The sequence below is a fragment of the Ipomoea triloba genome, chromosome 8, assembly GCF_003576645.1.
Source record: "Ipomoea triloba cultivar NCNSP0323 chromosome 8, ASM357664v1".
Taxonomy (NCBI): Eukaryota; Viridiplantae; Streptophyta; class Magnoliopsida; order Solanales; family Convolvulaceae; genus Ipomoea; species Ipomoea triloba.
Window position 1 is genome coordinate 5,785,180 of NC_044923.1, and position 122,790 is coordinate 5,907,969.

General features: G+C 35.7%; 15 protein-coding genes, 2 long non-coding RNA genes and 1 pseudogene across 31 annotated transcripts in view; 6 read left to right on the top strand and 12 right to left on the bottom strand.

The window, feature by feature from the left end:
• The first annotated feature begins 2,033 nt into the window (after positions 1-2,033).
• Positions 2,034-7,219, top strand: LOC116026824 (casein kinase 1-like protein 3). The gene is made up of 15 exons (XM_031268232.1): positions 2,034-2,410; positions 2,538-2,578; positions 3,356-3,425; positions 3,554-3,702; positions 3,837-3,932; positions 4,071-4,141; positions 4,433-4,494; positions 4,660-4,723; positions 4,844-4,928; positions 5,017-5,143; positions 5,376-5,452; positions 5,629-5,683; positions 6,051-6,184; positions 6,387-6,566; positions 6,672-7,219. Exons 1-14 carry the CDS (start codon positions 2,335-2,337, stop codon positions 6,561-6,563), a joined length of 1,284 nt encoding a protein of 427 aa, XP_031124092.1. The 5' UTR covers positions 2,034-2,334; the 3' UTR covers positions 6,564-6,566; positions 6,672-7,219.
• Positions 7,220-9,420: 2,201 nt separating this feature from the next.
• LOC116026825 (ADP-ribosylation factor GTPase-activating protein AGD12-like) lies at positions 9,421-14,389 on the bottom strand. Of its 4 annotated transcripts, none has more exons than XM_031268233.1 (9): positions 14,286-14,389; positions 13,811-13,900; positions 12,849-12,930; positions 12,520-12,595; positions 11,679-11,842; positions 11,246-11,372; positions 10,879-10,995; positions 10,528-10,623; positions 9,421-9,857 (listed from the first exon to the last, which is right to left on the bottom strand). In XM_031268233.1, the coding sequence occupies exons 2-9, from the start codon at positions 13,827-13,829 to the stop codon at positions 9,582-9,584; spliced, it is 957 nt and encodes a 318-aa protein (XP_031124093.1). In that variant the 5' UTR covers positions 13,830-13,900; positions 14,286-14,389; the 3' UTR covers positions 9,421-9,581. The 4 variants fall into 4 exon arrangements, with proteins under 4 accessions (XP_031124093.1, XP_031124097.1, XP_031124096.1 ...); XM_031268237.1 differs by having other exon boundaries at positions 13,811-13,873; positions 14,286-14,353; XM_031268236.1 differs by lacking the exon at positions 14,286-14,389 and adding an exon at positions 13,999-14,263 and having other exon boundaries at positions 13,811-13,873.
• Positions 14,390-14,877: 488 nt separating this feature from the next.
• On the top strand, positions 14,878-17,704 carry LOC116027636. The gene is made up of 3 exons (XM_031269340.1): positions 14,878-16,368; positions 16,655-16,834; positions 16,901-17,704. Exons 1-3 carry the CDS (start codon positions 14,878-14,880, stop codon positions 17,702-17,704), a joined length of 2,475 nt encoding a protein of 824 aa, XP_031125200.1.
• A 3,831-nt stretch (positions 17,705-21,535) lies between these two features.
• On the bottom strand, positions 21,536-26,288 carry LOC116027392 (ferredoxin--NADP reductase, root-type isozyme, chloroplastic-like). 2 transcript variants are annotated; one of them, XM_031268982.1, is made up of 5 exons: positions 26,071-26,288; positions 24,484-24,549; positions 22,926-23,258; positions 22,369-22,588; positions 21,536-22,221 (listed from the first exon to the last, which is right to left on the bottom strand). In XM_031268982.1, exons 1-5 carry the CDS (start codon positions 26,086-26,088, stop codon positions 21,722-21,724), a joined length of 1,137 nt encoding a protein of 378 aa, XP_031124842.1. In that variant the 5' UTR covers positions 26,089-26,288; the 3' UTR covers positions 21,536-21,721. The 2 variants fall into 2 exon arrangements, with proteins under 2 accessions (XP_031124842.1, XP_031124841.1); XM_031268981.1 differs by lacking the exon at positions 26,071-26,288 and adding an exon at positions 24,620-24,837.
• On the top strand, positions 26,140-27,693 carry LOC116027638. Its single transcript, XM_031269344.1, has 3 exons — positions 26,140-26,329; positions 27,262-27,326; positions 27,403-27,693. Exons 1-3 carry the CDS (start codon positions 26,140-26,142, stop codon positions 27,691-27,693), a joined length of 546 nt encoding a protein of 181 aa, XP_031125204.1.
• Positions 27,694-31,553: 3,860 nt separating this feature from the next.
• On the top strand, positions 31,554-36,228 carry LOC116026843 (LRR receptor-like serine/threonine-protein kinase GHR1). The gene is made up of 3 exons (XM_031268257.1): positions 31,554-33,264; positions 33,490-35,034; positions 35,365-36,228. The coding sequence occupies exons 1-3, from the start codon at positions 32,217-32,219 to the stop codon at positions 35,943-35,945; spliced, it is 3,174 nt and encodes a 1,057-aa protein (XP_031124117.1). The 5' UTR covers positions 31,554-32,216; the 3' UTR covers positions 35,946-36,228.
• Positions 36,229-37,691: 1,463 nt separating this feature from the next.
• On the bottom strand, positions 37,692-39,176 carry LOC116028029. Its single transcript, XR_004100048.1, has 2 exons — positions 38,501-39,176; positions 37,692-38,122 (listed from the first exon to the last, which is right to left on the bottom strand). It is a non-coding gene; the product is annotated as an uncharacterized LOC116028029 (long non-coding RNA).
• Positions 39,177-40,253: 1,077 nt separating this feature from the next.
• Positions 40,254-43,913, bottom strand: LOC116027673 (CRM-domain containing factor CFM3, chloroplastic/mitochondrial-like). Its single transcript, XM_031269385.1, has 9 exons — positions 43,859-43,913; positions 43,173-43,629; positions 42,938-43,068; positions 42,310-42,660; positions 42,033-42,189; positions 41,660-41,952; positions 41,499-41,558; positions 41,315-41,401; positions 40,254-40,577 (listed from the first exon to the last, which is right to left on the bottom strand). Exons 1-9 carry the CDS (start codon positions 43,883-43,885, stop codon positions 40,554-40,556), a joined length of 1,587 nt encoding a protein of 528 aa, XP_031125245.1. The 5' UTR covers positions 43,886-43,913; the 3' UTR covers positions 40,254-40,553.
• Positions 43,914-45,620: 1,707 nt separating this feature from the next.
• On the bottom strand, positions 45,621-47,105 carry LOC116028024. Its single transcript, XR_004100047.1, has 2 exons — positions 46,430-47,105; positions 45,621-46,051 (listed from the first exon to the last, which is right to left on the bottom strand). It is a non-coding gene; the product is annotated as an uncharacterized LOC116028024 (long non-coding RNA).
• A 1,077-nt stretch (positions 47,106-48,182) lies between these two features.
• On the bottom strand, positions 48,183-56,373 carry LOC116026652 (CRM-domain containing factor CFM3, chloroplastic/mitochondrial-like). 6 transcript variants are annotated; one of them, XR_004099868.1, is made up of 11 exons: positions 56,124-56,373; positions 55,684-55,735; positions 51,790-53,016; positions 51,104-51,560; positions 50,827-50,999; positions 50,199-50,549; positions 49,964-50,120; positions 49,591-49,883; positions 49,430-49,489; positions 49,071-49,332; positions 48,183-48,506 (listed from the first exon to the last, which is right to left on the bottom strand). XR_004099868.1 is itself a non-coding variant. In XM_031267998.1 (11 exons), the coding sequence occupies exons 3-11, from the start codon at positions 52,918-52,920 to the stop codon at positions 48,483-48,485; spliced, it is 2,733 nt and encodes a 910-aa protein (XP_031123858.1). In that variant the 5' UTR covers positions 52,921-53,016; positions 55,684-55,735; positions 56,124-56,373; the 3' UTR covers positions 48,183-48,482. The 6 variants fall into 6 exon arrangements, 4 of the variants coding, with proteins under 4 accessions (XP_031123858.1, XP_031123859.1, XP_031123857.1 ...); XR_004099869.1 differs by having other exon boundaries at positions 49,058-49,332; XM_031267998.1 differs by having other exon boundaries at positions 49,246-49,332.
• A 1,991-nt stretch (positions 56,374-58,364) lies between these two features.
• LOC116026653 (CRM-domain containing factor CFM3, chloroplastic/mitochondrial-like) lies at positions 58,365-69,331 on the bottom strand. Of its 3 annotated transcripts, none has more exons than XM_031268002.1 (11): positions 66,263-66,512; positions 65,823-65,874; positions 61,929-63,155; positions 61,243-61,699; positions 61,008-61,138; positions 60,380-60,730; positions 60,145-60,301; positions 59,772-60,064; positions 59,611-59,670; positions 59,427-59,513; positions 58,365-58,688 (listed from the first exon to the last, which is right to left on the bottom strand). In XM_031268002.1, exons 3-11 carry the CDS (start codon positions 63,057-63,059, stop codon positions 58,665-58,667), a joined length of 2,691 nt encoding a protein of 896 aa, XP_031123862.1. In that variant the 5' UTR covers positions 63,060-63,155; positions 65,823-65,874; positions 66,263-66,512; the 3' UTR covers positions 58,365-58,664. The 3 variants fall into 3 exon arrangements, with proteins under 3 accessions (XP_031123862.1, XP_031123861.1, XP_031123860.1); XM_031268001.1 differs by lacking the exon at positions 58,365-58,688 and adding an exon at positions 69,205-69,331 and having other exon boundaries at positions 59,130-59,513; positions 66,263-66,431; XM_031268000.1 differs by lacking the exon at positions 58,365-58,688 and adding an exon at positions 64,581-64,618 and having other exon boundaries at positions 59,130-59,513.
• Positions 69,332-70,901: 1,570 nt separating this feature from the next.
• LOC116026654 (alpha N-terminal protein methyltransferase 1) lies at positions 70,902-77,279 on the bottom strand. Its single transcript, XM_031268003.1, has 8 exons — positions 76,948-77,279; positions 76,502-76,667; positions 76,147-76,205; positions 74,963-75,082; positions 74,262-74,363; positions 73,398-73,452; positions 71,849-71,946; positions 70,902-71,343 (listed from the first exon to the last, which is right to left on the bottom strand). The coding sequence occupies exons 1-8, from the start codon at positions 77,071-77,073 to the stop codon at positions 71,215-71,217; spliced, it is 855 nt and encodes a 284-aa protein (XP_031123863.1). The 5' UTR covers positions 77,074-77,279; the 3' UTR covers positions 70,902-71,214.
• Positions 77,280-78,346: 1,067 nt separating this feature from the next.
• On the bottom strand, positions 78,347-85,675 carry LOC116028068 (small RNA 2'-O-methyltransferase). Of its 2 annotated transcripts, none has more exons than XM_031269862.1 (10): positions 85,449-85,675; positions 84,583-84,869; positions 83,992-84,081; positions 83,045-83,502; positions 82,601-82,843; positions 81,504-82,411; positions 81,095-81,246; positions 80,899-81,015; positions 80,049-80,186; positions 78,347-78,992 (listed from the first exon to the last, which is right to left on the bottom strand). In XM_031269862.1, exons 2-10 carry the CDS (start codon positions 84,853-84,855, stop codon positions 78,576-78,578), a joined length of 2,796 nt encoding a protein of 931 aa, XP_031125722.1. In that variant the 5' UTR covers positions 84,856-84,869; positions 85,449-85,675; the 3' UTR covers positions 78,347-78,575. The 2 variants fall into 2 exon arrangements, with proteins under 2 accessions (XP_031125722.1, XP_031125721.1); XM_031269861.1 differs by having other exon boundaries at positions 84,583-84,927; positions 85,449-85,674.
• A 4,370-nt stretch (positions 85,676-90,045) lies between these two features.
• On the top strand, positions 90,046-96,370 carry LOC116026546 (riboflavin biosynthesis protein PYRR, chloroplastic). The gene is made up of 9 exons (XM_031267864.1): positions 90,046-90,536; positions 90,863-90,997; positions 92,369-92,468; positions 92,621-92,746; positions 92,889-93,202; positions 93,604-93,723; positions 94,703-94,948; positions 95,033-95,158; positions 95,844-96,370. The coding sequence occupies exons 1-9, from the start codon at positions 90,159-90,161 to the stop codon at positions 96,126-96,128; spliced, it is 1,830 nt and encodes a 609-aa protein (XP_031123724.1). The 5' UTR covers positions 90,046-90,158; the 3' UTR covers positions 96,129-96,370.
• A 194-nt stretch (positions 96,371-96,564) lies between these two features.
• Positions 96,565-98,895, bottom strand: LOC116026547 (dihydroceramide fatty acyl 2-hydroxylase FAH2-like). The gene is made up of 7 exons (XM_031267865.1): positions 98,793-98,895; positions 98,218-98,276; positions 98,043-98,135; positions 97,571-97,767; positions 97,218-97,323; positions 96,967-97,113; positions 96,565-96,883 (listed from the first exon to the last, which is right to left on the bottom strand). The coding sequence occupies exons 2-7, from the start codon at positions 98,266-98,268 to the stop codon at positions 96,764-96,766; spliced, it is 714 nt and encodes a 237-aa protein (XP_031123725.1). The 5' UTR covers positions 98,269-98,276; positions 98,793-98,895; the 3' UTR covers positions 96,565-96,763.
• Positions 98,896-105,050: 6,155 nt separating this feature from the next.
• On the bottom strand, positions 105,051-107,059 carry LOC116027907 (berberine bridge enzyme-like 21). Its single transcript, XM_031269677.1, has one exon. It carries the CDS (start codon positions 106,926-106,928, stop codon positions 105,243-105,245), a length of 1,686 nt encoding a protein of 561 aa, XP_031125537.1. The 5' UTR covers positions 106,929-107,059; the 3' UTR covers positions 105,051-105,242.
• A 3,395-nt stretch (positions 107,060-110,454) lies between these two features.
• LOC116027639 lies at positions 110,455-112,752 on the bottom strand (annotated as a pseudogene).
• Positions 112,753-117,065: 4,313 nt separating this feature from the next.
• LOC116027386 (twinkle homolog protein, chloroplastic/mitochondrial) overlaps positions 117,066-122,790 on the top strand; it is a 15,405-nt gene continuing 9,680 nt past the window's right edge. The window contains exons 1-9 of one of the 3 annotated variants that reach the window (XR_004099966.1): positions 117,066-117,497; positions 117,580-117,707; positions 119,237-119,292; positions 119,378-119,435; positions 119,528-119,641; positions 120,171-120,254; positions 121,759-121,839; positions 122,212-122,277; positions 122,362-122,478. Coding sequence is in view for 2 of the 3 variants with exons in the window: in XM_031268973.1 (XP_031124833.1) it covers positions 117,221-117,497; positions 117,580-117,707; positions 119,237-119,292; positions 119,378-119,435; positions 119,528-119,641; positions 120,171-120,254; positions 121,759-121,839; positions 122,212-122,277; positions 122,362-122,478 (981 nt within the window). In the remaining variant the exon portion in view is untranslated. Of the gene's footprint in view, positions 117,498-117,579; positions 117,708-119,236; positions 119,293-119,377; positions 119,436-119,527; positions 119,642-120,170; positions 120,255-121,758; positions 121,840-122,211; positions 122,278-122,361; positions 122,479-122,790 lie in introns of those variants that run through there. The other 2 variants (XM_031268973.1, XM_031268974.1) reach the window with 2 other exon arrangements.

The window sequence follows — 122,790 nt, forward strand, 5'->3', positions numbered from 1 at the left end:
AAAATATTGAGTAAACTCTACGCACACCATGAATAGGCTATTTCTTGTGTTTTATCTTATCTCTATTTCTGTCAAGAAAAAATAGACTTTTATCAATGACGGTAATAATGTTATCGGAGATATCTTGAGTATTATTGAGTGATGTTGAGTACAATATTTGAGTACAGTACAGTGCTCAGTTCAGTGTGTGTTTTTTGTCTGGTCAAAGTGTCGTCCCTCTACAAGTGCTTGTGAGTCCTTTTTATCTTCCTCCGTGCAGTAACGGAGCATCAATGCTAAGGATCTGAACCGTTTGAGCATTAGCCGTTGAGTATTAATGCTGAGGAGCTGAACCGTTGAGTATTAATGCTGAGTAGCTGAATAGTGAAGTGCTGAACAGTGTTGAACGGCTAGTTCTTGCCTGCCTTTGGGTCCTGAACGTGGTTCCGGGTCGGGTATCCAATTATTTTGTCACCAGTCCCCCACTGCCTAGCCAACGACATTTCTAAAATTGGTTTTTTTTGGCGTCCTGAGCGCGAGATTGGCCGAGGACTGACCTCGGCCAATTTATTTTTTTTATTTTTTTTAAAATTTTGGACGAGGACTGACCTCGGCCAAACTTGGCCGAGGACTGACCTTTTTTTTTTTTTTTTTTTTTTGCTCCGAGCACGAGATTGGCCGAGGACTGACCTCGGCCAAAATAGAGAGTTTTTGACAGACCATCAGCAAATTACATGTTTTTTGCGTTGCACGGACTTTTCCTCCAGCTCACTGTTTCTTGCTTCCTCGCCTAGGTCGCACCTTTTCTTCTTGGTGTTGGAAGCTGAAGGCTCAGGATCTTCTTCCTTTCGCCACACATTTTCGTGTAGGCTTTGTTGATGCTGGTACTGTCCCGGATACTCAACGAATTGGGTAAAATATCCGCTCTGCACCAGTTCCTCTATTTGTCCTTTTAAAGTATGACACTCGTCAGTATCATGTCCAACCTGCCGGTGGAACCGACAGTACTTGGTTTGGTTCTCGCACGTAGAAACTGCCACACACTCTGAGGGAAAATGCACCATTCCCATTTCCTCAGCGTGACTTAGAATCACGCTAACCGGGTGAGTAAGCAGTGTTAAGTATTATTGAGTGATGTTGAGTACAATATTTGAGTACAGTACAATACTCAGTTTAGTGTGTGTTTTTTGTCTTGTCAAAGTGTCGTCACTCTACAAGTGCTTGTGAGTCCTTTTTATCTTCATCCGTGCAGTAACGGAGCATCAATGCTAAGGAGCTGAACCGCTTGAGCATTAGCCGTTGAGTATTAATGCTGAGGAATTGAACCGTTGAGCATTAATGCTGAGAAGTTAAAGAGTGAAGTGCTAAACAGTGTTGAACGGCTAGTTCTTGCCTGCCTTTGGGTCCTGAACGTGGTTTCGGATCGGGTATCCAATTATCCTGTCAATCACTTTTATGTAAAATTATCGATCCTACATTGAATAAAATTAACTCGTCTTGAAAGAAATAAAATTAAGAAATACATCTAAATTTAAAGATGATCACAATTTGATTTGAACCGAATGAAATACTATAGAATCAAAATTGGACAATCGGTTTCAGTTCCAAATTTAATAATAATAATAATAATAATATTATTATTATTATTATTTTAAATTAAGTTAAAGCCCTAAATTTATTATTTTTTAACTTAAATTCCTAAATTTTTTATATTAAAATTGTTTTAGAAATAAGACTTAAATAATTTCAAAAATAAAGTTTTAAAAGGAAAAAAAAAAAAAAAAAGAGGGTTCGAACGGCAATTCAAATAGGAACTGCTAGACTGCTAGTTCAAAGGATTTATATTATTTCCACAACGTTTAGGTTTCGACTCTCTTACGGAGTATATATAAAACCAAGTTAAAAAAAAAATAAAAATAAAACCGAGAACCAATTGTTCAGAACCGGAAACGAATAGCGGGCATCCTACTCCGTAATTCCTCTCCATTAAATTACAGTCAACAAGTCAACAGAACGTGATCTAGCAAAAGCCCAAAACTATCCTCCAGTCTCAGTCTACGTGGCACCTTTATCCTCTCACACTCGTTTCTCCCTCTCCCTCTCTCTCTCGCTCGCAACGGCGGACGGGCTGTTCTCCCAAGTCTTCAACAGCACAGTTCATTCTTCTGACACTCTCTTCTCCCCCTGAAATCCTCGTGTTCTACTTTTTCCCACCTGATTTTCTGGAGAATTTTCTGGGGATACTTTTTTCCGTCTTTCCAAAAGCTCGGATTCGGCAGTTCAGAACGTCAAAACCTCCGCTTTTTGTTTTTGCGTGATCTGAACTAAAGTCCGTCTGATCCGTCGATCTGAAGCATGGAGAGGATAGTTGGAGGTAAATTCAAGCTCGGCCGTAAGATCGGAAGTGGATCGTTTGGCGAAATTTTCCTTGGTAAGCTATACGTATATACACACGTGTTTATACCAGTATCTGTTATGTTTCTTTTCTTTTTCGTTTTTTATGAGTTCGATTAATTTTCGCTTTGTGTTGAACTTGGTTGATTCTGTGTATTCTGCAGCAAAGCATATCGATACGTTCGAGGTTGTAGCCGTCAAAATTGTAAGTTAAATTTCAATTTAGCTCTGTGTATTATGCGAATCAATTGAATTTAGGTATATTGTATGATAACACAATTATATTTTTATTTTTTCTGCATTATTCATGAATATGTAGTTGTGTAATTCATAAATTTTGCTCCTGTCAAACTCAAAGAGGCACAAAACCCTTGTATGAGCAGTTTCCATCTGTTATTGCCTATAGGTTTAGGAAAAGTTGCCTAGTATGGCTTACAACAGGATGTTGGTGATAAGTGATGATCTCCTTAATACAATTTTGTACTATTCCAACTTAAGTAAATAGATTAATTCCAGTAAGCTACTTTAAACATTCAAACAGTGTGTGGTTATGTGCAATTATAAGTCAGTAGCTACTGTTATTGGTTGTAAAAGGCACTGCTTTCATCTACTAGAATTTCTCGCATCTATATTACAAAATGAATTCCTTTTAGCACAAGTAGGACAAATGATGTCCTGGAAAAAAACAAAGAGTAATGGTAATGGAGAATATGCTAGCAATTATTAGACATGCTGTTTCTGCAACAGCAAAGGGTATTCAGGTCTTGATACTGAATTAAGCTAATTAAAGCTAAGATGAGAATGCTGTTAAGGATCATGAATTAATTCAGATATGTTTCAACTAATATTCATCATCACTGCTCGTCAATTAATTTTAGAGCACCATTATGTAGTATTTGTGTTTCCTTTTCATCAGTGTCAAACCCCCACCTCTTCTTCCCACAAAATCACATTCTGATGGTTATATAAATCGTTTTGACAGGAGAATAACAAGACTAAGCATCCTCAACTTCTTTATGAGGCCAAGTTATACAATATTCTCCAGGGAGGAAGTATGTGCCAGTTGAACAATAAGTCTTTATAATAGGGAGTATATGTCTAGTTACATTTTATGAGGCAAAGGGCCACAGATTAAAGTAGCTAAAGTTCTTTAATGATTTGATTTATTTTTTCTTTCTAGGTGGTATTCCCCATATAAAATGGTCTGGAGTGGATGGAGAAGACAACGCTCTTGTCCTTGATTTGCTGGGTCCAAGTCTAGAGGATCTCTTTGTATATTGTGGTAGAAAGTTTTCATTGAAGACTGTCTTAATGTTGGCTGATCAGATGGTATATTCAAAGCTCAGATACAGCTATATTTCCAATGTTTTGCACTTGAGAATATATGATACTCATAAGTTGTCCTTTATTAGGGTCCTTTACTCTTCTCTAATAACTGTTCTATTTCTTTTCCTGTTAAGCAGATGACTAGGATTGAATACGTCCACTCTAAAGGGTTTTTACATAGAGATATTAAACCGGATAATTTTCTTATGGGCCTTGGTCGAAAAGCAAATCAGGTAATAAATACCCTGTGGACTTCATTCTACTATTTCTACTCTATTGTGCTTTGTTTTTATCATTTTGCTATTCTTTTGATAACCCAGCCTTCATACCATCTCTCTGAGTGATTCTCATTAAAATTTTCAACTTTTTAGGTTTACATCATTGATTTTGGTCTTGCTAAAAGGTATAGGGATGCAACTACAAATCGCCACATTCCGTACAGGTACTGAGATCCTTACATGCATAATCCTGATTCTGTATTGCCAAGTTATCTACTTAATCTATCTTATTTTCTTTTCTGTCTGTTACTATCATCTTGTCCACTCTGTCAGTGTATTCATATGGAAGTAACAACTAGCTCATATAAGTTGCGGCTTTCTGCAATGGTGTGACTTGAGTCCATTTCTAAAAGCAATTGTAATGTTGCTTTTTAGTTTCCTGACTATGCAAAATATTTAGTTATTGCTGCTGTTGATGAGCTTCTTCTCTTTTTTTTTTTTCTTCATTTGTACAGAGAGAACAAGAATTTAACAGGAACTGCACGATATGCAAGCTGCAATACTCATCTTGGGATTGGTGAGCATTCTTACACCACTTCCCTCTAATAAAGAGAATGGCAGGGAAAGAAATGTAAAATCCCTTGACCAAGCATGGGATTTTAGTTCGAGTCAATCGAGTGTTTGACAGTGCTTGGATGATACTAGCCATTTGATTGACATTGGCTTTTTCTATGTTTGACAGAGCAAAGCAGGCGGGATGACCTCGAATCTTTGGGATATGTACTTCTTTATTTCTTAAGAGGAAGGTAACTATCTTTTTTTCTTTTCTTTTCTTTTCTTTTCTTCTCAATCTTTGGCTTTATTTATCTTGTTATTCTATATGCATGTAAAGTTTGACTTCAACCTACTTCTGAATTCTTGAACAGCCTACCATGGCAGGGTCTCAAAGCTGCCACCAAGAAGCAAAAATATGACAAAATATGTGAGAAGAAGTTATCAACCCCTATTGAGGTGTGTTTAAATTTTCATTTACTTTTTCCTTCAAGGTTTTGAAGTTATTCTTAAATTTCTTATTTTGCTTTTGCTGTCTTACCTGAAGGTCTTGTGCAAGTCTCATCCTGTTGAGTTTGCCTCATATTTCCATTACTGTCATTCATTGACATTTGATCAGCGGCCTGACTATGGTTTTTTGAAACGTCTCTTCAGAGAACTCTTCACTCGTGAAGGTTAGTGTAAATTCGTGCTGCAACAGGTTTTGTCAATGCTGTACCATGGAGATAGTGAAATGCTACTTTGGCATGTGCTTGTCGTCCTCATTATATGTGTCATAATTCTTAGTTTGTACGGAGTATATTGATGACCCATTTCCTCTTGATGTAATGCAGTGTTTCATCATGTCTCTAGTTTCTGCACATTTATTGTACTAAAGGTCAGCTGGCTATTTTTTGTATCATGCAGGATATGAATTTGATTACATATTTGATTGGACTATCCTAAAATACCAGCAGGCACAAAGTAGTAGAACACAGCAACGGGTATGTTGTTTTAGCCAATAGATAGTACTCATCAGTCTCACTTTTCTTCCCTTGTACATCATAGACCCAGAGTTTGATGGTTATAATGTCTTTTAGTTTGATGTCGCTGATTTCTTTCTGCCTAGTTTCACTCTTCTTCTCCTAGATACTAATTTGATTTAGTTGAAATGTAACAGCCACTACATGGAGAGAGCAGCCGAAGAGTTCCATTGGATTCAGAAAAGCATCAAGGTTAGGTGAACTGGTTCCACTTCTTTGCTCTAAATGTACTTCTGAATCTCATAAACACATTGCATTTTAAGATAATAGTACCTCGGAGAATTTCAAGTGAAAATTCTTGTTGATATGGCTTGGCAGCTAATCTGGAATTACTGCAGGGAGAATTTAGTTGCTCTGGTTTTGGTTGATTGGTTCTATAATCCAAAATTAATATGTCAAATTCATAGATGTAGGAAACTAAGCTGATGACAAGACAATATTATTGTTTGTATTACATTGCAGAAATAGCATAATCTCGCTAAACCTCTGTGCTTCCATAGTCCATACTCATTTTACTGCAAGGGATTAATAAAGCTAGCTATTTCTTCTTCTATTTCAGTGGGAAACAATGCTCCTTATTCTGCTGAGTTGACAAAATCAAGCATTCCTACTAGTCCAGGTGCTCGTGCACAATTCAAGTTGTCAACAAATAGGAATTTGGCTTCTGGCAATCTTGAAACAGTTGAGAGAAATGTTAGTAATTTCATTTTGGTTGATAGAGTTAGGAATGAATAAATAAACTAATTTCCTTTTTTCTTTGTCATTATAAACTACAATTTCAACTATTATGTTATTGATGCAACTATTCCTGTTTGGTAAAATAAAAAATGTACTCATTTTTATTATTATATTTCTGATCACTTGGACAACCTAAAGTTATTAATTTGTCTCATAGATGCTGAGCAATGCATACATGGCATCTACATCATTGTCTCCCGCTGGTTTTGGAAGAGCAAGTGCAACTAAACCTACTTTACCTGCTGAAACGACCAATGCTGGTCATGTAAATGGTGATAATTCTGGTGCAGGCAGCTGGATTTCCTCTTTACGTCGCATTTCTTCTGCCAAGTGATAAGTATGGTCCTCTTCCCCTTCCAGCTCTGTTTCTCATATGGCCTGGGCTTTTTTTGGCAAGCTTTATTTCCTGGCTGGTGATAACAAGCTGATTTTGTCCTTGCAGGAGATGTTAAAGAATTGTTGCTTAAGTTGGGTGCAGACTTGGTATCAATTAGAATAGGACATGGAGCTATCAGAGGAAGGTTGATAATCCCATACTGGCTCATGGCTGCAGTCCCAACAACACGAGATGCATCAATTGGCAGCAAGCAAGGCCCGAGAGCACATTTTGCCACTCATCTTGTCAAGGCTCGGGTTAGACTTTTTCCTAGATGACTATAAACAAATTCACGTTTGCTTGCAGATCACAGAGCTTTGTTCCTGTGGTGTACGTTGAAAGAATCAATTTCTGAAATTTAGGCTGCTTAGTTTGGTGTAAAATCAATGATATGTTTTAAGTTTTGTTCTTTGTCAGCAGATCGTATGTTTCCTTTGTGCATATAGTGATGGTTGACTGGTTGTTTCTCTCACTCACATTTCTTCATCTGAGTTGCACATGTTGTAAGTGCTGTGTTGTTTTGTATTTTCTGCCATTCAAGCACCATTTGTATGAAAAGCACAATTACAATGCAGTTGGATTCCTTGCAATAATGGGAAGTTTGAACTTAATGATACCCCAGTGCATCCCTTTTTTTTCTTTTTTTTTTTTTTGTCTTCTTCCATGTGAATGCAGTTCCTTGTGCATAAGGTATCCCCCACCAGAGACATTGATGCAACTATTTCTCCAGAAATGGGATCCAGACACTTCTTGTTGAGAATCTTGGATGCCTCAGAAATGCGGGAACTTGTACAAAGACTAGGGTTATTGATTGTTATCACGATTATCCTTTAACTGCTTCTCAGTCATGAGTGATTGTTTTGCCATTTGCAGGTTTCGCTTTTCTTGATTGCCTACCAGCTGTCCCTGGTTGAACAATTCGAGTTTAAATCGAAGATGGTAACTGGAGGAGGGCCAACAGATAAAGATATTCAACTGCTCCATATTGATTCAACCGGAGAGTTGGAGCAATGGGTCCATACACACTAGCCTCTTGGTGTCCCTTTCAGCTCTGTGGTTGGAGTTTGTAAGTCTGCCAAATCCAACTCCTGTTTGAGTCATTTTCAACCTTAGGCTGGACTTGTTATTAGTGTTCATCATTATTGCTATAGGGTGGCCATTCAACATGCCTTTTATATTTACAAATTCTACCATACTGAATAGTAGGAGTGTCGATTATTGCCAATAAAAAGGGGTTAGTGATATTTTCTAAATAGTATAATTGTTTTACTTCCACTATTTATTACCCTTTTTTTACTACTCCGTAGTAGCCAATGTTCTGATTATTTGGTACTAATTTTTTTTTCGTCCAATAATTACCTATTACTGTTCTATTAATAAAAAAAAAAAAAGAAAAGCCTAAGCAACCCCAAGAAGGGATTTTTATGATTTTTTTTTTCTTTTCATAATTTTAGCTTAAGTGGCGTGAAATCAAGTTGGAGATGCTTTAACTGATGAAACATTCATCACTTCTTGCTACACACCATGGAGGTCCTTCTCTAACAAGAGAAGGGAAAAAAGGACAATTTTTATTGACTTACTCAGAGATCTAGATGAGGACCTTAGAGGCTCTCATCTAAAATTAAAAAATTCTAGATGAAGACTTCTGTGGTGATTTTTGTCAAATATTTGGGCCATCATTTCATTTGAGAAACAAAGACTCTAGACATCTAGTACAGCCTTTGTTGTTACTATAGCCGTTTTTATTAATCGTTGTACTCTTTCAATCATTATTGCATGGACCATGGTTCACATAGCTATGTGGACCAAACATAAAAAGTACATTATTTTTGTACTGTAGGTACATTATTTTAGGGTACATTATTTTTGTACTGAATGTACATTATTTGATATATACTATTAAATAATGTACCTACAGTACAAAAATAATGTACCTTCAGTACATCCATGCAATAATTTGCCGTACTCTTTTCAATAGAGTTAGAAAGATGGGCCATACAAAACAATTAAAGGGAATGGAAGTCAATCTATTATAGTGTTAAATAAGTGACAACTCTGAGTCTCTGACGTTGTTAACTTATACTATTCACCATGGTCCACATTACAATCTCCATGGTTAAATAATAATTTTAAGTACTAAAAAAATTCATTTTTAATGTATTGAAAATTTATTTTTAAATAATATATCAAATAATGAATTTTTAATATACAAATAATGAAGTTTAAAAAAAATAAATAACTTTAAAAAAATAAATATTCAATATATTAAAAATAAACTTTCAATATATTAAAAATGAACTTTAAATCAATGGTTCATGTAACTTGTAAGGTGAATTATGGTTTATGGTATAATGATTGGTTAACTTGCTAATAGGCTTGACCGCATATTTTGTCAATTTCAAGTGTTTCAATGAAGACTTTTTAAAATAGTTTGGAATCTCAATTGCATTATTCGACAATTATTTGACCATTACGTTTTAAATGAATGATGAAACGTGCAATGTTTTTACACTTGCTATTTTTGTTTGCCTTCTTCGTGGATTAGAAGAAGACGGCGGTGGTCAACAAGCAACCAATAAATTGAACTTATTTGACCGATTTTAATACGTTAGAGGGTTTAACTGCATCTTTTAAAAGTTCAAATGCCTAATTACTATACCATATAAAGTTCAAGGGCCTATTTCACCATTTTCTTTAAAGAACTTGGAAGAAGAAAAAATCTATAATTTTCTAAAATTTAAAAAACAACAAACTTATAAAAATATAACATTAAACTTTGAATTTAAATAAAAATTATTGCATTGAACATTACAAATTTACAAATATTACAACTATTTCAGGAAATAATATGAGATTTTATAAATTGTACAAAAGAATTTTAACGTAATATTTGACTCAAACAAATTTCTCGAGTCATTTATTATCACATGCAAATAAGAAATGAATAAAAGAAAATAATCTATATATTTATACACCCTACTCAGGAATCCACTCTATATCTAGATAAATTTCACCAGATTCTACGTTCTGCAGCTTCAGTGATACTTCTTGTTTCACCTTCCCATCAGTAATGTTTACAGCGCTATCCTCAATTAGCGCATTATTATCTGATTTCAACCATTTCCCTATTTGCATATCACTAAACATTGAGGTATCTCCAAATGCCATTGCAGAAGTAATCAACGGCTGAATGTCAATCTCAGCCTCCCCCATTATATCATCAGCAGAGAAGGTGTCGTAATCATAAACTTCCTACAAAGTAGTAATTCATGATGAATATAAATATGTTTAGCATAATACGGAGTATATATAACTAATAAAATGTGTAGGTCTCACTATTTAACTTAATACACTCAATATAGAAAGAATGATGAAAATGTTATTCCGTACGAGAGAAAAAAAGTGCTCACTCCGTCCCATTTTATGTGTCTGGTTCAGTTAACGAGGCTTGCTGAAGTTATCTTTAATCCAAATTTTCATAATATTAAATTTAGTATTAACATACAAAATTTATATATTTATAAATTACACTAAAAGTACTATTAAACACAAAAAATCAAATTTAAAAATAAATAAAAATACTAAAGAAAATAAACAAAGAAGAAAGAGTTAGTTTGACCAATGAATAGTAAGTATGACAGATAAAATGGGACAGAGGGAGTAATTATTTATCTCACAATCAACTTAACTTTTTAGTTTAGATGAGATACACAGTTCAATTTCGTATCAGAGCTGACATAGACAAAATTTCATTGACTCAAATAATATATAAAATATAGATTGTTTGTGCAGATGTTTAATCCAACCATTACTTAGAAATAACACATTCTTTAATTAAGCAGAATCTATATAGTTTACAAAATTTATGCATACCCAAGTTTTCACAAAGTATAAAAAGAATTATAAGAGAATGAAATATTACCAACTTAATTGAGCCATAATTTTGAGGAACAGAAAGCGTGAGTACTTCATTCCAAACTGGATTCAAATTGCTCCTCATTGAAGTTGTTTGCACTTTCTAAGAAATCATAGAATATGTTGAGATAGACTGGGCTATAAAGATCTTAAAGAAGTAATTTGAATAGTTTTGAGTCATCTTCAATTATATAGTCTTTCTCATTTTAAGTTTGTATATAAGTAGGAACAAAATATGAACAATTAATATGTATATCAACCCAGATATGAGGTTATGTAGTCTAGCTAACCCATAAAGTTGGCAAACACCCCATTATAGTTCATACAAGACATGCATCCTCATAAAAGATTCACTAACCTCATTGCCAAGGGTCAAGATAACATATGGATCACTTGAAAGCATGTCTCGAACCGCTAGGTTTGTCCCTTTGAGTACTATAACTTTCAACATTCCAATAAATTCTACGGTGCCTTCCTGTAACCAAGTTTTGTTTTAGCTGCCTACAAGTGATCCCAAATTAAATGATCATAGAATCACTTTGGAAAAATCATTTTACAGTTTCTCGGGCATCATACAACACGGATGCTAATAACAATAATTCAGAGGAAATACAATAGCACTCATAAGAAGAATTACATCTCTTTGAAATTTAATATGTACTACATAAATATGTGCTCATGGGAATAGTTAATGCTATCTTTCTTTAAAACAAATTATAACTTACCATATGTGAACTCGAACTTCGAAATGTATCCATAGCCTTCCTGGATAAACTTGTTTGAAGGGAGGACTTAGGAGCCGACTTAATACGCAAGCTAGGTTTCAAGAATTCTTGACGCTCATATTTAGCCCTACAAATAGAATGCATAGCATCATCAGAGCACCACCACCTACATCAGGTGCATCTGGTTTTGTGGTTAGCATACATGTTTTGTAATTGCCACCTCAGGTAAACATTTTGCATGGATTCAAAATTCAAAATACAATGGTTTCTAACTAGATATAAAGGGTATCTTTCTATTCAATTAACATAGATCACTTGTAGAATTGAAGCATGAACTGGTATTCTAGAAGGTCCGTAACCTAATGAAATATGTATTACAAGTGCACTGAAAGAGAGAATGGATCAATAACAGCATTTCCATATCAAATCTAACCTGATAAACTTAGCACGCTGATCATGGCTAGCATCTGGCCCAGGCTTAGAAATCCCATTAGGGAAATAAGCTTCATAGATTGAATTTGCCGAAGCATTTCCTCCTATGTCAATCATCCCATCAATTTCGTCATCTGTCCATTCATCCATCGTCACAGACAAAACCTGCAGGGTTAAAGAAGAAATCTTAGATAATGTTCAAAAGGGAAGCAACACAAAAACTGTATTCCATCCATGGATAGAAGGGGATGAAGCAGAGCCCTCTTAAGAGAATGCATTTATGCAAGTGTGTACACAAATTTTCTCATATGCCTTTTACTACAATGCCTGTTTCTAAAAATGAAAAATTTTAAGGTATTTTGGTCATATCAACTGAGTTGGAAAAAGAAAGAAAAATAGTGGCATGTGACAAAAACGCCTTCCTAATATTCTATTTCCTCTTTTGACAAAAAGACATTGTAGTAAAAGGTATTGGAGAAACTCCATGCATATACGCATGCACATGTGTGTCTATGTACACATGCATTAACATAAGTTACATATCTTGGAAAAGCTCATTACTATGATGTTCGGAGGCTACTGAACTGTAAACAAAATTCCTAGCCCTGTCTAAATTTATTGTTTATGAAGTCCCAAAAGGGATGAAAAAATAATTAAGAAAATTTTCAGAATGAATTTTGTCATTCTTTCAGAGTCCATAAATATTCAATTTACACCTTTTAAGGTCTAAAATATGACATGAAGAAATCAAATATATTAGCCACAAAATATAAGTTTGTACCACTCACACTAATCAAATAAAGTTGTGGACATGTTATTCAGTTCTTTGACATGTCATGTACCTTTGAGATATGAGCGCCAAGGCTTCTGTGCACGCCACAGCACTTTAAGCATATGAAAACCCCAATATTGGCTGATCTGAAATTGCAGAATACAATATAAGCATCCAAATAAGATTATAAGCTAAGAAAGAAAAAGAAAATAATTCCAAGAGTTCATAAAAAAAAAATAATAAAATAAAAAATCAAAACACCATCCATTTCCACATTGCAATATGTTTCAATCAAGCGATCTAAAATTTTGCAAGAAAAGAGATGCTTTCCTAATCCTCTGAAAAACACAGAATATCAGCATGAACAAAGTAAGTAGGAATCCAAATGCTGGAACTTACGCCCATTTTGGGTCGTGACCACCACAATCGGCACATACACGATTATCACTTTGTACCAAAAGGTCTCTCAATCTTCTTTTATCTGTTCAAAATGCAATTGAACAAAAAAAGAGACTTAATCATTATCAGAAACAGAGAGAGGTGGTAAAACTGCAGAACCATGGCGTAGATGGAGAAATGTGTGTGCAAACTTAAGAGCTGATCATCACGTGAAACTGAGTGTACAAAATGATGATAAGCTAAATTTTGCTCCTAATATGCACACCTTCAATGGCCACTCAAACAATGCTTGCTTACATTATTAGTCAACCACTTAACACTCTTTTGGGTGACAAGCCACTACTCGAATGTGTGCGTTAGGTAAACCTCGCCTTGCAACCCTACCCGGCTAAGGACCACTAGGAGGTAAACTAAACTAGGTTGCCCATGCCAAGCATCTTGTGCTCAGATGGCATGTAGTGATTCTCCCATATGGGAGGTCATGAGATTCTCACCTCAGTTGAGGCGATATTGACTCTTTGTACTTCAACATGTTGAGAAAGTATAGATGAACAGATACTACAATGTAATATGGTCAATTGCATTAAAAAAAACTAGGTTGCCCATGGCTGATAGTTTCAGACCAAGAAGGCCATAGGCTGATAGGCCACTCTCACCAAGAGTCGAAATTGAAACCTTGTGATTACCAAACCAACAGCTTGACCAATTTGGTTTCACTAAACACTCTTGTTTGAAAAAACATTGCAACATCCTATAAATGCAGCACTCTTAAAGTAAGACGTTGCATGTTTACCCAAGCTAAAGCTTTGTGCAGGAAAATTTGTGAGGATTGGCCTCAAACATTTCATCGAGCACAAGTGGCAATAAAGCAACAAACCACATGTAGTCAAATAGGCTAAGATTCAAACCAAACTGTATGATGATAAAAAATACAGATTATCAGAAAAGCACTAAAATCATACTTGAAGATGTTCCGCTCATGGCTCTGCCAATACGCTACAGTCATCCAACAAAGCTGCTTTTCACTTTGTACCCACAAAGGCACAAACAACCTATCAGCGACGCAACCCAGAAAGGAATTTATTTATTTTTCTCAGAAAAAAAAAAAAGAAAAAAGAAAAAAGAAAAAAGAGAAGGAAATGTTTCAAACAGGTTGTCTGCATCAAGAAACAGTGATGGGAGCGCGAATCAAATAATCCAATTGAGTTGTATCATTTTAGAAAATTGGTAATTCTAATTCCAGCGCAGGCCAATCCAAAAACACCACAGGTTAACAAAAATCGTCAGAAAAATAACACAAAATTGTCCCTGAATTGCATAAAAATTGGCATTGAGAAAGGCGAAAGGGATCGCTTAGGTTTCTGATTGAATTATGAACATTGTACAAAGACACAAAATATAATGAAAACATAGGATGAAGAATCGTGTCATCGTCACCTTATCGTTCCTCAGTTGAAATCTAGAGAGAGAAAGCCTGAAAGGAAGAGAGAGATCCGTTTTCTGACTTTTCTCTCCGACAGAAAGCGAAAGGTTTGATTTGTTTTCTTTTCTTTGATCAACAATCAACTGTCAACCATATCAACTGTCCGTGTCGAGTAGTTACTAAATTATGACATTTTTACGCTTTTAATTCTCAACTTAAAAATCAATTAAATATAAAATATGATCTAAAATTAGTATAAAAAAAAACTTATGTATATTTTCACTTATTTGAATTAATATAAAATAATTAAAAATGACATTTTTTATGGTTTAGTATCAAATCTAATATTAAATTCAATTCGAGCAAATTCGATATTTAGTTCTCTTTTACATTGTCACATTTAATCACTCTTTTAATTTTGTTACATTACATCATTAACTTTCATTTGATTTTCACAATTAGTCCACCTTGTAAAATTTTGTTATTTCATTATTTGATAAATATGGCTAATATATAATTTAATCATTCAATTAAAAAAATTTACAAGAGGGATCTAGTATATCTATTTGGATAGCTAGATCAACAATTGTGGAAGAAGCTCCAAGAATGGAAGAAGTAACGGAATCGCTATCTGAAGAAAACCCATCGGCGGCGACTCCCCGGTCACCAGAAGATGAGGATCTACTACAACGAAGCACAAAGAAGACGAAGAGGGGTAGAGCTCCGGCGGAGCATTCAAAGCCTGGGATGACGGACAGTGTCGTCCAAGAAACTCCGGCCACGGCAGGGTTCATGTCTCCAGAGTCAGCGAAGTGGAGAACTCCGGTCGAAACACCAAGTAACGCATGGGGCAGAAGAGACAACACAGCTCAGGCGGAAGGCGAAGCAGTATCGGACGAAGAACCGATGGATGACGGGGAAACGGACCCTAATTGCCCGGTAATAAGAGTAACAAAAGAGGAAAAAGAAAGGCTAAGACGCCCATGGGGAAGAACGCTCATCGTCAAAGTTCTTGGCCGCAAGGTAGACTACTCCTTTCTTTTACAAAGATTGCAGAAATTATGGAAACCTGAAGCCAATTTCGACCTAATTGCAATTGATCAAGACTATTTTCTGGCAAAATTCGACTCACTAAGCGATTATGAGTTCGCGAAGTATGAAGGGCCGTGGGTTATTTTGGGGCATTATTTGACGGTTCAAGAATGGCGACCAAATTTCTTTCCGCACAAGAACAAATTAGACAAGCTTTTGGTCTGGATACGGTTCCCGGCACTCCCAATTGAATATTTCGAAGATGAGTTCCTGAAGAAGATAGGCAAGAACATTGGCCGCCCAGTGAAGGTTGACACAACGACTAGTCTGGTATCGATTGGAAGGTTCGCAAGAGTGTGCGTAGAGCTTGACCTGGCCAGACCACTGCTGGCAAAATTTACATTGGAAGGGGAAATAGTACCCATCAAGTATGAAGGGATCCAAATGGTATGCTTCAAATGCGGCTTGTACGGGCACAAACAGGGGCAATGCGGGGCGCAGGGTCAAAAGGAAGGTGCGGAGATTAGGGAGGAGGATAGGGCACAAACTCAAAGAGGGAATCCCCAAATGAACGGGGAAAACCAGACAGAACAACAGGAAAGAAGACCAGCAAGAGATTTCAGACAAAATTTTGGTGACTGGATGCTGGTAGCAAGAAAGGAGAGAAGAAGCAATCGTGGGGGCGGCCCCCAGATACCACCCAGGAATAGAGGTAACCAAGCTCAAATGCAAACACAGAAGGGAGAAGGCCCAAGATCACAATCAAGGTATGCAGCTCTAGAAGGTCTGGATGATGAGGGAATAGAATTTCAGCCGGAGGAGGGACCAAGTTCAGCAATGCTGCAGAGTGTTCCAGAAACACTCCCAAGAATCCGCACCAACCAGGTTCCACATTCACCAATGGGGCAAAATTTACCCCAACAAAATAGTAGAAACCAAATGAACCCAGGTGGAAGAGGTACTAGAGGCGGACAAGTAAATTCATTTGGGCGAGGGACTACCAGAGGCAGAGGCACAAGAGGAGGGGCGCCGAGGAGGGCCGCGGCCGAATCTGAGCACATCGTGGTAAGAGGGTCCAACCGAGGGAAACATATTACTAGCTCTGTTGTTCACCATACGAATGACAGACCGGAGCCCTCTCGCCGTATGGACATTGACTTTGAACTACTTGGGGACCCCCTGATCTGCCTAGGTCTTATGAGAACAGACCAGAACAGCCTGCTAATGCAGAGGATGTTTATGATGGGCAGTTCGACCCCGGGGATGGGGGGTTGCTTGATCCTCAGTGCTAGTGCGCACTGCTGCTTTTTATTTATTTGTTTTTATGATTTGTCTAACTTGGAATTGTCAGGGTGCAGCATCGAAAGAGTTTCGACGCACCCTCAAACAATTTTGTCGTGACCATTCACCTGATGTTGTATGTTTAGTTGAACCGAAGGTTTCGGGCTCACAGGCGACCGCCATATGTAGCAAATTGAGTTTCGAGGAATGGATTCGAGTCGAGGCAGTGGGATTCTCTGGAGGGATCTGGGTACTATGGAAGAAAAGAGTCCAGTTGGAAATAATAAATACACATCCTCAATTCATTACTTTGCAGGTAAAAAAGGATAACTTACCGCCTTGGGAGCTAACAATGGTATACGGCAGCCCCAACTTGGCTCTTCGGAAAAGGCTTTTTGCAGATCTGTCTTCGAGCATGCTAAGACCACAATCTTGCTGGTTAGTCTGCGGAGATTTCAATTTGGTAACAAGCATGGAAGAGGTAAGCAATCCGGTTAAGTTCAACGCAGCCAGAACGACAGACTTCATTGAGTGGATCTTCCGAGAAGGCCTTATAGATTTAGGGTATGAGGGTTCGAAGTTTACATGGATGAGAGGAGTAGACACAACCAGTTTTAAAGAGGCAAGATTAGACCGAGCAATGGGTAATGAGGAATGGAAACTGAGATTCCCAAATACCAAGGTTGAACACTTACCAATCATCAACTCAGACCATGCCATCTTACTCATATCTAATAACCCCGAGAAGGGATTCAAGGGGGAAAGGAAGTTCAGATTTAATCATATGTGGACAACTCACAAAGATTTCATGAGGTGTGTGCAACAAACTTGGAGGAGAGGAGATAATCTAGAGGAGAATAAGGCAGCTATGGCAAATGCATTATCATCTTGGAATAAGGAGGTGTTTGGGAATGTCTTCCACAGAAAAAAAAGGTTGCTGGCAAGAATAAAAGGAGTCCAAAAAAGATTAGCACAGCAAGCAAGTCAGAACCTATTAAGATTGGACAGAGAACTGAAAAAAGAACTAGAGCTAACCCTACATCAAGAAGAACTGATTTGGTTCCGTCAAGAGAGGAGTGGATCAAGTCTGGAGATTGTAACACTAGATATTACCACCTAGCAACCTCAGTGAAAAGTAATAATTCAAGGATCAGGATTTTGGAAATAGATGACGGGCAGAGGATCACGGATGAGCTGCAAATAAGAAATCACATTCAAAGCTACTTCATCAACTTCTTTACAGAAGACACAATGGTAGATTCACAAGACATACTCCATGGGAGATACCCGATCCTAGGGACCGAAGAATGGCAGAAAGTGAACCGAGCAATTGAACCAACAGAGATAAAGCAGGCTTTGTTTGAGATGGATCCACATAAGGCGCCGGGACCAGATGGATTCACAGGGGGGTTCTACCAAAAAGCATGGGACTGGGTCGGCGAGAGTATAACAAAGTTTGTCCAGGACTTCTTTGCGGAAGGAAAGCTACCCATAGGATGCAATGATACGGTCATAACTCTAATCCCCAAAGTGCCCAGCCCAACCTCAGCGAAGCATCTAAGACTAATAGGATTGTGCAATGTATCATACAAAATAATTACCAAGGTAATGGCGTCCAGATTAAGAGAAGTTTCGAAAAAATTAGTTGGCCCAAATCAAGCAAGCTTCGTGCCTGGGAGACAGATAGTTGACAACATAATAGTATTCCAAGAAGTGCTCAATTCGATGAGGACAAGGAAAACAAAAGTAGGGTGGATGATCATGAAGATAGATTTGGAAAAAGCTTATGATAAGCTGGATTGGAGCTTCATACTAGACTCGCTGAAGGACATGGGTCTAAACGAAACTTGGAGAAGAAACATAATGGAGTGCATAACATCATCCAGATTGGCTATTAGTTGGGAAGGAAACAAATCAGAATGGTTCCACCGGAAGAAAGGAATTCGTCAGGGAGACCCTATCTCACCTTTGCTTTTTGTGTTATGCATGGAAAGGCTAAATCATTTAATCACTAAGTCTATAGAGATGGGGAAATGGAAGGGTATTAGATTAAGCAGGAATGGCCCTAATCTCTCTCATCTGTTTTTTGCAGACGATATGGTGTTGTTCGGGGAAGCCATAACGGAACAAGCGGAGGAGATGACCAAATGCCTGAGGATCTTTTGCAGCCAGTCAAGCCAGACAGTGAATGTGCATAAATCATCGCTATTTTTTTCCAAGAACACACCCACTGAATTACAAGAAAGCATATCAAATATAACAAGGATCCCCAAAGTAGAGGACATGGGGAGATATTTAGGAGTGCCTTCAATCCATGGACGACTGAAGAAGGACTCTTTTTCGAGCCTCATTGAAAGAATGCAGTAGAGACTTGCGGGGTGGAAATCAAAATCCTTATCGATAGCAGGCAGACTGACTCTAGCGCAATCAGCTCTCTCATCAATACCATACTATACTATACAGTCCACACTACTGCCAGTAGGGATAATATCAAAGATCGAAGGCCTAATTCGGAACTTCTTATGGGGCAGCATGCCGGAACAAAGGAAGTGTCATCTAGTGAACTGGGAGATAGTGACGAAAAGCAAGGAAGAAGGAGGACTAGGACTCCGAAGACTAGAGACGATGAATGAAGCATTTTTAGCAAAACTCGGGTGGCGGCTATTACAAGAAGAAGACAGTTTATGGACTCAAATACTACGGGCAAAATATAACATATCTACAATGGATTGTACATCTTGGAGCCCGAAACCAAGAATGTCAAATGTATGGAAGGGGATTCTAAAGGCCGTACCAATTCTGCAAAAAGGATTAGCTAAAGCAGTTACAAATGGAAGACAGACACAATTCTGGACAGAGAACTGGCTGGGTACTGTCCACTGATATCCAAGACTATAAGAGCAGTCCCTGATGCAGAGATCAACAAAACTGTAGACGAATATTGGAGGCCGGAGTGCGGCTGGGATTGGAACCTATTACAACAATACCTGCCTATGACCACACTTGATGAACTGCGGGCGGCATTGATTGATGAAGAGGCGGAATTAGACGATCAGATAAGTTGGAGAGAGGACAGTTCAGGCTCCTTCTCGGTCAGATCGGCATATAGTATAATGAGGCACGACACCAACGCCCCTGAGGCCGCAAAATGGAATGCTATCTGGAGATTAAAGATTACCATCCGAATCAAAGTGTTTCTCTGGTTAACCAGACACAAGAAACTCATGACGAACAGCATGTGGATGAGAAGAGGTATGACAACCTCGGATGAATGTTGGCTTTGTCACAACGCAAGAGAGGATATCGATCACGTACTCCGTAGATGCACAGCAGCAGATGAAGTATGGAGAATGATGTTACCAAAATGGCATTCGGAAACCAGAAATCTATCTTTCCAAGACTGGTTGGACCGAGGTCTGACAACCAAGGGTAATGGTTTTAGTCCACAGAATGACAACACCCTATTTGTAGTTTCACTATGGTGGATTTGGCGATGGAGGAATGAGGCAGTCTTCACCAACTCAATCCACACACTCCAATCCAAGAGAGACTGGATAAGCTTACAAGTAGAACAAATTGAAGCTGCATTCGCCAACGATAAAAGAATCTAGGAATCATCAATGGATCCAGGATGGGAAAATAGATGCTGGGAAAAGCCAGAAGGAGTTGTGAAGATTAACTATGATGGATCCTCCAACCATGCACTCAAGATGGCAGGATGCGGAGGAATATTAAGAAATCATGAAGGAAAATGGCTAGGGGGCTTCGTGAGCAATTTAGGGCACTGCCCCCCACTCCAAGCAGAGGCGTGGGGCTTGTTGAGAAGCATCTAGGTAGCAAATCATATGGGATTCAAGAACATTGTGCTAGAAGGAGATTCATCACAACTGGTAGACATATTGAGGAATGGCACAACAGAGAGGTCACCTATCCTGAACATAGTAAGAGCATGCAGACAAGAGCTCCGTAACACGGAGTCCTGGAGAGTAGTGGTCGTACCTCGAGAATTAAATTCAGTAGCAGATAAAATGGCGAAATCATCGAGATACTATCCAAACGGTTTTTTTAGCTTAGCGCAACCACCAGGTGATGTAATCAACCTATTAGAGCTGGATAGATTAGGCTGCCCATCTTGGCGATTCATGTATAGCCTCAGCTGAAACAAATATGTACATGGGTTTCCCCCTTCCTTTAAAATTAAAAAAAAAAATTTACAAGAGAGAGAGAAATACATGTTAGTGCAAGATGCTTGAATTGTAAAATTATATGTTAGTCATCTTTATGAAATGATAAAAATTTAAACAAATGACTAATTGTGACAACAAATAAAAGTCAATGATGTAATGTGACACAATTAAAATAATAGGACTAAATGTAGCAATGTCATAATAATTCGAAGGCTAAAAATGAAATTTATTCTTCTTAATACTCTAATATTTTAAATGCTCATTTATAAGAGCATCCCAATCGTAATATTGAGTGAGTTTTTTTGTGGATTTGTTGTGTGAGGGGGATTTTTTGTCCCACAGTATATATATACGAAGTATTTCTGCGAATATAATTTAATTTTACTACAGGTTCATTTGACAATATATGTTATTGTATAACATTGGATTTTAGTTTCATTTTCACACACTAGTTAAATTTTATTTAACAATATACGTTGAATGAACTCTATTTTTTAGTTTTATTTTTCCCACGCAACACTAAAACATCATTTTAATTCTACTACAGTTTCACAACCGTGACAATAACAATCATAGTCCACATAACACTATGTGGGGCCATGGTCCACTGTGTAACAATTGATGTATACATATTAAGAAAAAAAAATATATATATATATATATATATATATATATATTGAATTTATCCTATCCTTGCTTCTCGTTTTCCATTTTCCCATTTCTCATCTGTGCAACATAGATATGCAGCATTTCCCAAAAGAAAATTGAGTACAAAATGTTGAAGGCTTAGATAAAGCTAGAAGCATTTATTCCTAATAATATTTCTGTTTTCAAATACAGGAATACAATCTTGATTCCCTTGAGTTTCAAGAATTCTAAACAACAATTACTGTTTCAAACAGGAGAGAAGATAATCCATGATTCCTTTGAGTTTCAAGTTCCCAACATTCTCAGTACACTTCAACATGCCATTGTTTGTTCTTCTTAAGCTGCGAAAGCTTGGTCTCCCAGCTCAGCCCTCTCTCCTCTGCAACTCTCTTCAATGTATCCTGAATTCCAGGCATCATGCCCTTCAACCCACAGAAATAGATGTGTGCACCTTCATCCAGCAGTTTGAAGATCTCGTCGCTGTATTCTTCGATTTTGTCTTGGACGTACATCTTGCCTCCTTTCTTGTTCTTCTGTTCTCGGCTAAGAACACGATCGTACCTGAAATTATCTGGGTAGTCCTGGAGATACTTGGCGAACTCATCGTCGTACAGAAGACTGTCGGTGTTGGCCACCCCTAGGAAGAGCCAAGCGAGGCCGTTGAACTTGAATGTGGGGACGGATTCCATAAACATGCGACGAAGGTAGCCTCTGAAGGGAGCCACACCGGTACCAGTGGCAATCATAATGTGGGTGGCATTTGGGTTATCTTCGGGTAGAAGCATTATCTTTCCAGAAGGACCTACAAAGAATATGACAATATAGTTAAAGTAAAGACTTGGTCTTCCTCACAACAACAAAATTAATGATTGATGCTCTATAGTATTTTTCACAAATTCAGCAAATGAGAAATCTTCGTATGATGAACCTTGTTAGTGATCTCTCTTACCTGTGATCTGCACTTTGTCTCCAGGTTTTGAATCACATAGATAATTGCTGCAAACTCCGTTTTTGGAAGGATCTTCTTTTCCTGTCTCGGGATCATAATAAACAGCGCGTCTAACACACAAACTGGTTGTCTTCCCATCAAAAGAGTCTCCATATCTGGAGGATGCAATTGAATATAAACGAACATTATGGGGGCTACCTGGTTTCTTTGGGTTTTCTCCCTGGAATGAAATCACACCCAAGGTTTAGAAAGTTTCCCGCACAATGCTAGAATTCCAGAACCAAATGCACTTTGTTGAGACTTACCGAATTGAAATAAAATTATCAGTTTGCTTAAAATATATAAAAGTCATGTTTAACGTTCTGGACTTGATTCTTTCTGGCCAACAATGCCCTCAATAAAAGAGGACGATGGTTCATAGTCCCATATACAAATAAATCACCTTATAGATCTTATGTAAGGTAAAATGACTAGACTTTCGCATGAGCTCCGTGGTGAATTACTAGTTCAGTAAGTGTAATTAAAAACAACATAAAAACTTAGAAGCCATGACTTACAGGAGGAATTACACCATAGCTTTGTCCTTCCCAGTACGGAACATTACCACCATGATCAATCACAATATGGCAGGTCTCACCAGGAGCTTTTGGGCCTACAATCCTCTCAACAGAGACAATGGTTGCTGTGTATGGCCCCTTAGGCTTGTACAAGTTCAGTGGAGGTTCTTTTGCATCTTCAAGTGATAATGGTGAAACAGTAACTTTGGGTATGCTAGCTTGTTGCACTGACATGCAAACAACATATTGGCTCCGGGATTTTCCATTTCTGGTTTTCAAGTCAAAAGGTTGGAAAGATATCGGCGATCTGTTGTTGAATGTAATGCTGTTAGCCTGCATGAATTAAAAGCATATTTTGACATCATTAAGGCAAAATGCTTCTGTGATACATAATGTTATATACTTAGATTGGGTAAATTAGAAATACCGAATGAGAATACCAAATAATGCAAAGTTAACTGATACCATGCTTTCTCCCTTTAAATTATTTCAATAAGCTTCTTTTGAAAATATAGCTAATCAATTAAATATTTATGCAGCATAACAGAATTCGTGTCCATCACAACAAAATATGACATGCTAGAACCAGAAGTGGTTATTTGAATTGCATAAGCGTCCAACAGTAAGATGATTATAAGTCAATTTATATAGAATTTTCTTGATTCTTAAAGGACATTAAGTTATTAATGACAATTCTAGTGGTGAGATGTAGTAACTGCAAAAAATTTCTCTAACAATGTATGAGAATTCTAAGACTCGTGGTCTTAGGAATCAGAAGAAAAGAAATCTAGAAAAAAAACAAAAATAAAAACCACAAAAATTACAAATGAACAAGCATGTTGAGCATATATAAAATATATAAACATAAATGTGCAATCCAACTATCAGCTTAGGCTTTAGTTTGAGATGGAGCACATGCTCATCCCATGTCAAAGGTCATGGGTTCAAATCTCAGCATCATAGAGACTATGGTCCACATATAATATATAAACATAAATGATTAATCAAATTGTATCTTAAAGAGTCCGAGAACGAGATGGCAAAAATTTGCAAAGCCACAAGGTCCACAAGTATAGTAATACCAGAAGATGCAGAAAGTTGCAAGCATGTCAACAGAATTACTGCTCATTCATAAGGAATCCAAATCTGATTAAAAATTTAAAATCCTAATCCTCTGGCAGTGCCAAAGAAGAAGCTCATGAATATGTGTACTGACATGCTAAGTATGCAGAACTCTAGTAACTCACTCAAAACTTATAAATTTGCAAAAAACAAGGTGCTATAAACAATTAAACCAAGTTTCACACAATCTGAGGAATGAGACAACTTAATAACTAATGAACTTAAAGATTTGAAATGAAATCTAAATATTTGGGAAAAAAAAAAAAAAAAAGAGGGAATAAGTAAGACTTTTGATCAAGAACAATATCACTTGAAATTTTTCTTTCGGCATCCAACCAACGCACAAAGGAACTATCTAATAACAGTCTATAATTAGTATCGAAAGGTAATGGATTTCGTTAATTGAAAGAAAATAACGGAGCATATAATCGAGCACCTTGAGGGCGGATCTTTGTAGAGACGAATCTCCATTGAGAGCAACAGCAACTGAGACCTGCATAAACTGAAACCGAAGAAAACCCTTCAGCCAATAGAAACAGGGGATCCCAATCGGGTTGGTCAAGGTAGCTGACCTGAGAGACGGCTGCCATGATCGCACTCCACACAGCTCTTGTATCTCGCAATAGAATTAGAAGTCAACAATGGGGTGTAGGGAGATTTATGAAGGGGGAGGATGGGGTTTTGGGCAGGAAGATGGAAGGGGGTTTGATCCTTTGAGCAGTCCAAAGGGCATCTACGCATCCTATTTGGCTATTTGCCTCTTCATAGCTTTTCTTCTCCTTTCTATTTCTATTCGTTACAGTCCTAATGTCCTGGTTGGCTTAAAGAAATGTATCATGTTTTTCATTTAACATTTCGAGGTTTTTTTTTTNACAGAATTCGTGTCCATCACAACAAAATATGACATGCTAGAACCAGAAGTGGTTATTTGAATTGCATAAGCGTCCAACAGTAAGATGATTATAAGTCAATTTATATAGAATTTTCTTGATTCTTAAAGGACATTAAGTTATTAATGACAATTCTAGTGGTGAGATGTAGTAACTGCAAAAAATTTCTCTAACAATGTATGAGAATTCTAAGACTCGTGGTCTTAGGAATCAGAAGAAAAGAAATCTAGAAAAAAAACAAAAATAAAAACCACAAAAATTACAAATGAACAAGCATGTTGAGCATATATAAAATATATAAACATAAATGTGCAATCCAACTATCAGCTTAGGCTTTAGTTTGAGATGGAGCACATGCTCATCCCATGTCAAAGGTCATGGGTTCAAATCTCAGCATCATAGAGACTATGGTCCACATATAATATATAAACATAAATGATTAATCAAATTGTATCTTAAAGAGTCCGAGAACGAGATGGCAAAAATTTGCAAAGCCACAAGGTCCACAAGTATAGTAATACCAGAAGATGCAGAAAGTTGCAAGCATGTCAACAGAATTACTGCTCATTCATAAGGAATCCAAATCTGATTAAAAATTTAAAATCCTAATCCTCTGGCAGTGCCAAAGAAGAAGCTCATGAATATGTGTACTGACATGCTAAGTATGCAGAACTCTAGTAACTCACTCAAAACTTATAAATTTGCAAAAAACAAGGTGCTATAAACAATTAAACCAAGTTTCACACAATCTGAGGAATGAGACAACTTAATAACTAATGAACTTAAAGATTTGAAATGAAATCTAAATATTTGGGAAAAAAAAAAAAAAAAAGAGGGAATAAGTAAGACTTTTGATCAAGAACAATATCACTTGAAATTTTTCTTTCGGCATCCAACCAACGCACAAAGGAACTATCTAATAACAGTCTATAATTAGTATCGAAAGGTAATGGATTTCGTTAATTGAAAGAAAATAACGGAGCATATAATCGAGCACCTTGAGGGCGGATCTTTGTAGAGACGAATCTCCATTGAGAGCAACAGCAACTGAGACCTGCATAAACTGAAACCGAAGAAAACCCTTCAGCCAATAGAAACAGGGGATCCCAATCGGGTTGGTCAAGGTAGCTGACCTGAGAGACGGCTGCCATGATCGCACTCCACACAGCTCTTGTATCTCGCAATAGAATTAGAAGTCAACAATGGGGTGTAGGGAGATTTATGAAGGGGGAGGATGGGGTTTTGGGCAGGAAGATGGAAGGGGGTTTGATCCTTTGAGCAGTCCAAAGGGCATCTACGCATCCTATTTGGCTATTTGCCTCTTCATAGCTTTTCTTCTCCTTTCTATTTCTATTCGTTACAGTCCTAATGTCCTGGTTGGCTTAAAGAAATGTATCATGTTTTTCATTTAACATTTCGAGGTTTTTTTTTTTATCAATTTTATTCCACAAATTTTATGTCTTCAGGTTTTTTTTTTCTCAATCTTAGTTGTATAATATTAGGAGGAAATATCTAAAAACTTAATAAGTCTCAATCAAGGTTATATCCTTGATTTATGTCCATCTTTCTATATGCTAATAAATTTGTACATTTTACTTTAAATGTTGTACACTTCAATGTTAGTAGACAAAATTGTCCCTACTACATTGTTGTTATACAAAACTATCCTTACACCGTTATAACACTGTTAGTTTTTAACTCCATCATTATTATCATACACATATATCTATCATATCATTTTCTTATTCCTTAATTATCATTTTAGTAAAATCATTATATAATTAATTTAGTGGTTGATTATATTTTAATTAAATTTCTATGCATGGTTAATCATATGTGTGTATAAAATACCTATACTATATTTGTATATATAATTAGAAATAAAAATTTTAATTATTTATATTTATTATTATTTTAATATTGGGCATGAACTTTCGCGCATCGTGCGTACAAATACTAGTGTGTTAAATAAGCCCCAATTTGAATAAATAATGTAATTGAGCATATAATGAATAGAAGATTTATTGATACATTTTAAAATGATTAAACAAAAATTCAATTAAATAATAATCGTACTCATTCAATAAGTTACCACTGATTTAATGTTGACTAAACTTTTATCATACATTTATGTATATATGGCGGTAAATTTGACTATAAATTATAAATTTTGTACAATTATTTTTAAAAATTAAAAATTAAAGTCTAAAGTGTCATCTCGCACCATGAACGATTCCTGATTATTCATGTTGCACCCTAATCTTTCATAATGTATATTTTGATCCATAAACCATTATCTTTTTTGCACCTATAATTTTTTATAGGTTTTCCAGTAATTCTGATGACATGGCGCAGTAATAAGCTGATGTGGCCTTATTTCTCCGTCCATGTAAGCGTTTTTAATTATTAAAAAAAAACTAAATGGTTTCACTATTTCCTACCCCCAACTCTAATTAAGTCAACAGAAAAACAGTAAAGATGCACCTGGACCTATTATTGGATGGGCGATGTTGAGACCCCTGGGTTACCGTATTGCTAGCGGACCCCTCGGTGAGATCACCGACCCACTCTACCCCGGTGGCAGCTTTGACCCATTGGGCCTTGTTGACGACCTAGAGGCTTTCGCTGAGCTCAAGGTCAAGGAGATCAAGAATGGCAGACTTGTCATGCTCTCCATGTTTGGCTTCTTTGTTCATGTCATTGTTACGAGAAAGGGCCCAGTGGAGTTAGTGTGGGCAAGAGATTGCCAAGCCTAGGCTAGCCTCTCAATCCAATCACAATCTCCGCCATAGATCTGAGATGACAAGGTTCGGGAAGGAGTGTAGGCTATGTGTTTGATGAATTGCCTCAAACTTATGGACACTTGGGTGCCATATTAATCTATGAGATGCGTAGAGACCAAAAATTGGCTACATATTTACATGCCACTCCTCTAGGAATTGCAATCCTCACGCACACACCTCCTCACCTTGGACACTACGTCACATTGCAAAATAGGGGCACTCATAGACCACTTGTTAATATTGTGTTGTTGTTAATTGTACAAAACTCTCTCTCTCTCTCTCTCTCTCTCTCTCTCATTTTCTTTTTAAGAACTCGTGTACTATGCCATACTTAGAACCAAGCTTGATGCATCTGAAAACCTTACCAACACACTCCTTTAAAAGCTTCCAAGTGTACCATTCCTAGAGTACGACACTCAGAACTTCAACTCCCCGTTTTAATCCTACATTAATCCTCCAACTAATCACCACACGAAGAAAAAAAAAACATTTTTCATGTTGTCTGGCATAAGCTATCATGGTTGGATGATGCATAGAGATTGGATGATTATTGCTGTCAAATTAAATATTTATTCATTCTTGATAAAGCTAGTCTTTACTCTATGCCGATTTATTGCTTAAATATTTGTCATAAAATGTATCCATAATTGGCTCATGGGTGATAATATAATGTCATCATAGGTTTTAGCTAAATCACTTTCATTGTCGTCAACAACCTCAACTTCTCTTACTTCTTTTTCCCCTTCTTCCTCTAGGCATTGACTTCAAACAAGAACCCCGCAAAGCACAATAAAAAGTGATACTAAGAAGATATTAAAGGAGAAAGTATTTTTTTTAAAAGACAATTAATTAAGATATCACTGCCCATATATGTTGACTGGGTTCTCCGAGTTGTCATCACTAATGGTGACAATGGAGTTTAAAGAATCATTTTCTCCATTTTTAGTCTGCACAAAGTTTGCACGTAAAGGTTCCCCATTAGTTTCAACACTTTGCAAGTACGTTTTGTTAAGATGATGCTTGGTGTTTCAAGGTTTCCTATTAGTTCAACACTTTGCAAGTACATTTTGTTAAGATGATGCATGGTGTTTCAAGGTTCCCCAAATCCCCATTAGTTTCAGCACTTTGCAAGTACGTTTTGTTAAGATGATGCATGGTGCTTAGGCTGTCATTATCCCTGCAAATTTAGCATTGACAATGTGACATGGCAAGAGAGAAGAAATATTTTTTATTTTATTTTAAGCTGATGTGTATTGACAAGGGAAAGAGAATTGTGCAGGGATAAGGATAGCTTTATAGGCAAAGCATTGTGCAGGCTCCACGCATAGCATACCTTTGTAGTAAACCAGTCCACTTCCCACCCAAATAATCTGCAATCTTTGTCTTCCGGCGGGAAGGATGGCCAATCCTTGCTTTATTCACATTTAATTATAAATGAAAGAATGACATATTTGATTCATAATGTTTTATATCCCAAATATAAATTCATAATTATAATTTATATGTTCATCTTTGATCCATCAATTATGCTTGAAATTTATCATTAATGTCAAAGGACATCAAATACCATTAAGAAACAAAGTGCAGTATTTGCCATATTGGTATCCACAATGCTTGTAGGGTTGACCAACACAACCTTATCATTATTGGATGATTATATAGGTAAGATGACTATCGATGTCAACCTTATTTTGAGTTTATTACCAAAATGGTCGACTATTGCAAAATTATCAATTTGGTACTCAAAATTAATAGAAATTGAATAGTCAGGGTATGCAATTAACACTTGTGAAAGTCGTGGACTGCAATTAAAAGGACCCCAATAGTCAGTAGACTAAAATGACAATTTTCTTTTATTATTATTATTATTATTATTATTATTATTATTACTACTACTACATATTTGATAAGGGTATTATGTATTTTAAAACATATTTCATTTCTATTCCTTAAACCAACCAAACACTGTAATATAATTCCTAAAGTATATTCCTTCCGCGAACCAAACAATAGAATACAATTTCTATTATATTCCTAATTCCTTATATAATAACATTCCTATTAACTCAAAATTCATTACGTGAACCAAATGTGCTTTTAAGTGAAAGACTAAATTGACCACATACATGTGAACAATCTAAGAATGACATGTAGACACCTTTATAATTAAATGATTTTTTTTTTTGAAAAAACCCTTATAATTAAATGATTGAATTTACCATTATAATACAATTGAGAAAAAAAATACCTTTTATATTCTTTTTTACATGTTATCATTATTCTAGAGAAGTCAAATTGTTATTTTTGTTGAAAGAAAATTATTGCATATGATATGACATGAAAAGATTGAGGAAAACTTTTGCATTCATCTCACGACACAGCCGTCCCCACTTCAAGTCAGAGTGCAGATCTAAGAATCATCACCATTATTTGACTACTGTTTATAAAACCTAGTCAAAGGGAAATATGGGTTCCCCACCCCAAACTTGAGAGTTTTATGTGCCTTACTCTATAGTTTTGATAGATGAGTAAATTTTTATTTTTATTTTTGAGGGAAATAGATGATTAAATTATGATCCTCTCAAATATGTTAATACATTAGTGTCTGACAAAATCATAAAACTCTTCTTAGTAAGATTCGAACTGATATGCTACACCTACTTATTAAGTAACTTGTAATATATATTTTGATTTAAGGAAATGTTCACAATTACTACACAAAAGTATACAATGGGTGAAACAGGTTTTAAAATCCTAAAAAATATAATAGTTATTAATTCATATAAAAACATTATTTTTTTCACTAGAAAAAAATATTATATATTTAAATTTAGAAAGCAATCAACCCTCAAAGTAACTTAATTTTAGCTCAATAACATTTTTGTAACTCTTTCAAATGGGAGATTGGGAGGTCCTAGACTCCCAGGTGAGTTTGAACCCAAGTGAAGGAACAAAGTATGTATAGACAGACATACTCTATATTTAATCATTATTGTATGGAGTCTACATGTGTGGACTATACTATCAAATAATGTACTTTTAGTATATTAAAAATGTATATTATTTTAAGAAAAAAATATATTATTTAGTATAATGCACATTTAATACACGAATAATGTACTTTTAGTATATTAAAAATGTATATTATTTTCAAGAAAAATATATTATTTAGTATAATATACATTTAGTACACGAATAATGTATTTTTAATATATTAAAAATATTTTTTTTGTTATGATTCACATAGCATTGTGTGAACCATAATTTGTCATCTACCTTATAAAAGAATTAGTAGTAATTAAAAAAAAAAAAAAAAAAAACTAGTGAACCCGCCTTTTAATCTCTTCCCCATTTTGAGTTTTTCACTCAATAGAAGCAGGCGGGCATCACTGTTCCCACGAAATCTGAAAGCAGATTTAATAAATCCATTTCACGTCCACCATGGCATTGACAAGATTCCCTTGTCCTTTTGGCGGGTAGAAAAGCCTCTTTACTGACAAAATCACTCCTCTTTCCCGCTAATCTCCTTTCTCCCCTCGTTTGGCTGCACGCCTGCACACCATTTCATTTACCTTTTTTTTAATAATTAAAATCCAAAAGTTTTCTTGAAAGAATACACCATAAATCAAGATTCATGCTTTTTTGTTATCTTATTAACTTCTTTTTCTTTTTTTTTTTTCATCCCCATTTTAATCTAATGAATAAAGCCTAATTACTGTAATCAAGAATTTAAAGTAAAGAACGATACAGTACATTATTTAGTGCTCCGTGTTGGCCTTTCCCCACAAGCTGTCTCTTTTACAGAGAAATTTTTGTTTTTAAAAACAGTTGCATCAAGTGCTCAAAGCCTCTAGTTTCCTTGGGGGGTTTTTGGCCTTTTTCTCACTTCAATGCTGACAGAAAGACCATGGTTTACAACTTTAGTATACATTTAAAGGCCAAGGAGGTACCCATTCCATTCAATTTTATGGCATTTAATGCACAGCTTGAATGCAGATTTGGGGAGCCTCAGTTTTCACGGGAATGTATCTGTGTTTGAGGGGTGTTTAAAATTCAAAAGTTTTAGTTTCTGGGTTGCTGTAAAGATTGAATCTTTGAAAGGGACAGGTTTTAGTGAACCTCATTGTGTTTGAAGTACCAATGGGGTTTGCTGGGTGAAAAGATGCTCAGTGTTCTTTCCTTTTCTTGGTTAGATCTCTGAAACTCTGCTTGTCTGGTTGGTTTGCTTCTGTCATTTCCTGCATTGAGTTCAAGTTACAAAGTGTTCATTTGCTCAATATTTTCTTGCATTTCCTGATTCTTCAACTTCTTTTGAATCCTGAGCCCACAGGGTCTTGTTTTGTTGCCTTGAGATAATTTGTGTATTGAGTTTGGGTGATTTGTGTGTTCTCAGAATCTGCCCTTTGGATTTCTTTTTGATTCTACATTGAAAGATTAAGCATTTGATAGCTTATTTAGTGTTGTTTTTGAGTCTTAGTTACTGAGGGAGGGTTAGGATGAAGCTAATTAGGCTTTTAATATTTGCCCTTTATTTTGTGTATGCCCTGGGGCAACTTCCTTCCCAGGACATTTTGGCACTGCTTGAGTTCAAGAAAGGGATCAAGCATGACCCAACTGGATTTGTGCTTAGATCATGGAATGAGGAGTCCATTGACTTCAATGGCTGCCCTTCTTCTTGGAATGGCATTATGTGTAATGGTGGTAATGTTGCAGCTGTTGTCCTTGACAACCTAGGATTGTCTGCAGATGTGGATTTGAGTGTGTTTTCTAACCTCACAATGCTCGCGAAGCTTTCGCTGGCAAACAATTCGATTTCGGGGGAGTTACCTCACAACATAGCAGAGTTCAAGAGTCTCGAGTATTTGGATGTTTCTGATAATCTGTTTTCCTCACATTTGCCACCACAATTGGGGCAGTTGGGGAGTTTGAAGAACATGTCGATAGCCGGGAATAATTTCTCTGGCTCAATTCCTGATACACTTTCAGGGCTCACCTCAATCCAGTCATTGGATTTGAGTAGAAATTCCTTGTCTGGGCCGGTGCCATCGTCTTTGACCAAGCTGCCTAGTTTGGTATACCTCAACCTATCCATGAATGGGTTTTCGAGAAAAATTCCTAAGGGATTTGAGCTGATGGAAAGTCTCGAGGTACTTGACTTGCGTGGTAATGCGCTCGAAGGTGATTTAGATGCAACATTCTTGCTGTTTACTAAAGCAGCTCATGTTGATCTTAGCGGGAATCTGCTTGTGAGTTCTGGTTCTCTCCCGCGCATTTCTGAGAGTATCGAGTATTTAAATCTTAGCCATAATCAGCTTACGGGGTCACTTGTAAGCGGGGGCGAAGCCCAAACATTTGGGAACTTGAAGGTGCTTGATCTCAGCTACAATCAATTCTCAGGGGAATTACCTGGCTTCAATTTTGTTTATGATCTTCAGGTTCTTAAGCTCAGCAACAATAGATTCTCGGGATTCATCCCTAACGGTCTTCTAAAAGGGGATTCCATGGCTCTAACCCAGTTGGATTTAAGTGGCAATAACCTCACAGGTAAATTTTAAGTTCCAAGAAGTAAAATTTTGCTTTGGTTCTTAATTTTATTTCCCTAAGTGGCCATTTGTTACTTGTATTATTTTTTATTTTCTCGTTAGCATCTATGCCTTTTTTTGAATGAATGTTTGCATTGCTGATAACTAGAACTACTAGTATGGCTTTATGAGTGTACCAAAAATGTTCAGTTTCAATCTTTCTGAAAGCTATACTTTGCTTCTACAGGGACAATAAGGATGATAACAACAACATCATTGCTTGTCCTCAACCTATCCTCGAACGCACTTTCTGGTGAGCTTCCAATAGTAACGGGAAGTTGCGTGATACTTGACCTCTCAAACAACCGGTTTGAAGGGAACCTGACGAGAATGCAGAAATGGGGAGATATCGAATTTCTTGATCTCAGCCAAAATCGTTTGACTGGAACCATCCCTGAAGTCACTGCTCAGTTTTTGCGTCTAAATTTCCTCAACCTCTCTCAGAATACCCTGAGTGGTTCGATCCCGAAAGTTATCACACAGTTTCCTAAACTCACAGTCCTTGACCTTAGCTTCAACCAATTGGACGGGCCTTTTCTTACTGCTCTTCTAACATTACCTACCCTTGAAGAACTTCACCTGCAGAACAATATGTTCTCTGGAGGCATCGATTTCTCTCCTCTCTCCAACACTTCGAACCTTCACGTTCTTGTTCTATCACATAATCAGCTTTCTGGCTCGTTTCCTGATGGTTTCGGGACGTTGTCTGGGCTTCAAGTGGTTGATATAGCGGGGAATAATTTTTCTGGTTCTCTGCCAACTACTCTTGGTGATTTAAGCACTCTAAGTTCCTTTGATCTTTCCCGCAATCATTTCACAGGTCCATTGCCAGAAAATCTGCCCGATAGCCTCCAGGTCTTTAATGCGACGAACAATGATTTCTCTGGTGTTGTACCAGAAAATTTGAGAAAGTTTCCACTTTCGTCTTTCTACCCTGGCAATTCAAAGCTACAATACCCAAATGCTCCTCCGGGTTCGAGCAACAGTGAAGTGGCAGATTGCAGAAGGAAGCCGCTGAAAACTATTGTAAATGTGATAATAATAGTTTCTTGTGTCGTGGCGGTGGTTATCTTGATCTTGCTCAGCATTTTCGTTTACTACATGCAAAGATCGAGGTCTCAGCCACATGTTACAGACAAAGACATCCACCGCCAGGCTGCTTCGAATCCTTCTAGCTTTAGCAGAAGAGAGGGTGCTGGTAATTTAGTTGTTTCAGCCGAGGATCTTATTGCCTCGCGAAAGGGATCATTTCCCGAGACAATGAGTAGTCCCGATAAGAAAACAGCAGCGGCCATAGCAAGTTTCTCCCCGTCTAAAACTAGCCATCTCTCGTGGTCATCCGAGTCTGGGGATTCATACACTGCTGAAAACCTTGCAAGATTGGATGGCAGGTCTCCCGATCGTCTGCCTGGTGAGCTGTACTTTCTAGACGACACAGTCTCGTTTACGCCACAGGAACTATCAAAGGCCCCAGCCGAAGTGTTGGGCAGGAGCAGCCATGGAACGTCCTACAGGGCAACACTGGAAAGTGGCCTCGTTTTGACTGTTAAGTGGTTGAGGGAAGGAGTGGCTAAACAGAGAAAGGATTTCGCAAAGGAGGCTAAGAAATTCGTGAATATCAGACATCCGAACGTGGTAGGACTAAGAGGGTACTACTGGGGACCCACGCAGCACGAGAAGCTAATTCTTTCGGATTACATATCCCCTGGAAGCCTAGCGAGTTTTCTTTATGGTAACCTCTATGCCCCCGCTTTAAGTCTTGCTGCCCTTATTTTCCTACCTGCATATGATTTAATTTTTTTTTATTTGAGTACTATTGACTCTGTTGCAATGTAGTATCTGTTCATAAAACGTAAGAATCTCTGCATATGATTTAATTTTAGTACTTAATGACCGAAATCTTTTTGCTCTCCACCATTACGGCATTACCCTATTAGGTTAAATGTGAATGTGTATTTGATGCATTGCTGTTCTAACTTCTTCTAACACCATTATATTTCTTAGAAAACAGCTATTAGTTGTTCGTTTTATATCTTTTTGCTAAAATGTTACTTACACTCAGATCGACCTGGAAGAAAAGGGCCTTTAACCTGGCCCCAAAGACTAAAGATAGTTGTTGATGTTGCGCGAGGGCTGAACTATCTCCATTTTGACCGCGAGGTTCCCCATGGGAACCTTAAAGCGACCAATATACTGTTGGATGGTCCAGACCTCAATGCCCGGGTTGGTGACTACAGTCTTCATCGCCTCATGACTCAAGCGGGGACCACAGAACAGATTCTCGATGCTGCAGCCTTGGGATACCGGGCACCAGAGCTGGCTGCATCCAAGAAGCCAACGCCCTCGTTCAAATCGGACATATATGCCTTTGGGGTCATCATGCTGGAGCTCGTGACTGGAAAATGCGCGGGCGATGTGGTTTCCGGGGAAGGCGGGGGCGTGGATTTGACGGATTGGGTGAGGCTGAAGGCGGGAGAGGGTCACGGTTCGGACTGTTATGACGCGGTGGTGTTGCCCGAGATGGGAAATCCGGTGGCGGAGAAGCAAATTAAGGAGGTGACCAGAATAGCTTTGAGATGCATATGCTCAGTGTCTGAGAGGCCAGGTATCAAAACTATATATGAGGATCTGTCATCTATTTAGTTTGAAAGAATAGTTTGAAAGTTTGTTGATTATTTTGTTCAGTTTGGGATGAATACTTTAGGTAGGGAATCAAATAGCTCATTGAAGCCCTTTCGGTAGTACTGGAATTAGAACTGGTTTTTTTTTTTTTTTTTTTTTTTTTGGTGACGAGAGAAATCAGTAGCCAGAGGGTGTGCATTGGTTGTTTTAATTTAGTGCAGATGATCTAATTTTGTTAACCATTGTTGTATCTTTGAGCACACTGTGATTTATATAATCCTTTCTAATTTTTTTGTTGGGGGCATATCCTATTGGTACATTTTATGGTTTTTATGATTCTTGTCCTTTCTAATTTAACTTGACTAGCTTTGATGCTTTGAGTTTTGAGCATTTTGCAGTGTTAAGACTTAAGACAATGTGAACTTTCCAAAATATAAACTCTAGCAATATTAATGCATAACATTTCATTTTGCACAAGACTAGGAAGAAAAAAACTCAAACTTTTATTATGCTATGTGATAATTAAATCCAAATCATTCCTAATGTTGGGCCCATAAATTATGTGTCAAAGGTATTGGTGTCGTGGGTGGAGCCGTCCTAGCCTTCCAAGTTGATCAAACAAAAATAATTTATTTTTATTATTCATTGGGATGGAGTTTAGGCATCATTTTCGAAAAGTATCAAGACACAAGGAAAATGGAAGTCGATGGAAGCTAAGAGCATCCGTATCAATGGAGTTTTTTTTTTGCAGTTTTTAAGGAGTTTTTGTAAGTGATTAAGAAAGAGAAAATGGAAGGAGAGGGAAAAAAATATGATTAAAAAAAAAATAGATGTGTCAGGCGCACAGTAGGGATGGCAAATCTAATGGTGGTTACTGAGTTACTGTTTCAAAAACTACATTTTGCAGAGGAACCAATTTCAGTCTCTCCTTCCAATGGACTACATTTGCAGAGAAACCAATTTCAGTCTCCCGCATATGTGAATGCTCTAAGCAATGATATGAAATTGAGAAAAATAAGGGTCATGAGTAAATAATCAAATAACAAAGGTAGGACTTGGGTGAGGTGACATTCAATTGAAATGTCAAGTTTATAGATTAAAGGGGAGTCGAACTCAACATCATATTCCAAAATTGACAACACCAATTCAGAGGATTACCATGTCACTTTCGTAATCTAATGCTAGGCCGAATTGAAGGGCGAGAATTGTCTAATTTTTGTGATGCATCAACCCCTTCTACAAAGTCCAAGCAATTTGGATCTTGAAATTCCCTACTTTTGTAACTGAATCTAAGGGTCGTGAGATGAGATTAGGAGAATATCAATCCAACTTTTTTCGTGATTGAATTCCAACGGAGTGTTAACAATGTTGTGCACCACACCTTAATACATATATTCTTTAATTTAAAAGTAGATACATCGCTTTAGTAATTGTTTTTTCCAAATTGAACAATCTATTAATTCAATTCGAAATAAACCAAATGAACCCCCTAATTATATTATACTATACTAGTATTTTCGTCCGTGCGTTGCACGGAATGGATTTGTTATAATATTTAAAGAATATTTGGATCAATATACAATTATATATATTATAACATCAAATATTATATAGCGCAATTGATGAAATTGATTGGATCGATCATGTTTTCTGATGTTTTCCTTTGAATTAGAACAAATAATTGTCCTATTACCCGGGCATGAATAATTATTTTTATTATATATTGAGATAATTTTTTTATTTTGTTCGTAAATCAAAACTTGAATGTTCATCAAATAATAATCATTCACACAACTTGAATGTTCATATTCATAGAATAATAATAATTCACTACCATAAGGGTCAGTCTCATATTTAAAACAAGCCATGCTTCTAATCTTCAAGACTCTAACACATAAAAGAAATGTTATTTTCAGTAACAGACTACCCAATTAGTAACTCCCTTATATTAGAGAGATGGTCAAAGAGTAGTTTGAAACCACTCAAAATTGCCTCCAAAAGAAAAAAAACAGAATTTCAGAAGCCAAGACCATATTCTTCACTGGATGATGGCAAGTCTATTAGACAGCCGCTTAGATTTAGATTTACCGGTGGGTAGTCTTGGCATCTCAGTTGTCAATGCATACATCTTTACGGCCAATAATTCACAATGCATACATCTTTACGGCAAATAATTCATCAGGAAATCCCTTCTGATCCTACAATAGGACGGCGGGTTCATGTCAGATTAGTAATCAAATATCAATTTTAACAGACTATTATTATAACAATAACTTTAGGAATCAGTTTTAGCAGACCATTATTATCAAATTTTCGATGCAAAACTCAAAACATATCACAGGAACAATTTAGTTATTTGATTGCCATGTTGCCTAGAGAATTCTGCCTAACTGCTCATTCAAATGGAATATTATAGTAGAGTTTTAACAAGCATGTACTATATAGACTTAACAGGGCAGTGTAGAGCACAAGGTCAGCGTATCAGATTAATTTCAAGCTTTTTGTGTTTTTCATATCACACGTTGATGCAGTAGTGACTACCCAACACATGGAATGTCATAATGATCTGAGCATACCTTCACTGTATAAATGTATAGTCCACATTGATTGAAGAGATCCTTGAAATATATTGATCTGATCTGGTGACGCTCTTATCTTCATTTTTCCAATACAAATCCTTGAGGTGTGAAACCCAGTTAGTATAACGTAGTAAATTTACAATACTCTTCACAAGATCAATAGGTTTTAAAAATTAAAATTAAAAAATTATAAAGAATTAAAGTTTGGGTCCAAGACATAGTTCTTTGCATCCAAGAAGACATAATGCTTAGTACAGAAAAAAGGCAAAATGTCCAAAGCCACTTTCACATTAGTACACTCCGCACAAACAACAATAAGTCGAAGACACAAAATACAAAAGTTATTATGATGAAATCATACCTGTCTTGAAATATTAATATTTATCATCCTCACCAAAAAAAAATTAATATTTATCCTGAGAATGTCATAACTATTTTCCTCAAAGCAGCATAGACTTCGGAAAATGGGCCAATGGGTTAAGCTTTAATTTTTCAAAGAAACTCTGCATCGGCTCCTCAACACGCGCTAGTATTTGTATTTCATTTCGAAGCATTCGATTTTGTCAAATGACGCCAGCTTTATACATATACTCCCTCCGTCCAATTTTATGTGTCCGGTTCGGTTAACATGCTTGACTGAAATTATTTTTAATTCATTTTTTCATAATATTAAATTTAATATTAATATGCAAAATTTATATATTTAGAAAGTAGAAACTACACTAAAAGTACTATTAAACACAAAAAATCAAATTTAAAAATAAGTAAAAAATAATAAAGAAAATAAACAAAGAAGAAAGAGTTGGTTTGACCCATAAATAATAAGTAAGACTGATAAACTGGGACAGGAGGAGTATTTCTTAAGAATTTTGAGATTTCTGCTCTTGAGAGACTAAATTTATTTAGTGTTTAACATCTATTTTATTTTCGGGAATTGAATTCAAGTATCAAAACTTAAGCTAAAAGCTTGCTCAACTAGACCCAAAAACAGTGCAAGTAACAGTTTCTCACTTTCTCGATAGAATCCAACTCGTAAAAATACTACTCTTCTGAAACCATAACTCTTGAATCTAGATGACTAGTTTCCAGCAGTATCCCTACCTCTGTTTGTAAAGAACCTAATAGCCCAAAAGTCCAAAATTTGGTTTCACAACCTCCACCGTCAAAACCATCATCCACTTTTCATGCCCACTTAAAGCACTCCAGTAAATGAATGATCACTATGTCTGCTAAAAACCTTGCTAAGACACCAATTGTAACCTTGTTTTTTTTTTTTTTGAAAACAATTCTAACCTTGTTAAGGTACCCAATAGCAAATCCACGAAATAAGAGGGAATCCAATCCAATTTTTTTTGGATGACAAGGGAAACCCCACAACCCTTTCGAGTGTGAGTAAACCCCGCCATGTGGCCCTAGTCAGCAAAGGACCACAAGGAAATAAACCAGGTTACCTATAGCTGACCAGCTCAATCCAATCTCTATTTATTAGCCTACAAGTTATTGAATACGGCTCTATGTAAACAGTTATGGCACCACCCTGATAACAGCTGGTGTTAGGAACTGCATGCAGGTGGACACTGGACAGGATTATGCCAAAATTAGATAAAATATAGAGCTTTCTTTTACATGCAGGTGTTAGGAACTGCAACTCCATTCTATAGAGGCATATGTCATTTTATATTGCTACTTACCCTAGAGGAATGTAAAAATAAAATAAAATAAAATAAAATAAAATAAAAAATAAAAAAAATTCCCATGACAAAATTGTCTTAAATTAAGATTCTAAATGACATTAAGTTTCCACTTACTAAACATTTACCAGCATGACTGTCTCTCACTTAGTCACTTCCAACCTCAACCAAAGGATGTGTGAACCATTTCTTCCACTCCCCTATACCATCAATCAACCTCAACCAACCAAACAACTTCATAGTGGCCAGTCCCACAAACAATTGCATTTAAAATAAAGTTTAAATAAATGGAAGGAAGAAAAATGGATTTGGAATTCATATTCCCTCAAAAAACTGCATGATCAGACCATGATCACATCCTATCTTCCGGCTGGAGTGAAGTCCTAAATGAAGCAAAAAAAAAAAAAAAAAAAAAACAAATTGAGTAACAGATTACAAAACACTAGCAAGAAAAAATCATAATGTCCTTTCACATTCAATTATCCAAGAACAAAATGCTCAGTTCATAGTTCAGCAAACAGGATAAGTGTTGGCTTTGTCAGTTTGTCCTAGGAATAGATTAAAAAATCAACAAACAAGCAATAAAAAGTACATAGTACTCTATTTTTGCTTTTTAAGTGTTGTGTCTGGCTCTGGATATAGAAAACTAGAGATATTCCTATGGTCTGATCATTACCTGGAATTAAATGACTTATCGGATCATAAAATTAGTTCCCTAATAATATATGTATATGTATGTGTCTGCTTCCATGCAATTCCGCTTGTAGTAAAGTATCAGGATTAATATAATATATAGAATGGATCAATGTAGGCAAAGATTACATTTTCCTGTAGTATCAACACAACCATCCATTGATGAAATATGACAATGATAGAGATATAACCTATGTGATTAAAGTTGTCTAGTAGTGGTTTAAGACAATAAGCACAACCTTGGCACACTACCTGAAGTGGAACACAATAAAAGTTGGCAGCTCTGTGCATCTCAGGCACAGTTAAATTTTCAGGAGCCAAGTTCACACGAGCAGCTTCCAGAAAATGTGATACAGGCTCAAGAAGGTCAACCTGGATGAGAAGCTTTAAGTTAACTTTTAAGGGGAAATGGAAAAGGGGCACTCACCTCTTCCATGTCCTCGTCATCAGCAAATGCTTCTAACCGAGAGTACAAGGCCTCCTCATCAATCTCCTTCACAGTTTTCGTTTCATCCTATACATTTATCGGCAGAATTTATTATTATTTAGAGCAACAAATGACACTGATCCAAATGCTGTATCACTTGTCAAGAAAATACGAGGAAATGTACCAGATCGGATTTCATATTCTCGATCTTATCCTTCAACTCCAATATATGATGTTTTAATGCCTGGAATGCATAAATAAACAGATTTGTGATCAATTTATAGCGGCCAAATAATGAGACCTAACACAATAAATACTATAGAAAAATAACACAACATTAAGTACCTCCCTTCTTTGAAGTTCTATTGAACGTGCCAATGCCTGCCTCCTTGTTAGAAGATTTTTAGGTCTGAATTCACTGGGTCGCTGATAATTCTTGCCTCGATAGAGGATAATTGCATGGCCTCGAGTAGTTTTGTCAATAGATACTAGAACCCCGCCACTTTCAGCCTCAAGGCTAATTGCAAAATGTTTCACTTGTGGAAAGGTTTTTCGTTCTACATTGATCTTTACCAACTCCCGGTACTTCCAGTGTAAATGAATGTTTTGTATGGTGCCATCAAAAACCTCTCGCCTCCCTGAATACAAACAAAACAAAATTGAGTGACGTGTTCTACCCTTGAAAGCAAACTAGATGGTTGCAGCAGTACTCTGTTACCTAGAACCAAAAAAGGTTTCATGCTCAGACCCATTTTACGGAATAAAAACCTCTCTTCAGAAGTTAACGTTTCCAAATCAGTTGGCAGCTCAGCTGGTTCCAGATTCTTCTGCAACTTTTGTAAAGCCCTCTCCGCCTTTTTCACTTTCCTATTTGCCTGCAGACATCACCTCTCCGCCTTTTTCACTTTCCTATTTGCCTGCAGACATCAAAAAGTACTAAAAACAGTTCACTGGCATTCTAAGCTAACCTACACATTTAAGCAACAGCAACTTACAAGAGCCAGCTTGTATTCAAGAAATCTGATCAGAGTAGCATGCCTAGCTTCAGCTGCATCTTTCATCATTTTCTCTATCTCTTGATTACTGGGTGGGTTAGCCCAGCGTGAAGTTGCTGCTATGGTCTCAGCAAGGGTTCCTGCAACCAATGGCCTTTTAGCAGTCCTACGGTTTGAAACAATAGAGGTTGCTGCTGCCTGTCGTGCTTGTTCTTCATGTTCTTGTTGAAGAGTATTCCGTGTCTCTGCTTCTTTTAACGCTTCTGTAACAGCCGGTGCCAAGAAGTCATTACCCCTATAAAAGACTATATAGTCCTTATTACGAGATAAGAGTGTTCCTCCCGTCAACACCTGATGAACAAGTTAATCAATCATCAGCAAGAAATGGATCTTGAAGACATTTTTCCAGACTGATAAACCCTAGAAAAATAGATAACTTCAATTTTTTTTTTAAAACAAAAAGGAAAAAAGTTATTGCTTCATTTTAATTCTCACTCTCTCTTCCTCACCACTTCAATTTTATGGATTGTTTTCTTGCTAGGAGAGGGAGAGGGGGAGCCAATGCCACTTCATGATATCTGTATCTATGCAGGTCTTATTTGTTAGGGGAGTTGATTTTCAGATTAACCTTGAGTTCTTCTGCCATCCTTTCATTGCATGTATTATGCACACCACGTTTGATGGCAATCTTTGCAATAGCGTTTCTTTCCCATAGCTTCACCATTGCAGCAGCCAGACCTTGCAGCTCTCGGTTTCTTCCTGATGGATTATGCAAAATAAAATGTGTTAACAAGCTAAAAGGAGGATAATTCATGCCCTTAATGTTTGTTTCTTAGGTAAAGGGGAAAAAATTCTAGGCATACCTAGCGCAAAATGTGGGGGCATCCCTCGCGCTGTCCTACGAAAGTATGTCATTTCTCTGTCTCTTAAATTCTGTCTAACACCATAAGGGAGACGTCTGAAAGGAGGTTTATATCCAGGAATAACAGCAGGCAATAAATCTGCATCCACGGGAAGAGGATAACGACCATTCCAATCTTCAAAACGCGGGCCGAGCTCATCCAAAAGAAGATTGAGCTCACTTAAATCCATCTTTTCTTCTTCTGTTAGACTATTCGAATAAGACTTTGATGTTCCATGTACTCCATTCAAATATTTAATTCCACTGTTATCCACCGAATCTCGAGACAATTCTAATGTATCCAAATTAGCTTTATTTTGTTTAACAAATGATTTTACACAATCAAATGCATATGATAGTCCTTTGTATATCACTATTGAACTGCCTGATCTCCAAATCACCAATCCTCCTGTTTTAGCCTGACCAATTGGAAAGCATAACCAAAACATTCATATTATAATAAGAAACAAGGGAAAAAGAAAGTTCCAAACCAATAGAATCCTAGTGAGTTCTCAACAGCAAACAACAAAATAATCAATATTTGACTATGCAAGTCATAAGGAAGAAACAACAAAAATTTTTAACATTAATTTAAGTTATAAATTGCAAACTAAAACTGGAAACACTGCACTACAAATGAGCATTTACCTCAAGCATCTCATGTGTCCTCTTCATGTTATGTGACTGAGGACCTTCAAACTTCAATTTCNGTGCATTGGTTGTTTTAATTTAGTGCAGATGATCTAATTTTGTTAACCATTGTTGTATCTTTGAGCACACTGTGATTTATATAATCCTTTCTAATTTTTTTGTTGGGGGCATATCCTATTGGTACATTTTATGGTTTTTATGATTCTTGTCCTTTCTAATTTAACTTGACTAGCTTTGATGCTTTGAGTTTTGAGCATTTTGCAGTGTTAAGACTTAAGACAATGTGAACTTTCCAAAATATAAACTCTAGCAATATTAATGCATAACATTTCATTTTGCACAAGACTAGGAAGAAAAAAACTCAAACTTTTATTATGCTATGTGATAATTAAATCCAAATCATTCCTAATGTTGGGCCCATAAATTATGTGTCAAAGGTATTGGTGTCGTGGGTGGAGCCGTCCTAGCCTTCCAAGTTGATCAAACAAAAATAATTTATTTTTATTATTCATTGGGATGGAGTTTAGGCATCATTTTCGAAAAGTATCAAGACACAAGGAAAATGGAAGTCGATGGAAGCTAAGAGCATCCGTATCAATGGAGTTTTTTTTTTGCAGTTTTTAAGGAGTTTTTGTAAGTGATTAAGAAAGAGAAAATGGAAGGAGAGGGAAAAAAATATGATTAAAAAAAAAATAGATGTGTCAGGCGCACAGTAGGGATGGCAAATCTAATGGTGGTTACTGAGTTACTGTTTCAAAAACTACATTTTGCAGAGGAACCAATTTCAGTCTCTCCTTCCAATGGACTACATTTGCAGAGAAACCAATTTCAGTCTCCCGCATATGTGAATGCTCTAAGCAATGATATGAAATTGAGAAAAATAAGGGTCATGAGTAAATAATCAAATAACAAAGGTAGGACTTGGGTGAGGTGACATTCAATTGAAATGTCAAGTTTATAGATTAAAGGGGAGTCGAACTCAACATCATATTCCAAAATTGACAACACCAATTCAGAGGATTACCATGTCACTTTCGTAATCTAATGCTAGGCCGAATTGAAGGGCGAGAATTGTCTAATTTTTGTGATGCATCAACCCCTTCTACAAAGTCCAAGCAATTTGGATCTTGAAATTCCCTACTTTTGTAACTGAATCTAAGGGTCGTGAGATGAGATTAGGAGAATATCAATCCAACTTTTTTCGTGATTGAATTCCAACGGAGTGTTAACAATGTTGTGCACCACACCTTAATACATATATTCTTTAATTTAAAAGTAGATACATCGCTTTAGTAATTGTTTTTTCCAAATTGAACAATCTATTAATTCAATTCGAAATAAACCAAATGAACCCCCTAATTATATTATACTATACTAGTATTTTCGTCCGTGCGTTGCACGGAATGGATTTGTTATAATATTTAAAGAATATTTGGATCAATATACAATTATATATATTATAACATCAAATATTATATAGCGCAATACAATTATATATATTATAACATCAAATATTATATAGCGCAATTGATGAAATTGATTTATAACATCAAATATTATATAGCGCAATTGATGAAATTGATTGGATCGATCAAATATTATATAGCGCAATTGATGAAATTGATTGGATCGATCATGTTTTCTGATGTTTTCCTTTGAATTAGAACAAATAATTGTCCTATTACCCGGGCATGAATAATTATTTTTATTATATATTGAGATAATTTTTTTATTTTGTTCGTAAATCAAAACTTGAATGTTCATCAAATAATAATCATTCACACAACTTGAATGTTCATATTCATAGAATAATAATAATTCACTACCATAAGGGTCAGTCTCATATTTAAAACAAGCCATGCTTCTAATCTTCAAGACTCTAACACATAAAAGAAATGTTATTTTCAGTAACAGACTACCCAATTAGTAACTCCCTTATATTAGAGAGATGGTCAAAGAGTAGTTTGAAACCACTCAAAATTGCCTCCAAAAGAAAAAAAACAGAATTTCAGAAGCCAAGACCATATTCTTCACTGGATGATGGCAAGTCTATTAGACAGCCGCTTAGATTTAGATTTACCGGTGGGTAGTCTTGGCATCTCAGTTGTCAATGCATACATCTTTACGGCCAATAATTCACAATGCATACATCTTTACGGCAAATAATTCATCAGGAAATCCCTTCTGATCCTACAATAGGACGGCGGGTTCATGTCAGATTAGTAATCAAATATCAATTTTAACAGACTATTATTATAACAATAACTTTAGGAATCAGTTTTAGCAGACCATTATTATCAAATTTTCGATGCAAAACTCAAAACATATCACAGGAACAATTTAGTTATTTGATTGCCATGTTGCCTAGAGAATTCTGCCTAACTGCTCATTCAAATGGAATATTATAGTAGAGTTTTAACAAGCATGTACTATATAGACTTAACAGGGCAGTGTAGAGCACAAGGTCAGCGTATCAGATTAATTTCAAGCTTTTTGTGTTTTTCATATCACACGTTGATGCAGTAGTGACTACCCAACACATGGAATGTCATAATGATCTGAGCATACCTTCACTGTATAAATGTATAGTCCACATTGATTGAAGAGATCCTTGAAATATATTGATCTGATCTGGTGACGCTCTTATCTTCATTTTTCCAATACAAATCCTTGAGGTGTGAAACCCAGTTAGTATAACGTAGTAAATTTACAATACTCTTCACAAGATCAATAGGTTTTAAAAATTAAAATTAAAAAATTATAAAGAATTAAAGTTTGGGTCCAAGACATAGTTCTTTGCATCCAAGAAGACATAATGCTTAGTACAGAAAAAAGGCAAAATGTCCAAAGCCACTTTCACATTAGTACACTCCGCACAAACAACAATAAGTCGAAGACACAAAATACAAAAGTTATTATGATGAAATCATACCTGTCTTGAAATATTAATATTTATCATCCTCACCAAAAAAAAATTAATATTTATCCTGAGAATGTCATAACTATTTTCCTCAAAGCAGCATAGACTTCGGAAAATGGGCCAATGGGTTAAGCTTTAATTTTTCAAAGAAACTCTGCATCGGCTCCTCAACACGCGCTAGTATTTGTATTTCATTTCGAAGCATTCGATTTTGTCAAATGACGCCAGCTTTATACATATACTCCCTCCGTCCAATTTTATGTGTCCGGTTCGGTTAACATGCTTGACTGAAATTATTTTTAATTCATTTTTTCATAATATTAAATTTAATATTAATATGCAAAATTTATATATTTAGAAAGTAGAAACTACACTAAAAGTACTATTAAACACAAAAAATCAAATTTAAAAATAAGTAAAAAATAATAAAGAAAATAAACAAAGAAGAAAGAGTTGGTTTGACCCATAAATAATAAGTAAGACTGATAAACTGGGACAGGAGGAGTATTTCTTAAGAATTTTGAGATTTCTGCTCTTGAGAGACTAAATTTATTTAGTGTTTAACATCTATTTTATTTTCGGGAATTGAATTCAAGTATCAAAACTTAAGCTAAAAGCTTGCTCAACTAGACCCAAAAACAGTGCAAGTAACAGTTTCTCACTTTCTCGATAGAATCCAACTCGTAAAAATACTACTCTTCTGAAACCATAACTCTTGAATCTAGATGACTAGTTTCCAGCAGTATCCCTACCTCTGTTTGTAAAGAACCTAATAGCCCAAAAGTCCAAAATTTGGTTTCACAACCTCCACCGTCAAAACCATCATCCACTTTTCATGCCCACTTAAAGCACTCCAGTAAATGAATGATCACTATGTCTGCTAAAAACCTTGCTAAGACACCAATTGTAACCTTGTTTTTTTTTTTTTTGAAAACAATTCTAACCTTGTTAAGGTACCCAATAGCAAATCCACGAAATAAGAGGGAATCCAATCCAATTTTTTTTGGATGACAAGGGAAACCCCACAACCCTTTCGAGTGTGAGTAAACCCCGCCATGTGGCCCTAGTCAGCAAAGGACCACAAGGAAATAAACCAGGTTACCTATAGCTGACCAGCTCAATCCAATCTCTATTTATTAGCCTACAAGTTATTGAATACGGCTCTATGTAAACAGTTATGGCACCACCCTGATAACAGCTGGTGTTAGGAACTGCATGCAGGTGGACACTGGACAGGATTATGCCAAAATTAGATAAAATATAGAGCTTTCTTTTACATGCAGGTGTTAGGAACTGCAACTCCATTCTATAGAGGCATATGTCATTTTATATTGCTACTTACCCTAGAGGAATGTAAAAATAAAATAAAATAAAATAAAATAAAATAAAAAATAAAAAAAATTCCCATGACAAAATTGTCTTAAATTAAGATTCTAAATGACATTAAGTTTCCACTTACTAAACATTTACCAGCATGACTGTCTCTCACTTAGTCACTTCCAACCTCAACCAAAGGATGTGTGAACCATTTCTTCCACTCCCCTATACCATCAATCAACCTCAACCAACCAAACAACTTCATAGTGGCCAGTCCCACAAACAATTGCATTTAAAATAAAGTTTAAATAAATGGAAGGAAGAAAAATGGATTTGGAATTCATATTCCCTCAAAAAACTGCATGATCAGACCATGATCACATCCTATCTTCCGGCTGGAGTGAAGTCCTAAATGAAGCAAAAAAAAAAAAAAAAAAAAGAAACAAATTGAGTAACAGATTACAAAACACTAGCAAGAAAAAATCATAATGTCCTTTCACATTCAATTATCCAAGAACAAAATGCTCAGTTCATAGTTCAGCAAACAGGATAAGTGTTGGCTTTGTCAGTTTGTCCTAGGAATAGATTAAAAAATCAACAAACAAGCAATAAAAAGTACATAGTACTCTATTTTTGCTTTTTAAGTGTTGTGTCTGGCTCTGGATATAGAAAACTAGAGATATTCCTATGGTCTGATCATTACCTGGAATTAAATGACTTATCGGATCATAAAATTAGTTCCCTAATAATATATGTATATGTATGTGTCTGCTTCCATGCAATTCCGCTTGTAGTAAAGTATCAGGATTAATATAATATATAGAATGGATCAATGTAGGCAAAGATTACATTTTCCTGTAGTATCAACACAACCATCCATTGATGAAATATGACAATGATAGAGATATAACCTATGTGATTAAAGTTGTCTAGTAGTGGTTTAAGACAATAAGCACAACCTTGGCACACTACCTGAAGTGGAACACAATAAAAGTTGGCAGCTCTGTGCATCTCAGGCACAGTTAAATTTTCAGGAGCCAAGTTCACACGAGCAGCTTCCAGAAAATGTGATACAGGCTCAAGAAGGTCAACCTGGATGAGAAGCTTTAAGTTAACTTTTAAGGGGAAATGGAAAAGGGGCACTCACCTCTTCCATGTCCTCGTCATCAGCAAATGCTTCTAACCGAGAGTACAAGGCCTCCTCATCAATCTCCTTCACAGTTTTCGTTTCATCCTATACATTTATCGGCAGAATTTATTATTATTTAGAGCAACAAATGACACTGATCCAAATGCTGTATCACTTGTCAAGAAAATACGAGGAAATGTACCAGATCGGATTTCATATTCTCGATCTTATCCTTCAACTCCAATATATGATGTTTTAATGCCTGGAATGCATAAATAAACAGATTTGTGATCAATTTATAGCGGCCAAATAATGAGACCTAACACAATAAATACTATAGAAAAATAACACAACATTAAGTACCTCCCTTCTTTGAAGTTCTATTGAACGTGCCAATGCCTGCCTCCTTGTTAGAAGATTTTTAGGTCTGAATTCACTGGGTCGCTGATAATTCTTGCCTCGATAGAGGATAATTGCATGGCCTCGAGTAGTTTTGTCAATAGATACTAGAACCCCGCCACTTTCAGCCTCAAGGCTAATTGCAAAATGTTTCACTTGTGGAAAGGTTTTTCGTTCTACATTGATCTTTACCAACTCCCGGTACTTCCAGTGTAAATGAATGTTTTGTATGGTGCCATCAAAAACCTCTCGCCTCCCTGAATACAAACAAAACAAAATTGAGTGACGTGTTCTACCCTTGAAAGCAAACTAGATGGTTGCAGCAGTACTCTGTTACCTAGAACCAAAAAAGGTTTCATGCTCAGACCCATTTTACGGAATAAAAACCTCTCTTCAGAAGTTAACGTTTCCAAATCAGTTGGCAGCTCAGCTGGTTCCAGATTCTTCTGCAACTTTTGTAAAGCCCTCTCCGCCTTTTTCACTTTCCTATTTGCCTGCAGACATCAAAAAGTACTAAAAACAGTTCACTGGCATTCTAAGCTAACCTACACATTTAAGCAACAGCAACTTACAAGAGCCAGCTTGTATTCAAGAAATCTGATCAGAGTAGCATGCCTAGCTTCAGCTGCATCTTTCATCATTTTCTCTATCTCTTGATTACTGGGTGGGTTAGCCCAGCGTGAAGTTGCTGCTATGGTCTCAGCAAGGGTTCCTGCAACCAATGGCCTTTTAGCAGTCCTACGGTTTGAAACAATAGAGGTTGCTGCTGCCTGTCGTGCTTGTTCTTCATGTTCTTGTTGAAGAGTATTCCGTGTCTCTGCTTCTTTTAACGCTTCTGTAACAGCCGGTGCCAAGAAGTCATTACCCCTATAAAAGACTATATAGTCCTTATTACGAGATAAGAGTGTTCCTCCCGTCAACACCTGATGAACAAGTTAATCAATCATCAGCAAGAAATGGATCTTGAAGACATTTTTCCAGACTGATAAACCCTAGAAAAATAGATAACTTCAATTTTTTTTTTAAAACAAAAAGGAAAAAAGTTATTGCTTCATTTTAATTCTCACTCTCTCTTCCTCACCACTTCAATTTTATGGATTGTTTTCTTGCTAGGAGAGGGAGAGGGGGAGCCAATGCCACTTCATGATATCTGTATCTATGCAGGTCTTATTTGTTAGGGGAGTTGATTTTCAGATTAACCTTGAGTTCTTCTGCCATCCTTTCATTGCATGTATTATGCACACCACGTTTGATGGCAATCTTTGCAATAGCGTTTCTTTCCCATCCACGTTTGATGGCAATCTTTGCAATAGCGTTTCTTTCCCATAGCTTCACCATTGCAGCAGCCAGACCTTGCAGCTCTCGGTTTCTTCCTGATGGATTATGCAAAATAAAATGTGTTAACAAGCTAAAAGGAGGATAATTCATGCCCTTAATGTTTGTTTCTTAGGTAAAGGGGAAAAAATTCTAGGCATACCTAGCGCAAAATGTGGGGGCATCCCTCGCGCTGTCCTACGAAAGTATGTCATTTCTCTGTCTCTTAAATTCTGTCTAACACCATAAGGGAGACGTCTGAAAGGAGGTTTATATCCAGGAATAACAGCAGGCAATAAATCTGCATCCACGGGAAGAGGATAACGACCATTCCAATCTTCAAAACGCGGGCCGAGCTCATCCAAAAGAAGATTGAGCTCACTTAAATCCATCTTTTCTTCTTCTGTTAGACTATTCGAATAAGACTTTGATGTTCCATGTACTCCATTCAAATATTTAATTCCACTGTTATCCACCGAATCTCGAGACAATTCTAATGTATCCAAATTAGCTTTATTTTGTTTAACAAATGATTTTACACAATCAAATGCATATGATAGTCCTTTGTATATCACTATTGAACTGCCTGATCTCCAAATCACCAATCCTCCTGTTTTAGCCTGACCAATTGGAAAGCATAACCAAAACATTCATATTATAATAAGAAACAAGGGAAAAAGAAAGTTCCAAACCAATAGAATCCTAGTGAGTTCTCAACAGCAAACAACAAAATAATCAATATTTGACTATGCAAGTCATAAGGAAGAAACAACAAAAATTTTTAACATTAATTTAAGTTATAAATTGCAAACTAAAACTGGAAACACTGCACTACAAATGAGCATTTACCTCAAGCATCTCATGTGTCCTCTTCATGTTATGTGACTGAGGACCTTCAAACTTCAATTTCACAATCTCATCCTCCTTCCATTTCTCATGAATAGAATCCACCAATGCCTGTGTTATACCAGCTGCTCCAACCTTTATTCTTTCGTACGTCCTCAACGCCACATTTCTAAGTCTCTTCAGCTCAAGCTCAGGTATTGATTTCTCTGCTACCTGTGTATTGCTCATTCCTAGCTTCTCTTTCCTTGCATATTTACTGTCTCCTTCCCAAGGCAATCTCAACAAATCATTAGGATCATTCAAGCCCCTAACATTGACAGAGTTTTTAAAAACCTTAGATGAGTTCTCTTTTAAGTAAGTGCCTTTGTAGGTCTGAAATCCTTCAAGTTTAACTTCATCTTCACTTTCACCATCAAAATTGGGTTCTTGAACAGTGCTAGAGAAATTCCCACTAAAGGGAAAGCCTTGAACCAACGTTTCACTTTTTTGTGAAATAATACCATTTGAGGTAAATTTTGCATCAAACTTATCAGTTTCAACCACTTCAGAATCAAAACTCACCTCTTCAACTAAAGCTTTCAGGTCTTGAAAGCGACTATCAGAATCATCATTTTCGAAAGTCTCAATAAATCCACTAACATTTATCCTTTCCTCCTCAGTATCTTCTAAAATTCTAGCATCAGAACTAAACAAATGTTCTCTGGGCAGGGCTCCATGAGCCCAGGGAGGAAGCTTTACCTCAATTCTTGAATTACTACTACTCACTGAGTCACTAACTTCTACTTTTTCTTCTTCATTTTCAATTCCATTCGCAAAAAATTGCAGCCCAGGCTCTGAAATTTCTTCAACTGTTAGCTCCGATTTTTGTTCTTGCCAAGGGAAGCTTTGTCTCGAGGAAGTGGGTTTTACAGACCATTTTTCTTGAATTTTTTCTAGGAAGCTTGCCCTAGGCTTTCTCTTCTTCCTTGTGGGAGTGGTGTATCTTATTTCAGAGTGGGTTGTTTGAGAAGAACAGTAGAGTTTGAACCTTAGAGTTCTGAAACTTGTAGGAGAATGGGTTGGTAAGAGTGGATTGTAAAAGTAGAGATGTACTGAAGGAGAAAGAAAATTCAGTGGCGATGGATAAGCAGCCATAGCTGCCAGGCTGATTTTTTTGAGATTTTTCTAAACGGGGTATGGATTGGATCGGGTCGTAAGCGATGCTCTATGCAGGGTCGGGTCTCATTACGCCTGCATTGGTCCAGAAAAAACGAGATAAATGAAAACAAAAAAAATGTGCCTTACTAAGTTTTGATAGATAAGTAAATTATGAACCTCTCAAATATTTTAATATGTTAAACATTAGTACGTATCTAAAATGTAACAAAATCATAACACACTTCTTAGTAGGATTCGAACCCATATGCTAAAACTATTTATTAAGAAACTTGTTATATATTTTTTGATTTACGAGAAAAGTTCATTACTGCTACACAAAAATATACAATGGGTGAAACATGTCTTAAAATCCTAAATATATAATAAAGCAAAATGAAACATTGAAAAATTTTCCCGCCTATGAAACCTGTTAAGAGTAAATAGCCCAAAATTGAAAGGTCCCAACAGATATTTAATTGAGTAATTCTACATATACTCCCAATTCACACTCCCATTTTTTACTCCATATGAGTTGGCATGCTTTGATTGATCAATTTAATAGGGGGTCATGTGTTTATCCATTCCTTTTTGTTTCATCCTCCAATCAAATTTGAACACAAGTGGGAGTAAAAGTTGGGAGTGCATCTAGTATTTTTGTATTTAATTTAATTTAATTACTCTCATTGGAAAATGTAACAGTCCAAACAGATATTTAATTTATTTTATGATCTACAGTAGTTTTTTTTTTGAATACTACTAACTCTATAACTACTTTTCTCAACCTATTGAAGCACAAGAGTCAGAATTGCCTCCACTAAGGCTCGAACCCACCACCTCCCGTATAAAGGGAAGGGTTTGATGCCACTGGACTACAAGGTCCTTAGCACTATCTACAGTAGTTAAAAACATACAATTAATACTGAGTGTAAGTAATGTAAGTAAACAATGTAAATTCCCTATAAATAGATTACAAATCGGAAATCCAATGAGCCAATTGTCCAAACGAATAGATTACAAATCGGAAAGCCAATTGCCTCTCAGATATGCCCTCTCCACACAAGGAGAGGGCAATCAGGGTTAGGTTGGTAAGAACCTACGAAATCCCTGAAATGCATGGAGGATCAACAAGCAAAACCAAAGAGTCCCTGTTTCATGACGAACTGGTAAATTTACAGATTTACAGATTCCTTTTTTTAGTTCATATACTTATTTAGTATTTACAGATTTACAGATTCTTTTGTTATTACTTAAATATTTTTTTTGGTTAAAATAAACATTCATTTCAATTAAAAACTATTATTTCAAATAAAATGGTCAACTGTTTGGTTAACAGATTGCAAAAAGAAAGCAGTCCTATGAGAAGTATTAGTACTAATTCCATGGTATCCCAAAACACTGGCTTAAGGATTTTATCTCTGGCTCTGTTGTGATAAGTACAATTTCAGATCTCTACCAGCAAACTGAGGTAAATAAATAATTTTTTTTTAAAATCTAATTGTTTTAACTCTATTTACTTACCACATGCCAATATTTGCTGACTGGAGATTTTTATGTACCTGCAAGCATTAATGGCATTGATAGCAGTGGTGATTGGTTCTGTATATCATGCAATTCAACTAGATGCAATAAAAAAACTTACAGAGGACAAATGCGTTATGGATGGCCAAAGGTTGGAATCAAATACAAGTTAGTTTTAAGGGTATTTGGTTCAACAGGTGGTGCCCCTTTTCTACTTTGGGACAGGGAATGCTCAGAATTTTTGGCATGCCAGCTATTGCTTTGCACTCAAATTACAATGGGATAATTATTTACTACTCCATACATATTAAGTAATATAACACAGTATCAGACATATTTTTTATTTTTCTCTTAGATATTCAGATTTAAAATCATGTCCTAATAGGAACAAAATGAAGTTCCCTCTGCAATGGAGACTTTAATTGGAAATGCAATGGTATTTAAGGTTTCAATCAAGAAAGAAAATCATCACAACCCTGTATCTGCATTTACTGTTGTGAGTCTTAAATGATGAACATATTGTTTCTGCCTATTGTTCTACACTGGATATTAGTTAAGAAAAGGATCTTATTTCAAAGATGATTGAAGAAAACTTCGATGATGTATAAGATATGGTAATACGATATAGCTAACATTGTTTGCTTATCTCTAACAGTTTTTTCAATGAGGAAGCATCTGCAGGTGATGAAGTTAACAGTCCTAACAAAGGATGCAAAGAAGTATCAAAGGAAGGATAACCATAATTTAGTCCTTTAACAAAATGTTATCTACTCGATTAGTTTTCTTCAACTCAGAACTTGACGAAAGGAAAAATTGATGGAATCAAGAAGGAAAAGCTATTGTAGAGAGACTAAAATTGGTTCTTCTTAAAAGAAATGTTATTTTTGGGTTTTGATTTGGTGACCTGGAGATTATTCTGAAACACATATGTTTTTTAAAACTGCTAGAACAATTTAATTCCTATTTGCTTTTTGTTATTTTAATGGAATACCGCTATATTTATTCTTTCTATTACTCTATTGATATTACCAGTTATTGAAATTTGAAAAGAATATAGTTTTTCATTCTTAGTCTGCTTCTCGCCAGAAATGCAGAGCATGAAGTCTTTTTCTTTGTAGCAAAAGTAAAATAACACGTCAATGTTAAACACTATCTTACTTTATGAATTAATTATAGTGCAGGAGGATACAAAAGACACCAAACTCAGGTATTGACAATTACTAAAACTGTATGGTTTCTTACCTTTATGGCATATGTAATCCACAGTAGAGCTAATTGTTTCTTTAAAACCTTTCTGCACAAGGTAGAGGAAAAGTATATTTAAAACTCAAAATCAAGAAGCTAAGATAAATATTACCAAACTTATGTAGGAAAATCATAGGCTCCGACAAAAGAACTGCTTATCAATTAAGGATAATCAAAACCACAACTTGAGTTTGAATGTTTAGCAAATAAATTTGATACTTCTTCATATTAAAATCATATTGAAACAAATAAACAGGCTTATATTAAGAATTTCAACCATTTTTTCATTTTTGCTTTATTGATTGCTCTCAGAAAAATATGAATAATTAAAGATGAGTACAAAAGTGCAGATCCAAGTTGGAAACAAAGAAATTTGAAAAAATAGATAAAAATTGATGCATATTGCAAGAACAAGCAAGTGTAGTTGTTGAATTTACAGTGGTTGAGGAAAGGCAGTGGTGTGACCGGCGGGGTGCGGCTGGCGACCATCGGAGTGCGTGACCTGCGGCTTGAAGCTTTAGCATGAGGGCGATGTATCGAGTGACGGCGGTGACTCTGGTTAGGCCAGGGACTGAGACGCTGATGGACAGATACCCTGCAGATTGGCTGAGGGATTGAGGAAGTGAGGGCGTGAGTGTGAGGATGAGGCAGTGAGGGCGTGAGTGTGAGGATGAGGCAGTGAGGAACAAAAAAAAAAAACGGAGGTCGTGAGACAGAAAANCTAGAGAATTCTGCCTAACTGCTCATTCAAATGGAATATTATAGTAGAGTTTTAACAAGCATGTACTATATAGACTTAACAGGGCAGTGTAGAGCACAAGGTCAGCGTATCAGATTAATTTCAAGCTTTTTGTGTTTTTCATATCACACGTTGATGCAGTAGTGACTACCCAACACATGGAATGTCATAATGATCTGAGCATACCTTCACTGTATAAATGTATAGTCCACATTGATTGAAGAGATCCTTGAAATATATTGATCTGATCTGGTGACGCTCTTATCTTCATTTTTCCAATACAAATCCTTGAGGTGTGAAACCCAGTTAGTATAACGTAGTAAATTTACAATACTCTTCACAAGATCAATAGGTTTTAAAAATTAAAATTAAAAAATTATAAAGAATTAAAGTTTGGGTCCAAGACATAGTTCTTTGCATCCAAGAAGACATAATGCTTAGTACAGAAAAAAGGCAAAATGTCCAAAGCCACTTTCACATTAGTACACTCCGCACAAACAACAATAAGTCGAAGACACAAAATACAAAAGTTATTATGATGAAATCATACCTGTCTTGAAATATTAATATTTATCATCCTCACCAAAAAAAAATTAATATTTATCCTGAGAATGTCATAACTATTTTCCTCAAAGCAGCATAGACTTCGGAAAATGGGCCAATGGGTTAAGCTTTAATTTTTCAAAGAAACTCTGCATCGGCTCCTCAACACGCGCTAGTATTTGTATTTCATTTCGAAGCATTCGATTTTGTCAAATGACGCCAGCTTTATACATATACTCCCTCCGTCCAATTTTATGTGTCCGGTTCGGTTAACATGCTTGACTGAAATTATTTTTAATTCATTTTTTCATAATATTAAATTTAATATTAATATGCAAAATTTATATATTTAGAAAGTAGAAACTACACTAAAAGTACTATTAAACACAAAAAATCAAATTTAAAAATAAGTAAAAAATAATAAAGAAAATAAACAAAGAAGAAAGAGTTGGTTTGACCCATAAATAATAAGTAAGACTGATAAACTGGGACAGGAGGAGTATTTCTTAAGAATTTTGAGATTTCTGCTCTTGAGAGACTAAATTTATTTAGTGTTTAACATCTATTTTATTTTCGGGAATTGAATTCAAGTATCAAAACTTAAGCTAAAAGCTTGCTCAACTAGACCCAAAAACAGTGCAAGTAACAGTTTCTCACTTTCTCGATAGAATCCAACTCGTAAAAATACTACTCTTCTGAAACCATAACTCTTGAATCTAGATGACTAGTTTCCAGCAGTATCCCTACCTCTGTTTGTAAAGAACCTAATAGCCCAAAAGTCCAAAATTTGGTTTCACAACCTCCACCGTCAAAACCATCATCCACTTTTCATGCCCACTTAAAGCACTCCAGTAAATGAATGATCACTATGTCTGCTAAAAACCTTGCTAAGACACCAATTGTAACCTTGTTTTTTTTTTTTTTGAAAACAATTCTAACCTTGTTAAGGTACCCAATAGCAAATCCACGAAATAAGAGGGAATCCAATCCAATTTTTTTTGGATGACAAGGGAAACCCCACAACCCTTTCGAGTGTGAGTAAACCCCGCCATGTGGCCCTAGTCAGCAAAGGACCACAAGGAAATAAACCAGGTTACCTATAGCTGACCAGCTCAATCCAATCTCTATTTATTAGCCTACAAGTTATTGAATACGGCTCTATGTAAACAGTTATGGCACCACCCTGATAACAGCTGGTGTTAGGAACTGCATGCAGGTGGACACTGGACAGGATTATGCCAAAATTAGATAAAATATAGAGCTTTCTTTTACATGCAGGTGTTAGGAACTGCAACTCCATTCTATAGAGGCATATGTCATTTTATATTGCTACTTACCCTAGAGGAATGTAAAAATAAAATAAAATAAAATAAAATAAAATAAAAAATAAAAAAAATTCCCATGACAAAATTGTCTTAAATTAAGATTCTAAATGACATTAAGTTTCCACTTACTAAACATTTACCAGCATGACTGTCTCTCACTTAGTCACTTCCAACCTCAACCAAAGGATGTGTGAACCATTTCTTCCACTCCCCTATACCATCAATCAACCTCAACCAACCAAACAACTTCATAGTGGCCAGTCCCACAAACAATTGCATTTAAAATAAAGTTTAAATAAATGGAAGGAAGAAAAATGGATTTGGAATTCATATTCCCTCAAAAAACTGCATGATCAGACCATGATCACATCCTATCTTCCGGCTGGAGTGAAGTCCTAAATGAAGCAAAAAAAAAAAAAAAAAAAAAAAAAAATTGAGTAACAGATTACAAAACACTAGCAAGAAAAAATCATAATGTCCTTTCACATTCAATTATCCAAGAACAAAATGCTCAGTTCATAGTTCAGCAAACAGGATAAGTGTTGGCTTTGTCAGTTTGTCCTAGGAATAGATTAAAAAATCAACAAACAAGCAATAAAAAGTACATAGTACTCTATTTTTGCTTTTTAAGTGTTGTGTCTGGCTCTGGATATAGAAAACTAGAGATATTCCTATGGTCTGATCATTACCTGGAATTAAATGACTTATCGGATCATAAAATTAGTTCCCTAATAATATATGTATATGTATGTGTCTGCTTCCATGCAATTCCGCTTGTAGTAAAGTATCAGGATTAATATAATATATAGAATGGATCAATGTAGGCAAAGATTACATTTTCCTGTAGTATCAACACAACCATCCATTGATGAAATATGACAATGATAGAGATATAACCTATGTGATTAAAGTTGTCTAGTAGTGGTTTAAGACAATAAGCACAACCTTGGCACACTACCTGAAGTGGAACACAATAAAAGTTGGCAGCTCTGTGCATCTCAGGCACAGTTAAATTTTCAGGAGCCAAGTTCACACGAGCAGCTTCCAGAAAATGTGATACAGGCTCAAGAAGGTCAACCTGGATGAGAAGCTTTAAGTTAACTTTTAAGGGGAAATGGAAAAGGGGCACTCACCTCTTCCATGTCCTCGTCATCAGCAAATGCTTCTAACCGAGAGTACAAGGCCTCCTCATCAATCTCCTTCACAGTTTTCGTTTCATCCTATACATTTATCGGCAGAATTTATTATTATTTAGAGCAACAAATGACACTGATCCAAATGCTGTATCACTTGTCAAGAAAATACGAGGAAATGTACCAGATCGGATTTCATATTCTCGATCTTATCCTTCAACTCCAATATATGATGTTTTAATGCCTGGAATGCATAAATAAACAGATTTGTGATCAATTTATAGCGGCCAAATAATGAGACCTAACACAATAAATACTATAGAAAAATAACACAACATTAAGTACCTCCCTTCTTTGAAGTTCTATTGAACGTGCCAATGCCTGCCTCCTTGTTAGAAGATTTTTAGGTCTGAATTCACTGGGTCGCTGATAATTCTTGCCTCGATAGAGGATAATTGCATGGCCTCGAGTAGTTTTGTCAATAGATACTAGAACCCCGCCACTTTCAGCCTCAAGGCTAATTGCAAAATGTTTCACTTGTGGAAAGGTTTTTCGTTCTACATTGATCTTTACCAACTCCCGGTACTTCCAGTGTAAATGAATGTTTTGTATGGTGCCATCAAAAACCTCTCGCCTCCCTGAATACAAACAAAACAAAATTGAGTGACGTGTTCTACCCTTGAAAGCAAACTAGATGGTTGCAGCAGTACTCTGTTACCTAGAACCAAAAAAGGTTTCATGCTCAGACCCATTTTACGGAATAAAAACCTCTCTTCAGAAGTTAACGTTTCCAAATCAGTTGGCAGCTCAGCTGGTTCCAGATTCTTCTGCAACTTTTGTAAAGCCCTCTCCGCCTTTTTCACTTTCCTATTTGCCTGCAGACATCAAAAAGTACTAAAAACAGTTCACTGGCATTCTAAGCTAACCTACACATTTAAGCAACAGCAACTTACAAGAGCCAGCTTGTATTCAAGAAATCTGATCAGAGTAGCATGCCTAGCTTCAGCTGCATCTTTCATCATTTTCTCTATCTCTTGATTACTGGGTGGGTTAGCCCAGCGTGAAGTTGCTGCTATGGTCTCAGCAAGGGTTCCTGCAACCAATGGCCTTTTAGCAGTCCTACGGTTTGAAACAATAGAGGTTGCTGCTGCCTGTCGTGCTTGTTCTTCATGTTCTTGTTGAAGAGTATTCCGTGTCTCTGCTTCTTTTAACGCTTCTGTAACAGCCGGTGCCAAGAAGTCATTACCCCTATAAAAGACTATATAGTCCTTATTACGAGATAAGAGTGTTCCTCCCGTCAACACCTGATGAACAAGTTAATCAATCATCAGCAAGAAATGGATCTTGAAGACATTTTTCCAGACTGATAAACCCTAGAAAAATAGATAACTTCAATTTTTTTTTTAAAACAAAAAGGAAAAAAGTTATTGCTTCATTTTAATTCTCACTCTCTCTTCCTCACCACTTCAATTTTATGGATTGTTTTCTTGCTAGGAGAGGGAGAGGGGGAGCCAATGCCACTTCATGATATCTGTATCTATGCAGGTCTTATTTGTTAGGGGAGTTGATTTTCAGATTAACCTTGAGTTCTTCTGCCATCCTTTCATTGCATGTATTATGCACACCACGTTTGATGGCAATCTTTGCAATAGCGTTTCTTTCCCATAGCTTCACCATTGCAGCAGCCAGACCTTGCAGCTCTCGGTTTCTTCCTGATGGATTATGCAAAATAAAATGTGTTAACAAGCTAAAAGGAGGATAATTCATGCCCTTAATGTTTGTTTCTTAGGTAAAGGGGAAAAAATTCTAGGCATACCTAGCGCAAAATGTGGGGGCATCCCTCGCGCTGTCCTACGAAAGTATGTCATTTCTCTGTCTCTTAAATTCTGTCTAACACCATAAGGGAGACGTCTGAAAGGAGGTTTATATCCAGGAATAACAGCAGGCAATAAATCTGCATCCACGGGAAGAGGATAACGACCATTCCAATCTTCAAAACGCGGGCCGAGCTCATCCAAAAGAAGATTGAGCTCACTTAAATCCATCTTTTCTTCTTCTGTTAGACTATTCGAATAAGACTTTGATGTTCCATGTACTCCATTCAAATATTTAATTCCACTGTTATCCACCGAATCTCGAGACAATTCTAATGTATCCAAATTAGCTTTATTTTGTTTAACAAATGATTTTACACAATCAAATGCATATGATAGTCCTTTGTATATCACTATTGAACTGCCTGATCTCCAAATCACCAATCCTCCTGTTTTAGCCTGACCAATTGGAAAGCATAACCAAAACATTCATATTATAATAAGAAACAAGGGAAAAAGAAAGTTCCAAACCAATAGAATCCTAGTGAGTTCTCAACAGCAAACAACAAAATAATCAATATTTGACTATGCAAGTCATAAGGAAGAAACAACAAAAATTTTTAACATTAATTTAAGTTATAAATTGCAAACTAAAACTGGAAACACTGCACTACAAATGAGCATTTACCTCAAGCATCTCATGTGTCCTCTTCATGTTATGTGACTGAGGACCTTCAAACTTCAATTTCACAATCTCATCCTCCTTCCATTTCTCATGAATAGAATCCACCAATGCCTGTGTTATACCAGCTGCTCCAACCTTTATTCTTTCGTACATCCTCAACGCCACATTTCTAAGTCTCTTCAGCTCAAGCTCAGGTATTGATTTCTCTGCTACCTGTGTATTGCTCATTCCTAGCTTCTCTTTCCTTGCATATTTACTGTCTCCTTCCCAAGGCAATCTCAACAAATCATTAGGATCATTCAAGCCCCTAACATTGACAGAGTTTTTAAAAACCTTAGATGAGTTCTCTTTTAAGTAAGTGCCTTTGTAGGTCTGAAATCCTTCAAGTTTAACTTCATCTTCACTTTCACCATCAAAATTGGGTTCTTGAACAGTGCTAGAGAAATTCCCACTAAAGGGAAAGCCTTGAACCAACGTTTCACTTTTTTGTGAAATAATACCATTTGAGGTAAATTTTGCATCAAACTTATCAGTTTCAACCACTTCAGAATCAAAACTCACCTCTTCAACTAAAGCTTTCAGGTCTTGAAAGCGACTATCAGAATCATCATTTTCGAAAGTCTCAATAAATCCACTAACATTTATCCTTTCCTCCTCAGTATCTTCTAAAATTCTAGCATCAGAACTAAACAAATGTTCTCTGGGCAGGGCTCCATGAGCCCAGGGAGGAAGCTTTACCTCAATTCTTGAATTACTACTACTCACTGAGTCACTAACTTCTACTTTTTCTTCTTCATTTTCAATTCCATTCGCAAAAAATTGCAGCCCAGGCTCTGAAATTTCTTCAACTGTTAGCTCCGATTTTTGTTCTTGCCAAGGGAAGCTTTGTCTCGAGGAAGTGGGTTTTACAGACCATTTTTCTTGAATTTTTTCTAGGAAGCTTGCCCTAGGCTTTCTCTTCTTCCTTGTGGGAGTGGTGTATCTTATTTCAGAGTGGGTTGTTTGAGAAGAACAGTAGAGTTTGAACCTTAGAGTTCTGAAACTTGTAGGAGAATGGGTTGGTAAGAGTGGATTGTAAAAGTAGAGATGTACTGAAGGAGAAAGAAAATTCAGTGGCGATGGATAAGCAGCCATAGCTGCCAGGCTGATTTTTTTGAGATTTTTCTAAACGGGGTATGGATTGGATCGGGTCGTAAGCGATGCTCTATGCAGGGTCGGGTCTCATTACGCCTGCATTGGTCCAGAAAAAACGAGATAAATGAAAACAAAAAAAATGTGCCTTACTAAGTTTTGATAGATAAGTAAATTATGAACCTCTCAAATATTTTAATATGTTAAACATTAGTACGTATCTAAAATGTAACAAAATCATAACACACTTCTTAGTAGGATTCGAACCCATATGCTAAAACTATTTATTAAGAAACTTGTTATATATTTTTTGATTTACGAGAAAAGTTCATTACTGCTACACAAAAATATACAATGGGTGAAACATGTCTTAAAATCCTAAATATATAATAAAGCAAAATGAAACATTGAAAAATTTTCCCGCCTATGAAACCTGTTAAGAGTAAATAGCCCAAAATTGAAAGGTCCCAACAGATATTTAATTGAGTAATTCTACATATACTCCCAATTCACACTCCCATTTTTTACTCCATATGAGTTGGCATGCTTTGATTGATCAATTTAATAGGGGGTCATGTGTTTATCCATTCCTTTTTGTTTCATCCTCCAATCAAATTTGAACACAAGTGGGAGTAAAAGTTGGGAGTGCATCTAGTATTTTTGTATTTAATTTAATTTAATTACTCTCATTGGAAAATGTAACAGTCCAAACAGATATTTAATTTATTTTATGATCTACAGTAGTTTTTTTTTTGAATACTACTAACTCTATAACTACTTTTCTCAACCTATTGAAGCACAAGAGTCAGAATTGCCTCCACTAAGGCTCGAACCCACCACCTCCCGTATAAAGGGAAGGGTTTGATGCCACTGGACTACAAGGTCCTTAGCACTATCTACAGTAGTTAAAAACATACAATTAATACTGAGTGTAAGTAATGTAAGTAAACAATGTAAATTCCCTATAAATAGATTACAAATCGGAAATCCAATGAGCCAATTGTCCAAACGAATAGATTACAAATCGGAAAGCCAATTGCCTCTCAGATATGCCCTCTCCACACAAGGAGAGGGCAATCAGGGTTAGGTTGGTAAGAACCTACGAAATCCCTGAAATGCATGGAGGATCAACAAGCAAAACCAAAGAGTCCCTGTTTCATGACGAACTGGTAAATTTACAGATTTACAGATTCCTTTTTTTAGTTCATATACTTATTTAGTATTTACAGATTTACAGATTCTTTTGTTATTACTTAAATATTTTTTTTGGTTAAAATAAACATTCATTTCAATTAAAAACTATTATTTCAAATAAAATGGTCAACTGTTTGGTTAACAGATTGCAAAAAGAAAGCAGTCCTATGAGAAGTATTAGTACTAATTCCATGGTATCCCAAAACACTGGCTTAAGGATTTTATCTCTGGCTCTGTTGTGATAAGTACAATTTCAGATCTCTACCAGCAAACTGAGGTAAATAAATAATTTTTTTTTAAAATCTAATTGTTTTAACTCTATTTACTTACCACATGCCAATATTTGCTGACTGGAGATTTTTATGTACCTGCAAGCATTAATGGCATTGATAGCAGTGGTGATTGGTTCTGTATATCATGCAATTCAACTAGATGCAATAAAAAAACTTACAGAGGACAAATGCGTTATGGATGGCCAAAGGTTGGAATCAAATACAAGTTAGTTTTAAGGGTATTTGGTTCAACAGGTGGTGCCCCTTTTCTACTTTGGGACAGGGAATGCTCAGAATTTTTGGCATGCCAGCTATTGCTTTGCACTCAAATTACAATGGGATAATTATTTACTACTCCATACATATTAAGTAATATAACACAGTATCAGACATATTTTTTATTTTTCTCTTAGATATTCAGATTTAAAATCATGTCCTAATAGGAACAAAATGAAGTTCCCTCTGCAATGGAGACTTTAATTGGAAATGCAATGGTATTTAAGGTTTCAATCAAGAAAGAAAATCATCACAACCCTGTATCTGCATTTACTGTTGTGAGTCTTAAATGATGAACATATTGTTTCTGCCTATTGTTCTACACTGGATATTAGTTAAGAAAAGGATCTTATTTCAAAGATGATTGAAGAAAACTTCGATGATGTATAAGATATGGTAATACGATATAGCTAACATTGTTTGCTTATCTCTAACAGTTTTTTCAATGAGGAAGCATCTGCAGGTGATGAAGTTAACAGTCCTAACAAAGGATGCAAAGAAGTATCAAAGGAAGGATAACCATAATTTAGTCCTTTAACAAAATGTTATCTACTCGATTAGTTTTCTTCAACTCAGAACTTGACGAAAGGAAAAATTGATGGAATCAAGAAGGAAAAGCTATTGTAGAGAGACTAAAATTGGTTCTTCTTAAAAGAAATGTTATTTTTGGGTTTTGATTTGGTGACCTGGAGATTATTCTGAAACACATATGTTTTTTAAAACTGCTAGAACAATTTAATTCCTATTTGCTTTTTGTTATTTTAATGGAATACCGCTATATTTATTCTTTCTATTACTCTATTGATATTACCAGTTATTGAAATTTGAAAAGAATATAGTTTTTCATTCTTAGTCTGCTTCTCGCCAGAAATGCAGAGCATGAAGTCTTTTTCTTTGTAGCAAAAGTAAAATAACACGTCAATGTTAAACACTATCTTACTTTATGAATTAATTATAGTGCAGGAGGATACAAAAGACACCAAACTCAGGTATTGACAATTACTAAAACTGTATGGTTTCTTACCTTTATGGCATATGTAATCCACAGTAGAGCTAATTGTTTCTTTAAAACCTTTCTGCACAAGGTAGAGGAAAAGTATATTTAAAACTCAAAATCAAGAAGCTAAGATAAATATTACCAAACTTATGTAGGAAAATCATAGGCTCCGACAAAAGAACTGCTTATCAATTAAGGATAATCAAAACCACAACTTGAGTTTGAATGTTTAGCAAATAAATTTGATACTTCTTCATATTAAAATCATATTGAAACAAATAAACAGGCTTATATTAAGAATTTCAACCATTTTTTCATTTTTGCTTTATTGATTGCTCTCAGAAAAATATGAATAATTAAAGATGAGTACAAAAGTGCAGATCCAAGTTGGAAACAAAGAAATTTGAAAAAATAGATAAAAATTGATGCATATTGCAAGAACAAGCAAGTGTAGTTGTTGAATTTACAGTGGTTGAGGAAAGGCAGTGGTGTGACCGGCGGGGTGCGGCTGGCGACCATCGGAGTGCGTGACCTGCGGCTTGAAGCTTTAGCATGAGGGCGATGTATCGAGTGACGGCGGTGACTCTGGTTAGGCCAGGGACTGAGACGCTGATGGACAGATACCCTGCAGATTGGCTGAGGGATTGAGGAAGTGAGGGCGTGAGTGTGAGGATGAGGCAGTGAGGGCGTGAGTGTGAGGATGAGGCAGTGAGGAACAAAAAAAAAAAACGGAGGTCGTGAGACAGAAAAAAAAAAAAAAAAAAAGTATAGGAAAGAAAATAAAACCCAAATGTTATATTATAAATTTTCAGCCGTTGGATTAGAAATCAATGGTAGATAAGGGGAACTCTCAAATATAAGTATATATATACATACACACATTTTATGATGAGTGAGTTATGATTTTTCGAAATGAATTGTCATGTATACACATATTGCTAAATAGAGTCAAGAAATTATTGTATATAGGTTCAAAATAATATTTGAATACTAAAATAGTTCAAGAAATAATAAAATAATGTTATCAGTATCACATGTCAGATTGCTACTAAAGAGATTAGTGATTGTATATTGTCAGTTATACGTTGCTCCTTCTTGGATTAATAATCTAGATGATTTGAAAATATTAATTATAATGAATCTAAGTTCAATTTGTACATCAACAATCAACGTTGTGTATCATGAAATTTTCAATAATTTATAACTTTTTAATTATTTGCATTCAATTTAAACAAAATGAGTAATTATTTATTAATTTACTTACGTGTAAATCTTTAATTTTTTTTAATTCAATTATTCAGCTTATATTAATATAATTCCTTTTAAATTTTTATTCTTTTAATTAAGAATATTTAAATTACTCTCCGAAGTTTTACAACAATATTACTAATATTTCATCCGTGCAACGCACGGGTCAATTACTAGTTCATATAAAAGCATTATTTTTTTCACGATAAAAAAATTATATATTTAAATTTAGAAAGTAGTGAACCCTCCAAATAGCTTGTAGCGCATAATCCTTATCATCCTCATAACCCCCAACGCCCACTGTAACCCTCATAACCCTTATTCAATAGGCATTATAGTCGTAAGATGAGATGCTACCGTTGGCGATATCAATCAATGTTCCCAAGAGTTGGACCTAACGTCCAATCTTTAACTCAGGTGACTGTTATGGCTCTTCCAAATGAAATGCCACATGTTTGAATTCTAATGTAGAAACATTGACCTTTTAAATAGACTCTACTATACTATACTTAATAAATAAATAACAAAACAATACAGTAATCCAATAAGATAGCTCAAGTGACAAGTAAACTCTCTTTAAGCAAACTCGGACCATTATAAAGACCCAATAAATCCTATATATAAAAAAGCCTAATGTTTTTGGCTCAAAATCCCGCCCATTCAATACGTTGACATTTTGATAGATTAGCAAAGTATGAAAGCATTTATTGTGTTCACATTAGTATTAGGAAACACATGGCTAGAAGTTTAAGCATGCCTGTAACTGATTTGACTTCCCAATGATTTTTGATTTTGCATATTTGAATATATACATTTATGTACGTACACATATATAATAATAATAATATATAATATATGTATATAATAAGAACCTTGAGCTACGTTCCATGTACATTACAAGTTCCAAAAAAAGCATGTTAAAAAAAATAATGATTTTACATCTTTGATCTAAAGTAAATTGATAATACACAAGATTTGGCTACAATTCCCGCCTACTGAATACATGTTGTTTCGAATTCCAATAGATGTCAACTTGGTTAAAAGCCTATAAATATTCATGTCCTGTGGTGAAATCCTTACATTTACATTCAAACACAAGGAGAGAAAAACATTGAAGCACAAGAAGAGAAAAAATCTGGAAACAAGAGGTAATAACACATTATTTCCGTTCATATCATTCCAAAGCTATATTTCATGAAAAATTGAAATAATTGTAGACATTTTACAGTATGCAAGCAATCAAGCCAAAAATTGATTATGCAGTACAAACAATCATCAAGAGGATCAGTTACCATAGGCTGCTTGAAGAGGAAGGAAATAGATGCAAATAAAGGTACAGTGATAATTTTTTTGGCTACCTTAAGAATACATAAACTAATGACAACTGATTTGTTCAAATAATTATTGCAAGCACAATTATGGGTATGTATGTGCAGGTCATAGTGAGGAATTTGGTTTTTTTTCCCTCATTCTGTTCTCATGAGATAGTTAGTGTTATTAACATATTGTTCTTAGTCTTCTTTTATATAGAGAGAACTATCAAAATAATCAGTAGAGAAGTAGAATTTGAACTTCAATTTTTAGGTATCAAATAATTGATAAAATTAAGACATGAAGTTTCTTTTCTCATACTCTCCTCTTCTCTATAACCAAATATAGAGAGAAGTATCATAGATATTTAATATTTTTAGGGAGAAGATATGTAAAGAAACTAATTAAGTTGTTCTCTCATGTTGTCTTCTCTCTAACTAGGGGTGAGCATCAGTTGGGGGTTAATAACATAATTGTGAATAGAAAGCATAATTTTAAAATAGTCCAATAGTGAATAGCGAGGAAAGAGTAAGTTGAGAGACGAAAATATCGAAACAGTAGTGAATGTAGCATATTGTTTAAAGCATGCAATCGAAAGATACACTGGTTTTGTATACACTTATGAAAGATTGAGAAGATATTTAGTTTTATGGATGAATTCCACTTCTGTATCTGATTATTTTGGGCATAAATTTTTAAATGCATTCTGGTTGATTTCATAAATGGTAAGGACAATCAATGCTTTCAACGTTGGACAATCAATTCTTTCTGTATTTGATTATTATGGGCATAAATTTTTAAATACCAGGAAAAAAATAGCAAAATGGTTGATTTCAAGAACCATTTATACCTGGTAAGGAAGAATTGATTATCCGACACTAAGGTAAGCTGACTTCGAGATTTTGAGGCTTAGCCGATTGCGGTGAGCAAGCTGGAGAAACCTGTCGATGGCGGAGATTCAGAGGAGATCCGGAGAAGGAAGAAACCGGAGAGATTAAGATGACGGTAAAATGATAAATCTATATATATATATATATATATATATATATATATATATATATATATATATATATATATAAGCCACAAGATTCTGGAAAATAAAAATATTTTTGTTTTCCCGTCCATGGAAAACGATGTTGTTTAAATCCTCTGCTTTACAAACTGTGTTGTTTTGATTAGCCATTAATGATGGCCGGTTAACCTATTGGTTAATTCAATTTGCAATAATTATTTACAATGTTTGGCATTTCGATTACGGCTTGACTCATCGATTTATATTACTTTTCGCATCTATCGACAGAGAATTAATACCGGTTGAGAGTCCTACCTACAAGTATATGTACATTCTCTATCACTATAATGTATGGAACTATTTGAATAGAACAATTACACAGTGTGCTTTCTGAGAGAAAAACAATGGCTCCCATGTACATCCTGATATTAAGACTAGGAACACATCTGCTGCTATGAAATTGCGCCTGGTACGTACCTACGATATTTTACAAAGTAGATACAATGAGAAAATCAATGTTTTTCTTTTTCTTTTCTCCCTTGGGTTGCTTACTCAACTTGTGAGCATAACCAAGTGTTTGTTTTCTCTTAGCTGTCTACCATGTGTTGCGGGCCCAACAATAAGAATGATACTCTTTTTTTTTCTTTTTCTTTTTTTCTTTTCTCCCTTGGGTTGCCTACCCAACTTGCGAGCCCAACCATAATCATTTTTTTCTCTTGGGTCGCCAACCCAACCTAGGCTAGCATAAGAAATGATATTTTTTTCTCCCTCAGGCTACCTACTCAGCATGCAAGCACAACCATAACTGTTTTTTTTTTTCTTTTCTCCCATGGGCTGCTTACCCAGCCTGCAAACCCAACCAACCGGCCAACACCTTGTTTGGTTGTATGGCTAGTGGTGTCAAAGGTATTGGTGTCGTGGGTGATCCGTCCTAACCTCCTAGGTGGACCAAACAAAAATAATTTGTTTTTATATTTCACTAAATCACTAGGATGGAATTTAGGCATGCTTTTCGAAAAGCATAAAGACACAAGGAAAAGGGAAGTCAATGGAAGCTAAGCAATGATATGAAATTGGGGAAAACAAAGAACATGAGTAAATAATCAAATAACAAAGGTAGGACTTGGAGTGATGTGACATTCAATTGAAATGTCAAGTTTATAGATTAAACGGGAGTCAAACTTAACATCAAGTTTCATAATTACCAACACCAATTAAAGGGACTAACATGTTACTTTCGTGATCTAATACTAGGTCGAATTAAAAGGCGATTGGATTCCAACCTAATGTTAACAATGTTGTGCACCACACTTTAATAAATATATTCTTTAATTTAAAAGTAGATACATCACTTTAGTAATTGATTTTTTTTTGAAGAGTGTAGTAATTGATTTTTTCAAATTGAACAATCGATTAATTCAATTCGAAATAAACCAAATGAACCCCCTAATTATATTATATTATATTTTGTTCGTAAATCAAAACTTGACTGTTCATCAAATAATAATCATTCACACAAGTGACACAACTTGAACGTTCACCAAATAATATTCACACAACTTGAATGTTCATCAAATAATAATAATTCACACAACTTTAATGTTCATATTCATAGAATAATAATACTTCACTACCATCAAGGGTCAGTCTCATATTTAAAACAAGCCATGCTTCTAATCTTCAAGACTCCAATACATAAAAGAAATGTTATTTTCAGTAAAAGTTTGTAGCAGACTTCCCAATTAGTAACCTCCCTTATATTAGAGAGATGGTCAAAGAGTAAGTTGAAACCACTCAAAATTGCATCCAGAGAAAAAGCATAATTTCAGATAGCCGAGATCATATTCTTCACTTGATGATGGCAGGTCTATTAGACAGCCGCTTAGATTTAGATTTAGCGGTGGGTCGTCTTGGCATCTCAGTTGTCAATGCATACATCTTTACAGCAAATAATTCATCAGGGAACCCTTTTTGATCCTGCAATTGGGCAGGTTCATGTCAGATTAGTAAACACCATGAAAAAGCTCATTTATGATTTAGTGATTTACCCCTTTTTCAGTGAAGGAAAATCCTTAAAACAAATGAAAAGAGCTATACACGCACATTATTATGCTTAAAACATGTCACAAGACCATTATTATTAAATATCAATTTTAGCAGACTATTATTATCACAATAACTTTAGAAATCAGTTTTAGCAGACCATTATTATCAAATTTTCCATGCAAAACTCAAAACATATCACAGGAACAATTTAGTTATTTGATTGCCATGTTGCCTAGAGAATTCTGCCTAACTGCTCATTCAAATGGAATATTATCGTAGAGTTTTAACAAGCATATACTATATAGACTTAACAGGGCAGTGTAGAGCACAAGGTCAGCGTATCAGATTAATTTCAAGCTTTTTGTGTTTTTCATATCACACGTTGATGCAGCAGTGACTACCCAACACATGGAATGTCATAATGATCCAGGCATACCTTCATTGTATAAATGTATAGTCCACATTGATTGAAGAGATCCTTGAAATATTGATCTGATCTGGTGACGCTCTTATCTTCTTTGTCCAATACAAATCCTTGAGGTGTGAAACCCAGTTAGTATAACGTAGTAAATTTACAATACTCTTCACAAGATCAATAGGTTTTAAAAATTAAAATTAAAAAATTAAAAAATTATAAAGAATTAAAGTTTGGGTTCAAGACATAGTTCTTTGCATCCAAGAAGACATAATGCTTAGTACAGAAAAAAGGCAAAATGTCCAAAGCCACTTTCACATTAGTACACTCCAAACAAACAACAATAAGTCAAAGACACAAAATACAGAAGTCCTGATTATGATGAAATCATACTTGTCTTGAAATATTAATATTTATCCTCCTCACCAAAAAAAAAAAAGTATTTATCCTGAAAGAGAATGTCATAACTATTTTCCTCAAAGCTGCATAGACTTAGGAAAATGGGCCAATGGGTTAAGCGTTAATTTTTCAAAGAAACTCTGCATTGGCTCCTCAACCAGGGCTAGTATTTGTATTTCATTTCGAAGCATTCAATTTTGTCAAATGACGCCAGCTTTATACATATATTTCTTAAGAATTTGGAGATTTCTGCTCTTGAGAGACTAAATTTATTTAGTGATTAACATCTATTTTATTTTCAGGAATTGAATTCAAGTATCAAAACTTAAGCTAAAAGTTTGCTCAACTAGACCCAAAAACAGTGCAAGTAACAGTTTCTCACTTTCTCAATAGAATCCAACTCTTAAAAATACTACTCTTCTGAAACCATAACACTCTTGAATCTAGATGACTAGTTTCCAGCAGTATCCCTACCTCTGTTTGTAAAGAACCTAATAGCCCAAATGTCCAATTTGGTTTCACAACCTCCACAGTCAAAACCATCATCCACTTTTCATGCCCACTTAAAGCACTCCAGTAAATGAATGATCCCCATGTCTGCTAAAAACCTTGCTAAGACACCAATTATAACCTTGTTAATTTGCTTGCTTTAGCCTAAGGTACCCAATAGCAAGTCCAAGAAATAAGAGGGAATCCAATCCCTTTTTTTTTGGATGACAAGGGAAACCCCACAACCCTTTCGGGTGTGAGTAAACCCCGCCTTGTGACCCTTTCGGCTCAATCCAATATCTATTTATTAGCCTACAAGTTATTGAATACGGGACTATGTAAACAGTTATGGCACCACCCTGATAACAGCTTCTGTTTTAATCAATTGAAAAATAATTATAAAAAAAAGGGGGGGGGGGGGGGGGGGGAACCCTCATTCTTTTGGTCTAAGCACTACTTTATTAACAACCATATGAGCTGAAGCAGAGATGAAATGTATTTTAAGCTAATGGGCTAAACATAATGAACCAGATCATATCAACAGTCAATGAAGCTCAACATCATACCATGAATATATTACCTGAAATATAGATTTATCTCAGAAAGCAAAAACTTGTATATGACATTCTAACTAGGTACATAACACAAAGGACAAAGAAAGCAAAGGGTTTAAAGATGCTACCTGTTCTAGCAATGTTTTCCTTCAGAACAAAAAAACCACCAGGTTTAAGGCCAATCTGGAAAAAGAATCAGTAAGTAGATATATTATTGGTAAAACTCAGTTTTTTTTAACAATGAAAACAAGGTAGCATATCTATCTCTGTTTTCTGTGGAAAAGTAAAAGAAAATACAAATATGTAAAAATGTCTTTAAGATACAAATTGTGGTCTTATTTAATATATTTATGTCGCAACCCCTAGTGACCCTTTATGGACAGTCACATTACATGAAATAAGGCTGAAACAAAAATAAAATAAATTAAAATAAATAAATAAAACCACTAAGTAGATTCTTCAAATTAAGACTTGGGGGACAGGATTATGCCAAAATTGGATCAAATATAGAGCTTCCTTTTACATGCAGGTGTTAGGAACTGCAACTCCATTCCATAGAGGCATATGTCATTTTATATTGCTTCTTATCCTTGAGGAATGTAAAAAAAATTTCCCATGAAAAAATTGTCTTAAATTAAGAGTATAAATGACATTAAGTTTCCTCTTACTAAACATTTACCAGCATGACTGTCTCTCACTTCCAACCTCAAACAAAGGATGTGTGAACCATTTATTCCATTCCCCTATACCATCAATCAACCTCAACCAACCAAACAACTTCATAGTGGCCAGTCCCACAAACAATTGGATTTATAATAAAGTTTAAACAAATGGAAGAAAGAAAATGGATTTTGGAATTCATATTCCCTCAAAAAACTGCATAATGTTTCCATTGTGTTTTTGTCATAAACTGATAAACAACATAAAGTTTCATAAGAACCGGCTATATTAGATGCAACTTGCAAGTCCTAGATCTCATAGGATTTCTTTACCTTTGCTCTCTTGAAGAATGAGATGAAGTCATCATCAGCAAGGTGGCCAATACACCATTGCACCCATATCACATCATATCTTCTAGCATCTGGAGTGAAGTCCTAAATGAAGCCAAAACAAAAGAAACAAATTGAGTAACAGATCACTAAACACTAGCAAGAAAAAATCATAATGTCCTTTCACATTCAAGTATCCAAGAACAAAATGCTCAGTTCATAGTTCAGCAAACAGGATAAGTGTTGGCTTTGTCAGTTTGTCCTAGGAATAGATTAAAAATCAACAAACAAGCAATCAAAAGTAGTAACAAGGGGTGTAAAATTCTTCAAAAGAAAGTCTTTAAGCACATAGTACTCTAATTTGCTTTTTAAGTGTTGTGTCTGGCTCTGAATATAGAAAACTAGAGATATTCCTATGGTCTAATCATTACCTGGAATTAAATATGACTTATCAGATCATAAAATTAGTTTCCTAACAATATATGTATATGCATGTGTGTCTGCTTCCATGAAAGTTCACTTGTAGTAAAGTATCAGGATCAGTATAATATATAGAATGGATCAATGGAGGTAAGGATTACATTTTCCTGTAGTATCAACACGATCATCCATTGATGAAATATGACAATGATAGAGATATAACCTATGTGATTAAAATTGTCTAGTAGTGGTTTAAGACGATAAGCACAACCTTAGCACACTACCTGAAGTGGAACACAATAGAAGTTGGCAGCTCTGTGCATCTCAGGCACAGTTAAATTTTCAGGAGCCAAGTTCACACGAGCAGCTTCCAGAAAATGTGGTACAGGCTCAAGAAGGTCAACCTGGATTTATTTATTTATTAAAAAAAAAAAAACAGATTCAGATTGCAAAAATGCAAAACAAACTTGTGGCATAGCATGCATCAGTATCATTTGTAAACAATTGCCTCTCAAAAGTTAAACTTGATGATCTGGTGATAAAAGCAATATAAAAAATAAAAATAAAAAATTTAGGCCACTTCATTCAAGTCTTAGTGATTTAACCAGTTACAATATTCACTCTAAAGACCAATATCCCTATGCTCACACTACACCACAGAGCCTAATCCCCAAGCAAGTATTTCATGGAGGTTTACACTGGAGTTGTCTCTCCCAGTTAAAATTCAGCTCTGGCAGACTGCTAAAATTCAGCTCTCATTGACACATTTGGTTTGTCATTGTTGTAAAGGGTTGATTTTGTTTTTCTTTGTTTTCTTCTTAAGTTTCTACACCCAATACTGCCCCTCCCATTTCACCCCCTGTATTATTCTTCTACCCTAATGTTGAAACTATTAAACAGAGTTAAACATTAAAAATTGCTCCAAGGGCCATTTCTACTTATTAGAAGAAAATTAAAAAACAGACATATGTCCATCCTCTCACTCACCACACCCCTTCAAAAGGAATTTGTGGATTATGCATTCCAAGAGTACATTTCTCCCATAGGAATTTGAGAAAAAGAAAGATAAAGATGTAATAACTAATAACCTTAAGAGGGCCATGCAAGATTGATGTGCTAAATAAGAGTAAGTCCCTTTCAAATGATTAATCCTCTCTCCAACTCTCCACTATTTGATTTTGAAACCCAACTTCAACTAATGTTTTCTCCAATGAAATTAATGGATAATTAGGAAGAAAGAACAACAACAACAACAACAACAACAAAAAGCAAACAAACAAACAAAAACAAGAAAGCACTGTGAGAAGAAGTTCAAATTGGATATTGGCTTGATATGAGCGGGTGGCTTGTTGAACATTTTCTAATGAACTAAAGGTTTTGTTAGCCATTTTAGAAATGCTTTGATCTCCATAAGTTGATCAATGTCATGTTACCATGAGGGAAAAAGCAACAATTTTTAAATATTTACCTCATTAAAATGCCTTAAAAGTAGATTCTTGGTGACCCTTCCAATTCCTGAGCCACAATCTGCAGAATTGCAAAGAAAGTCAATTTACTCAACAAAAATGGCAGCTAAAAAATTACGTCATGTACAGAAACTCAAAACTATTAGTTCAGCACTCAAATACATATATTAAAATGCCTATCCCACACCAGAGGGTAGTCAAGAATGCTTCCGGAAACTTGGAATCTAAATTTGTTGACACTTAAATCAGTATTGTTTGAACAAGAGACGAAATTTTTCTCTTCATACACCATACACAAATTTTGACAAACCAATACTGAAGTGGTATAAATGCACAAAAACAGACAGCAAAAGCTACCAAGAGCAACAAGGTGGCGAGATGGCCTTGCAGCAGTAGGGGCGTCCCTCTGAGCTGGAAACCTCTCAGCCAAAATGCTAGTGAGAAATGCATCGCTTGCAGCTACATCGGCATCATTCACATGCCCATAACCGCCCAGCACTCCGTCAACAGTTGCGTCCACCTTCTGCTAATACTCAATAATCATAATTATAAAGCTTACAAACCAAAACATGTATGGAAAATACTACATGAACTCCCATTTTTTACTCCCAACTTCTACTCCTCTCATACATTTTTGATGTAAACATTTTTCCTGAGATCCACACGATGAAATTATCCAATCCTTGTTTGTATATCATGAAGTAAAAGTGAGGGAGTAGAATTTGGGAATTCGTGTAGTAGAACTCAATATGTATATATACGATATAGTGAGAGAGAAGGAGGGAGAGATGAGAGATTATTGCCTCCCAATAACGAATGGCGGTGCCGTACCACTGAGACTTGCTGCCTTCCTCTCCCACCTCTTCTCTCCACATCTCCTCTGCATTTCTGAACTCACGCCCGTCCGAGTCAAGCCCGTTGGAATCCATGTAGCAGTGATTTCGGTTCTTATTGTTATAATTAGTGGTCCTCGCTCTCTTTCTGCTTCCTAGAAGACAATAAGAGTTGCCGCCGCCGCCGTAAAAGTTTCTGTGGCTTTCCGGAAATAAATGCGGCGAAGCAAATGCAACTCCGCGGCAGGTAGCACTAGTGGTCGCCGGCGGCCGTAGGGGTTGGAATAACTTAGTGGAATGCATTTATTTATTTATTTATTTCGATTTTGCTCTTCGAATGCTTTTATTTGTTTACATTATATTATTTATATTCCCACCATTTTATTTTATTTTATTTGTGAATTGTCTATCTTTTTAGTATGGGTATATCTCAAAATAAAAATGGAATGTTTGGCAGTGAGGTGTTTGTATTAGCAGACCATAAGATAGTATTAGTTGTTTATAAGAAAGCATTTGATAAATTAATTATTTACTATCTGCATGTAACTTGTAAAATAATTACAGAGTATTTTATTTATTAAATTATTCTTAATTTTTGTAGTGTTAAATATAAATTTTAAAATAAGTTTTTTTTTTAATGGAGCCATGTGACATGGTCAGATGGTCCTAATGTCAATTAGGGCATGAAGGGGAGATTCGAGGGTTAATTGGTTCTAGTAATAATCGAAGTTTAGGGGTAATGTTTTTTTGCCTAAATTGAGTCGAGAAATAAAGTTGGGCTAGAACGCAAAGACCAAAAAATGTTGTTTAAAGTAGAGAAAGGGAAAAATTTTAGGTATCAAAGTGTGGTAAGATGTTAACTAAATGGTAATATAATTCACACCTATTGATCAATCAACCTCAGTCTATTGGTTGGACGGATAGGTTGGGTCAGTGGACCTATTTTGTTCTTTTATGTATATAAACCTCTTGTAACCTATTTACAAGTTTTTTTTTTTTTTGAGAGAGAAGCATATTTACAAGTTAAATGGTTAAAATTTGTCATATAAATTAAAAATTGGTTGATAAAGTATTACCAAATACCCCCATTTACTTGAGAAAAAAAATCATGAGTTTTACATTGAGATAATAACATGTATGTATTTAGTAGAGAATACATTTTCTTGTTATTTCATTCAATTTATAAACTAGGTAAATGTTCTCAATTTTTATTTTATTTTTTTGGAGAAGTGGAGAAATTGTTGACCTCCATCTCTACTTTTTTTTTTCTTCAGCTATTGCCTTTGGCTTTCTCTAATTCAAATTGTTTTTAAAATTCCCTAAAATTAGATTATGAAAATGAATTTGGAAATTTAAAGAAATGAAAAACTGATAAACTAGCATATAGCTTTCCATAAATTTCATCAACTAGGACCACACCGTGTTTGTGCCGGTAGAAAAAGTTCATACATTAGCACTTAGAGCCACCAAAATGTAACTGTTTTACAGTGGGGGGTAGGGGAAGAGGGGGGCTTAGAGACCAATTTTACCATACATATGGTTTGACTAAAAATGTAGCAAAAGAAGGCATTGTAAGCCCAAAGATTTTAGAGTGCAGATCATGAATTACTACTCCTATTCCATTCCCATACAACTTCATAACTTTCAGCAGCATCTGTTATCAAGAATTCCTCGTCTTTCTTTCTAAAGACCCCTATTTGGGAGGCGAACCCTGGTTCTTTATCACCATCCCCACCAACTCCGCTGAACTCAACACTATAGTTATACTTCAGAGCTAGGTCAGTTGCCCAGTGGCCGAATTGCTCTCTTGTCCACTCAAATTTGTGGTCATGGTTGCGGAATTTACATGCCTGATTCTCATCTCGTTCCTCTTCCGGGCTTTGAAGAGTAGATCTCTGGAGAATTGGATTGTATTCATAATTTGGGGTCGAGACAATAAGAATGCGTGGACAAAACGTGCTAAGTACAACATTCCCGAATATACAAGCCTCATCTTCTTCCATGTGTTCAATGACCTATAGTAAACCAAATGTCAAACTTTCATGATTGAAAAGAGAAGAAAATCATAAACGTGGATGCACATAATGAAATATAAAGAAGGATGAGTTATTGGATAATTTTACGCTCAATAAGAGAATGTAGTCATGATCATGTCAAGGAAATGGAGTTCATAAAAAATTAGGGAGAGAGGAGTTGCAGCAGTGTACTGGGTGGCCCGCTGACACAGAATGGGTCATAGAGGGAGTAAACTAAAAGTTTCACAGCCCCGGATGGATTTAGGAGTCCTTGTGTGAGCCGTATGTGGTGAGAGTCGCACATACGGTAACGAGGGGGGTTTGCGTCTATACATGTAGCGTGGTGCTTGGGCCTACCCACCCTATTTGTTCCATGATCTATGGGTCTACTGGAGCTTATGTTCTACTATGTGCATCCTACCCAAGAGTCTTAGTTGCTATCAGTGTTGCAAAAATCGCGCTTAAGCGCTGGCCGGCCGGCTAGAATTTTACCGTAATCAGTGTTCTAGGCGGCCTAGGCACCAACTAGGCCACGGCAAACTAGGCAGTCGTCTAGGTGGCCTAGGTAACCAATTAGCTATTGTTTCGTTTTTTTTTTTTAATGAGTTATTTCGCTCAAAACGACATCATTTTGAGCAAAATAACCCCATATCGTTCAAATTAGTCCCAAACCCCAAAAAAAAAAAAAAAAAAAAATTGAAATCACCTACTCTAATATTGATACTTTGTGAGTCGCGACTTTGTGGAATTGTGTTTTGATTCTTTAAATCTTTATATAATTTACAATTCTAGATGTTTTTTAGGTTAATATTTTAGTATTAACTATTAAAGCATTAAATAGTTTATAATTATCAAGTCTTAAAAAAATTAAAAAAAAAAAAAAAACAATTAAATTATTTATATATATATATATATATATAAAGGGTGCCTAGGCGCCAATTAATTGGCACCGCCCGAGGAACGACTAGCGATCTTTGCAACCTTGCTTGCTATGTAATCTCTAGCAGAAAGAATAACAAAAAGTTGGGAGAACTTTTAAGCTCAAGATCTCATTACCTCCAAGCAGGTTGCAATATCAAATCCACGTAGGCGAGAATCAAAATTTGTAATGGAACCATAAAATAGGACAGCAGACTCAACTTTGTTAATCGATGGTTCAGTATCCATACTTGCATTCAGTTTCGTATGGAGTATCTGCATTGTAAATCGCCAAGAGTAAGTGTATTTAAACATGATTAAGTTTAGATAAAAACTATACAGACAGAAAGTTGTTTCTATCAAGCATCTTACAAGGAATACAAGCGCATGTATCACGGAGAGAACCTTTTTTTTTTTCAAAAAATAAAATATGGTACATATTCATTTTACAAATCTATAGTTCAAACTCAATTTGAAGAGTTTACAGAGAAAGTCGCTTCTGTCATGCATCTTTTACAAGCACTTGTAGTCTTGTACCATGGAGAACCTTTTTTCAACAAAATTAATGTATTCATTCAACAAATCTATTGTTCAAACTCAATTTAGCCTCGCCTTTTTCCCTTAGTGCAGCCTCAACTTTTGATTAATTAGGAAACAACATAGAAACATTTTCAAAATGAGTTTCATCGATTCCAAAACAGGGAAAAATATAAATGTGTTTCTTGTGTCGGAAACAATATGAGAAGACATTAGCCCCCTTCAATTTGCGAACTTATATATTTAGACAAGTTGCGTTTGTGTCGGAAAAATATACCCCCTATATTTATTATTTGCATGTTTTGCCCGAGTTTCGTTTCTTATATTTTTTGAAATTCTTGTTTCCGCACTACATAGTATATGCATCAAGCACAACAAACAAGAAAAGCATGGATTTAGAATAGAAGAATTTAAGAAGTAGAGCCACTATAAAGTAGATCTAAATGCTGACCTTTGCTGCACGGGCAAGACCTTTATGTGAAAGATCGACACCAGCAATCCTCTCCAAAGAACTTGGATAGTCTAATAGAGAATCCAATAAACTTCCAGAGCCACAACCCAAATCAACCTGCACTTCAACCAAATTTTAAACTCTAATTTAAAATTTTAAGAGATTTTAATCAATTAATCACATTGAAAAACTTTACCAAAGACGCAGCACATGATTGTCTAATGTGTTGCAATGCATATTCAACGCGTTGTTTTGATAGAGGAGGTTTAAATAAAGCCTGCTCCATTCTGTCCTCCAAGGGTACTGTCACCCGCAGCAAAGTTACTACACACTCCAGAAAGCACGTTCCTGTCAAAGAAAGAGGAAAACATTAGGAACGAAATTTGCAACGTAAGTTATAGCTTAGGGACGAGAAGTGAGCTCGACCTATTAGAAAAAAAAAAAAAAGACAAAATTTGCAACGTCAGTTATAGCTTAGGGACGATAAGTGAGCACGACCAACAAGTAGGGACAAATCTTACAATTACCCTATAACTTACGGACGAAAAGTGCAATTTTCCCGACAAAAAACATATCCTAAAAGTAAAATTGAATTGTTAATGTACCTGTTGACAATAATGTAACAATAGTATCAGAATCACCAGCTGCTGCTAGAATGAACTCATCAGGAGGCAACTCCATATTAATCCATGCAGACTGACCAGCAGACATCTGTGTAACAGCTGCCTCTAGAAGAGGCAAAACAGCGCCACAGCCAATCTCAAACTCAAACTCCTCACTGCTCTCAATATATTCCTTTGTGCATTCCCCTTTGGCAACCAAAGATATGCTATAACTTATACAAACTAAAGCACCAGTAGACGGAGTAACTCCAGAGTCACGACCCCCTATCTTCACAGAAGATACCTTATCTACCAGCTTGTTATTCTGTTGATTCATGTAATCGTAGGCCAAGAAACTGCGGGACTGTGTTCCGATGCTCTGAAACTGGTAATGCACAGACAGGCATGTAGCAAACTCCTTAAGAAAGTGCTGGGGATAAATAAGGATATCAAGTTCCTTGGAAGCAGAGGTAACAGTTTCCGCGGACAAATCTAGTATAACAAAAAATAAATTCAACCAAGAAAGGACTTTCAAAGCAACAGTCTCTATTGCATCAGCCTCTTTCTTATAAGACTGTTTTGGTGAGCACTGTATAATCAAATCCTGACACTTGGATAAAATCTTGACTACACACTTATATTCTACAATAGGTACCGTTGGTTGATCATTTCCATTTGTTTTATCTCCACCTGAATCAGGTGATCCCTGCAAAGCTGGTTGTGATTCAAAGGAATTACATAGAAAGATAGGTTCAGATAGTCGATGCTGGCGGCAGAATACAGTAAGGATTTCTTTTGGAAAGGAACCTTTCCAATTGCTCCGTATGGTGAATACTGCAGGCAGTTCTGCCGCAATTATTGCCTCCCTTGATAACTTGTAAATTCCCCTAGGTATCTTAGAGGCAAGCAACCTAGGAAAGAATAGAGAATAAAAGAAGATTCAGCAAATCCATAAGTTAATAATTTATGATAAAGCCATGCAGAAGTCCATTCTGTAGTGTGGTAGTTCACATGCTTCTGAAATATCTCAGATATGCAAGTAAAGATTGACTTCGTCAGAATTAGGCTGACATAAACCGAAAGGAAGCCAACTTGAGTACCTATAGTATGTACGTAAGGACACAGCTTCATGAAAAAGATCAATAGACCTCCATGTGTACCCGAGAGATGCCAAAATTGCATCACCACATATATCTTGACCACATAAGTAGCTTGCCCTGACATTAAATGCTCCTTCAAGTTGACCAGTTTGATTGGTATGACACTGAGATAATTGGCTAAGTGTTTTAGCATTGGGAATACAGTAATATAGCCTCATCTCTGAGGAAGCTCTGCCAAGAGTCCTGCAAGGAAAAAATACTTTGGTAAAATAACAAATATCATCGAGTGCATGAAAGAAATTTATGTTTGCAACTTGCAAAGATCATCATGTCATGGCCAAACGAGTAGCCTTTTTACTTTTTCTTAATAGATACCATCATAACAAGAAATAAAGAGTTAGATGCCCATGGCAAAGGCTAACAGGAAAGTGATAGAGAGCTCACCTAGAAATCAGAACCTTAGAAGCATCCCTTAACCCTAGTTCACATGCAATAACATCCAGGTAATAGCCATTGACAGAGGCATTAAGGATCATAGGTTCTACAGTCTTCTTGAGGGAAGATGGAATTCGTATCACCTCAATTGGAATGCTTTCACCCATGCCAGATTCAGACTTTAATAAGGATTGCATAGTCTCAGGAGGGTATGCATTCAACTTCTTCAGTGAAAGATGGTCTTCAGAGAAGAGCATAGAACCACCTAATTTTTCAGCTGCCCTATGAATAAGTTCCATCACCAACAAAATATTTGACTCAACCTCAGGTTTAATGTATTTGCATAAGCTACAAATCTTTGCATCATAGACAGCAATTGCAGATACTGGAACAAAACCATTAAGGTGACCCTCTCTCTGTAATGCAGCTCTTAAGTGACCACTAACTGGATGCACTGAAGAAAGGAACTTCAACAAATGGGAAGAGGAGGGGTAGCAAATGTCAGTCTTTTTTTTATTAGCTTGACAATATGTGATAACAAAAATTGCATTGAATTTATCAACCATTATTAACAGTTGTTGTTTGTTTTTTATTTTTACCCAACAAGTTTGCCACCAGGTATGTGAGGGTTGTCATTAACAGGTAAGATTATGTATATTACAATAGGGGTGCATTTGGTTCAAGTTATGTGTTCAATTATCTCTCATTTCCTAAGGGAATGTTATATGCCCTCATTTGGTTCCCGGGAATGTGAGATTCCAGAAATGGTTTCGTAGTTCTTTTTTGTCACATACTCACATTCCTAAGAATCCCATTCCTCCCAAATTCTTAGATAAAGCGAGATTTCCAAAAAATGTGAAATTGGGACTCTCATAACCTAAACCAAATGCACCCTAACATTTATTTGCTCTTCCCAACATCCAACATTTCATGGTGACTTACAGTAAACCACATACCTCATCTGAGAACAAATACGATAGGCGATTGACTAATTGACCCCATGCTTCCTCTGGAGTAGGATTATCTTTATTTGGATTAATGCCAAGCTGCAGCACATGAAATATCAATGAGCAACAAAGGTCCCTGACACTGACATAATGCATCAAGAAATGCACAGCAAAGAAGCAAATCAATCCAAGAAAGTAACATTTCCTTAGATTTTATCCAAGATGTTATTTGGAAAAGCCTTTAACTGGCACTTAGTTTCAGCACACAGGTTCAATATCCTCACCTAACAATATTACAATCTTGAATGATTTGAATGTTACTGAGTCTGAATTTTACTTTATCTAGATTGGTTTTGAATTCTTTCAAGTCCATGGAGTAAAAAATAGTTCAATGTAACTACAATGGAGAGTTCAGAAATCTGGAAGAACTGCAAATGCATTAAACTTCCATTGCACATTTAGGAGTTACTGAGACCAAACCTAGAAAGTGTTTACATTTTTGAAACATGAATAATATTGCTCACAAACAACTTAAAAATTGTCTCCCTTTCTTCAAACATCTGACCAGTAGATGAAGTAAAGCAAAACAAAATTTATAACCTTTTCTATGGCCTTCTCGGCAGCAGATTGCTCAGCATCCTTTTTTCTTTTACAGATGTCAGAGACAATAGAGCATTCTGGAAGTGTCAGAGTGCAGCGGTAGAGACAAGGACCCTTCTGTGAGATGCATAAACCAGGACATCCATTTTGAGTGTAATCTTGGATTTCCTCAACTCTGTAAACAGCTGTACTACCAAATTTCTGGTGTATTATAGACTTGGGTGTAGGAGTAGGCTTCTTCGAAACAATAACAGAAGACTTTCCGGTTTCCATTGTTTAGCGCACACCTAATTTAACACAATTTCCACTGATCAATACTAATTTTTCTCTCTGAATATTGCCTTCCTGTGTCAATAAAGGAAGACAAATTCAATCAGTTGTAGAGTTCCAAGAAAAATCAAGCATATTCATACAATTTACATCTACAAGCCCAGTAAGCTAAATAGTATATAAACTCCCTTCAAGTAAAATTCAAGGAAACCACCCTCTATAAAGACTTAATCAACTAATAAAGCTAAAAAAATCAAATTTCTTTCAAAAATAAAACATTAAATAGTTACATTGAACAAACAATCAAGAAACGTTACTGCATAAAACATTCTGTAATATCCAAAACACAACCTACTACAGAAATAAATATACAGATGGCTTACTATATTGGCAGTGATACACACTAAAATGATCAACCCATTCATCCATTCCAGTACTATAAGCTAATAAACAACACAAAATACTCAAAAAGTAAAATGCAAAGTGGAAAGATCATACTTATATCGACTATTCGAATATAAATTTACGTATTTTTACACTCAAAAAAAAAAAAAAAACAATAAAAAATTGTGAAGAAAAGTAGGAGAAGACAGCACCTTTATATTGGCAATGGCTCAAGAGGGAGATACCCTTAGTATAGAGAGAGATGGGGTTGACCTTTATCCGTGAAAATTGGCCATGGTTTTTGAGCTTTTATTCTCCGAGAAGAAGAGTAGTCAGTAAGGAATGCATATAGTGTCAGTATTGCAGAAGAATTTTGGTTGACGGGTCCGACCCGAATAATTAACTCGTATAATAGGAACCTACCCGGCCGCGCACTTTCTACTTTCTACTTTCTATACTTTATATAAGGCCTCTGTGGAACGTGGAATATTACATGTGGATTTTTTCCAGATATTTTCAGCCCATATAAAAAATGAAAGGAAAGAGAAATAAAAAAAGAAATTAAAAAAAAAAAAAAAAAGTAGTCAGATGACCGTCAATTGAACATAAAAGAAATATTTTTTTATTTATATTTTTTAATTAATAAATAATACTTTCTCTGTCTTATTTTGTCTTTCATGTTTACTATTCATTAGTTAAATCAATTTTTTTTCACTAATATTTTAAATTATTTTTAAATTAATTTTTTATGTTTTATAATATTTTTAATATAGTTTCAAAAAAATATAAATTTTATATATTAATATAGAACTCCTATGAAAATTTAAATTTAAAATAATTTTAATTAAATCTTATTAATTGAACTAACTAATACACGCAATGTGACGGAACTAGGAAGAGGTCCCGTCACTCCCGTCAGTTTCGTCCCATTGCATGTATTAGTTGGTTCACTTATGTATCATTATTATCGCACAATTACACTTGAGCACACTATCCGCATTTAAATCGTATAGGTCATTTCCAAAGTGCCATCAGTGACCTCTTTTCATTTTTGCTGCTTGCCTTTAGCATGACACACTGCTTTTTCCGTTGAAATGGAGGTAACTACATCAAATAATGAGAAAAAAGGTCAAATTCATTTCTTTTTAATTATGTGAATTATTAATAAATACTTTTCTTACCATACTTTTTATAATTTTGTCCGGAAGTCAATTTATTACACTTCAAGTAAAAAAGTATATCCATCATCATCATCATCATACTATAATAAACTTTGAGTGGGAGGACAAAAAAAAATATAGTATTTAACTTGTCATGTGTGTATATATATATCTAAAAAAATAATAAATGTGAATGAAGGTTATACCCCTCATTTATGTTCGTTTTTTCCGTTAAGTTTTTTTGTACATTATGTTATAAAAGTTGTACTACATAATATTTTGGACAAATATACCCCTACTATTATAACTTCCGTTATCTTTTCCACTATTTTTACTATGCACATGCATCCACCATATATTTTCTTATCTTCTTTAATAATAATAATAATAGTTTATACACATTAAATATTAGAGTTATATGTTAGTTATTTTTTAAAATATAAATATTCAATTTATAAAAATATTTTACATTATTATTATTATTATTATTTACTATATTAAAATTTAAATATTTAAAATTTTAATATAAAATACTAATATTGGGCACATATTTTTTGCGCATCGCGCATGAGAAAAACTAGTACATATATATATATATATATATATATATATATATATATATATATATATATACACATACTTACTTACAATATTGAAAACAATAGTTTACTAATATAAATAAAATGGGCAGTTCAATATATAGGTACATGGGGTATCAATTTACATGTGTTGGACATAAAAATAAATAAAAGTTGTTACTAACTTTTTTACGAGTCAACTATAACATAAACAATTTTATAATGTATTAAAATATTTAAAGAAAAATATTATTTTTTAAGAAAATGTTCCATCTTGAAGTGTAGATGACAACATAACAATAGTTCTAAGAATGATATTATTATTGATCAATTCATGATGAAGAGATGTATTTATAAGGATACAAAGAGTTATAGTCAGTATATGAATGATAAATGGTAATACTCTTAATAATTTAATAATTTATGAGAGAGAGTGAATTCCAGTTTGTCTAGAATATAGAGTCTTAATACGCCCGCTCAAGCTTAAAGTTATATAGAGAGAACATTGAGCTTGTTCCTTAGATAAGTGAATCTTATTGTGGTTAGTGACTTTGTAAAGATGTCTGCTAGCTGGTCTTTTGTGGAGATTAAATTCACTTGTATTTCTTTTTATGTCGCTTTGTCACGAACAAAATGGTAGTCAATTTTAACATGTTTTATTTGTGCATGAAACACACAATTCGCACACATATAGGTAGCATCAAGACTTCCACACTATAGTTTAGGTGGTTTTTGCATAGTAAGACCAAGCTCTTTAATTAAAGCAACTAACCATGTGACTTCTGTTAATACATCAGCTATGGCCTTGTATCCGCTTCTGTTGAAGATCTTGCAATTTTCTTTTGCTCACGGCAAGCCTAGCTAGGAGATTAGATATTTGCCAACAAAAAGAAAAAAAAAAGGAAAAAAAAAAAAAAGAAAAGAAAAGAAAGAAAGAGAGAAGCAAGACCACTAGTGGATTTGCGGTCATCATGACAGCCCACCTAATTCGAGTCCGATAATGCATGAATATCGTATGAATCTGACTTTATAAGTTGAAGACCATAATATAGAGTAGCTTTAACATACATTATGAGACGTTTAGGGTAATGCAGAGATCATTGGTATGAAATTACATAAATTGACAAAACTTGTTGACAACAAAATAGAGATCTAGACGATTGATTGTGAGATATTAGAGTGCCCCACCAATGTTGCGATACTGTGTTGAATTATCATACAGTTGAGAGAAGTTTGATGCAATTAGCTTCTTGTTGATTGAAATCGGTGTGAAAATTGATTTGTAGTGTTCCATCTCGAATCTTTTGAGTATTTCTAGCATATACTTCCATTGTGCTATAAGAAACATCCCCTTGTTGTGTACTGTCTCAACCCCTAAAAAGAAGCTCGGTGGTCCCATATTACAAATTTTGAAAGTGTCAGCTAGTTTGCCCGTTACACAAACCAAGAGAGTGTTGATGGCTTGCTGCTGCTCATAATTAGTATGTCATCAACATCTTTGAAACCAATTGAGAGCAGACAATCATAAAGATTTTTGAACCATGCATGTGGTGCCTGCTTCAAACTATAAAGAGATTGTTGCAACTTGCATACATGGGTGGGAAAGTTGTTGCCAATGTACCCTGGTAGTTGCTTCATGTAGACATTCTGATAGGCTAACCATTTGTGATAACAAGATATAAGAGAAACTTTACACTAGTTGGTTTGACAACTAGACTAAAAGTGTCAAAATAATCTTATCTTTCAACCTGATTGAATCCTTTTGCAACAAGACTGGTTTTGTATCGTTCAATTGTACCATAAGCTCTTCTTTTGATTCGATAAACCCATTTGCATCTAATCACATTCATATCTCGTTCATGTGGAACCAACTTCCAAGTGTTGTTGATTAAATTCTCCATCCAGAACTTTTTCACAACTTGAAAGTGACACGTGAGTTTTGAGTCGTCAACACAAGCAATTAAGGCTTTGTTACATGTGAAATCACGAGTCATGGACCTTAGGATCATTGGATGAGTGCGTTGGGGACGTTCGAGCCTAGAACAATCAACCAGATGCGGAATAGGATTAGAATCAGTCGGGAGAGGGTTGGGGTCGAGTACACGAGTGTGTCGCTGGTGTGTTGTAACTGTGCCCCTAACTACAATTGGGACAAAGTTACAACACCACAGCGACACGCCCATGTCGATTGTCGCTGCAGTGATAAGTACCATGACACGCCCATATATAAATGCACGTGCTACAAACAAACCTGCATTACAACATAAATGACAAATGAAGCTTACGGCTGTGTTTGACAGAGCTTATTTAGGAGCTTATAGCTTATTTTAAGCTACTAATAAACTATAAGCTTTGTTTGGTAATATTCTCAAAATAAGATAGTAGCTTAAAATAAGAGTTTATTTTGAAACGCTACTTCAGGTAGCTTTTCAAAAATAAGCTAGTAGCTTCTTAACTTTTTTCCATCTTTTATCCTTATTATTTTATATAAATGACATCATTTATCCCTCCCAATTAAAACTCTTTTGGCTTTTTTCTTCAATATGTTTCGTTGTAATTTTAATTTGATATTTGTGGTTGAACAATAATTTTTGTATTAACTAATTTTATGAATTATAAACATCTTGTTTTACTTTATATATTTTTAAATATATGTTATTACTTTATATTTTATTAAATTATATTGATTTTATTATTTTATATTTTAATATGTAAACAAACCTATTTATAATTAAAACTATTTAACTTTTATGAAGATGTCCTTTTTAGTCTTTTTACATTTATCAACTCACCAAAAAGCTAATTTTACCAAACACTTTTAAGCATAACAACTAGCTTAACAACTCTTCAGATTTCAGTTTCGAGCTTATAGCTTTTCAGCTTTCAGCTACTTTTCAGCTTTCAGCTACCATTTCAGCTAGGTTTGCCAAACATATAACACTAATTTCCATATCTGTCAATTACACTGTTTTTTTCTCTCTGTTTTCTACTATCATCTAAAAATATTAGAAAAAAAAAAAAAATCCAGAGTCTAACAGCTAAAGCGTGAAGTGCACCACATGGTCCACATCTCCTGTGCAAAGTTCTTGCACAGCAAAACTCGAAGTTCATCTTCTGCAAATGCACTTCACTCTCCGCATCCATTGATACCCAAATTCTGCTATACATGACCAGCAAATAACCAATGGCTCATCTCTTGGGAAGATTCTCCGCTCCTTTCATCGTCAGGCCAACCGCCGTCTCCGCTTCTGCTTCTGCCTCCTCCAACAACCAATCTTCCCTCTCCTACGGCCTCGATGCTAGCTTCATCAAGCGGGCGGCGGAGCTCGCCGATAAATCCGCCGGATTCACCGCTCCTCACCCCAATTTCGGTTGCGTGATCGCCGCCGATGGAGGCGCCGCGACGGTGGGGGAGGGCTATTTGTATGCGGAGGGGACCACGGCTGCTGAGGTGCAGGCGGTGGAGGCTGCTGGGGAGCTCTGTAGAGGCGCCGTTGCTTATCTCAATATGGAACCCGGCGACTCGGGTAGTGACACCACTGCCGTCTCTGCTCTTATCCAGGTGGCTTTAAATGCTCATTTCACCTTTTTCCTTCTTTCATTTCTGCTACATTTTTTTCACCTTCAATGTTTAGGGATTTTATTTGAATACCACTGAGTAAAAGTGAAGTATACACGACAAGTATAAGGGAAAGTTTTCATTTCTGTCGGAAGCTTAGAAGTTTATAGTGGTATTCATTTAGCCAATGTGATTAACTGAAGAGAAATTCAACTAAATAGGTAAAGTGTGCACCTGTTTAGCATCGAAATGTGATTGAAAATGTTTATAGTATGCACATGTTTGGTTCTGAAGGTCTGAACTAAGTGTAACTAATGAATGCTGATTAGGCAGGAATTTCAAGAGTTGTCATTGGGATTCGCCATCCTCTGCAACATCTTCGGGGAAGTGCAATCCGTGCACTAAGAAGTGAAGGTCTACAGGTTGATGTGTTAGGAGAGGATCTAGATAGCAAAATTTTTGAGGTAACTTGTTTGTCTCTTCCTTAGAAGGAGGCTGAGATTGTATATATTTAGTGATTGGAAATTGTCTTAATTGATTGGTTGAGAAATGAATTTTTAAATGATTGAATTCGGCTAGAATCACTATGCAGTCTTCTGCACTAAAAAGATTCACTTGGACTGGTCACTAATTAGTGTCTGAGAATCTTCCCTGATGTGGTGATATTTTAATTGAAAATTTTATCTCTGTCCTATTAACTAATCACAACATTTGCCTATCATCTCATAGTGTTTCAGTCAACTTGTAGGTGTGAAGGTGGGGCACGAGGCCTCTTATGCCTTCTTTGGTTTTGTATACTTTGTATGTAGTACACTTCCATAGTTGTCCATTCATTATTTTCCATCCTACCATAATCTCATGGAACTATTTTTTTCCCCGATTAACCCCTAGACTATAAGACACTTTCAAAATGAAAATTGGATTTCATCCTATATAACTTTATTAATTTTATATTTTTAAACACTGCTTAAGCCTCATAACTATTGTTTTACAAAATTGTTGTTGCATTTTTGTATTTTAGTAAGGTTATCACTTATCAGGGTCCTCCAAATTAAGATTGTTGGGGTAGTTTTCTTTAACAGTTTCACAAAATTACATTTTACTTCTAGATCTGTACCCATGTACAGAATTTCAGAGTTTTCATGGTAACTAACCAGACTACCAGAGTAAGAAAAAACAGAAAATACTTTTACTTGTACAGTTGTACACTTGGAAAATAGAAAACAAAGAATGAAGAATGGAAAATTGGAGAAAGTAAAACTGGAGAATTGAAGTAAACACATAGTGCTTGATCAAAACCTTGTAAAATTTATAATCCTGTCTCAATCCTTATTGGGATTATTCTCTCCTCTCCTGCATCATGCAAGTCCAGGGAAAGTAAGATGTGTGCAACCTTAGCTGTATTATACATGAGGTTGGTTTTACAGCTTGAATCTACTATGATGGTCATTGGATCATATCTACTTAAACTATTTAATTGCACATCAAAGTCCCACACTCCCACTTGATACAGGCAGATGCATTTCTTATAATTTTATTTTCCCTATCTCTTGAATATACTGTTTCTTTACATAACAAAATAAATTAATTGCGATTGATGATTGATCATCTAAGTTCTTTACTATTTTGACTTCATGGTTTTAAAAAGTTGATGTTGTATATTTGTTGATTTTATATCGGTAACTATCCTTATTTGCTGAGCAATTGAAATTTCACAGTGGTCCTAAGTCATCCACAGGGGATGTGAACACTTTTTTTTTTTTTTTTTTTTTTTTTTTTTTTTTTTTTTTAAAGTTTTTGTGTTCTTAACTTCTTATAGTTTGCTGTGTTTCCAGGAAGCTCTTAAATCCTGCCTTATCGTCAATGCACCTTTGCTTTATAGAGCTGCTTGCCAAGTTCCATTTTCTGTTCTTAAATATGCAATGACCCTTGATGGTGAAGACACTGCCTTTACTATTTATTCTATTAACTTTATATCTTTTGAAGTTTTAAGTTTATTTACTTTAGTGTTTCATGGTTAGAGGCTTAGAGGATGAACTCTTAACAATTTGGAAAAGTGGCTCATTTTCGTATTTCTTAATGATCAGGGAAAATTGCTGCTAGTAGTGGACATGCATCTTGGATCAGCAGCAAAAAGTCAAGAAGTCGAGTTTTTGAATTGCGGGGACGAAGTGATGCTGTCATTGTTGGAGGAAATACTGTGCGTAAAGATAGTATGCATCCTTTTAGCCATTCTCTTGTACTTTGACAGGAATTGTAGAATATGTTATTGCCTCTTTAGATCATCTTTAGTGGGGAATAGGGATGATAAAGATATTCTAATGCTGGTGCATCTAACACAACTTTGGTGTTTAGATCCACGCTTGACTGCTAGACATGGAGGTGGCCATGTACCCCGCCGAATTGTGATGTCACAATCTCTAAATCTTCCTGATGAAGCGAATATTTGGGATGTTGCTGAAGTCCCTACTATAGTTGCAACACAAAGAGGTGCTAGAAGAAGCTTTCAAAAATTTCTTGCTTCCAAAGGGGTTGAAGTAGTAGAGTTTGATATCTTAGACCCAAGAGATGTTATGGAGTACCTGTATGATCGTGGTTACCTCTCTGTATTGTGGGAGTGTGGAGGGACACTGGCTGCTTCTGCAATTTCATCTGGAGTCATACACAAGGTATGAGTTGACACTTTCATTTTTTAAAATTTATTTTTAATGCTAGTATCATTTAATCCTTGACTTTCTTGTCATCTAATTTTATTATTATTATTATTATTATTATTATTATTATTTTAAAATGGAAGATGATATGGGATCTGTCCTCACAATTTGTCAAAGTTACCTGCAACAATGATTTGTTTATTTTTTATATTACTTGTATATTTATGAGCTTTTATTGTGAATGTAAGAGATATCTTTCTTCAGGTTACGTTGGTAGTCTCTTCAATTACATTCTTTTCTTTGTACACTCTGTATATTGAAACTTAAAAGTGTCCTCTCTTCATTTTTATGAAGCCTGCATGCATTTTTGGTATAGAGTGTGTCCTTCTTGTAATAGATTTCAAACCTTGATGCAGGTGCATGCATTTGTTGCGCCAAAAATTATAGGTGGAAAAAATGCACCAACTCCAGTGAGTGATCTTGGGATGGTAGAGATGACACAAGCTTTGGAATTGATTGATGTTTGCTATGAGCAGGTCAACTTGTTTCTATGCTTATATTTTAATCAATATGATCTTCCTGTGTCGTTTACCTCTACTGTCACTTTCGTCTATGTTGCATGCGTTGGACATGCATTGGATTTGTAGAACAGTGGGGGTACAGATTCATTTATTTAATGTATATGTAACTATTGAGAACTTTTTAATGGTACAACGAGTTGTGCTAATATATGACTAGTCCAAAGTTAGAATTACTACTAATATACCATTAAGAAGTTGCATTATTGGGGTGGGTGGGGGGACAAGTAAAATGAATGAATAAAAGGGGTGAGGGGTTAGGCCTGATGTGTAATAGTTTTCCTGAACCTATCATACCGATGCTGATGCACCTTTGAATTAATTAACAATGAACACAAGAAGCATTACAGGCAACACCTATTTTATTGAAGGAAATATGTGTTAGGATGTGCCAAAAGCACGGAGTTTTGTTATTGCAAAATGTAATCATGAAGAATGGATGCCCAAATGGAGATAATATGATTGCTCGAACTCTTGCATATGTAACCTATGTGTGAACTTAGGTACTTTCTGGTAAAAGCTAAACATTTGACTAGCTACGATTTTACACAAGCATGTCTATGTTCAACATCTCTGTTACTTTTTTCTTTGGTAAAGAGAGTTTAATAAGGGAGAGAAGTTACGTATCTCAATCAATTGTTGCTTGTATGTTTTCTTTCTTTATTGGGAAAAATGCTAGCAACGCTTAAATATTCATTTGACCCACTATGATACTCATTTTTCCCAACCTTCAATAATTCAAATAAAAACTGCATCAATGTACCATATCCATGTGACCGTGTGATGTAAGTCTCTGTCTCAATTTTAAGCTTTAAAGTAACATAGTTTAGGAGTGGAAACATCCTTTAGAGGAGGTAGATAATGTTCTTGTTTGCCTTTGATATAAAATTCTTCAAAATATTATCTAGATGCTCAATACTAAAGATGTGGTTTGCAGATTGGACCTGACATGCTCGTCAGTGGATTTCTTCATCCAGTTCCAGACCTCACGCCTGTTATTCCGTCTGTAGAAGAAACTTCTGAAATTGATCCTACCATTTCTCCTTATGAATCGAGCATCATATTCTTTTATAAAACATGGGAGCAGTATGGTTCCTTTTCAAACTTCTCTCACCACCCAATTCAAATGCCTGATGAAACCAGAGATATTGTCACCTGGTCCAGTGTAGAGCATTATTACCAGGTACCTTGAATAATAAGCTTAGAGTTTCTTGAATTTGCTTTGTCTTTTAGACTCTTTTCTTATTGCTTTTTGTTCAATTTGAAGGCACAGAAATTTACCGGAGTGCCTGATCCTGTGGCTCAAAACTGTATTGAAGACATAAAAAATGCAAAGAGCCCCGAGGAAGCAGCACGTATGGGAAGGAGGATACAGAGGCAACAACCTGATCTGGTATGGCTTCAATTCCTGCTATATGTAATGCATATTTAAGAGTTGGGATGTAGAATAAAGTCCTAGCTGCAAATTTAAGATCCATTATACCAGTGTCTAGCTTTTCTGGATTTGGAAGCCCAGCACAACGGCAAGGTGGGATGTATTATAGTTGTAACATTATTTTGCTGTGACATTCACCTAATTGTCTTGAAAAACAGGAGGTTCAATTGCGTTGGCTATGTTGACTCTTTAACACTGTTGCAAAAATTGGCCGCCTAGACCGCCTAGGCGCTAGGCGCCCTTAGGCCGAGGCGAATTGCTCCCTAGGTGGCTGGCCGCCTAGTGCCTAACTCGCCCGACTGGGCCGAGTTGGCGGCTGACTAGGCCGAATTCGACCGAGTTAACTCGCTCAACTCGGCAGAGTTAGCCGACTTAACTCGGGAGAGTCAGCATTGTTAATTTTTTTTTTTATTATATTTATATATATTTAAATTTGTTTATTTATATAAATATGAGAAGTAAGAGATGTGTATATAATATATGACATACACCCACACACATGCACTGTTTTTTTTTTGTTTTTATAGGTCGCCGCCTAGGCGCGCCTACTGCAACCATGCTCTTTAAAAGACTACATTACCCTTAGCTTTAAATTTAATACTAAGTTTCACATTATGCCTTCAACGTTGCTATGTACATGCAGGTAAGATCAGATTGGGAGTCCATCAAGGTTGATGTCATGTATAAGGCCTTGAAATGCAAGTTCACAACATACCCTCATCTCGAGTCTTTGCTGGTTGCAACAGCAGGATCAGTTCTCGTAGAAGGCTCACCCCATGATCTCTTCTGGGGAGGGGGCCGGGATGGGGAAGGTCTAAATTATCTCGGAAGACTGCTGATGCGGCTGAGATCTGAGTTTCTAGACAAGAAGAGTTCAGCATCATATAAAAACTCAGTTGACCATCAAGCAATGAATAAACCCATGTAAGTGTGGTGTAAACAAAATAGTAGATCAAAGCTCCCTTTGGAAGATTGCTGAGATTGGACATCTTTAGCCCCCTCTGCAATTTGAATGGTACCGCTCCAACCGCTCTCCCAACTTTAAATTAGTTTAATAAATAATGGCCACGATTCGTAATATAGTTAGCTTATTAAGCCAATTTTGATTTATTTAACCACGGTTAGTTGTTTGACTTGATTAAGCAATCGATTAACTAACTTTTTGTAACAGTTTATTTTGCATAATCAGCTAGCTATCAGCTAACAACTAAATTACCAAATTAAATCCAGTAACCCATTTTACATATAATTAGTTATCAGCTAACAGTTATTTACGTATTTACCTATAATGCTGATCATAGTTGGTTAAAATGTTGATTGATAGACTACATATTACATGACCAAAACTTGAACAGAAGTGCAAATAGGCTTAAAACACTTTTTTTTGGCATAGCATTTCTCTCCTTCACCAAATCTTTCACAGGCAGTTTGAGTTACAAATGAATCAGATACAGAAGATGAATCCTATCAGTGTTTGCTAATATCAATCATAACCTGAGAAAAATGTAAAAACAAAAACATATTCTAAAATGAAAATATTATTCTCTTCAGCTCCAGTTACAATCACCTACTTTTCTTGGTTGATCTAGGAGGAGGAAGTGTTCCAAAAACAATGTCCCAGAAAGTGCTGGTGATTCCAAACCCTTTATCCTGGTTCCTGAAGTGATGATCCATGTGGAATCTCTACAATGCACAAACAAAATCTCTCAATTAACACTAAAACACACCAAAAGTTTACTATTTTTGTTAAGAGAAGGAATTCATACCTTTAGAGATTGGGACATTCCGGTTAACGGCTTTCCATGGTGCAGGTAGTAGTGGGTGCAATCATACATGACATATCCCAACAACGCTCCTCCAAGTATGGCATAAACGTAAATCGGAGGAGCTAGAAGTTTAACCAAGCCCCATAACTAAAAACCATTGAGAAACAAAAGAAAAAAAGTCATAAACGTCTGTAATACTCATCACTTTCTTTTGTTTGTCTAGTTGAAATAGGAATTGAAACTATACATACAGGCATGAGCATAATCGTAGTAGCAGCAGGGGGGAAAACCAGCCTCATCCCATCCATAGGGTGCTTGTGATGGCAACCGTGCATCAAATAGTGAAACGTGTTCGCCCTGCATTCATATTTCGCAAGCTATTAACACAGTCACAGCCACGAGAAAAACTCACAACCACTATCTGAGATTGTGCACTGAATAAACCTCAAGGAGGTAAACCAGTTAGGCTAACTCATAGTTAACTGACTCAAACCAAGAAAGTCAATAGGCTGCTCAAGCTAAAAGCTCAACTTGTAACCTTGTAGTTACTAGATTAACATGCATTATAATAATGTAAGATGTCACTCTATAACGATTGGCTTACCAATATCCCCGTGTTTTAACGTGGAAAAGAAAGCGGTGTAGAGAGTATTCCAGCAATGTCCAGGCAGCTAAGCTGGCAAGAAGAGTTACAGCCAGCTGAGGAGTGGGTAGTCCCATATTTACTGAGGTTGAAGCAAACCACCACACAACTGGTAGCCATATGGTTGGAATTGCCCACCATGGGGTGCGAGTCAAGAACTGCATCACAATACAATTAATGAAACCTACTTAATCGAGCTAAAAAAGTTCATAAAATTTTTAATCTGTCACGAGATTAGAACAAACCCGTATTGATCTTCCTGATAGAAGATGTATTGCAATGCTTATATTCATGCAAAAATTTAAACAACCACCAAGCCTGTTCACTTAGCCTTAAAGTTACAATCTTTGGTCTATAATATTGGAAAATTAATATCATTCTTCAAAAGTGTCTTTGTGATTCTTGAAAAATATATGAAAATGATATTAATTACCTCCAAAAACCCATTTCCAAAGAATCTTGGGCCTTCTTTGCTAACAATCGGTTGATGAACCCACTCATCATAAGCATCACCAAGATGGCCAACCTAAAAAATTAAGTTGTTTTTGTAGATGAGTCAAAGCAATATATAATGTTATATTGAAATATGGAATGGTTAGAGATGTGACCTGGAAAACAAGTGGCTTGCTCAAATCCACTTCGAATCCCTGTGCCGCCATCTTGGCACCTTGTTTCACACCATAAAAAAAACAAAATATGAGATACAAATATACAACAATTCAAACTTTTCTCATAAAAATACTAGGTAAATCTCACAAAACGGACTAATTGGGAAATCACACAGAGCGGTAAATAATAAATTACATCCTGCGAAGGTGTTGGCAATAATCAAACTCATAGTCATCTAAATGCAATAATCGTGCTCCACCCAATCAGCCATCATCTACTGCTCATAAAAACACACTATGAACCTCATATAAAGCACTGCTCATAAAAACACACTCTGAACCTCATATAAAGTTGGTCATATCTTAAAACTGTGATTGAATGATCAGTGATTCTTGATAAAAAATTAATGCATTCTCCACTTTATAGTAACAAGCTAATAAGATTCAAATATAACTCATGAACCTAACATAATGTAATATTTAGTATGAAAAGATCATCAAAATAGGATATGAGATAGATACAAGAGTTGGGAGTGTGAAAAGTTGATGAGGATTGAAACATTATATGAACTAACCTGTGACAATGCTGGATGGAGAGATCTTCAATAATTTTTTATTTGGGAAATAAAGTTCCTTCTTATTTAATTGATGACTAATGGAGGAATGAAAGCCTAATGTTTGAAGCTTTGGACTCCAATATAAATTATGTTGGGGGATGGATGTGAAGATGGTTTTGAGATTGTGATGGAAAATAACTTGAAAAACTAAGCCAAACTTGAACTAATTGTTAGGGGAGCCAAACAATAAGTTGTTAGCCATATATTTTACCATTTTCAAACCAAAAATATATATAATTAAATTTTTTTTTTGAGAAGAAATACTTAATTCATTAGATCAGAAATAAGACAATCAACAAGATGAGAAGGAGGGTGATCAAACCACTCTCCGCAACCTGACAAAGAAACGGCTTCCCGAGCAACATTGTGGGCAGCACGATTCGCAGATCGCTTAACAAAATAGAAGTTAACACCATCAATCGTGGAAGCTACTTCTTTAACATCGTCAATGACAAAACCAAAGCAAGAAATAAAAGAGTCTGAACGTAAAGCATTATAAACTAATTGAGAGTCACACTCAACATCCACATCTCCCATGCCTGTCCCCTTCAACCAGCTAAGTGCCTCACGGATGCAGATTGCCTCGGCTTCTTTGACCTCATATTTTCCCATATTTTCCCATAATACGTACTCCTTTAGCAGCCAAAAACCGACCACCATCATCTCGTAACACCCAACCTAAACCCATAGCATTGTTACACTCATCGAACGCAGCATCCGTATTCATTTTAATTAAATTTTAATAATTCTTTTTTTTTTAATCCATAGAAGTTTATAAGTAACAATGAAAATGGATGGTCCTTTGTTTCTAAATAAGTCACAATAAATTAAATAAAAAATAGTTATTCTTTTGTCTAATGTGTGTGAGACAAATTATGTCACATGGAAATATAAACACGTGACAATCGGTAGCAGATGATTGGGTTTTTTGATTTAGAAGTATAATTATTTTTTATAATATATAAAAACTATTAAAACAGAAAAATATTTGTAAATATATACACTCAAATGCATTTGATTAGTACTTAAAGTTTTGATATTGGTTCCAACTAACCGTAAAAAAATCAAGTCATTTCATTAGGACTAAGGAGGCTATTAATATAATTCTATTGTATTTGAAAAAGCATAAAACCCAAAAATTCATTTCTAGTGGAGATGCTGCCCAAAGAGTAGGGCTACGTGATCATCGTCCTCGTCCTCTACTGTTTCCTCAATCTCTGGATGTCTTTCCAAGTCAGCAAAGCTCGCAGAAGTATAAGGTTCCCTATCCTACCATGTACCCATTGGAAGCTGAAAACAAGGATGCTAATCTCTTCAATTGCGTTCAGAGAGGATATCAGAATTTACTGATGATATTGAGAGGAAATGAGGAATTTGGGAGAAAATGAGGAATTAGTCACTTCATCTGAGCCATATACATTGTTTCTCGGTATGGCTATTTCCCTGGCTATGCCACTGGTGATCCTGAGCAATATGATTTCCTTGCAATTTCTGGTCTTCAGATTTGGGCAATATCTTGTGCAATCAAGCTTCTAACGGATGCTGCTTGGTAGCGGTCTCTTATATTTGCCTCAGACAAATCCATATAGGTCTTTTTATCGTTTTTTGAGTAATGTTCTTGCTTAATTATTATGCTGTGGTTTTGTTATTTTAACCTTTAAACGAGGCACGGCCTTAACTGTTATCATGTAGAAACTTTGCCAACCATATGGTTTTGTTTTTGGTTATGACTGCCATAAAATGTATGTGTTTGCGCATATATCAATTCCTAGCAGCTCTTGCTTTGACTGCAAAAAAAATAAAAAATAAAAATAAAATCAAGATGAGTGGTTTTATTCTTTAAAAAAAAATGCATCTTTATCTATTTCTTTTATACTTGTTCCGCGGAGATTTTGTTGGATAAAGATAATAGATGTTAATTGGATTTTTATTTTCAAAAATATTTTACNAAGGAGGGTGATCAAACCACTCTCCGCAACCTGACAAAGAAACGGCTTCCCGAGCAACATTGTGGGCAGCACGATTCGCAGATCGCTTAACAAAATAGAAGTTAACACCATCAATCGTGGAAGCTACTTCTTTAACATCGTCAATGACAAAACCAAAGCAAGAAATAAAAGAGTCTGAACGTAAAGCATTATAAACTAATTGAGAGTCACACTCAACATCCACATCTCCCATGCCTGTCCCCTTCAACCAGCTAAGTGCCTCACGGATGCAGATTGCCTCGGCTTCTTTGACCTCATATTTTCCCATATTTTCCCATAATACGTACTCCTTTAGCAGCCAAAAACCGACCACCATCATCTCGTAACACCCAACCTAAACCCATAGCATTGTTACACTCATCGAACGCAGCATCCGTATTCATTTTAATTAAATTTTAATAATTCTTTTTTTTTTAATCCATAGAAGTTTATAAGTAACAATGAAAATGGATGGTCCTTTGTTTCTAAATAAGTCACAATAAATTAAATAAAAAATAGTTATTCTTTTGTCTAATGTGTGTGAGACAAATTATGTCACATGGAAATATAAACACGTGACAATCGGTAGCAGATGATTGGGTTTTTTGATTTAGAAGTATAATTATTTTTTATAATATATAAAAACTATTAAAACAGAAAAATATTTGTAAATATATACACTCAAATGCATTTGATTAGTACTTAAAGTTTTGATATTGGTTCCAACTAACCGTAAAAAAATCAAGTCATTTCATTAGGACTAAGGAGGCTATTAATATAATTCTATTGTATTTGAAAAAGCATAAAACCCAAAAATTCATTTCTAGTGGAGATGCTGCCCAAAGAGTAGGGCTACGTGATCATCGTCCTCGTCCTCTACTGTTTCCTCAATCTCTGGATGTCTTTCCAAGTCAGCAAAGCTCGCAGAAGTATAAGGTTCCCTATCCTACCATGTACCCATTGGAAGCTGAAAACAAGGATGCTAATCTCTTCAATTGCGTTCAGAGAGGATATCAGAATTTACTGATGATATTGAGAGGAAATGAGGAATTTGGGAGAAAATGAGGAATTAGTCACTTCATCTGAGCCATATACATTGTTTCTCGGTATGGCTATTTCCCTGGCTATGCCACTGGTGATCCTGAGCAATATGATTTCCTTGCAATTTCTGGTCTTCAGATTTGGGCAATATCTTGTGCAATCAAGCTTCTAACGGATGCTGCTTGGTAGCGGTCTCTTATATTTGCCTCAGACAAATCCATATAGGTCTTTTTATCGTTTTTTGAGTAATGTTCTTGCTTAATTATTATGCTGTGGTTTTGTTATTTTAACCTTTAAACGAGGCACGGCCTTAACTGTTATCATGTAGAAACTTTGCCAACCATATGGTTTTGTTTTTGGTTATGACTGCCATAAAATGTATGTGTTTGCGCATATATCAATTCCTAGCAGCTCTTGCTTTGACTGCAAAAAAAATAAAAAATAAAAATAAAATCAAGATGAGTGGTTTTATTCTTTAAAAAAAAATGCATCTTTATCTATTTCTTTTATACTTGTTCCGCGGAGATTTTGTTGGATAAAGATAATAGATGTTAATTGGATTTTTATTTTCAAAAATATTTTACATTATTTTTATAATAATAATTTTACATTATTTCTTTTATTCTTGTCCCTTTGAAATTTTGTTGGATAAAGATAATAGATGTTAATTGGATTTTTATTTTCAAAAATATTTTACATTATTTTTATAATAGTAATTTTACATTATTTCTTTTATTCTTGTCCCTTTGAAATTTTGTTGGATAAAGATGATAGATGTTAATTGAATTTTATTTTAAAAATCTTTTTACACTATTTTTATAATAATAATTTTACATTATTATTATTATTATTATTATTATTATTATTATTATAGGTACATAGGAGGGGGAAACCCAAATATACAATTTCATTAGGCAGGGCAAAATTATGTCGCACCCGTTGCATCAAACCAACCAATAAAGTCCAGGTAGAGGCCTACGTCAAGGAGACCCTATTTCTCCTTATCTTTTTATCCTTGTGCTTGAAGCTTTTCACTCTATGATCCAAAGGAAGTGTACTAAATGTTTGGTCCATGGTGTCTCTATTGCAAGAGGTGTCGCACCCATTTCTAACATCTTTGCCGATGATGGTTACATATTCTGTAAAATCATCAATTCTGAGGGTCTTATTCTTAAAACCATTATTGATAACTTTGCGGGGGTTTCGGGACAAACTATCAATTACTCCAAATCAACCCTAACCTTTAGTAATAATATTGATGCTAATACCAAGGGGGCGCGCTGTTTGTAGGGTTTTGGGCATGAGAGAAGGAAACATATCTAGGATTACCTTCCTTAATAGGCAGAAACACAAGGGAAATCTTGGAGTTTATCAAAGACAAGGTGTTAGGTTGTATCAAGAGTTGGACAACCAAGGTTGTAATTTTCTCTAGACAATTATCTCCAAACACCCGCATAAATTCTCACTAAGCTAGACCCTTTTGGGTCCAATAATGATAATTAATATTATAGTGTTTGTAGCTATGAGTTTGGAGTGTTGGGACTCTTCAAAGTTCAAACATCAAAAGTTATACCATGTACCAGGGTTCACAATGCAATGTGAATCTTGATACAAAAATTATGTGTTTTTAATTAACATATTATGTATCTACAGACTACAGTTAACAGTTTATGTACATATAAACAAATAATTTAATAATTGTTGACACATAATATGATAGTTACAGCTACAAAAAAACTGTCAATTGAATGTACATAACGTGTCAACTATAGATCAAATCTGAAAGTTATTTTTGAATCAGGGTCTACAATGCAAGGTAGACAACCCAATGGGGTAGCTCAAGTGGCAAATGAGCTCTCTTTGTGGGGAGGAATTTCGGGAGAACTTGGGTTCGATCCCCATAAAGCGGCGATTCCCCCTGCGCCAGCTTCTATGCCTCTCGAAGCGAACGTGGATGGACCCGGACCGTTAAACGGACGGAGAAAGACCCCGTGAATTTACCCAAAAAAACAATACAAGGTAGACCCTAGTCCATGGTATAATTTTTCTTCAAACGCCCAGCATCCAAACATACCTTTATAGGGCTTTTGGAGTGGACAAACTCCTCCATCACGCCAAATGGGCTAAAAATATACCAAGAGATTAAGAAAGTGCTTAAAAATTAATAAGTAAAATAGGACAGATGCAATAAAGAACATTATATTTGTATCTTACCATTTGGTTGAATTAATTATATTAATATGGATTTGATCATTACAAGTATAAAGTATCCAATGAACTCTAAAAAGTCAAAAGTCAACAAGTTGAAAGTTGACACTTGAAATTAAATAGAAAAATACAGCACTGCATTTTTTTCCCAACAAAATTGTCAAAAATATGTTAGAATTTTTTAAATAGTTTACAATCACGATGCATAATTGATTCATTAGAAAAATTAAAAAAAAAAATTAATTATATGTATGTAGTGAAGATTTTGTTATAAAAGAGTTTAATAAGAGGTTCAACCCAAATATACTCAATAAAGCAATAATTAGACCCTCAATTTATAAAAAGATCCAATTGAACTCTTTAACTTGTTAAATTAGTGCAATTGACTCATTTTACATGTAACCTTCATGTTAATGCTGACATAAGCAACAACTTGGACTAAAAAATAAAAAAGCTAACTATAACCACGTGTACTACAATTAAAATACAATTAATGTATATTGTTATTATTATAACTAAAACTAAATAAGTAAAAATAAATAAATAAAACCCTAAACTAATCTACAATCCCAAATCTCCAATAAAGGTGACTTACCGTCGGAGATGACGACCGGCGACGACGGAGTATTCACCAGTCGTCGAAAAATTCATCATCGGTGGCAGAAATAGGCAATTGACCTGTTAAAAATATTAATTGTTATTGTTTTTTTATGTAGTGGGGTTATTTTTATTTTTTTTTATGTAGTGGTTTAATTGCTTTGTTTTTCTGAGTTTAGTGACTTATTTGAAGCTAATTACTAAATAATTCGATGATTTATTTACACATTTTTCAGATGTTATTCTCCTAATAATGACAAAACTACTGATTCTGTCCACTGAGACTCGTACTCATCCCCTTCCATATGGAAGTGTAAACCAGGTATCACTAAACCACAATGTCTTTAGCTCTCTCTTCTATTCTACTTAGCTTCTTAAAAAAAAAAAACCTCAACAAATGAGGTTGGTCTTTCCAAGTTACTCCGTATTTTATTCAATAAACTATAATATCTTTATTCTCCTAATAATGACAAAGTGTAGTACCCCACTACTCAGTAGTATACTTGTTTTAAAATGGAAATGTGCCCACAAACACCGGCGAGCACTACGTGCCCATGATTAACGTATAGAGAGATACAACGGAAAACAGTAACAGTCATAGCCGCCGGTGGATATTCCGACAAAAACCCGGTTCACACGATTCACTCCCGGTTTGATTCCGGTTCCTACTCCGATTCAAACTAGGAATGCTCTGTTCATTCCTGAAGAAATTCTCCGGATCAACCATACTCTTCACTTTCACCAACCTCTCATAATTCCCCATGAAATACTTGTGCCCATAAACCTTCCCTTCCTCGTAGCTATGGAGCCCGTGATCGGTGGTTCCGATGTCCAAATCTCTGTAATTCAGATACGCCTGCCTCGGATTACTCGAAACGAACGGCGCCAAGAAGCTATGGAGCGCTCTTATCTGCGATATGTGCTCCCGATCCGCCGCCTCCCCTTCTTGGTTCCAGCTCACGGCGTATTGGATCTTGAACAGAATTCCGGCGCGGTGAGGAAACGGCGTTTGGGTCGACGGGATTTCCGCCATTTTTCCGCCGTATGGGTTCACGGCTAGCCCTGTGTTCCCCAATTCCAGCATTTTGTTCCATAGAGGATCCAATATGTGTTTTGGGATGGGGGTTTGAAGGTAATCGGATTTTCTTTTGAGGAAACTCACGTCGCCGGCGGGGGTTCTGTTTAGTAATGCTTCGGGTTTTGTGCCGTTTCCGAAGTTTCCCCACCGGAGTAATGATTCGATCCAACTCATCTCGAAACAGTCCTGTTTTGTCAGTCCTAATGACGGGAAATCGTGGTTTAGGATGGAGATAAGGTTTTCGGAGTTTCCGAGGAATAATCCGACGTAGGATGATCTGACGGTCTTGGAATTGTGGTTTGGCGGCGGGACTATTTGTAATAGAAGCCTGATGAAAAGATTGTTGTCTATTTTGCTGGCGGTGTTGAGGTACTGGGAAACGACGTCGTTGAAGTTCGGGGTTAGACCCAAATATTTCTCAGCTCGGAAATACGTCACCGTTTTGGGGACCCGAAGGAGCTTGATTTTGAACGCCAAGATGACGCCGAAGCTGGCGCCTCCTCCGCCGTTGATCGCCCAGAAAAGATCTTCGCCCATACCTTTCCGGTCCAAAATTCTCCCCTTCACGTCCACGATCCGCGCGTCGACCACGTGGTCAACCGTCAACCCGAACCGTCGGATCATATTACCGTACCCGCCTCCGCTGACGTGGCCGCCCACTCCCACGGTGGGGCACACCCCGCCGGGAAACCCATGCACCGAGCTCTTCTCCGATATCCGATAGTACAGCTCGCCGAGCGTCGCGCCGGCTTGGACCCACGCCGTCTCGCCGGCGACGTCAACGTCGACGGACCGGAGATTAAACATGTCGAGAATGATGAAATTAACATCGGAAACGTACGAAATCCCCTCGTAATCATGCCCGCCGCTCCGGATTCTGATCTCCACTCCGAGCTTTTTGGCGCACAGGACCACCGGCGGGACATGCGACTCCTGCAAAGGAGTCACGATGATCGCCGGTTTGGGAGATGAACCGGTGTTGAACCGCCGGTTTCTGGCGTAGGCTTGGAGGACGGAGGAAAACGACGCGTTCGCCGGCGCGTAGAGGATACTGGAAACTTGGTCTTTGGGGATTGGATTAGTGGAAACGGTGGATAAACACTGAAGAAAAGAATCGTACATCGGAATCGTACCGGAAAAACAAGAAGTGAAGAGTTTGCAAAGTGACAGAAAAAGAAGGAAGGCAGTGGAAGAAGACATCATCGTTTGTGTCGGGTTGTGTTTTTGAGATTCATGTTGTATATAAGTGGGGGGAAATGGGATTCAATGGCGGGTTTGGAATCAAGTCAACCGTTGACAATTCAATTTGCTCCGTAATTCATGATCACTTGTGATTTTTCTCAAGTAGTTGTAGAATTCTGTATTCTTAATAAAGAACATCATGGGAATGTTTAGTAAATGGTTTTGACCGTTCAACGTTTTTGTTACTTAAGAGTTAAGATCTTAGAGCATTTTGTGAGGTCAAAGATGAGAGGAGAGAAGAGGGGATAGAAGAGAGAAAATTGGTATCTTTTTGCAATAGGTAGTTTTTGGTGGGATCAACATAGTGAGAGAAATAAGTCATTTTCTTCATATTTGATAAATTCATAGCTATTATAAAAGTGTATATTTGATAAATCATGTTATACTAAGAGTTAAACGTGAGATGTCAAAGGTCTTGTGGTCTAGTGGCAACCTTTGTTGACTCCTCTTTGTGTTTCAGAGTCACCGTGAGATTTGCATGTTTATAATAAGTTGAATAATTTTGCTATGCTCTAGACATTAGTTTACTTAATGATAAGTTTTACTTTAAAGCTTATTATATTAGTATAAGGTGGGAGTTTGATTTATTGCTACAAATATTGAAGTTTTGGTTATATTTTTTGTGTGTAAAAGTGTACAGTTTGGTATCGAGTTTTAAAATTATATTTGTCATATTTACCTCCTTATAGACCTATAATATATGGTTTAGGATAGTGTGACAGACAATTTATTGATGGTTCGAGATAGTATAATGTACAATTTATTAATCAGCTGCTAAATGGGGTTTGATTTATAATTTTTAATGATTTGGTCGAGACTATTGTAAATAATTTTCAAATTTAAAAATTAATTTTTTTTTTGGTGGTGAATCTAAAAACTAGATCAATCATGGACTTGCAATATATGGATCGAGATAGTATGACATGCTAAATAGGTTTTAACTCACTGGTTCAGTACGCAGTAATTGGGAGAATAAATCAAGGTTCGAAACTTGATAGCAATAGTGTAAAGTGGACAGATTCTTTGTGCGTTAGGGTTGGAGACAACCTTTGAGAGAATAAATAGTACGACATGAAATTTATTAATTATCACTTATTAAATAGGATTTGGTCAAAACTATTGTAATCAATTTTCAATCTCAAATTTTGATTTTCCTTCTCTACATAACTACATTTAACCTTGGTATCAATCCGGCCACGATTCTCTTTTTTTTTTCCTTTTCTTTTTTTTCAGTACTACTAACTCTGTTAGAATGTAGTATCTGTTTATAGCTACTTTCTCAACATACTGAAGCACAAAGAGTCAACAGTTACCTCTACTGAGGCTCGAACCCATTCCGTCATCCATGTGGGAGTGTAAATCTGTACACCGGGTGCTACGATTCTCTTTTGATTGATAAATGAAACAAATTATTGACCATATTTCAATGAAGATATTTAGATATATGGTAGCCATTATCACAAAAGCATTGCCGAAAGCTGAAGATCGATTATCGAAGCACCACACAAAAGTAGCAATTATTAGTTATCTTCAACAGTTCAGCCCCACAAAAGTCCACCACGCACAGCCCGCTCTGTTTAGATCAAATACTGCATATATCCACATTCATTTTTTATTTTATTTTTTTAAAATATATCCACATTCATATTAAGATAGTGAGACGACGGAAAGGACCAGCATACCAACTTTGGAAATTTCTTATTCAGTTGTTGAAAAAAAAGGCAATAAAACCACTTTTCACCATTTAAAAATAATCATCCTGTGCATGAAGGCTGGTGAAAGGCTTAGCCAACCTTACATTAAATTTTTAAAAGAATTGATATCGCATTAATGTGCAAAAGTATTTTCTTGCATTATTTTGATAATAAAAAAATACATCGTTTTGAAAAATACATATTATTTTGGAACAAATATGCATAATTTTTTATTTAGACTAGCTAACACACGGTCCTAATTAAATGTATTTGACATAAATATACTTCGACGGATTAGGAAGTCTAAATACACATAATTTTAGATCAATGTGCAGGGTGGGGTACACAAATCTGCATCTTTTAATCATTCAAACATTTATGGAGTACTTAATTAATTACAAAAATATCACTGTTTTTTTCCTTAAACATGGATGGTAACCATCCATTTGTTGCCAATAGAAGAATGGAATTTATTATCATTTTCACATCATGCACCATTCTCACAATATCCCATCCATATAATACATATATACATACGCATGACAGAAACTTATTCTCAAAAATTACTTAATTAGTTTTCTAATGCAATTTAGTTTTACGTATGATTTAAGGGCTATTATACAAGAACAAAATTTACCTGGTCCACACCTTTAATTATCAATGACAAGTTTTTTTGTCACAGAAAAAAGTATTTAATTAAAAAAAATCATACACAAATCTTATGCTATATTTTTAGTATGTAAAAAATAATTTGCAAAATGTGTTCAAGTTTCCACTTTTGCGCGGTCCACTTCTCCACCAAATGGCCACTGTCTCAACACTCTCTCCACCAAATGGGGAATGAATTTATGTCCATTTCATTCCATTCCTCTAGGCGTGCAAATACTCCACTAGTCCAGAACTCCAGATATCTAAAAGATTACAAATTAAATCATATATCGCTTAATCCACTCAAGTTTCTGATTATTATTAATGATCTCAGGGACCTTAACTTCAGGGATGAGGAATAAGGGCGTATCATTACTGCCATCCAGAGATTACCGGTATCAACATGTTAAATTTTATGTGTTTCGTCTTAATTAAAAAGTTAATTAAATTAATAATTGAATTACACATTAAGGTGTGTTTGGTAGCTTGGAAAATGATTTTTAGAAATCATTTTCCGGGCTTTTGGTGTTTGGCCGTGCATGGAAAATGCAGTCAACAGAAAATAATTTCCGTTGACCAAGGAAAATGAGGCCATTTTTCCGGAAAATGACTTCCGGATTTTTTTTTTCCGGAAGTCATTTTTCGGACTTGGCTTCAACAACTTTTTTGGCCAAAATGGTCACATTTGTTACTTTTTAAAAGAAATATTATTATTATTATATATTATTATTATTATTTTATATTTTAAAAAAATAATTAAAATGTAAAATTATACAATTTAATTCATTTTCCAGAAAAATGAACCAAGCACACACAGACAGTTTTCCAGAATGCAACCAAACATTGGAAATGAAAATGTTTTCCGGAAAATGACTCATTTTCCAGAAAACATTTTCCAGAAGTCATTTTCCTACTTTCCAAACACACCCTAATATTTAATATATTATATGCTCAACCATCAACACTCATAATCAAAATAAATCTTGAGAAATGAAACAGATAAAGCAAATATATTTGCGCGGCAATATGAAAAACAAAAATACTAAAGCATGAAATAATAGGATATAACCTATCCAGAAAGCCCAAAATTCATCACCAAGGATGGAAATTATGAGAAAATTGTAAGAAAAATGTAGAAGGATGAGTCATTAATAAATAAATGTATTAAAACTTATAATATCGGTATATAACTGTATATTAATATATTAGTTTAATTTCAATCCGACCAAGATCGGGTGACAAAGATTGAAGATTCGATTAATTCCGAGTTGGAATGCTTTGTTCATGCCGGAAGAAATTCTGGGGATCCACCCTGCTCTTCACTGTCACCAACCTCTCAAAATTCCCCACGAAATATCTCTCTCCATAAACCTTCCCTTCCTCGTAGCTATGAGCCCCATGGTGGTTAATTCCGACGTCGATGTCTCTGTAATTGAGGAAAGCCTGCCTCGGATTACTCGAAACAAAAGGCGTCATGAAGCTATGGAGATCGCTTATCTGCGAGCTGTACTTCTGGTCCGCCGCCGCCCCTTTTTCATTCCAGTTCACGGCGTACTGGATCTTGAACAGGATTCCGGCGCGGTGGGGGAACGCCGTTTGGTTCGACGGGATTCCGCCATTTTTTCCGCCGTATGGATTGAATGTTAGGCCTGTGCTGCCCAGTTCTAGAAGTTTTTCGCATATAGAGTTCAGTGAGTTTTTTGGGATGTGGTTTTAAAGGTAATCGGATTTGCCGGGGGTTCTGTTCAGTAATGTTTCGGGTTTTGTGGTGTTGTCGAAGCCCGCCCAGGTGAGGACCGATTGGATCCAACTCATCTCGGTGCAATCCGAGGGGGTTAGTCCTAAGGTCGGGAATTGGGCGTTTAGGGTTGAGATAAGCGTGGTTGGATCTCCGAGGAATAATCCAACGAAGATTGCTGTAACGGTGGCTGCCCGGCGGGGGTTTGACATGCAACATAAGCCTGATGAAAAGATTATCATCGATTTTACTGGCCACGTTAAAGTACTGGGAAACGACGTCGTTGAAATCCCGGGTTTGACCGAAATATTTTTCGACCCGGAAATACGTCACCGATTTGGGGACTCTAACGAGCTCGATTTTGTAGGCCAAGATGACGCCGAAACTGGCGCCGCCGCCGCCTCTAATTGCCTAGAAAAGATCTTCCCCCATAGATTCCCAGTCCAGAATTCTACCGTTCACATCCACAATCCTCGCGTCCACCACGTGGTCGGAGGTCAGGCCGTGCCGGCGGATCAAGTTGCCATATCCGCCGCCGGTGAAGTGGCCTCCCACCCCCACGGTAGGGCAGACTGCGGCTGGAAACGCATGCTCCGCGCTCTTCTCCGATATCCCATAGTAGAGCTCGCCGAGGGTGGCGCCACCCTGCACCCACGCCAGTAGTACACTTAGCTTACACCTTCTTTAAACTTTCACATGAATTTGAAGCACATTTTTACCGCCGACATCAATCTGTAAGCACAAAACACCCATCACTCTTAACTCTTAACTGCACAGTTTTTTACTTAAACCCATAAAATATATTATTCCATATTCATTTTAAGATGTGCTGAAATTTAAAATATACTGCACAATTTCATCATGACAGTCACTCAGACGTGCTAAAATTTAAAAATTTTCGTCATTTTCAAATTAAAATCCCAATTTAAGCATAAATAGCGAGGTTTAAACCTTAGATTGAACCGTAAATTGAGATCAATTTTAGCCTCTTAGGGCTTAAATTAATTTTATCCATACTCAAATTAAGATATTAATTTGAAAAAGACGAAAATACCCTTTAATCTATTTTATTCATGCTCAAATTAGGATCTTAAAAAGAATGAAAATATCTCTAATAATTTCATATTTCGGTATATCTTAAACGAATGAGTGACATGTGTGATCAGTTTTGACATTAAAATAATAATTCTATATAAGAATTAAATAAGTTGATCGTCATTTTGCTAATACTCGTTGACCAAAATTGATATTCGCTCATAGGAAAACGTTACAGAACCTGGATACTACGGAGGTTGAACATGTCGAGGATGATGAAGGTGTGGTTGGAAACGTACGAAAGCCCCTCGTAATCATGTCCGCCGCTGGGGATTCTGAGTTCCACGCCGAGGGCTTTAGCGCACAGCACCACCGGCGGGACATGGGACTCCCGCAAAGGCGTCACGATCGCAACCGGTTTGGAATATGAAGTGGCGTTGAAACGCCGGTTTCTCATATACGCTTGCAGAACAGACGGGAATGAAGCGCTGCCGGAAACAAAGACAATCTTGGAAACTTCCTCTTTGGGAATGGGATTAGTAGTAACGATGGATAAACACTGGACAAAAGAATCATTATTCACCGGAACGTCACCGGAAAAACAAGAATTGATGAATATGCTGCAAAGTGACAGAAAAACAAGTAAGGTAACAGAAGACGACGTCGTCATCGTTCAATGTATGTTTGTGTTTCTCGAAAATGATCGCTGCGTATGTTGTTTATAAGGGAGAATGATAATCAGATAATGTGAATACGCGACTTCATTCGCATTACCATCGTCTCAAAATATCATGGGTTATTATGGGAATATTAAGAGAAATTTAATTAATTTCCTAATTAAAATCCTAGATTTGGTTAATCCTTATCACATTTAGTGTCCGACTCTTAAAATTGTCAAAATTGGTTCTACGATTTTTAAATTTTCATCAGAGTTTGTTCCAGACTATTAAAATTTTTAGATTTGGTGGGGTGGTTTTCTAATCCTAGAATTAATTTGACAATTAATATCCCTTCTAATTAAATAATTTGTAATTTTTTTTTGTAAAAATTATTCAGTGTTTGTAATATAATTTAATTTATATTTTAACATTATTAAAGTTTGTATATAATATTTGTATTATATAATCATAATATCATTAATTCAACATCATATTAACTTATAAAGTTGATAAAATATATAGTTTATAAGAACTTTATTTAGTCCCATTGGGGGAAAACAAATAAAGTGATTTTGGGAAGAAAAAATAAGTTCAAGAAAAAATAAGTAGAAAAAGAATAATTTTAATTTACCCATATATAAGATAATTCATTTGCCTAAAATTAAATCACCGATAACTAATATTTAGATTTGATGGACCAAATGTGGCAATGATTTAACAGTCGTGACTCGTGAGACCAACTCTATAAATTTTATAGTCGGTGATCAAATGTGGTAATAATTTAAAAATGGTGGCATTAAATTTGGAAATTTTAATAGTCGGTGATCAAATGTGGTAAGGATTTAAAAGTTGTGGAACCAAGTCTAAAAATTTTAATAGTCGGGGACCAAATATTGAAATCGTCTCATACTCGTGGGACCAAAAGTAGAAATACATAATTTGATAATTTGCAACTTAATATAATAAAAATAAATACATAAGTTGATAAATATAATAATTATGGGTTGAATACCCGATTTGGTCTCTCGATTATTAGGATTTAACCACTTTTTTGGTCATCGACTTTCAAACTTGCTCAATTTCATCCTTAACTATGTAATTGTTAACTAAAATGATTATAATCAGGACTATTTTGGTTTGAACAAATGATTATTTTATGTCAAAATTACATAGTTGGGATGAAATCAAGTAAGTTTGGAAGTCGATGACCAACGTGGTGAAATTCTAATAGTTGATGAATCAAATCATGTATTAACTCATCATAATTCTGAATTTAAAAAAATGAAGAAAAAAATGTATTTTGTACCTTTTTTGGAAAGGATAAGATTTTTATTGTTTAACTTGGCATAACTTGTGACTCATATTTAATTAAGCATTGATAATTATAATAACTCTGAACTAAATAAATTGAAAGAAACAACTTTTAAAAAAAATTGTGGGCTAGATTAATATTTTATTGTTTGGTTTGATCAAATCTACTACGTGTTTTAATTGGTCATTGGTAAATGTAATAAGTCTAAACTATACAAAAAATGAAAAAGAAAAAGAAAAAAGAAATGAGTGTTTTTTCATAATCTTGTGAGCTATAGGCCGAGTTAGGTCAATATTTTTATTGTTTGACGTAATCAATTAGACTCATATTTTAACCATGCATACTAGTTCAATCTAGTTCAAATAATAGTTATGTATATGACGGGTCAACCCGTCCATCTGGCATCACTCAAAAGGAGATAGAGAATTGAGCGTGAGTACAATTATTAATATTAATTAATATGAGTCATACTCCCACATAAAAAGCGAAGACTAATATGAAGGATATGAAGTTTCTTTTATAGAAAAACTGAAAACTTATGAAAGTTGTCAATATTTATAAAATTGACCCACATTTTTTTAATACTAAAACCCTTAACCATTGATTAATCTTAATGGACGGTTATGATCAGTCCTCATTTTTTAACGGAAAATCACGTTCTCATTTAAACTCTTGTACTAACCACAATTGTTCATATAGCACCATGTACTAAAACATGGTCTATCTAGACACTTATAACCCCAATTTGGTTCACCTAGCATTTTTAGCTCGTTGCCCACCGGTGGCTCATGTAATTTGATGACATGGAAAAATAAATTAATAACGAATTGCTGACAAGTTATATATATATATATGGATGTATTGGACAATTTTGCATCTAATAACCCTAGCTCTTCATCATCTTCTTCCTAAAAGAAAATCTTCATTTATAGTCTCCATCGCTAGAGTTCAAATATTTTTCAAATGCTATGATCTTATCGTCATTAAACTTTTAAGTTTGCAATAATTATAAAATGAATTCCGCTCTTAAAAGTTTTTAATAATTATAAAATGAGTAAATTGTCATTTTGGTCATGTGACTATTGAGGTCTTGTTGATTGCAACTCATGACATTCAAAACTGTTAATTTAGTACTTTAACTATTCAAATTTTTAATCAATTTTGACCACTCCGGTCAAATTGTCGGTCAAAACTCACCAGAAACATTTGATAATGCTAATTCCTTCGTATGTACTCTCGTGTATAGCAATATATGTATATGGTATAAAAGGTGAAAGAATTTAGCTCAAAGTTCCTCTCTTTATTCATTGTTCTTCATTAAATGTGTAGAGAGAAGGAAGAGAGTCTTAGAGGGAAGAGGAGCCTGGAAGAAAGGCCAAAAGTCCCTTAACTGAAGGGTTTAGGTCTCTTTTATAAGCGTAGTCTCGTACTAGTATATGGTCTACGTACCAAATACTCAGGGCCGTATACGCGTAGTATATTCCCTATCAACATTGATAAAATAATGAGGGTATTTTAGTTTTTTTACTTATTTTTTTCTTTCTTTTCTGGCAAGTCCATCTCATCTACCATGTTTCTGGCAACCAAAACTTCAATGCAATCCTGTTGGTGCTGAAGCCGTGTTAAATAGGTCTACCTGGTGTCTTATGGGCCTTGCCAGATTCATATCTTGATGTTCCTAATAAGTTTATAGAGGTTTGACTTATCAAAACTTTGGCTTTTTAACTAGTACCTAAACAATTCTTCCTTTGAAATTTGTGTGTTCATCGATTTATTTTTTCATGGATTATCATTTAGGAGATTTGTTTGAAGATGAGAAAGTCACCCATCGACTAGAATACAGATTCACTTAGAGAAACAATGCTGGTCAATAGACTTGTGCAAGGAAATACTCGGCCATCTAACTAGCAAGATCACAGTAGTCGAGCTCTGTGGTTGTCAGTGAACAGAGTGGTGGAGGTTTCAATCGTAATCCTGGACAATCTCGTGGGAATAATGCCTAAAAGTATGCTTTTCTCGCCCCAAAACCAAATCCAATACCCCTTGCTCCTAATGTAATCAATATTGATGTTTCTTTGCACATGATAAGTAGTAGCTTTGAAGTTTTGGTCGCTGGAAACATGGTAGTTGAGATGGATTCGCCGAAGAAGAAATAAAAAATAAGTAAAAAAAAAAATACCCTCATTATTTTAACTATTAATGTTTTCCGGTGAATTTTGGTCAGCAATTTGACCAGGGTGACCAAAATTGATAAAATTAAATAGTTAAGATACTAAATTAACAGTTATGAAAGTCATGTATTGCAATTAACAAGATCCCGATAGTTTCAGAACCAAAATGACAATTTACTTTTATAAAAATTGATCACATGTTTGTTTACTAAAACCGTCAACCATTGATGAATCATAATGGACGACTCTATTATATTGTAGTATGAGTTTATTACCGAAATAGTCCCTCGACTATTGCGAAATTACCAATTTAGTCCACGGTATTTTTTCGTTCCCAATTAAGTCCATCGACTTTGAAAATTTTAACCAATTTGATCCTCCGTTTATTTTGCCGTTAAAATCGGGACCAAATTGGTAATTTTTGCTATAGTCATGGGACCAAATTGATAATTAAGTTTTTACTGAAATGGTCCCTTGATTATAGTAAAATTACCAATTAGGTCCTTTGACTATAGCAAAATTATCAATTTGGTCTCGATTTTAACGGCAAAATAAACGGAGGACCAAATTAGTTAAAATTTTCAAAGTCGAGGGACTTAATTGGGCACAAAAAAGTGTCGAAAACCAAATTGGTAATTTCGCAATAGTCGAGGGACCATTTTGTTAATAAACTTTTGTAGTATTTACATGCTATTTGAGGACAAGGTGCTTGGTTCCTATACTTATTTATTATTTATGTGTTGTATAATTATAAAAATATATAAGTGATGGATTCCTATCGGATCCATTTGGTAAATCGGTTATAACCAAAACCCATTTCCCTCGCTAAGTCTTAAACCCTAGATAACCCCATCCCAAGAAACTTATCACCATGTTGAATTCTATCAGTACCAAATAAGGAGATGAGCAATATCATTATCATATTCTCAGCCGCCCATTTCCTTTCTGCTTCTTCCTGAAAGCTAAGAAGAAGAGGATTAGCGTGTTGCTTCTGCTATGCTTCACCTTCAACCTCGCGGAGGACTCTTCTCGTACAGTTTCAGTAGCTGTAGCTGTAAGTTGAACAATCTTCTGGTGATAATGGCGTCTTCCAAGCATTTACTGCACACTTCCTTGAAGTCCTCCTTCATAGTCGCGCCGAAACCGGTTTTGAATTCCATAGCGCCCTCAGCTCCTTCCCGTCTCATCTTCTCTGCATTTGCTTCCAAACCCGTCTCCCCCGCTCGGCAGGCGTCCCGTTTGTACTACGGGGCTCATCCCGTTCCCCCGCCAGGTTGTTTTTCGTGTTTGTGATTGATGATTTTGTGACGGGGTAGCAGTTTTTGACGGTGTTAAGTTTATGTTGGCTTTTATAGTTACCCTGGAAGATGGCCCCGAGGGGAAATCCTCGCGATTGAACTTGTTGAACCAGAAACTTAAGGAGATCGGTATAGATAGTGTTTCGTGTGCCCCTGGGCAGTACTCTGGATTGCATTGTCCAATGGTAATGATTTTAAATTGGCATTAACTCTGTTCTCAGGCCGTTCTATTTTTTTTTCAGTATGTACAAATAATATTGTGTTTCATACCTATATGTTCTGGCGAGTGGGTGGAAAGGTGTAACTTGGGAATTATCAACGACCATTTCTCGGAATTTGAATGCAGTTGTCATCGAAATGACCTACGTTTGCTCTTTCATGCAAGTGTCTGTAGTGTATAGTTTTAAAATCATATATAATGCCAACTCAACATGTCACACAAGCTCTGGAAAGTCTGAGATTAAAATGTTTGGTTGATTCATGCCTACCATTTATGCTGTGAAATTTATGATTCCTTATGTTGAAGTTACCAGAGTATTTTGATGAGCTTCTTTCCTAAAAGTGACTAAATAGAGATACATCATAGTGTGGCAGAAACATAGTATTTTTGCACAAAGACAAGGGTTTAACATTTCAATGTGTTTCTGTATCTTCAAAAGGGATGGTGTATCAATTGTTTCTTCAGCCTCTGAAGACTATACCATTCTAGGGTATTTGACTTGCATAGTTCACAAGGGAGAATAAAGTTCAATGTTCTCTCTTTAACTGATTTTTTGGACAGTATTGAACTCGTGCAGTCCTTTACCTTTTCTAAGCGTGCATTTGGAAGAGCAATTGAAGTGGTCCACCGCTCTCTGGAAGGCTGTTTGGATAAACTACGGCTGGAGCAGTTGGAGTGGTCTATCACTTTATTCATTGATTTTCAAATGGAGGGGCAAGGGTCTGGTGGGAGTGGTGCGATTGGACAGGTCCAACCTCTCCAATCTCATCGCTCTCCCAAATGCACCATAAGTTGTATAGTGTCTTGGCTTTGGTGTATATTTTGTTATGTTCTCTGTAATTTTGGGTGGTACCCCTTTGTTGCCCATCAATGATTTATTATTAAAAATAAGTGGCATCAATGCCATGGTGCTTGTGCATGGGGTGGCAACATGGTATATACATTCAAGTTGCCACTCTATTCGGGTATTAACTCATTTTTCTGCATGAACTTGCTTAAACCATTCAAGAATGACCAGATAGATCCATGTCAGGGTGAATCCGGTTGGACACCAACTTCCCTTCCAGTCAGTTTGATTCAAGACTGTCTCTTGACAAGTCCAACCAAGACATGGGGTTACTTCACACTATGTGGAAGGGATTGCCAAAGTCAAAGGTCAGCTATGAGGAGGAGAATTCCCATTGGCAGTTCTTATACAAGTTTGAGTTCCCCCTGAGGACATTGATGGTGGACCATGTCATGGCCTTATTTAACAGCAAGGACTCACGTTGATTCTGCTGTTTAGGAACTACTAGATTAGAGACAGATATAATAAAAAGTAAATGTCTATAAATATTAATCAGAAACCTCAAAACTTTGTGCTTAAGAAACACACAAAATTTCAATGTTTTGACATTTTTTCATTTTATGTTTAAGCTGTTTAGTAGTCTGTATTACCTTTATAGTTTTCAAATTCTTATTCTAATGTGTTCTTGCAATGTTCTCTTGTTTTAGTGCAAAGGCGGGGACAATAATGAGAGGAGCTTATCTCTTTATATTGATCCTAAAGGGTAATTGATCATAAAATTTTGTAGCTATTGCTGTATATTCCTTTCCTGTAACTGTATGCAGATGATATAATTCAATAATTCCTAGGGATGCAGCTTTATGGACCTGCTTTCGAGGTAAATGTGGCTGGAGAGGCAGCACAAAGGTATGGTTTTAAATGTTTAATTGTTTATGCTTTATCATTAAGCATTTTTTAGACATAACATTTACACACGGGTATGGTTTATTTGATTGCAGGCATTGGGAGATACAAAGTCAACAGATGGAGATATGAAGAAGAGCTTGAAATCAAATAAGAAATACAGACAGTTAGATGAGCAAAGTTTGAGATTGGAACCTCTAAGTAGCGAGGTTAGTAGTTCTTTTCTTTGTCAGTATACACCTAAACATCTTATTTTACTCGCTTTTGGTTTTGATTTGTTGCCTAAAGTTGTTTGTTACATATGCCTATATAGTTAGTGCTACATTAAGGCAAAATCACTATTATATGATACTCAAAATAAACAATTAGATCCACCTTTCTCTATCCTTCCTCTCTTCGCTCTTTGGCTGCCCCCTCTCTTTACCCTGCCCAAGCCCCTCTCTCTTCTCTTCACATCACTTAATGGCTGTTTTGATAGGTGTGCTGTATTGATGGAATAAATGGGGTCCCTTATATTAAGGATTAATTAATATGAACTTCACAGTTGATCCTTTTTTTTTTGGACAAGTAGAGAGATTATATTCATTTACGCACCAAGACGTATCATCCAGAAACACATTTGATCAAATTTAATTGCAAGATTATGTTTTCTTTATGTTGTGTATCCCAAGATTTTAATTATCATGTTTGGAATTGCCAAATTTACTTAATTAGTGCTTTGTTTTCCTGTTATTTCAGCTACTTGCATACTTTTCCCAGCGAATGATTTCTGGGGAAACCTTGCGGAGAAATGGTGTCATGCAGCATAAAGCCTATAATCAGGTTTGTTATCTTCTTGCATTTTAATATTATTGCACTTAGAGTCTTGGATTGATTAAGAGGCTGCTTGAGAAAAGTTGATTTAATTTTTGGAAAAAGGGTCAAATTGGCCCCCTAAGTCATTCGGATAGTGCAATTAGGTCCCCTAAGTAAAAAAACAAGCTCCATTCAGATCCCTAAACTTGTAAAATTGTTCAATTGAGTCCAAATCGACTTGTATAGTAGGTTAATTCTTTCCAAGCTTGACACGTGTCATTTTTAAAATATATATATTTTTTAATTTTTTTTTTTAAAAAACATTTTATTTATTTATTAAATTATAAAAGGAAAAAAAAGAGTATAGACAGCCAGTGGCTGCCTCATTCACAGACAGCGGTGTCCTCGGGACAGCCACGGCTGTCAAAGAATGACGGCCATGACCGTCTTCCAGATCTGGACCTCATGTTTTGAGGTCCAAATCTGGACAATATGGAACGAGGGCAGTGACCATGGCCGCCGCCCTCGTTCCAAACGGCCATGGACGACGACCCCGAACAGCCATGGCCTTCATTCTTTGACAGCCATGGCTTCCTTGCCGGACAGCTAGTGGATGTACTCTCTCTCTCTCTTTTTATATATATATATATATGTTATTTATTTTTTATAATAATTTGATATGTCACGTGTCAAGCTTAGGAAGAATTAACCAGGTTGATTTGGACTCAATTGAACAATTTTACAGGTTTAGGGGATCTGAATGGTTTTTTTTTTTTTTTTTTTTTTTTTTTTTTTTTTCTTTTACTTAAGGGAACCTAATTGCACTATCCGAATGACTTAGAGGGCCAATTTGACCCTTTTCCTTAATTTTTTTACTCTTGGAAATGACTCGTTAGTATGTCCCATAGGTTAGCCATTAGCATTATATTTCTTGCAAAAATGGTTGCTAAAGTACATATAAACAACACACTCAACTTTGCATATTAAAGTACATGTTTACCTAGCAGATATACTTTTCCCAACCAACCCTTATTTCTTCAATATGTAAAGTTGATTGTTGTGTATTTATGTTTTTGATCAACTATAAGTGATCCTTAATTTTATCATCAGTTCTCAAACTTTTCCCTTTGAATTACCTAATTTTCAGTTGTGTTCCTATTTGAGGCCATACTTAGCATTTCATTAGGCTCTTGAACCTTTCACCATTGGCTCTTGGACCATTTTAATCATTTGGAAATTTCACCAAGGGCTTTATATACAAGGCTGCTTGACAGCTGCTCTTCTGGCAAGTCTGATTTTGTACGGCAAATTTGTGTTTCATTAAATGCTCTTCTCTTCTTTTGTGAAACCACCCTCATCCTCTTAATCTTTAAAATGATCAAATTCCTTAATGAACTAGTAAAGGCTTGTCCCGTATTAGAGAAATATTGTAAGCTCTAATTACCTCATCTTACCATAGCAGGTTATCCATAGGGATATGATGAATTCAATGTTTCCCAGGCTAACTTTTCTGAAAGTTCTGTTGATACAGATTGTTATTGCATTTCCTTATCGGAGGAATGGCGAAATTGTAAGCTGCAAATACCGGGATATAAACAAAAAATTTTGGCAGGTGCTTGTCAATACCACCCTTTCTTTAGCTAAGAAACACATTGATTTTAAAGCTTGATATAGTGCTACAGTTTATTTTCCCAACTCCACTAGCTGCATTCACACATTATCCATATTATACAGATTTATTGGTTCAACCCTTATTGTGTCTTATCTGTAAGGCTAACCTCTTCACCTTTGAGTTGGGGAAATTCCTCTTAATTCTTTCATGATAAAAGTGTTGACTACTATTCAGATTTTCCATTTTAAGATTTTCTTCTATTTATTGTTCTTGATGCTTTTGATTCGAAACTATGAATATCATTTGCTTTTTTATTTTGGTTTTGGCACAGTGTTACTAATCTCTGATTGTTGTGCCATTGTTACTTTTCAGGAAAGTGACACTGAAAAGATACTTTATGGATTGGATGATATAACGGGAGCAAGTGATATAATTATCGTAATCTCAAGTCTCTTAAATTTTCCTCTTTATAGAAGCACTTAAGGATTTTGCTCTTTGTAAATGCCTACTCTTTTATTGCAGGTTGAGGGTGAGATGGACAAGCTTGCAATGGAAGAAGCTGGTTTTCGTAATTGTGTCAGTGTCCCTGACGGTGCTCCTGCATCAGTTTCCAAAAAAGATTTGCCACCCGAGGATCAGGTCACTATTTTACATTTTAATCAATAGTCAACACAACCAGTTCCTTAAGGAAATTCTTTCTTTCATATCTCTTCTGTATTTTTCAAAATGCATTTGCTTACTTTCTTTGCTTTTCCATGTGCTGCATTATTTTAATTCTAGCGGCTCTTTTCATCTATTTGCATCAATATTTTGCTACTTGTCTTTCAGTCCGATAGTCCAAATAAGATTGGTTCTTGTAATGGGTAAGATTGAGGAAAAAACAATATATAGAACAAGATCAAACTCTTTCAAGTCTGTATGTGATATAAGCAACCTTCACTTTCCTTAGCG

Coding starts and splice junctions, on each gene's coding strand:
- LOC116027673 (XM_031269385.1), bottom strand. CDS start 43,885: ATGAAGAGGACACATGAGATGCTTGAG. Junction 42,661..42,937: donor GGATGGCAGAAGAACTCAAG/GTTAATCTGAAA, acceptor CTTGTTCATCAG/GTGTTGACGGGAGGAACACT. Junction 42,190..42,309: donor TTGAATACAAGCTGGCTCTT/GTAAGTTGCTGT, acceptor TGATGTCTGCAG/GCAAATAGGAAAGTGAAAAA.
- LOC116026653 (XM_031268001.1), bottom strand. CDS start 63,059: ATGGCTGCTTATCCATCGCCACTGAATTTTCTTTCTCCTTCAGTACAT. Junction 61,139..61,242: donor GCCCCCACATTTTGCGCTAG/GTATGCCTAGAA, acceptor ATAATCCATCAG/GAAGAAACCGAGAGCTGCAA. Junction 59,671..59,771: donor TAGAACTTCAAAGAAGGGAG/GTACTTAATGTT, acceptor TATGCATTCCAG/GCATTAAAACATCATATATT.
- LOC116026825 (XM_031268233.1), bottom strand. Junction 12,596..12,848: donor GGTCACGACCCAAAATGGGC/GTAAGTTCCAGC, acceptor CTGCAATTTCAG/ATCAGCCAATATTGGGGTTT. Junction 9,858..10,527: donor ATTATGGCTCAATTAAGTTG/GTAATATTTCAT, acceptor ACTACTTTGTAG/GAAGTTTATGATTACGACAC.
- LOC116026843 (XM_031268257.1), top strand. CDS start 32,217: ATGAAGCTAATTAGGCTTTTAATATTTGCCCTTTATTTTGTGTATGCC. Junction 33,265..33,489: donor AAGTGGCAATAACCTCACAG/GTAAATTTTAAG, acceptor TTGCTTCTACAG/GGACAATAAGGATGATAACA. Junction 35,035..35,364: donor CCTAGCGAGTTTTCTTTATG/GTAACCTCTATG, acceptor ACTTACACTCAG/ATCGACCTGGAAGAAAAGGG.
- LOC116026654 (XM_031268003.1), bottom strand. CDS start 77,073: ATGGATTCCAACGGGCTTGACTCGGACGGGCGTGAGTTCAGAAATGCA. Junction 76,668..76,947: donor CCGCCATTCGTTATTGGGAG/GCAATAATCTCT, acceptor GAGTATTAGCAG/AAGGTGGACGCAACTGTTGA. Junction 74,364..74,962: donor TCTATTGTGTTCCACTTCAG/GTAGTGTGCTAA, acceptor GGCTTCATTTAG/GACTTCACTCCAGATGCTAG.
- LOC116027636 (XM_031269340.1), top strand. CDS start 14,878: ATGGAAGAAGTAACGGAATCGCTATCTGAAGAAAACCCATCGGCGGCG. Junction 16,369..16,654: donor CCGAATCTGAGCACATCGTG/GTAAGAGGGTCC, acceptor TGGAATTGTCAG/GGTGCAGCATCGAAAGAGTT. Junction 16,835..16,900: donor GATTCTCTGGAGGGATCTGG/GTACTATGGAAG, acceptor ATTACTTTGCAG/GTAAAAAAGGATAACTTACC.
- LOC116028068 (XM_031269862.1), bottom strand. CDS start 84,855: ATGGAAACCGGAAAGTCTTCTGTTATTGTTTCGAAGAAGCCTACTCCT. Junction 82,844..83,044: donor TCTAAGGTTCTGATTTCTAG/GTGAGCTCTCTA, acceptor TTTTCCTTGCAG/GACTCTTGGCAGAGCTTCCT. Junction 82,412..82,600: donor TCCTTACGTACATACTATAG/GTACTCAAGTTG, acceptor ATTCTTTCCTAG/GTTGCTTGCCTCTAAGATAC.
- LOC116027907 (XM_031269677.1), bottom strand. CDS start 106,928: ATGATGTCTTCTTCCACTGCCTTCCTTCTTTTTCTGTCACTTTGCAAA.
- LOC116026546 (XM_031267864.1), top strand. CDS start 90,159: ATGGCTCATCTCTTGGGAAGATTCTCCGCTCCTTTCATCGTCAGGCCA. Junction 90,537..90,862: donor CCGTCTCTGCTCTTATCCAG/GTGGCTTTAAAT, acceptor AATGCTGATTAG/GCAGGAATTTCAAGAGTTGT. Junction 93,203..93,603: donor CATCTGGAGTCATACACAAG/GTATGAGTTGAC, acceptor ACCTTGATGCAG/GTGCATGCATTTGTTGCGCC.
- LOC116026824 (XM_031268232.1), top strand. CDS start 2,335: ATGGAGAGGATAGTTGGAGGTAAATTCAAGCTCGGCCGTAAGATCGGA. Junction 3,703..3,836: donor TAATGTTGGCTGATCAGATG/GTATATTCAAAG, acceptor CCTGTTAAGCAG/ATGACTAGGATTGAATACGT. Junction 4,929..5,016: donor AGTTATCAACCCCTATTGAG/GTGTGTTTAAAT, acceptor TCTTACCTGAAG/GTCTTGTGCAAGTCTCATCC.
- LOC116026652 (XM_031267995.1), bottom strand. CDS start 52,920: ATGGCTGCTTATCCATCGCCACTGAATTTTCTTTCTCCTTCAGTACAT. Junction 51,000..51,103: donor GCCCCCACATTTTGCGCTAG/GTATGCCTAGAA, acceptor ATAATCCATCAG/GAAGAAACCGAGAGCTGCAA. Junction 49,490..49,590: donor TAGAACTTCAAAGAAGGGAG/GTACTTAATGTT, acceptor TATGCATTCCAG/GCATTAAAACATCATATATT.
- LOC116027392 (XM_031268982.1), bottom strand. Junction 22,589..22,925: donor GCTATGGTGTAATTCCTCCT/GTAAGTCATGGC, acceptor ATTTCATTCCAG/GGAGAAAACCCAAAGAAACC. Junction 22,222..22,368: donor AGACAAAGTGCAGATCACAG/GTAAGAGAGATC, acceptor TATTCTTTGTAG/GTCCTTCTGGAAAGATAATG.
- LOC116026547 (XM_031267865.1), bottom strand. CDS start 98,268: ATGGCGGCACAGGGATTCGAAGTGGATTTGAGCAAGCCACTTGTTTTC. Junction 97,324..97,570: donor GTTAAAACACGGGGATATTG/GTAAGCCAATCG, acceptor ATATGAATGCAG/GGCGAACACGTTTCACTATT. Junction 97,114..97,217: donor CTACGATTATGCTCATGCCT/GTATGTATAGTT, acceptor AATGGTTTTTAG/TTATGGGGCTTGGTTAAACT.
- LOC116027638 (XM_031269344.1), top strand. CDS start 26,140: ATGGGGTGTAGGGAGATTTATGAAGGGGGAGGATGGGGTTTTGGGCAG. Junction 26,330..27,261: donor CCTGGTTGGCTTAAAGAAAT/GTATCATGTTTT, acceptor AATTTTTTATAG/GTTTTCCAGTAATTCTGATG. Junction 27,327..27,402: donor GGCCTTATTTCTCCGTCCAT/GTAAGCGTTTTT, acceptor TTAAGTCAACAG/AAAAACAGTAAAGATGCACC.